The following is a 144,179-nucleotide window of genomic DNA, read 5'->3' as shown; positions in this document are numbered from 1 at the left end:
CTAGTTATCATTTGACTCATCAAGAAAGTCATTTGGCTAACCAAGCTAGGAGAAATCTTGATTTTCCCAAGGTCACTCCAGAGGTGCATTAACTCTCCTAAGGAAACTTGTATTTTTGACATTTCTCCAAAACAATGACACCTGTGTAAAAAGTGAAGGAGGTTTTTCTTCCTTGTCCTATTCTAGACAAAAACCTTTCTCACGTTTTCCAAATTCATTTTTTCTTGCTCAGAAACAAAAACCCTAGGAGAGGGAAATGAGCCTTACCTGAGCACAACTGAAGCACAATAAGGTGTAAAATGACCCATTGGAACCTGAAATGATGATGAAAACTTTTTGAATGATGGTACACTCAGCCAAATGGTGACATGGACTGACACTTGGAAAACTTTGAAAGGAGTGAAAACAAATCCTAGACCTAATAAAAAGTGACCAAATTTTACTTGAAGACTCACTGAAATGACAAAATTCGAATTTGACACCCGAAAACCACTTTGTAAGAGCATGTTTGATCACTGGTGGAAGGCTTCAAAGACTAACACTAACACCTCCCATCATGGAGTAACTCCCTCTCTTTGTAGAATCCCTATCCCACCATTAATGGATCTCATCCCTTGGAAAATGGATCCCAAACTTCCCACTCTTGGCCTATAAAGCTGACCCAGGCCAGAGAATTGAGGGGGATTGTTGGAAGTAGGTTTATGCTGCAGGAATAAGGTTGGAAGGTTATTCATTCAAGGAGAAGGTTGTAGATTCTCGGAAGGGACTTGCAACATCAAGGCTTCATGGTTGTAAGGATATTCTCCATTTTATTAATATAAAGGCAATTGTTCTTTCTCAATTATATATTTTTTTATACAATTTGTAGGATTCCTTGATCACCTACATAAATTGTGATTGCATATTGATTAGTTTATGATACATGGTTGAGTTAATTAGTCCATTTATCTCTTATGTTATATACTAAATGCTTTGATCTCGTGTTTGTTTCTGTCTACGCAGATCTCTTTCAGGACATTATGGAGAAGTTATGGAAAGTGATGGGAGGATCTCTAAAGCATCAAGGAGGAGCATATGGTTGAAAGTTTTGAAGGGGAAGTAATCAATCATTTCATTTAAATGGTAAGTGGCCCCTATCATAGTATTTGTTTCAGTCAATCATAATCTAGAGAAAGGTACCAGTTTCTGGTTGTTTGTTACTATATTTCTTTGGAGTCTAGGGAGACTGCTCTTGTCCGTAAGAGGGATAATTCCACATAACACAAAGGCCAAATGAAGGAGAGTCAATTGCCTTCATTACTAAAGAGAAAAATAAAAACAAAAAGGAAGGAAAGAGAAATCCATCTAATGCAATAAGACCTCCTCAAACCAACGAATATTCCAAACACTCAAGAAAATGAGATAGAGATGTTGAATGATACAATTTTCATCAAAAGGGTCACTATGCTCGAGATTTCCCTGGGGAGAGAGATGCTCCAAGAAAAAACTCTTCAAGGTCCTACAACAATAACCATGGCTAAAACAACAATAGGTCATATGATATAAGAGATGATAGAAGAGATGGAAGAAGGAATGATAGAAGAAGAAGAGACTCTCCTGATGATAGTGAAGAAGGATATCATCCACAAAAGGCGTCAAGAAATTCCACGTATGAAAGTAATGCTACTACTCAATTTGAATATATCCTTATTTATGCTCTTTCTAGTTCCTCTCCTCTAGATGCTTGGGATAGTTGGTTGGTTGATAGTGGGGCCTCTCATTAGTTATCTAGGTATAAAGAAGTTCTCTCTAATTTGGTGGAGAGGGATTCAAGTCTGAATATTATTATTGGAGATAACTCCACTCGTCCCATAAAAGGCTTAGGTCTATTAAATTTCATTTCGACTCTGGGGAATCTGTTTTTCTTCATGATATATTGTATGTGCCAGGATTGAAGAAGAATTTTGTATCTATATCTTCTTTGGAAGAAAAAGAGATGAGGGTTTCCTTCATCAAGGGAAAAGTACTTACTTGGCCAGTGGGATCCCCTATGAGAGATGCATTCACATTAGGATCTAGATTTCAAGGACTCTATCAAGTCACTATAAGACCTCTTCTAGCATTGGTCCATGATACTAATCATCAAAACGAGCTATGGCACCAAAGATTGTCCCATCTACATTATGACGCTCTTTTGAAATTGAAGAAGTTAGCATCTGGTATCCCTGATGTTCAAGCTCAACATGATGGAGTACTTCTAGGGTGTGCTAATGGAAGAAGAAAAGGGTACCATTCCCCTCTAGCGACAATAAGACGAAATACATCCTCCATCTTATTCATTCTGATATGCGTGGTGTGATGCCCATACACTCACTTGGTGGCCATCTCTATTACATTACCTTCATCGATTATTTCTAAAGAAATACTTGGATATATTACCTAGAGCATAAGGATGAGGCCTTCAATTTATTCAAAGACTTCAAAGCTTTCATCAAAAATCAAACAGGGAAGGAAATTAAGATCTTCAGGTCCAACAATGGTGGGGAATACATCTCAAATGCATTCATAGAATTTTGCAAGGAAGGTATTAAGAAGGAGACGATTGTGCCATATAATCCTGAACAAAATGTAGTAGCTGAGAGAAATAATAGGTCCATTGTAGAATTTTCCCTTGTTGTGCTCCATCGTCAAAATCCATCGAAGTTTCTTTGGGTAGAAGCTATTAATGCAGTTGTATATGTTAAACATGGTTCCTCATCAAACATTAGACAACAAGATCCTCGATGAAGTATTCACAAGTGTCAAGCCTGACATTGGTCACCTCCATATATTTGGCTACCCCATATATTTCCATGTGCCAAAGGACAAAAGGAACAAGAAGGAAGTCACAGGAAGAAAAGGTACATTTGTCAGATATTTTGAAAATTCTAAAGCATTTAGAATATATATTCCTGGTAAAAGGAAGGTTGAAATTAACAGGGATGTAACATTTGATGAAGATTTCACCCTTGGAAAAATAAGGGACCTTCCTCTGCCTCCTCCTCCTGAAAAGAATAATGATGATATGGATATTTTAGAAGGTCCATCTGTGCCTGAATCTAAGAAATACATTATTGATGATCCCATGGAGCCTATGGACCCCTTTGATCCTCCTCCAAGTGATCCCCCTGCTAGGAAGAGGTCACTTTGGCTTTGTGACACATTAAAGGATGTTGAGAGACTCATTCTTGCCAGAAGGTCATCTAAAGAAAGTAAGAAGCTATGCAAGTACCAGGATATGTTGTAGCTATGAGCAATTTGATTCAAGCTGAGCCTCACACCTTTGAAGAAGACATGAAAGAATAAGCCTAAAAGGATGCTATGGCCTAAGAGCATGAATCAATTATGAAGAATGATGTATGGGATGTTGTGCCAAGACCAAAGGGGAAATTTGTCATAACTTCAAAATGGTTATTCAAGATCAAACATGTAGTTGATGGAAGTGTTGGGAAATATAAGGCAAGGTTCATGGCCCAAGGATTCTCCCTGAAAGAGGGAGAAGATTACGATGATATATTTTCTCCTATAGCTCGACACACCACTATTCATTCCATAGTTACCCTTGATGCAAGTCAAGGATGGACCCTTCATGAGATGGGCATGAAGGCAACATTCCTTCATGGAATTTTACAATAAGAAGTCTACGTTGAGCATCCACATGGATTCAAAATAAAGTACCAAAAGACACATGTTTACAAGTTGAAGAAGGCATTGTATGGTTTCAAGAAAGCCCCTATAGCATGGTACACACGCATAAATAGTTACTTGATGAAGCTAGGATTCAGAACAAGCAGTTTTGTTCCAAACTTGTACTTCAAAGTGATCCAAGGTATGCCTCTCATTTTCGTATTATATGTTGATGACTTATTCTTGACAAGTGCAGACCCTTTCATTCTTGAATGTAAGAGGGATTTGGATACAGAATTTGAGATGAAATATCTTGGTTTGATGCACTATTTCCTCGGATTAGAAATATGACAAAGGTTGGGTGAGATTTTCCTTTCACAAGGAAAATATGTTGTGAAACTGTTAGCGAGATTTGGCATGGTAGAATTCAAGTCCTTTCCTACACATATGGAGATGAATTTCAAGAAGATATGCAGAGGGGCTGCTGGACTAGACCTAGCAAACCCTTTTGAGTATAAAATACTAGTTGGTGCTTTGATGTTTCTTGTGAACACTTGCCCTGACATATGTTTCACAATCAACACTTTGAGCCAATTTATGACCAAGCCCCACCACATACATTGGTTCGCTTCCAAGCATGTATTGAGATATCTACATGGGACTATAAAAATTAGAATGAGATATTCCATTTGAGATGTTAGACTACATGGATATACAAATGCAGATTGGGTTGGCAAGGTTGTCGATAAGAAGAGTACTTCTATATGTTGTTTAGTTTGGGATCCACCATGATATCATGGATGAGTAGGAAGTAGAAGTTTGTATCCCTTAACACAACTAAGGTCAAGTACATTGTAGCCATCCTAGCGAGTTGTGAAGCAGTTTGGTTGAGGAAGCTCTTCGAAGAGATATTTGAGCAGGTCCTAGACATGACAATTATCTATTGTGAAAACAAGAATGGGATTTATTCATCAGAGAATCTTGTGTTCCATGACAAGTCTAAGCATATTGATACCAAATATCATTACATCCGAGACATGGTGCAAAGAGGATTCGTGAGACTCCTACACATTTATACATATGAGAAGACAACTTATATCCTCACTAAGGCTTTACCAAAAGGGAAATTCTTGGTCTTCAGAGAGTAGCTTAGACTAGTTGAGATGACCCTTTCAGATAAGGGTCCCAGGTAATCAAGAACACTGATCAGTTATCTTCCCCCTTGGTTGAGCTCCCAGGGTGAGTAATGGAGTTAATGAGCTCTTATGGTTGAGGTACCTTTGACCGATAGGGTGTAGAGACCTAAGATCTCCCCTAGTCAGAGTATTCCCCAGTTAGCGTCCTGCCCGCTCTGTGGGATAACCTCCCACTTTGGCTAATGGGATGAGGGACTTGGGATAGATGTGATCCCTACCCCTTTCAGTAGGTGGATCTCGTCCAAGTTGGTGGATGCAAGGGTTCTACCATCTGACTCTTTAGGGTTAAGATAGATGATCAGGGATAATAGGGTAGAGTGTGATCCTTACCTCTGGTAAATTGATTTGACCTATTGTGAAGGACTTTGGGATAGGCTGTGATCCCTACGCATTGGGGTAAGTTTGATCTTTCCCATTGTCGTTAGTTATGGGTGGTATCTATGGGTCCCCAATGATGGTGATGTGTTAGGGTGGTAGTTGGAGCTCCCCCTGCAGTAATTCTTCTTACTTAGATTCGAGAATGTTCAACATGAGATGAGCATAGACAAGCAAAGATGAGTAGGGATGCACATGACATGATGTCGAGATACTTAATATGATCACATTTTTAGTTGGAATTTCTCCCTAGCTGAGAGGAAGTGTTAATTTGGTAGCTCAGTGATGAATTCCAACCATTGGATGAGATTCCTCATTTCGTGAGGATCAAAATTGAACTTTGAAGCACTTGATTTGGACAAGGGAAACTATACTTTTGAAGTGAAGCCCACATGTGCACAAATGTACAAATCGACCCTAAAATGAAACTGGACACCCTTGGAAGCCTATAAATACAAGTCATGTGACCCTCATTTGGACATCATCATTAAGCATCTTCTTATTCTCTCTTCTTTGGTTTGGTTCGAACAAGTCTGAAGGTGGCTCGCAGATATTGGTTTATATGGGTCTGAAATTGCAGGGTCTGAAGCTCACACATGTGATTAGGGTTTTTGGGTTCCATCTGTAGGGTTGACACAATAATTTTTTGGTTGCAACAGCATGCATCCATGCCTATCCGTGCAGTTGGAAAGCTTCAGCCGCACACATGCGCACCCCCCTTGTGCAACTATGATTTATGGTTTCATTTTTATAGGTGAATGCAATTGACCGCAGATTGGGAAAGTTAACTCTGATCAGTATTGTTGTTGGGATCACATTTATGAATATTGTTTGGGTGATTTTGTTGAATAGTTTTTTATTGGCTCATTGTAATCTCTGTTAAACATTTTATGACAATCTAATAGAAGAATAATTGCAAAGGGTTTTCCCCCTTGTGGGGTTTTTCCATGGTCATTGACCAAATACTATGTCTCTTGTCTCTTGGTTGTCTTTCATTGTGCATTTGTATAATTGTTCTATCTACTATTGCTCTACTATCATTGGTTAATTGAAGAAGTGAAATTCTAATTTGGATGCTATTGGAAATTCTTGAAGTAATAGTTACAACATAGAACAATTCTTGATGAAAAATTAACATATATAGAATGAAAAAAAATGATACTTATAAACTTCTCTAGCATTCATTGATACTCTTATACTCGAAACTCCTACTTTAATTCAATGTGAATCAAATATTTTAATGGCTTTTATAAACACATGAATACTTTATAATTTTTTTATATAATAAGTTATAAATTATTATAATAATAATATCGAGAAAAATATAAATATAAATTAGTAAGGAAAATGCAAATATTGTTCACAATTTTTTTAGGTTAATTTCTTCATTGTTATCCCACCTTAGGTTTCGAATGAGTTCATTTTCAACACTTTTCTTGTAATGAAGAAACTATTGAAAATAATATTTTTTTAAATATCAACAACCATATATTTAAAAAATAAATCTTCTATTTGTTATCTAGTTTTGCCAAGTTATAATTTTCCCTTGTTTCAATAATTATAAATTCTATAAAATATTTATATACATTGTTTTTGGATATACATATGAACATATTCCATATGCCATTTTCAATATATTTAATATTCTTATAAAATAGAAAGGTATTTTTTTTCAACTCAGAGGAATCGACAATATTGTTAATCTTGTACTTGCGTGACATGGAGTCGATTATGGCCACTATCACTATATCTATGGAGATCTACTACTTGTCTTCCTCTCCGTAGATAAAATCACAACTAAGAAATTAAACTTTAGATCTCTTAATTTGCATGTTTTCACATCACTTTAATCATCAATTAAATTACCCTTCGAATAAACAAAACAATATATTATAAACATAAAGATATATTAATATTATAAAATAAATATATTATATAATATGAATATTTTTATCATGTTTCAATTAGAGAGAATAAAAAAAAACACATATTTTTTTTATTACGAGTTTCACATCTCTTCTCGACCATTACTCCATACATACTTCTTGTGAATATGCAATAATATGGTCGTTGATTTGATTGGTTTATTATAAATAAAAATATACTTATACATTATTTTGAGCAATTCCTTCTTATTATTATTAATTTATATCCCTATTTCATCATCTTACACCACCACTCCCAATGAAATATGAACCTATTAATTATCATTTATATTTTCAAAAATCTTTTATTTTAAATAGTATTTTAGTCTTTTTCGTTCACAAACCTTAACATTTATAAATTTAAATCGCTAAAACATCTTATGGGAAATTCCAATTCAGAATAATATAAAAAAAATCATATCAATCACCTTTTAATCCACATTCCCCTATTTTAACCCTTTTTTTTTAATGTTTGCATTCCCTTCCATTCCATTCAAATTATAAATGATATTTTATAGGTTTAAAAAAAAAAAAAAAAACTTGTATGTATCATTTGAATCGAGAAGTCTAATGAGCCGGAGGAATTGCTCGGAAAGTTATGGAAATTCTGGTCATATTTAGAAAAAATCTGACAAGGATTTTTATAAATCCAAGTTAATCAAAATTTTAGGTGTCCTACACGTTTTTGATGGTTCTGAATCTATTTCCACCATCAAAAACACGATTCAAACACTGTCTCTACAAGATTTTTTGAAATTTTTTTGCCTAGATTCCGGCCACTTTTAACCGTCCGGACAATTCCTCCGCCTGGGTAGATGACTCCATTTGAAAATAACTTATATATAAAAGTTTCAAATCACTTAATGCCATTTTCCCTTTCGATATGTGCTCCTGGTATTCATTTTAGTGAATGCATTTTCCACTTATATCATCATTTTATCTCAATATAATAAAATATGTAAAATAATGTAATTAATGTTACAATGTAAGTGCATAAATATTAACATCACTGTGTATATGTAAGTATATAAATATTAACAAGGCTGTATAGCTAATATTTTTTATAGTTTAATTTAATTAAAATTTGAAAAGTTAGATTTTATATCTGAAAAAAGTTACTCCGGCTTAGTTTAAATATAGCTAAATTAAAATATAAATAATAAAAATACAATTGAATCAAAACAAAAATAAAAAATGTATTCTAAAATTAATTATTTAAAATATTTTTTAATATAATAGAAATAATAAAAATATATAATTATTATATCAATAATATGATAATTTATTTTCCATTAAAAATATTTAACATATTATATATTACATTAATAAATAAAATAGACAAAATACATAAACCTATAAAGCTTTACATACAAATCTAATGAAAATTATTTTGAAATTAAATTTGAATAAATTTGTAAGAATAAATTTATAATTTTTTGAATTAGGTTTTGTAACTTAGGCTTTATTATAGTGATGTTATGTCTGGAGAAATTAATCTGAATTACCTACCAGAATTCAATTATTCAAGTTGAAATGGCTTAAAGAAAAATATTCCAAGAGATTGTAATTTATAATTTATAAAAGTGTAAAAATAAATGTATAATTTTTTGAATTAGATTTTGTAATTTAAACTTTATTACAGCCTAGAGAAATTAAATCTGAATCACCCACCAGAATTCAATTATTCAAGTTGAAATGGCTGAAAGAAAACTATTTTAAGTTATTGTAATTTATAATTTATAAACGTGCAAAAATAAATGTATAATTTTTTAAAAGAATAAGAATATTTAAATTAAACCATAAAAGTATGTATCTCCAGGGTATTAAAAGACCTCCATATTTAGCTGTATTCAGAGTATTTAATACTTTGTATCTCTAGGGTATTAAATGGCCTCCATATTTAGCTGTATTCAGAGTATTTAATACTTTGTATCTCCAGGGTATTAAATGCCCTCCACATTTAGCTGTATTCAGAGTATTTAATACTTTGTATCTCTAGGGTATTAAATGGCCTCCATATTTAGCTGTATTCAGAGTATTTAATACTTTGTATCTCCAGGGTATTAAATGCCCTCCACATTTAGCTGTATTCAGAGTATTTAATACTTTATAGTTGGAATTGCTGCCCTGCTTTAACAGATATGAACATAAAAGCTAAAGAACGTTAAAATATCTTCATATGTGTGCCGCTGGGTTTCCCTGCTTGCCCCGGCAGCGATGAATTGTGAACTAACGGTTCAAAATCATAGACAACTAAATTAGGTAGATGAATTTGACGGAGTGGTAGGACAGTCTGACGAATGAAGCCATGCCAACTGTCATGAATGTGATTTCCAATCACATCACATATGACACAAGCCTGTCAGAAAATTTCAGTGTATGAGAATGTTACAATCAAGTTTAGAAATAATAAGCTTATTCTAAAGATATTTTTTGTAATTTTAGAGTTAAGCTAAGTTGTCTCTTATTTTTCACTTTTTTTGGTATATACATTTGCAAGTTAGAATATTTGCAAGTTAGAATGTGGTTCGAAAAAAGAAAAGTAGGTTAAATGACTTTAGTTGGAATAGTCACAATTCTTTTTCTTTAAGTTGATGATATTATTCTTATGAAAAGGTGTCCTTATAATCTCCACATGCAAGTAAAGATTCTCAAGTGTTTCTACTTAGTATAATATCACTATTAACAGTAACATGATAAAGATTATGATAATCAAATCCAAAACTATCACTTATGATAATTCATGTATGACAACAATAGCTTGGAGTTCATAAAAATATCTTGGAATTTATTTGCATCATAAACTATATTTGAACTATATTATAGAGAAAAAGATAAATGGTGGGTAGAAAGCTTATTTTGACTTTGAAAACAATTGTAAACTAATGGACATCTAGCTATGGGATGAAAAGAAACTCCTTTTTGAGACAACCATAACTTATTTTATCTTATGTGGTTGTGAGGATTGATGTTGTAGCATTTTTGGAGAATCATGGAGAAATCATATGATTGCTTCAAACTCTAGCGAAAACCAATTGTAGCTCAAATGTGCAATTTTTTGGGTAAATCATTATCCAGGAAAACATCATTTTGAGAAATGTGCAAATATTAAAAATATTATTAAATTTAAATACAAGGGAGTAGGAGATCCTTTCAAAATATTTATCGAAGAAGCCCTCAAGTGATCGAGGAAATCGATGATGGATAGCTTTACCCAGATCCTTCGGTGGATGCCCAAAGGTGACACATCTTCATCTAGCAGCCACTTTGGAGGTGCCACTCCTTTCAAGGTACAATTCAACCTTGTCATTCCCTTATTTGAAGGCTAGATAGATGTATACGTCGTAGATAGATGGTCCAATATGTTGGAAGGATATTTTTTAGTTCATGATTTTTCAAATCGGGAAAAGATTACTTTTGTAGTCCTCAAAGCTACCCCCCATGTCAAGAACTGGTGGGAAACCTACTGTGAATAGAGGGACGAGAGAGAAACCTCACTATTTTTAGCTGCACCCACTTGGAATTCTTTTTGAGATTCCATCAAGGAACAATATTACCCTCTGGGGAGCTATGAGGACAAGTACATAAAATGGACTACGCTGTGACAACAAAGGGATCAAGATGTGCATGATCCAATGAATATTTTCCATACCTTGTGCAAAAAGTTTGGTATCAAAGTTTCTAAGAAACATCTGGTGCTCAAGTACCGCATTTTCTTGCACAAATACATTTAGTTGTAAATGGAGTTCCTCAACATCTCCTCGCCTGGTGCAGCACACCAATATGCTACCAATATTGAGAAGAATTTCAAGCAGAAGAAGTGAGACTTTGGATCTATGAACCCAAAGCAGAGTAAAGGCACCCCCAAGCCTCAAAGCAAAGGAAAGGGACAGAACGTGACCCCCAGGATAGCTCCTCAAAACAACAAGCCAATAATAATGGGAAGGTGAATAAGGACATCGATAACTGGTGTGAGTTCCATAAAAATACCACTCAGAACATGAACAAATTTCGCATGATGCAGACATTGGTGGTTGAGCTAAAAGACTCAAAGACTGATACATGTTCTAACTTTGAGATGGAACCTAAAAAGGGAATTGATAAGGGAAAGAAGATCATTGACACCGAACCCACTATGATGGTAGCCACCATGTTGTGGGGAAAAGTATCCGACTCGGAATGACCCTATCCCGACTCTAAGGGTGATAGTTCCTTAGCAACAACTGAAAGTAAAGCTTTGATAGTTTTCCTTTATGAAAGTACAGAGAAGGAAGAAAAGATTGACCAACCGATGTCTTTCGCTTTTGTCGATCCTGTCTTCTCTCTTTGCCTCTTTTTCCCAGCTCCTTGCTCCCTTTGCCGGCCCAGCTACACAAAGATCCTGCAAAAACAAGAGAGGGAAACTACAAGAAACATGTACTCATAACTGATGCATGGATTAGAATGAATCAAATATACAGATAAAAACAATACATCATTGCAATACAAGTATATAGGAGAACATCAAAAGCTTTATTGATAGAAGAAAAAGGTTCTGAGAAGGTTACAACCATAAATGGCTCCAATCCAGCAGCACCTCCCCAGCAGCAAGAAATCTCCTCTTCTCCTCTATAAAAGAAATCACCCAATAACTCTAACTGTAAACCAACAGCACTTCCTTGCTTTGCACAAAATTCCAGCCTCCCTAGACCTCATAGAAGAGCTCTATATATAGGAGATTTGGAGAAAGGATGAGTCAGCTTGAGGCTGGCATAAAGCTGACTAGTGTCCTCTCCCACTTTAGTTAAACTTCAGTTCTTGAGTCCACTTGGAGATCCTTGCTTACACATGGAGATCAAGTACCTCTTACTCATCACAGGGCGAATCCCTTGAACCAAGTGTCAGTTTGGAAGCTTCCTGGGAAATTGACACCTTGCAGAATGACTGTGCCACTTGGCCAATCTCGCCCAGCGCAGGTAGCCTTCATTGGAGTTGACTTTCAGCGCAGGTGCAAGGAGGAGCAGTTGACATTCAGCGCAGTTGCTCAGTGGAGCAGTTGACATGATCCAAAAATAGCCTGTTTTTGAGTGTTTTCAGGTGGAGAACTGATGGGAAGTGCTGTGGTTTGCTGACCTTGTTCTTCTAGGGGTAAGAACAACATGTTTAGGGACTGAGGATCCCTGTAATTATTGACATTTCATGCTCCATGCTGTGAGGCACAAAAATGTCTATAACAGTTGCCCCCTAAAGTATGAGGCCGTTTATCGGGTGAAATGCTTTATCTAGAGGGTCCGAAGTTCATTCCAGTGCTGAGGAGGCGCCCTGTAATACAATACAATACAATACATTATTTTTCGTTCTGCTTTCATGATCTAGCTGAGGCGGGCATTCCCATGCTCAGCTTTATAAATACATTTTGGTACATAGAACAGACGATCGTCTGATGGTAGACTGATAATTCTCTGCTGAAATTATCATCCTTTGAGTAGGATGATCATCTGCTGTAATGATGTACATGACAAATGCTTTTATATTTCCTGAATATGTATCGCAGCCCGGATGGATGAAACTAGATCCGGGGTCTTCAAACTCGTTCGATCTTCACTCTAAGTACAAGTCGATCCATGTGAGAATTTCGCTGAAGTCGAACATGGAAAGACATCGCTTGATTACCGGTCAATGATGAAAACCGTTAACAAGCGCGAGAGGACTCACCGATAATGATAATGACCCTCAAGGTACTGCAGTACAATTCACGTGGCGTGAATAAAGGACTTGGTGTCGAACGCCACGCAAAATCTTCTGGTCGAAGGTCATTGATGTATACCTGTCGCCGGAAGTGAGAAACTTGCCATTGAGGCATGCAAGCTTCAAAGTACTGATGGGGTTGTTCCTAGATCAACTTCTTGGATAATGAGCTGAAGTCGACAAGAAGCGATCCGTCAAAGGAGGGCCTTAATGAATCCCACATCAATGACACGGAACGGAGCTAATGATTTTAGTGGAGGTGAAAACAAGCTGTGACATATGATTCAGGGTGGCGATCATGAATGGGTGAAGGATAATGTATGGCAGTGGATGGGACACGGTCGACACTTTCAGAATGACCTCTCTTGAACATATAACGACACTGATGCGATGGATCAGTAGCATTACCCCAAAATGTGGATGGTTTGGCGAAGACCATGGTGATGAGACCGGTGAATGAAACAACCCAACCCGATGTGGTACGGAAGAAAAGTGTCATGTTCAAGAGCGACTTGCTACCATTAGGCTTTGATGTTCTCCCAATTTTTCCCCAGTCATTTCTGACCAGTACCTCTTTATTTTTGTCAAGCTTGAGGAGGATAACATATGCTTGTTCTATAACCTGCCCTTCGGGCAAGCCCATCGCTATGATTTAACGAGCTTAGCGATAGGGAAACTCGTTCTCGTCTAAAGACAAGTTTGTCGCTATTTAATGAATTTAACGAGTCTAACGACAAGGATAACTCGGTCCTTTTCATTTTTAGAGAGTCTAAAAAGGTACATAAAGTCAACTCCAAAATTCCTTTTTCGTCATCTAATCCCTTAAGTCCGAAAAAGTATAAAACAATACAGAAGGGATGAATTTTCGATTACTTTTAACGAGCCGAACAAAACAAGCGCTCGATCTTTTTGTGCAATAATCCCTCAGGTCCAAAAAGATTAAAATCTAGAGGAGGGATAGCTCTTCCGGTCACTTTAACGAGCTGGAAGGCCAAAACTCGGCAAACTTTTCATATTTTACGAGTCAGTGAAAAGAGCTCAAAGAAGACTCGTCTTTTGAGGAACGAGTGATTAACAGGGCAGCAGCAGATTCCAGGTACAAGTTGGAATATTCCAATCACGGCAGTGTCACAAGGATGGCTAAGTGAAATCACTCTTCGCAGATGTTCCTCAAAATGGGTAAACACACAAATGGAAGTGAATGATCGGCCAAATGACGGTGGAGGTGACGGTGCACAAACACGACCAAGGCTTTTATGGCTGATGAATTTACGATCTCAGAAGGGTATTTACCGGTTCATTTTTTCTGAATGAGCTTGAACTCTAAAGGAAAGCCTGCTCATAAACTTATGTTTATTTTTTAACGAGCATGAACTATGCGCTAAAACTGCTCGGATCTTGCGTTTATTTTTTAACGAGCATGAACTATGTGCTAAAACTGCTCGATATACCAGTCATAGAATAAGAACGCCTCCTGTGAGATAGCTATTTTTTAAGGAGCTTTATCTCACGAAGCTATGCTCCAATTTTGGCAAGTTTTTACCTTTGCCCCACAGACTTTCTTCATACAAGGTCGGAATCGGCTAATCCTATGAGTTTAAAGGGTTAGACCTACAGGTTTAAAGGGAGGACCTAAAAATTTAAAAAATAAATAGTCGTCCCTCGCTCACATTCCGAAAGTTCGCATGCCCCCAGACATAGGATAGAATTTCGAGGCTGCCCCTCCTCTCCCCTACCTCTGCTTTTCTTTGGGTGTTCACAGCTACTTGTCATCTTGCCAATCTAATGTTAACGATACTAGTCTTCTCGTTATTTTAAGGGGTCTTACGCGGTACTCAGGCTTCCCGTCGGCCCAACTTTTAACGAACAGCTATTTGTGACAAGAGAAGAACACTACTCAAAGACAAAACATTGGTATTATTGAGGGAGGCTTGCCTCTTTCTTATTATCCGAAGAGGGTTCTATTTGCTGCCGCAAATCAATCTCTTTCTTTGGCGATGTCCATCATCAGGTTACTAAAGATGGCGACCACCTGTTGCAGCAATAGAATCTTTTTCTTTGGAGGTTGCCCCTACTTATCCTTCAAAACATATGTTTTAATGGGTGAGGCTTGTCTTCAAAGATGGTTACTACTTGCTACCGCAAATGGTCCCCTTCCTCGGTATCCTGATTATCTAGACAAGGGGAGCGAGAAGCTGATTATCTCACTTGCATAACTTTGACAAAAGAATATTATTCTAGAACAACCCCTCTTCCACCGCCGGACGGGGTACGGACTAGTCTATTCTTCTGCGGAAATTCTACCTTATACCCAGGGTTTCTTCTGCCCGAAGCAGACCAGGGTGCATGCCCCCTGGGTTCCAGTCTTTCTTTCCGAATCACTCGCACTCATCGGGAAGGAGGACTGGGGGTGGAGGCGAATCCTGAGTGAACAGACCATTTAGGAATGGTATTTGACTATTTGCGATGCGAGATCCCGGAAACGAAAGTTGGTCTACGAGTTTGACCACCCTTCCTTCGTGTGGAAAACACATTACTCTAAAGAGTGAGGAGACTATCGCTCCCATGCAATAAATATAGTCACGTCCAAGGAGTAGGTTATAATCCAAGGGTCCCTGGACGACCATCACGTTCAAATTGACGGTCTTCCCTTTCAATGTAACAGGCACATTGGGGAGGATTCCTAATGGTCGACTGGTTCCTTTATCAAAACCTGAGAGATTTCTTAACTCAGGTAAAAGCGTCGGGGAACCCAGTGCTTTCCAAGCAACAGAGGAAAGGATACTCACAGACGCCCCCTCATCAATGATAGTACCAGCCATAATCATTCTATAGATCTGGACAATGATTCTGAATGGTATACTGGCTGGTAACCGGGGTCTGCCTAGTTGATTCCAATCAAAGGATACAACCAGATTGCTTGGTGGTGGGACCGAATATACGGCCGGGTATGACCCTGATGTTGTTCCTTCCTGCGATAAAGGAATGGGCGCATTGCCCTGACGCTCATCAGAGTCGGTGCTAATGAAAAGAACCTGGATGGTGTCATCCTTATTCTCTTCAGTGAGGGTGTCGCATGAAGATGACTCTTCGGTGACGGTGTCATTTGAAGATGAAACTTCTGAAGGTAGAACCGGGTCAACTGCCGTATCGACCTTTGGACTTTCGTCCGGTCTGGATTCAGTAGGTTCATTTTCAGTGACTGACGCTTCAGCCGACCACTTGAGCGGGCCAGCTGTATTTTCAACCAACGAAGGACTTGGCACGAGTTTTTTGTATCCAGGAGGAAGTTTTACCGGTGAAACCGGACGATCTTCCAAAAATCTCTTTGCTTCGTCTAAGAAGGGACAACGGTGGATGGCATGACTGCCTTCACACAACATACAGGGGAATTTTACTCCCCCTCTTTGTCTTGATCCTTCACTTTCGCTGGTTGACGGAAAGCAATCAACTTGATTGTCAGAGGTTGATGCCCCCGAATTGTGCAGACGAGGGGACCAGTCCCTTAGTATCCGGGGAATACAAGGACAATCACGATGGAAGTGGGTCCCTTTGCAAATGACACATGGCGATTTAGGCCCGGTCGGTGCAGTGTGTGGGTTTTTGTCAGCTGTCTCCTGCTTGCCCCCAGTCGCCTTCGCCATAGGCTCCTTCTGCTTCTTTTCTTTCTTCTTCTTTTCCTTCTTCTCCTTGGGAGGCTGACTTTTGCCAGCTCTACCTCGCGAAGATGAAGGATCAGAGGAAGTATTGTAAGAAGTGGAAGGCTGGTGGGTAGTTCTAGACTGTTCTGACTGTTGATTCGACTGCTCAGGATTAGTGGCGATCTGGACTACATTAGTTGAAAAGAGCCATACAGGGAGGCCGATTGTCAATCCTGGAAGTGACAATGTTGCCATATGAGGCGCACCAACATCTCCCCAAGAGGAGAAGGGATTTGGACTTCCGCCAAGGTTGCCTCCTTGGTTGGTGGGCTCCATACTTTTCAACTGAAAGATCAACGTGGGAATAACAGGTGATTTTGTTCCGCTTAAAATAAATTTTATTAACGACGCTTTTAGACACAAACTTGCTTTTTCATGTTTTAAGAGTCAAGAAAAAGCTAAAGATGACTCTAGTCGCCTTCGATGTATTAACGAGCCCGAAGTGACAAATGCTCGGTTGGACCTTTTCAGTTATAGAGTTTGAAAAGGGCCAAAAGAAACTGCTCTGGAGATCTAGGCAGAGGGTGTGCCAAACCTTTCGCGAAACCACAGAATACGTTTTACGGTACGGGTGGTCGATCTTCGTGAATGCTGTGTTCACTGCATCGCGATCAGTAGGGCGGTCGACACGGCTTCCTAAGGATAAAGGATAAATGCCTATAGGGGTCTCCCAATATACGCGACGGTACGCGGGAGCACAAGTCCGTATTAGTGCCACCGACTCTCAGGAGGAATCACCCACCTTCGTAGAGATCGACAGTCACTATGTTTAACGACGCCGGAACACGTCTCTACCTAGACCTCTAGATGTTTGCGTTATGTTACAAAGCGTTGTTATGTAAATTGGGTTTATTTTAATGTTGATCTTGCTTAGCAGTTTGCCTTTAAGGATCACCACGAGATGTATATATACAACTTCCTAAATGCAATCTAAGATGAGAAGCAAAACTTTTCAATCTTTCAACTTTGAAAACCTTAATCTACTGAGGGAAAAGAAAGACACAACTTTTCGCACAGATCATAGAACACACACTAAAATGCAAATTTTCCTAAATCGTCAAGCACACAGTCAAATGCAAAATGCACAATGCATGTATTTCTTTTTGTTATCCTTAATGTTGATGTAAGACAGAAAGGAAACTGTTGTATAACTTTGAATCTAATTTCAAGCAGAAGTAAACAAGCTTGTCCGCAATCAAAAGACACCTTAAGATCGACTTGTTTAGACACTGGAAATGTATAGATTCAAACCATAAAATGAAAAACAAACAAACTCAAACAGCCATGCACAGTAATAAAACTAGCTCTTAAGATCACAAAGACACTTTTACAGTTCAGGATCTAAGAGGCCACAGCTATACTGGTTTGCTTTTCACAATGGGAAACTGTAACTGAAACAAGAAATACTGAAAGAACAATCACAGTTTCATCATACAACTGAGGCGGAATAATGTCAAGGAAAGTCGGTTTACAGCAAGTACAAATGACAAGCAATCAGCAGCAAAACAACAGTGAAAACAGGGCTAAGACTCAGTGGGAAACCTCAGGAAGACATAGCCTAACTGGTTCAGCGCAGGCTCTGGTCTGTCAAATTGACTCTCAGCGCAGTTCCCGAAGGGAGTACCTGCGCTGAAATGCAGACTGCCTTTGGACAGCCTGCACTGAGACACGAGAGTTGCGTTTACAAGGGTTTCCGGGTCATAAAAAGCTCAAAAATTCATTGTTTTTGCTGAAATAAAAAGCTATAGGTCAAGTACAAGCTAAGGGATGATCAAGAGGATGAAAAGCTATCACAAAGAGTACAAGAGTCTTTTGTAGATCAGCTCTTCAAATCATGAATCTGCTCAGAAAATGAGCAAGAGTAGCAGCCCCTCTACTTCGCTTTTGATATAGTCAAAAGCTTTTCGATTTGGTACTCTTTGGTTCAGGAAATGAATAGCAAAGATACTACAAACACCAACAAGATACTAGGCTCCCCAGCGGAGTCGCCATTTTGTTGTGGGGAAAAGTATCCGACTCGGAATGACCCTATCCCGACTCTAAGGGTGATAGTTCCTTAGCAACAACTGAAAGTAAAGCTTTGATAGTTTTCCTTTATGAAAGTACAGAGAAGGAAGAAAAGATTGACCAACCGATGTCTTTCGCTTTTGTCGATCCTGTCTTCTCTCTTTGCCTCTTGTTCCCAGCTCCTTGCTCCCTTTGCCGGCCCAGCTACACAAAGATCCTGCAAAAACAAGAGAGGGAAACTACAAGAAACATGTACTCATAACTGATGCATGGATTAGAATGAATCAAATATACAGATAAAAACAATACATCATTGCAATACAAGTATATAGGAGAACATCAAAAGCTTTATTGATAGAAGAAAAAGGTTCTGAGAAGGTTACAACCATAAATGGCTCCAATCTAGCAGCACCTCCCCAGCAGCAAGAAATCTCCTCTTCTCCTCTATAAAAGCAATCACCCAATAACTCTAACTGTAAACCAACAGCACTTCCTTGCTTTGCACAAAATTCCAGCCTCCCTAGACCTCATAGAAGAGCTCTATATATAGGAGATTTGGAGAAAGGATGAGTCAGCTTGAGGCTGGCATAAAGCTGACTAGTGTCCTCTCCCACTTTAGTTAAACTTCAGTTCTTGAGTCCACTTGGAGATCCTTGCTTACACATGGATATCAAGTACCTCTTACTCATCACAGGGCGAATCCCTTGAACCAAGTGTCAGTTTGGAAGCTTCCTGGGCAATTGACACCTTGCAGAATGACTGTGCCACTTGGCCAATCTCGCCCAGCGCAGGTAGCCTTCATTGGAGTTGACTTTCAGCGCAGGTACAAGGAGGAGCAGTTGACATTCAGCGCAGTTGCTCAGTGGAGCAGTTGACATGATCCAAAAATAGCCTGTTTTTGAGTGTTTTCAGGTGGAGAACTGATGGGAAGTGCTGTGGTTTGCTGACCTTGTTCTTCTAGGGGTAAGAACAACATGTTTAGGGACTGAGGATCCCTGTAATTATTGACATTTCATGCTCCATGCTGTGAGGCACAAAAATGTCTATAACACACCACCAAGCTCTAAAAGGTGGAACCTAAGGATCTAGAGGAGGGGGAGCACCTCTTCCACTCATAGATGTGGGTAAAGAGTTTGTCGATGCAGTTTATCATTGACAGTGAGAGCCAAAAGAACCTAATCTCTGCTAAGGTCATTAAGATATTGAAGTTACCAACAACGTCGCACCCACACCCATAGACCATCAGGTGGATCCACCAAGGGTGAGATCTCCATGTTAGCTAGTAGTGTTGCCTACCTTATAGCATCAAGCCCTTTCCAGATGAGGTATTGTGTGACATTGTCGCTTTGGAATTTTGTGATGTTTCATTAGGTCAGTCATACCTATGGACGCGTCATGTTGTATATAAATCTAGACCTTGTTCTATTATTATTACTTTGGGTCATAAAATGTACAGGATACCAAAGGTAGCGCTGTCTACTACCCTTTTTTGATCTCTGATAAGAAATGTAGTAAAATTATTCCCAGCCCGGGAAATTTTTCTTCCTTATAATTCTCCCTCAAAACAAGAGGAATATTTTGGCCACATCCATAGCATCTAGACAAGGCTCCTCCACACCATAAGAGAATATGGACAAGGTCGGAGTTCAGGGACATCTTCAAATCACCCAAAGGGGTACCCCTACACTGTTAGGTCAAGAACTCCATCGATCTGACCCTGGGCATGCCACTACCCAATGGAACAATCTACTGATGCTTTGTTCTAGAGAACAATGAAATCAAGAGGCAAATTCAAGAGCTATTGCAGAAAGGTAGCATCAGGTCAAGTTCATCACCCTGTGGGAGTTCGATCGTGTTGGTATTGAATAAGGACGGAACATGGAGGCTTTGTATTGACTATCAGGCACTGAATAATATCACTGTCTAGAATAGGTATCCAATACCATATATTGATGACCTTCTGCACCAACTTAAGTGGGCCAAATATTTCAACAAGATTGACTTGAAGTTTGGTTATCACTAGGTACAAATTGAACCCTCTGATGTGTTGAAGACTTCCTTCAAATCTAAGGAGGGCCTTTTCAAATGGTTGGTCATGCCTTTCAGGTTGATGAATGCCCGGAAAACTTTCATGCGGATGATGGAAGACATCTTGCAGAAATTCAACAAGCCATTTTGGTAGTGTATCTGGATGACATCCTGATCTTCAGCTACAGTTGGTAAGAGCACATACACCATATTTCATAGGTTTTCCAAAGCTTGCAACAACACAAATTGTGTGCCAATTTGGAGATATGAACTTTTGATATGGCCTAGGTTCAATACTTGGGGTACATCATTGATGAGAGGGGTTTTCATGTGAACCCAGCCAAGATACAAGTTATTCAGGATTGGCCAACCCCCACCACTCTAACGGATCTCCTTAGCTTTCTGGGCCTTGTCAATTTCTATTGTAGGTTCATGTTAGGATTCTCTAATATCACTTGGCCTTTGAGTCAAGTCACCAAGGGAGGAGCGAAATAAAATTTCTTTTAGTAGGAATCCCAACAGAAGGTGTTTTTGAGTTGAAGCAACACCTCTTCTTTGCACCAGTGCTCACATTACCAAATCTGTAACAACCATTTGAAATTGAGACAGATTCCTCTGACTATGCTATTGGTCCAGTTCTTACCTAGCAGGGGCATCTGGTAGCATATCTTAGTGAGACGCTTTTAGATCACATTTGAATGTATCCCACCTATGACAACGAGATGTATTCCATTGTGTAGGACTACCAAAAATGGAAGCATTACACTATGGAGAAGGAAATAGTCATCCACACATACCACTAACCCTTGCAGTTCATACAAACACAAAGAAAGTTATAGAACAATCACCATAAGAAGTGGTCCACGTATCTGCAATAGTTCCATTTGAACATTAAGTACAAAAGGGAAGAACCAATAATGTTTCAAGCTACCTCAAACGATTGCCGGTTAAAATGCTAACCACTATGTTTGACTCCTGTAGACACGAGACGTTGAGATGGCAACATATTTACAAGAGTGATCCAAAATTTGACACCACATACCAGATGCTCCTGGAAGGTAAGCAAGTTCCATACTTTCACCTACATGATACACTGTTATGCCACCTGAGACACTTTTGTGTTCCTTCAAGCGATCATGCCAAGATGATTTGGGAGGCGTACTACAGTCAAGTCGCTGGAAATTTTTGGGTAGAGAAGATAGTGGTAGTGCTACAAAAGTATTTTTATTAGCCAAACCTTCAACATGATTTTAAGAAGTACATCAGATCTTGCACTACCTGCGCCATTTCCCAACCTACAATTAATAAGAAAGGCCTATATACTTCTATGCCTACTCCTAACTAGCCCTAGGAATCCATATATGTGGATTACATGTCGAGCCTTCCTTCTACCAAGCATGGCAACAATTGTGTTTTTGTGGTCGTCGATAGATTCTATAATATGACCATTATGGCGGTCTAAACGAACAATATCATAGAAGAATCCACTGCCAAACTCTTCTTTGAATGAGTATGGGTACACTTTGGGATCCCACAATCCATTATCTCAGATTGGGGTAGCTAGTTCCTAAGTGTATTTTGGTTAAGCCTCTGGTCGTTGTTGGATAGCAACCTCACTAAGTGCACGACCGTTCACCCCCAAACTGATGGCCAAACAGAGGTTGTCAACAGGATGATCGTCCACATCCTCCACATGTACATCTCGAAGCACCCATGCACATGGGATGAGAGCCTCCCCTGTGTCCAACAAAACTTCCACAATTCAACTAGCCATGTCCCTTTCAGGTGGGACTGGGATTCCAACCACTATGTTCCATTGATGTTGTTATACCATTTGAAAGCACTCAAAATGATTCGTGTCATGTCCAATCTGAAGCTGACAAGGATAACAACTTCATTGAGTGCATTCAACGCATCTTCCAACAGGGCTATGACATATTGGACAGAGCAAAGGCTAAGTACAAGCATCATCATGATCAACATCAAGTGCCACACAAATTCCAGGTGAGTGACAAAGTTTTGTTACATTTGCAGAAGGAGCACCTCATTAGGTACCACTACAAGCCTTGCCCACTCTGATATGGGCCTTACACCATAATTAGGGTTGTGGGGGGAAATGGTTTTGAGCTCAACATTCCACCATTCCTTGCCCTGTAACTAGCATTCAATGTGGACCAGCTGTGACCATATTTTTCCCCATTGTTGGACACATTTGAAGTTGTTGAGAAGCTAACATCAACATAGCTTAGCCTAATCTATATTGAATAGGTAAAAATGGATAGGATCATGGACACATAGATTAAGAACACTCGCCAGCAGAGGATCCAACTGTATCGAGTTGGCAAAGCAGGCCAACTCCTTCACTAGGGCAAGTGGTTCACCACAGACTAGGTTCAACTGATATTTCCTCACCTCATAGAGGCTCTACACGCAATGGGGACCATTACTTCCTAAGGGGGATATTTATCTAGGTGGATATTGGTGTCCACCCACCTATTCCACCTAGACCTCTAGTCAGTTTCATAGGTTTCCTTGATTATAATAGCATTTACTATTTTTAGCAATTTTTCGGGTCTTGAACTTCTGGAGTTGTTTTGACCCCCTAAATGGCATGTTTTTTAGGTCCACAATAGGTCCTACTGCAAATCCTGTAGTACTTGGAGAGATATTTCTAACGAGACATTGTACATGCCAAACAAAGATCATATGACCAAGTTACGATCTCAGGAAGTTGGCTTCCCAACTAACCCAAATGAGGCCCACAAACTCTTGGAATTCCATCTCCTAAGGTTAGGGTTTTGGTTGTTTAGCGTTTCCCTTTGTTGTTCAATAATAAAAATGCCCTTGAGCCTCATTGTAACACAGTTCAAAGGTATGTACCAGCCACATCTCTTCTTAGAGATAAGCTACCATCACCTGAGCTAGTTTATTTCCATTCTGTATGTAAGCATCTTTAAATTCTTTGATAGTAATGAATTGAAGTTTTATTCCCGCTGCATTTATGTGTTTATGTTTATGTTTATATTCTGTTGCATTCATGCATAAGTCTGGATCAGTACATATGGATGTTGTTGTAGATATTGCAATGAGCTATGTTATAAAGATCCTATAAGCAGTATGATTGTCATGTTTGTCATGTTGGTCATGGTTTGCAGTAGTTGTTCATTGTAAATACTACATCGAGCTCTATTATAAAGCTTCATGGGTAGTATTTTTTTCTTTCAGTGGTTTGTTGGTCATAGGTATCATAGAACACCAAGGATGGTGTTCCCAGATGGGGGAGGGGTTTGTAACAACCCATGGTTGATTTTCCATGTAAATAAATAATAGCAAGGTCATGGGACATGTATTCCAAGCTGAATATTGGGAAAAACATAGTGATGGGTATCACTTGTGATTAATTAATGGCTATGGAAATTGGCAAAGGAAAATAGGCAATAATTGTCATTTTATTTATGAAAATTAAAGGAAAATAAGAGAAAATGAAGGTGAACAGACATAGATTTGCATTCGAAGGAAATTAGAGGAAAAATGAAGGAAAATGAAGAAAATGGAGGCCTCAATGATGAAAAGGCTCCTGAGGATCAATTCATAGCTTTTTTCAATCTAATTTTGGAGCTCTCATTTCATTCTCTCATTCTCTCACACTCTTTCACACTTGGAGTGTTCTTGGAACATGCTTGGAGCACTCTAGTATTCACTTGTATTTGGATAGAGAAGGCAAAGGGAAATAAGGAAATCACAATGGAACATTTGGATCAGAAACTAAAGTTGGATTGCTTTGTAGGTAATAGGTTGCATGTGTGATTTCCTTATTGATTTCTAGATGCATGGTATATGCATGTGATTTTATAGTTATTTGTTGTCATTAGCATGAAGATTTTCTTGGATTGATAGTGGTTTTAGCTTTGCCTTGACATTTCCTGGATAGCCATGGTATTTTGGGATTTTCCACTTGTCTTACAAATTGGTGCTCATGTTCCTTATTTATGTGGGTTGGAACAAACACTATGGATGCCCTGAAACAACTTGGGTTGAGTTACTAGTCCTGGAGCCTAGGTTAGACAAACTCTCTAGAGCCCTTAGTGGGTTGAGTCACTAGTCGTTGGAGCCGAGTTAGACAAATGCTTTGGAGCCGTAGAAGGCTTTGGGTTGAGTTATTGTTTCCTAGGGACCTTAACAACTTGGGTAGAGACCGATCTGGTTGGTGTTAGTGATTTCCAACCTAGAGGTGGAATCACTTTGGTTGAGGGTTGAGGTGGTTTGGCCTCTAGAAGTACTTGTTTGTTTTTGTCTTGGTTAATCCATGAGATCCCACATTCATGCTTGGAATATGGCGCGAGAGTGATTGGCTGAAAATGAGATTTGGTTCAACCCAATCTATGGTCAAGTGGTACGTGGAAGTCCTTGACTTGGTTGGTATTTTAATATATTAATAAGATTATTCTTCTATTGTGACTTATGTATACTTGTAGAAATTATGTTGGTGACATTATGGTTGAGTTTCCATGGTTTCTATGTTGGTTATTTACTAGTTATTATTTCCTAGGGCCCTTGACAGCTTGGGTAGAGACCAATCTAGTTAGTGTTAGTGATTTATGAACTAGAGGTGGAATCACTTTGGTTGAGGGTTGAGGTGGTTTGGACTTTGGAAGCCCTAGTTTGGTTTTGTCTTGGTTAATCCATGAGATCCCAAATTCATGCTTGGAATATGGTGCATGGGCGATTGGTTGAAAATGAGATTTGGTTCAACCCAATCTATGGTCGGGTGGTATGTGGAAGTCCTTGACTTGGTTGGTATTTTCATATATTAATGAGTTATTCTTCTATTGTGACGAATGTATACTTGTAGCGATTATGTTGGTGACATTACGGTTGAGTTCCCATGGTTTGTATGTTGATTATATGTTGGTTATATGCTAGTTATATTATGTGTATCATTTATGGCTCTTGTCATGATTTGTTTAGTTATCTAATGGTTGATAAATATATGGAATAATAAGTGTTGTTGCAGCTAAGTGGAAATATCATAGAGCCTTCTTGGTGATTCTCATATGACTCTAAAACCCTTATGATTAGATATGCATTCATGACCTGTAGCTTAGATGTTTGCCATGTGTTTCATGAAATGTCTAGTGTGTTATAGGAAGTCTAGGTCAAGTTTTTTATTCAAGTTTGAACGATTAGCATTGTCATTATGAGAGATATGATTCTAGAAAGTTACATGGAGTTCAGGGTAGTGGTCTAGAGACTAGCCTAGAAGAGTGGCTTAGATCCCGAGACCTCAAGCACATAACTAGAGATCTAGGGTCATAAGTGCATGGAGCAAGCCTTATAAGTGTGGTTGGAGGCTCAGAAACACATGCAAGTAGTGTCAAGGGTATGTTTATAGGTTCAGGTCAGTGAATGTAATATCCTTGGTTAAAAATCCATGTAAAAAATATAAGAGCACGGTCATGGGACATGTATTCCAAGTTGAATGGTGGGAAAAACATCCTAGTGGGTGTTCATTCAGTTTATTATGGCTAAGGAAATTGGCAAAGGCAACGACAAAGGCCTTGGAAAGGCATGAGACATTTATTGGCATTTTATTTATGAAAATAATGGAAATTAGGAGAAAAGGAAGGTGAAAGGTAACATGTTGCATGTGAGGAGGAAATTGAAGGAAGATAATGGAAAATGAAGAAAATAGAGGCCTCATTGATAAAAAGGCTTATGTGGATCAATTGGCAAGATTTTGCTCAGCTTTGGAGTAACAAAGGGAAAAGAAAGAAAATGAAGGACAAGGAAAAGAAAGGAAAGCAAAGAGAAAGCAAGGAAGAGAAGGATCAAGCATCTACAAGATGATTCTTTGTATGTATCAATTTGCGTGTGTGATTTCCATGCTAGATTTCGCATGCAAGGTATTTCATGTGGTTCTTTGCTGTCATGGCCAGGTTTGACAATGTTTTCAGCCTAGCCTTGCCATTTCTAGATAGCCATGGTGTGATGGGGTTCTCATGTTTTGGTTGAGCTCGATTTCTGGATAGATTCGAAGCTGAGTGAGGTGAACTTCTGAAATAAAGAACACATGGGCTAGTGATCCTTGAACCAGACTATGGATTGTGGTAAAGCCACTAGCTTAGTCACCCCTGAACACGATTGTGGGTTGCGGTAAAGCTAGGTAGAGTGTGCCTCAATGGTACTAGGAATACTCGACTGGTTAATGGAGGGTTATATGGTAAATCCTAGAGGTGGGTGCTCTCCATCAGGCCTATTAATCCTGGGATGGGATATACGATAAAGCCTAGAGAGTGGAGTCTCATTTAGGGCCTAGTGATTTAGTGTGGATTGTGGTATAGTCCAGAGACTGGTGTCTCGGTTATGACCTAGTGATCCAGTGTGGATTGTGGTAAAACATAGAGATTAGGAGATAGGAAAATTCCTCATAATGTAGGTAAAGAAATCCGGTGGAATCCATGCCTTTTTTGGCCTAGTGATCTGGTGTAGATCATGGTAAAGCCTGTTATTACATGTTCGTTCTTTTGGCCTAGTGATCCGGTGTGGATTGCGGTAAAGCCTAGTTTCTATTGATGAGGGTAAGGTGGTTTAGCCTTGGGATGCCCTGGTTGGTTATTTTTGTTTGAGTCCCACATTCATGCTTAGAATATGGCACAGGGGTGATTGGTTGAAGAGAGATTTGGCTCAGCCAATCTATGGTTGGATGGAATGTAGTAGTCCCATACTGGGTTGGATTTGCATTCATTAATAAGAGGTTCTTTCATTCGTATCTAATGTGTAAATGTATTGGTTTATATGTGGATTCTATGGTTGATGTATCCTTGATATTTATGTTATTATTATGCTGGTTATAAGCATGTATTATTACAATGATGATGTATGGCTCTCCTCATGTTTTGATTTGTAAATAAACCAACAATGTGTCTATGACCTAGTATATGATAATGTCACTATATAATGATATAAGGGAACAATGCTTCTTAGCGATTCTCAGATAATTATGAGATCCCTATGCTTAGATATGTTGTTTAAACCTGTAGATTACATATTTGTGATATGTTTGAAAAAAATCCTGTATGGCTAATAGGGGTCTAGTTTAGTCCTTGTTGATGTTTTTGAAAATGTATCTTTGTTCCACTATGAAATTTCATTTCTGAAGGTGTCATTGAGTTCTGGGCAGTGACCTAGCCTCTAGGTCTGAAAAAGTGGCACAAATCTTGGAGACACAAGCATAGCACTGGGGGAAAAAGTCCCTAGATGCACCCATGACCTTGCTATGGGAGCGCCCAAAGCCTCCCAGACACACTCTTGGCCATATCAAGGGAGCATCCAAGGGTCTAATGCACTAAAACTTTAGTTGGTCTCAGGGGCTAGTTACCTGAGTGGTTGGGATGGCTCCTAGGAGTTCTGTTGTTGATGTGGAAGGTCTGCGTGATGTGTTCCTCTTGTTCCACTTCCTTAATTGACACATAGGGAGTCAGATCATATCATAGTAACTTCTCGTCACATGTTTACCCCCTTTGGCCTGTTACTTGGGTATATGTGGGAGGAGGGTGTTACAGAGTGGTATTAGAGCATGGTTCACCCCTCGGATTGGATGGGTAGTGTGTTGGTCATGCATTCATGTCGGTTTCATATGTGTTCCTTATGCTTGTATTCCATGTGGTTGTTGCATTTGCATGGTGTTGATCATGGTTGTAGTGATGTCACCATGTGAAGGTTGATGATGTTGTTGTTGGGATGATTTAGTCATGAATGCATGTCAGGTGTATATGCATTTGTTATGCATGTTAGTGTCCATATGTTATTGTTCATGCATTGTCGTGGTTATAGTTATGCATGTATAGTAGGTCAAACATGCATTGTAAGGTCATTGTATGAATTTTAGGTCATCATGATGCTATTGGTATGTTATGATGCTAATGTGTTGGTTGAGATAAAGCAGGATATGCATATCATTAAAGTGAAGTTGCAACAATGGACTTCGGGGTAAGAGCAGATCATCATATAGGTTTATATGGTGGGAATGCAAGTATGTTGGTTGATGTTTGTTATAAGCATTAGGGTTACTAATATGCTTGTCATTTTATTGATGTTATGGTTACATAAATGATAAATGCTAGTTGATTAGTGTGGTCATATGCACATGTGTTGGATAGTCATGAATGATAGTAACATGTGATTGTATGCATTTCTATTGTTGTTTTATGATAGTTAACTTGATGATTATGTTATGTCATTGATAAACATGTTATATGTTAAGTTTTTTATTGCTATATGATAGGTAACTTGATGATTAGGGTTATTACATTAAGATCTTGATGTTATTATGTTTTGTGCTAATTTAGATTGACCTATGGATATGATCATGGTTATGGCATTCAGTTATGAGTTAATATATTGTGATATTATGTCATACTAATCTAGATTGACGATGCATATGTGATTGTTATACATGATGAAAATTCTTTATGAGTTTATGATGTGAACATGTTAGCTAATTACTATCATAGATATCATGACCTTGTTTATGGCTGAGTTGATATGTTGTGAAGTTATATTGTGCTAATATAGCTTGATTGTGTAGACATGATAGCCTCCCCTAAGATACATTAAGGTATGAGTTTGCTTATGTTTTATATTTGGTGCTTGAATGTTTGATTATGTCGTCTATTTGGTGTTTGAGTGTTTGGTGTCTATTATATCGTCTAGTTGATTTATCTAACATGGTACATTTATAGTTTGTTTGAATGTTTGATTAATTGCATGATATGAGTATGTGTCTATAAGATTGCATGAAGAAATGATCTTGTTTTAAGATGGTCATACTAACACATATGTGTTGAGACAAATGATATGTACTTGAGTGTAACATTATGTATTATGACTGATGAATGTGAGTTGATTTTGATTATGACATGGTTGTTAGACTTGGTGAAGGTTGATTTCCAAGTAATAGATATGTTGCCTTGATCTTTGGAACATGTGATCGACATGTGTGAATGCTTGCAAGAAACATGCTTGGTATTAACATGACAAGGTAATAGTTGATCTGCTTATGTAACTATCCATTGAGTGACGTGACAGTACATAGTAAGACACAATTGCAACAAGGTAAAGGTAAAAGAAAGGAACTGGGTGAGAATTCATTTGGCTATGTTTAGAAACTGCAATTCCAAATGAATGAGTGCATTGCATACATGAAGTCTTCTTAACCTTAATTTGTCTAAAATTATGTGGATATGTGTTATATTCATGGACATGTATTTGACAGGTATAACAACTAATGTCTAGTTATAGCTAGGTTTGTCAAGGGAATTGGAGTCCCTTAAGACATGACACATATGTGTTTAGCTACAAGGAAACATGCTTGGCATAACAAGGTAAGCTAACGAGTTGCATGACAAGAGAGGTTGCCATGAAATCTTGAAGAAGGCTCAAGTTGAGCTTTCCATGGGAACCACAGGATTGAGTCATGGTGTTTGTTGCTAGTCTTGTGCTTTTGGTCTTTTGTGATTTGTTGTGCTTGATTGTGGCTTTGTTTACGTCTGGTGTATGGCCATACCAGTCTGTTTGTGGTGTCGTATTGTTATTGGTTTTCATGGTTTCCTTCTTGTTTATTTCTTGTTCTTGCCTTTTATGTTTGAGGGTCTTGGGAATTGGTTGGGAAAGAGGAAAGTTAATGGAGCTTAGGGAGAGTTGAATGAAACCTAGTAGGTAATGTAAGACCCAAATGAAGATTAGTGCATGAGTAAGGGAAGTTGAAGGTAATAATATGACAATCGGCTGGATTGGTTCGGTCCATTGGTGTAAATGGATAGTGGCAGTACAGTGATGAGAAAGGAAACATGAAAGGTGAAGTAAATGGATCTGAGGTGTCATATGCCTTGGCTATGTTGGGAACAATTATTCTCAATGTTGTGCATGGTGTGCACATATAAAGGGAGTTCTCTTAACCTTGACCTTATGTTATCTCATAATTATATTATGATCATGATTATGTTGATGTGTATATACATATGTATGTGTGTATGTATGTCGTTGTCTCATAGGATCATGATTTTTTTATGCTAATGTTTATGTATATGTATCTATGTCATTGTTCAATTGGGTTTTCAGGGATCATTCTTGTGGAGGAATGGTTTCTTACATGGGTGAGTGTCATGAAGAGATTACTGGTTCATGAGGAATCAAGTGCGGAGAGTAGCCTGACAAATCTTTGAGGTCAATATCATGTGGATATGAATTGATATTGTATGCTTTTATTATGCCTATGTTTATGTTATGATAGGTAACTTTGAGGGATACATTAGCTGAATGAAAGCAGTGAGATCCATGACATGATAGTATAAGCATGGATGGTGGAGATACACTAGAAGCAAGGTTTCCTGATAGAGATAGTGTGGTTTTGGATGTGCAGTACTACTTTTGTGTAAATGTTGTATATTCAGTGATTATACCTATGGTGATGTGTACATGTAATATATGTAGTATTGTGTACATATGATGTTGTGTGCCTATTGCATGTATGGTTTTGTGTGTACATTGCATATGTAGTGCTAGATATAGATGGTGCTATGTACATGCCAGATATGCAGTGTTGTGTACATATTGTACTGAGCGCATGATGGATATGTGGTATTGTGTGCATGTTGGATATGCAGTGTTGTGTACATAGGGTGTTATGTACATGTTGTATATGCAGTGATATGTACATATGGTGTTGTGTGCATGTTGTACATGTGGTGCTATGTATGTATGGTGTTGTGTGCATGATTGTAAAAGTGGTGTTGTGAGCATGTGATGCCATGTATATGTTGTACATGTGGTGTTGTGTGCAAGTGGTGTTGTGTACATCTCATGCATATGGTGTTGTCTGCATGTAGTGTCGTGTACATGTGTATGTGGTGGTGTGTATGTTTGGCATTGTGTACACGTTGTACAGGTGGTACGATGTACATGTGGTGTTGTGTACTGTTATGTCCCTATACTACTAGTGTAACCCCTTATTGTTATTAGTACAACCCCCTTATTATATTGTTGTGGCCATGTAGTCCCCATATTGTTATTATTGTGCCCCATAGAAGCCCAATATTGTTATTATTGTGCCCTTACATTATTATTGTTATGTCGGCTCTAATTATATTATGACCCCTTAGACTCCTATATATAGAAAGGAGGTCTTGTCATTTGTATCATATAAGAATTGTTCATTTGTGTAATGTAAAAGAGGTTGACCCCTCGAAGAGGCTTATTTCTAAGGCGTTGATCTATCTTCTCTATCTTTTTGTGAGTTGGTTTCATAACATTTGGTATCAGAGCTTTGGATTCTAGGGTTTCGCTACTCCAAACAGGCCATCGTGCCATTTTTGCTATAACTTTTTTTTGCAACATTTCAGAAGCTAAAAAAAACCCATTTGGGCCGAAATAGTTATGAACTTCAGGTCTAAATTGCAGAGCTTTTCTCGCTATATTTTCAGAGATATGATCAGAGGAAGTTGGCATTTTTGCAAACTCCCGAATTACATTCCAAACAAGCAACTTGGGGAAAATCATCATAACTTTTGTTTTGAGAATCATATTGAAATCTCATAAGAAGTTTTAGAAAGAGGACGGCCTCTAGTTTTATGTGTATCAGTTTCAAGTATTAAGGTCAAAACAGTGACATGTGGCACGTCGTACAAGTTCGCTCTACTAAACTAGTCTATAATCAGGTCACCGTGGGAGATTTGGCATAACTCTTCCAGGGAGAATCCAATTTTGATCAAACTAGTGGCATTGGAAAGAGGATGCAGAGGGATACTGCAGGTCACGATTTCAGAACTAGGAGATCCAAAATTATAGAGGTACATCAAATTCAATATCGAGCTCCTACAAGTGAAAAAAGGTGTGTATTTTTAAAGTTTTGCATAAGCTTGGTTTGAAAAATTAGTTTGAAAGAATTCAAAGGGCATAGTGAAGCATTATTATCAGTAATTGATGTCTCGAAGAAAGAAAATGGAAACACCTAGTAAGCAACCTGAAAGCTCTAGCATGACTCATGAAGAAGAGGAAGAAATGCAACATGATATATCAATATTAAGAAACCAAGTGCAACAAATTTCACTTGTGCAAAAGGTAACAGAAAATAAGATGGATGGTTTAAAGAAAGACGTAGAAGCTAAGATGGATGGTTTAAAGAAAGGCGTAGAAGCTAATATGAATGACTTGGAAGCTAAGATGGACGGTGTGGAAACTAAGATGGATGGCGTGGAAGCTAAGATGGATAGCATGGATGCTAAGATGGAAGCTAATATGAATGACATGGATGCTAAGATGAATGGCATGGACGCTAAGATGAATGGCATGGATGATAAGATGGAAGAATTGAAGATAAATTTGAATAAGTTGCTACAAGAAATGGTCACTAATGGTGAAAGGGTAGTAAAGGAAACTCATGATGAGAAAAAAATAAATTTTAATCATGATTTCATAGACTCTAGTGTTGGATTAAAGACCCACCATGTTCCAAAAATCGATATGAGGAAGTTTGATGGCAAGGATCCTAGAACATGGATACTACAGATGGAGCAATTTTTCGATCTCCATAATGTGCAAAACACACAAAAGGTACATATTGCAACTTTATATTTGGAACCAAATTAGTTTGTATGGTATCGATGGCTTTGCTCTTGAAACAAATTGTCACTTGGAAAATTTTTACAGAAGAAATGATAGCATATTATGAGGATACAAAAAGAAACACCGTTTTTAGCCAATTGATAAATCTCAAACAAAAGGGTTCAATGATGAAGCACATTGAGGACTTCCAAAAATTGAACATAAGGGTAAAAGACATTTTAGAGGAGCATAGGATTGATGTGTTCATAGGGACTTTAAAGGATAATATCCAACATGAGGTTCGCCTTTGGGAACCTGATTCATTGGAAAAGGCATTCAGGTTAGCAAGAAAAATGGAAAGCAAAATTATGGCAACCAAGAAGCCTACCACTCACAACTATAAAGATGGAAGTATTTCTGCCCCTAGCCTTCCACAAGCTACAAGGTTGACACCAGAACAATTGGAAGAAAAAAGAGAAAAATGGCCATTTTACAGTTGTGATAGCAAATACACTAAAGGTCATAAGTGTGATGAGAAGAAATTATTTTAGATTGATTGTGAAGAGGAGGAAGAAAAGGATCAAGAAACATCAAAAGAAGAGGATATACACCAGGAACCAACCCCAAGAAAGAAGAAATGAATCCAACCATATCTTGTAAAGCATTGGCAAGAATTACCACTCCTCAAACTCTCAAGATAGAAGGACATATCAAGAAGAAAAAGGTTCAACAAGTGAAAGATCACATCGAGAAAGAAGAAATGAATCCGACCATATCTTGTAATGCATTGGCCAAAATTACTACTCCTCAAATTATCAATATAGAAGGACATATCAAGAAGAAAAATGTTCAAGAAATGAAAGATCACATCGAGCATCAAGAAATGAAACCGACCATATCTTGTAATGCATTGGAATAAATTACCACTCCTCAAAATCTCAAGATAGAAGGACATATCAAGAAGAAAAATATTCAAGAAGTGAAAGATCACATCGAGCATCAACAACAAGTTCTCCAACTTTTAAAGAATAAAACCACTTTGGTGCATAATCAAATGAAACAACAGGAAAATAAACATCACAGTGAAAAAAGTTTTGATGTAGGTGATTGTGTATTTTTACGACTACATCTTAAGCAAGCTATATATGAGAAGGAAATGTTGGCAATACTACATGCACTTAAGAAATGGCAACCTTACCTAATGGGAAGACACTTCAAGGTAAAAATGGATCATGATAGTCTTAAATATTTTTAGAACAAAGATTATCTTTAGAAGAACATAAAAAATGGGTCACAAATATGTTGGGTTATGACTTTGAAATCATCTACAAAAAAGGGAAGAAAAATATTGTTGCATATGCACTCTCAAGAAAGGATGAGGATGTGGAAGCATTGTTTTGTGCTATTTATTTTATCCAACCAGATTGGATAAATGAAGCAAGGGATGAATGGAAGTAGGACGAAGAAGTTTGGCCACTCATTCAAAAGTTGCAGAAGATCCCAGTTCAAGCAATATTGCCAGAACTTGACAAGGAAGGAAAAATCATATTGGAACCTGAAGCATTCATAGAACCGAGAAGTCGAAAACTACGAAATCGATCAATTTCAGAGTATCTCATCAAGTGGAAGAACTTACCCGCTGAAGATTCCACATGGAAGGATGAGAATTTTATACAGAAGCATCAAGAACTACTCAAGCGTTGAGGACAACACTTTTTGAAGGAGAGGGGCATGTTAGGTCCCTATACTACTAGTGTAACCCCTTATTGTTATCAATACAACCCCCTTATTATATTGTTGTGCCCATGTAGTCCCCATATTGTTATTATTGTGCCCCATAGAAGCCCACTATTGTTATTATTGTGCCCTTACATCATTATTGTTATGTTGGCTGTGATTATATTATGACCCCTTAGACTCCTATATATAGAAAGGAGGTCTTGTCATTTGTATCATCTAAGAATTGTTCATTTGTGTAATGTAAAGGAGGTTGCCCCCTCGAAGAGGCTTATTTCTAAGGCGTTGATCTATCTTTTCTATCTTTTTGTGAGTTGGTTTCATAACATGTACACATTGTGCAAGTGGTGCCGTGTACATGTGATGTTGTGCACACGTTGTGCAGGTGGTGCTTTGTACAAGTGGTATTGTGTACATGTTGTACATATGGTACTGGTGTGCATGTGGTATTGTGTGCATGTCGTACATGCTGTGTTGCGAGCATGCAGTACTATGTATGTGCATTGTGTAGTTGTAGTATCATGACATGTGTACTCGTTGTGTTTTACTCTGTGTAGTACATGTATTGTATTGTGTTGTATGCTAATTGGGTGTGGCAACCGATCTGATGTGTGTACTGAAAGAACAAAGGTAGAAGTAAGGATCGATGATGGATAAGTATCATTATTTTATTTCAGTTTTCTTATGCATGTGATCTGTGATTCTGACTTGTGATGGTTACATGTGATTTATGATTATGGTTTATGATGATTTCATACAATTCATGATTTTAATTTATGATGGTTGAATTTGAGCTAACCAGATGTGATATGTTTATTCATGATGATTTGATCAAAAAATTAGTTTGACTTGTTGTGACAGGATGTAAATAGGATTGCAACTGTGCCTTATTAACGAGCTACCAATGAGGTACGATGTGAATTTATTTCAATTTATTTTGAATCTAATGGAAGTTATGTGCTTGGTACTAGAAGCACAGAAATGCCCTGTTGGGTGGTTGAAACTGACTACAAGAATTAGTAGCATTAGTGAAAGGAATTGGAACAGACAATAGTATGTTGGTAAAGCACTTCAAGAGTAGGGAAATTGTGGGACACTAGTACCAAATAGTGTCCATTGATTTCCATGAGCATGTTATGACCGATATTATGGTTTTGAGGTAGGTATATGCCTTGGTTGTTTGACCTTTTGATGTGAGGAATCCTTGCCAAGGGATGGATCGCCAGGGATAGGGATGTCGGGGAACTTGGAAAGTGAGTCACTGCATGGAAGGGGTGACTCGATTGGCCAAGGGACTATGTAGTAGAGAAGGGCACATTGGTGATGTATTTTTTTTGGTCATTACCATTGCCAGATGGAATCATATGCACATTGGGAGTGCCTCTTGACACAATAAGTCAGTAACTGTTCACTGAGAGAACAAGTGGCACATGATTGTAGCTTTGGACATTGGATGCAGCTTTGACTTTGACAGTGGATTCTGGACTTCCTGGGAAGGAGGTGAATCCTGGTATTACTTTGAGTGTGGAGGTGTGAGCCTCTGGATTCCCTTATTACAGATGCATGCATCGTATCCTTTTATTTGCTAGTTGAGAAAATGTGCATATGTGCATATGTGTGTATTATTATAAATATTGTATCAAGATGGATTTATAAAGCTCCATAGATAGTATGATTATTTGTTGGGGGTAGAAAATGTGTATGTGTGTATATGTGGTTATTATTGTAAATATTGTAATGAGTTGTGTTATAAATCTCCAGTAAACAATATGATTGTCATATCTTCAGCAGTGATCATTGTAAATACTACAACGCATTGTGTTATAAAGCTCCATGGGCAATATGTTATGTTTGTATCAATCGTGCTGGTTATAGGTGTCATTGAACATCGAGGACGGTGTTCTCCCAAGGGGGAGGGTTTTGTAACAACCCTGGTTAAAAATACATGTAAAAAATATAAGACCATGGTCATGGGACACGTATTCCAAGGTAAATGGTGGGAAAAGCATCCTAGTGGGTGTTCATTTGGTTTGTTATGGCTAAGGAAATTGACAAAGGCAATGGAAAAGGCTTTGGAAAGGCATGAGGCATTTATTGGAATTTTATTTATGAAAATAATGGAAATTAGGAGAAAATGAAGGTGAAAGGTCAGGAGGAAATTGAAGGAAAATAATGGAAAATGAAGAAAATATAGGCCTCATTGATAAAAAGGCTTATGAGGATTAATTGGCAAGAGTTTGCTCAATTTTGGAGCAAGGAAGGGAAAAGCAAGCGAAAGAAGGATAATGAAAAGAAAGGAAAGCAAAGAGCAAGCAAGGAAGAGCAAGATCAAATAGCTACAACAAGATTCTTTGCAGGAATCGATTTGCATGTGTGATTTCCTTGCTAGATTTGACATGCATGGTATTGCATGTGGTTCTATGTTGTCATGACATGGGTTTTTTTGGGTGTGATAGTGTTTTCATCCTAACCTTGTCATTTCCGGATAGCCATGGTGTGATGGGGTTCTCATGTGTTGGTTGAGCTAGATTTCCATATGGATTCGAAGTTGAGTGAGGTGGATCTCCGAAAGAAAGAACACATGGCCTAGTGATCCCTAAACCATACTATGGATTACGGTAAATCCATTGGCCTAGTGACCCCTAAACCAGAATGTGGGTTGCAGTAAAACCATGTATTGTGTGCCTCGGTGGGCCTAAGAATCCTCGAACAGTTAATGGGAGAATATATAGTAAATCATAGTTGTGGGTGGTCTCCATTAAGCCTAGTAATCTCAGGATGGGATATATAGTAAATCCTAGACAGTAGAGTCTCGATTAGGGCCTAGTGATCCGGTATGGATTGTGGTAAATCCCAGAGACTAGTGTATCAGTTATGGCCCAGTGATCTCGTGTGGATTACGGTAAAGCCTTGAGACTAGGAGACAAGAAAATTCCTCACTTTGTAGGTGGATAAATCTGATGGAATCCATGCTTGTTTTGGCCTAGTGATCTAGTGTAGATAATGGTAAATGCTATTATTACATGTTCATTGTTTTGGCCTAGCGATCTAGTGTGGATTGCGATAAAGCCTAGTTTCTATTAATGAGGGTGAGGTGGTTTAGCCTCGGGATACCCTAGTTCGTACTTTTGGTTTGAGTCCCACATTCATGCTTAGAATATGGCACGGGGTTGATTGGCTGAAAAGAGATTTGGCTTAGCTAATCTATGGTCAGGTGGAATGTGGTAGTTCCATACCGAGTTGACTTTTGCATTCATTAATAAGAGGTTCTTTCCTTGGTATCTTATGTGTAAATGTATTGGTTTATAAGTGGATTCTATGGTTGATGTATCCTTGATATCTATGTTGTAATTATGTTGGTTATATGCATGTATTATGACAGTGGTGATGTATGGATCTCCTCATGTTTTGATTTGTAAATGAATGAACAATGTATTTATGACCTAATAAATGATAATGCAACTAACAATATAAGGGAACAATGCTTCTTAGCTATTCTCATATAAGTATGACACCCTTATGGTTAGATCTGTTATTTAATCCTGTAAGTTACATATTTGTGATATGTTTGATGAAATGTATGTCACAGCTAATAGGGGTCCAGTCTAATCCTTGTTGATGTTTTTACAAATGTATTTTTGTTCCGCTGTGAAATTTTATTTCTAAAGGTGTCATTGAGTTCTAGGCAGTGACTTGGGCTCTAGGCCTGAAAAATGGCACAAATCTCAGAGACGCAGGCACAACAATGGGGAAAAAAGTGCCCAGACACACCCATGCCCTTGTTGTGGGAATGTCTAGAGCCTCCCAGAAGCACCCTTTTCCATATCAAGGGAGTGTACATGGGTTTGATGCACTAAAGGTTCAATTGGTCTCAGGGGCTCGTTACCTGAGTGGTTGAGATGGCTCTTGGGAATTTTGTTGCTAACGTGGGAGGTCTGCGTGATGTGTTCTGTTGGTTTCACATTCTTAACTGACACATAGGGATTCAAATGATATCATAGTAACTTCTTGTCACATGTTTACCTCAGTTGGCCAGTTACTTGGGTAGATGTGGGAGGAGGGTGTTACAATGAAGCAAGGTTCCAGCTCAAGGATTGACCACCTGGGGTGTTTCTTTAGCTCTTGGGTGATTTGTAGTCCTTGTAGGAGTTTAGATTGAGGTCAATTTGTAAGCCCCACTTCCTTAACTGGAACTAGGAGGTCGGGTGAGGTCATAGTGACACTCGTCTCATTTTACCCTAAAGAGCTCGTGAATTTTGGTAAATGTGGGAGGAGGCATTACAATATTCATCCAACATCTCCTTTAAAACTCTCTGCCAAAAGAAAATCATTTAAATATAATTCTTCAACGAGTTATTAGGATTTTGGCTGACTATCAACAAATTTCGTTTTCCTATGTGTTAAGACACTATAATACAATGGTGGATCTCCTAGAAAACCATGCCTATAACCTTCAATTTGGACAAACAAAGATTAATGGGGTCCGCGAGTAGCAAGGAATCCAATGACACCTCCCCCCTAATTATTCCATCCCCCCTTAATAAATTCCTAATGATAGCTGTCCCAATCCCCAATTTTATATCACCCTTTAGAAAAATGAACAGAAGGTGCAGGCTTGTCAATTTGGTCGGCGTGTCATCCACCAGGGCATCACTACATGCATTTGAGGTTAGGCATCCTCTCCCACATGTAGATAGTACCTTGATTTGGAGATGATCACTTCATTTCATTAACCTCCCACCACATATGGTTACATGCTCCTCTATGGCTGAAAGTATGAATTATTGTGGTCAATTAAATGGTGAAGTATGGGAGTGACCATCCCAAGTGAATAAATTCATGGCTTTATGGCACTTAATCATCCATGGCCTTCATCCCTTAGGCATCCCTCCTTTCAAACCCCTTAGGGGTGGGCTTTACATCTGCTATGCCCATCCTCAACTTTGTGTTGGTTTATTCAACTTCTTTTTGCACCAGGTGGTTTGGGATTTTGCGTAACAACACTAATTGTCATGGAGACATTAATAATAAGCGTTGATTTTGGGCTTTCAATGTTTCTCATCAGGAATTGGATTGTTTCAATCATGCATGTAGGATTATTTTCCCAACCTCCATAATTGGTATTCAATTTCTTTAAGTCTTTTTTTAGCCCTTGAGCTCTATTTTAATTCCCAAGTTAGTATGTCTACTCTTTATGTTTCTTTGTCCCTCTGGAATACATATCATTTAACTGGGTTATGGCCTGAACCCTTTAGCACTCTAGGCTCTCTCACTCCCTAGAGTTCTCTAAATTATGGTGGGTCTCATCGGCCCCTACCTTTGTATCCCACTGGTAATCCACAAATTTCTACTGCAGCCCTGCCTCTATGCATATTGATTGTGTTCGCCTTCCTCCTTAAAACAAGCAGTATTTTGAGTGTTAACCGTTTTCTTGGAACATAATTGACCCCGAATTACACACTTCCTATTTGTGGGAATTGATATTTGTGAGTCCCTATTCCCTTCCTCGAGTGCTAATGAAGACCCGTAGAGAGTCCCACTCAAGTTCTAGGGGTCACCACAAATGTCAACAATGCTCCCACCAAGATAAATCCTTGACCTTGGAGATAATGGAAACTAAAGTGAAATGGTAGGGATAGATGAGCATGATCATCAACTTAACAGAAAAAATCTAGGAGCTTAAATTCAACATGGTTCGCCAGGCAGGTGAAGTTAACACACTTTGCGAGCAGATAAACGCCATTTAATCCCATAACACTACGGAGACAAGTATTAGTGTTGAATTTAGCAACTCTAGCAGGAATGAAGGAAGCTTCCTTTCAGTCCTTAACATGCCCTTAGTTGAGGATCCCAACATACTTTTTGATGTGCACTAAATTTAAATGTCTTCCTCCTTGGGAAATCAATTACAAATACTATTAATATTAATATTAATACTTATATTTTAAAAATTAAATGCAATGATACCTATTGAGAGTAGAGATTTAAATTTTAATCATAAAATATATACATTTATTTCTATAAATGTATACCTACTTTACTTTTCTCAATTTCAACTTATAACATTCGAACATGTGATTTCAAATAAAGAAACACATTCTTAAGTATTAAGCCTATTTAAATGGTTATTTAATTATCATGGGAAACCCTCCACATTTCGCTGTATTCAGAGTATTTAATACCTCCTATTTGTGGGAATTCATATTTTTGAGTCCCTATTCCCTTCCTCGAGTGCCCATGAAGACCCGTAGAGAGCCCCACTCAAGTTCTAGGGGTCACCACAAATGCCAACAATGCTCCCACCAAGACGAATCCTTGACCTTGGAGATAATGGAAACTAAAGTGAAATGGTGGGGATAGATGCTCACCATCATCAACTTAACAAAGAAATCTAGGAGCTTAAATTCAACATGGTTCGCTAGGCAGGTGAAGTTAACGCACTCTTCCAGCAGATAAATGCCCTTTAATCCCATAACGCTACAAGGACAAGTATTAGTGTTGAATCTAGTGACTCTAGCAAGAATGAAGGAAACTTGCTTCCATGCCTTAACATGCCTTTAGTTGAGGATCCCAACATACTTTTTTGATGTGCACTAAATTTAAATGTCTTCCTCCTTGGGAAATTTTGTAAAACGTTCTCATATTGACACTCTATGTCTTTTAGTTAAAATTTTGGTGCTAGTAAAAATTTCCTCCCTCAAAAAAAATGTGTAAAAATAATCATATACTCCATTTCCCACGTAATTGTTGCTTTCAAGCACAAAATTTTATACAATATTACTAATTTTTGTGTAAAATAAAATGTGTTCACATGCTACACTTCACCAGAATTAGAAAGCTAATCAACTTTCACCCTATTCACTAGAAAGCTAATCAACTTTCACCCTATTCACTTGATTTGTTTACCCATTAACAAAACTGTACCTTCATAGACCATCCATGTGATAACTCACTTAGGCCTGCCCTTGAAATCATCTATTACAACTGCTATTATTATTATTATTAAAAAACAAATTTAAATTAAAATCTAATTGTTCTCTAAATTCTAATTACCTTGATAGACCATCCATGTGAAGGCTAACTTACTTGCCCATTCACAAAACCCCACCTCAATTCATGAAACTCCGTCTCGAATCACCATTCATGTAGGAGGCTATTCTACAAATTATATACTGCCCTTGAATATCTGCCCTTGAATATGTTATTGTTGTTGTTGACGAATAAATTTAAATTAAAATCTATTTGATCTCTAAATTTTAATTAGAATTCAAATTATTATTATTATTATTAAATAATATTATTATTAAATAAATTTAAATTAAAATCTAATTGTTCTCTAAATTCTAATTAAAATTCAAATCATATAAGTTTATTTAATTATATATATTTTAAAAATTAAATGCAATGATAATTATATATATTTTAAAAATTAAATGCAATGATACCTATTGAGAGTGATTTAAATTTTGATCTTAAAATATATACATATAAATGCATACTACTTTACTTTTCTCAATTTCAACTTATAACATTTGAACTTAACTATTAAGCCTATTTAAATCGTTATTTAATTTTCATGGGTAACCATAAAAGTATGTTAATGTTAAATGCCCTCCATATTTAGCTGTATTCAGAGTATTTAATACTTTATAGTTGGAACTTAGTTGTTTATTGTTGCCCTTCTTTCACAGATAGGAACATAAAAGCTAAAGAACGTTAAAATATCGCTTCATAGCTGTACTGCTGGGTTTCCCCGCTTGCCCCGGTAGCGATGAATTGTGAACTAACTGTTCAAAATCAGAGGCAATTAAATTAGGTTGACGAATTTGACGGAGTTGTTGGACACTCTGACAAATGAAGCCCTGCCAACTGTTTTGAATGTAATTTCCAACGACAACACATATGACACCGCCTGTCAGAAAATTTCTTATAATGGCCCTCATCTCCACACGATGTGGAAATAGTCTTTGTTGAGATTTCTCTGGTTAGCTGGCTTTTATACGACATGACAGGAGGTTCGTGAAGATGATTGCATATCATGAAAGTTCTGTCATGTCACATAAATCTTAATTCGAATAAGTAGATTTGGTTTTTTGAATGGAGTTGTCTATAATGTGATTTTTTGAAGATTTCGGTGACGGAATCCGGCGAAGAAATTGAGGTCAAATCTTGATTTCTTGCGGTTAAAATGGTTTTTTAACTGCATATTTGGATTCAGCACCCTGAAAAACCCCTGGGACGCTTTCATTGTGCAGAAACTAGCTATCAAACTTGCGATTCCAATAATTCTTGCCGGATTTCGACCGGAAAAATCTGCCGGAAAGACTTTCAAAAAGTCGCCTTATAGACAACTCCTTTTTGAATTATGATTTTTATATTGTTTTTTATTTAAGTTTTTGTCATATTATGTTTCTTTATCTGGTCTTGATGATGAGTTACACTTGTTAGTTTAAAATGTATCGACCAAAAATTTGTATCAAAAACTATTCTTAATTCATTATTCATTATGGATCAAACCTGAATTCAGAAAAAACAGTTAAATTGACAAAAAAATATGTATTTAATTTAAAAATTTACATTTAGTTTACTGAAGGAGAGAGATGTTATATAATACAAAATAAAATTAATAATTAAATAAAACTGAGGTCAATTTAGAGTGGCTCTAGATTTTGTTAATCCATAAAATGGTTTTTCCATGTTATATAAAGAATTATTATTATTATTATTATTTATGATATTTTCTATTTATATAGACAGTCTCAATACATATTTAGAGAATTCACTAATAAAAATTATGATCATTTATAAAAATCTTAACTATGTAAGTAAATATCTATATTTAAAAAAAAAAATTGTACCTCAAAAAATTTAATCTTTCTCAATACTAGATAAATCCAGAGTTGAAATGAATATAGAGAAGTTTGCACTTCAATAATTTAATCCTTCTCAACACTAGATAAATCCAGATTTTAACTCTGGATTTATCTAGTATTGAGAAAGATTAAATTTTTTGAAGTACAAACTTCTTTTAGAATATAACTCTAAAAAGATTTGATCCTTTAGAATTTTTACACCAAAAATCTAAAAAATCACACTAAAAACAACTCCGCCACAATAAACAGAACACAAAGTATGAAAACAACTGGGCCACATCAACTATATAAAAAAAAAAAAAACCAACACAACACAAAGTATATGAACTTGCATAGGGCCAGGCTCAGGAACTATAAGAGGCCCAACACAACACAAAGTTTGATACAGTAGAAGCTATAAAGGGGCCAAACATAATACAACAGTGTTCACACATGTCTGTCAATTTCTGCACCGCATGATGTGATTAATATTAATATCATAATTCACAGTTTGCGTGGAAAAGACGGATCTAACCAACCAGCGGTCCTATAAAATATACTCACCTGCATTCCACACTATTATTTCAGATCGCTGCATTGTGTTAGGGATAGCCATCGCAGCTTATGGAAAGATACGTGTCCCTGCACCACAACCGGGTGCACAGCGACGATGTCAAGAAGAATTCTCCAGAAGGTTTAAGAAACAGAACGTCATGTGACCGTGCAGTTCCGGCGGGGGAAGGCAGGGCCGAGGCGGAGGAGGCAGAGTACCGCCATGTGGGCGGCGGCAGCGGGAGGCTGGGCGCCGCAGTGCAGAGAGCAATGGCGATGAGGGAGCGACAGTCGACTCAGGCGGGCGACGTGAAGGGCATTGGGGCCATGAGACACCTTTACAATTCCCACAATGCTCCTTCTGCACCATCAGCGGCAGAGATGAATTGGAGCGCAGAAGAAAAAGAAGAAGCGAGGAAGAGTAATATGGTCCTCTCACCTCTGGCTGTTATTGGAAGTCAATCCATGAGATATAGCCGCTTCTTGCCTCCTTCGCCCAACGCAGACGAAGATGAGCACGGCCGCTTAAACAACTCACTGGATCTTGGAAATAATATGACTTGTCGTTCTCTGCCACAAAGCCACCAAATACGCAAGCTCTGCAATTCTATTCCTGTACCTCACAGATCAGAAGATGCACCGACCCAGAATAAGGGTTTTTTAAGGAAGCTGTTTCGGCTTCATAAGAAAACTACGTCTACTTCATAGTTCAGATCATCATGATGTGAGCGCTGTATATGTTATGTCGATCAACCCGACTTGAAGCACAGAGTAAATGAAAATGTAATGATTATGGTGGTATCACAAGAAAATTTCATGGCAGAAAAATTTTGAATCATTTGAAATTTTATCTTAAATACGGATTTAATATATTTTTAATGGCAGAAAATTTTAAATTTAATATATTTTTAATGGCAAAAAATTTTAAATTATTTGAAATTTATATGTATAGATTTATTTTAAAGGAGTTGTCTATAATGCGACTTTTTGAGATTCCGGTGACGGAATCCGGCGGAAGAAATTGAGATGAAATCATGATTTGTTGCAGTTAAAATGGTTTTTTAACTGCATATTCGGATTCAGCACCCTGAAAAACCCCTGGGACGGTTTCATTGTGCAGAAATTAGCTATCAAACTTGGATTCCAATAAATCACTGCCGGATTTTCACCGGAAAAAATCGCCGGAAAAGCTTTCAAAAAGTCGCGTTAAAGACTACGTCTATTTTAAATATAAATTTAATATAAATTAAAAAGAATTAAATTTCCTCAAGCTCACATTTTTCAAATGTAAAATATAATTTTTTATTTTTCGTTATATTTAAATGTTAAATAAAATATATATAAAATTAAATATACAAAATATTTATTTAAGTAGAAACCATCTTCTAATATTGGAAAATATTGAATTGCGATAGTGATCGGGACCCTTTGAGGAGTATTTAAGTCTGCATTTTCCACTCATGTAGCAAACACGTGGAGAATCTTCCACGTTCTCTCTCTTGCATTCCTCCTACCCACGGCAGATACGTAGCAAAATAATTTGATAATTATCACCACAAAAACAGTAAATTATCTCGAAATGTGGAGGTAGCTGATAGAAACAACTGTTATAGGTAGGTCTAAATACCAGGCATGTAAACCAGCATTGAAACCCACTCATCATATGTATGGGTTTGGTATTTGTGTTGTTTTGTATTTATCGATAAGTTCAACTCATAAACTTATTAATTAATTAGAAATTATGAATTGAAAATCAGTTTATCTGTATGAGTTTAGTTTCCATTATATTATTGATTCAAACATTTTGGAATTGAGGACGAGAGTTATTTGTGAAAATAAAAATTATTTTGCTACATATTTAGATTACACAATCTTATTTATAACATTTTATAGGTGGAATGAACGTTCCTTTTGCTTTAAGGTTAATCTAGGTTTAAAGCAAAAAGGTCTTATTTATTTATAAAATAGGGGATTTTTGCATAATCTAATTCATATTTTTTTGAAATATAGAACTTGAGGTTAAACATTTACAAGTAAGAAGGTTGTTTTTGTTTTTTGGATCTAAATTTGGTAGGGTTAGTACACAACTCACAAGTCAATACTAGCCAAACTGTGTGACTGGGGAAGGACCAAAAAGTCCTTCATATTCGGGGCAGCTAACCTTCGAGTCTCATTACAACATGCCTATTATTAATTTATCAACATGTACAAACTCCTTATATCAAAGGGTGTCAAGTTGAAATCCTAAAAATTGGAGGACCTATCCTCATTACTCATATTCACAAGCTCTCGACCTAAAGCATTGACTTAGAGCCTCATTGTTCCTATTTTTAAAAGAAGGGATAAAAAACCCATTTTCAATATAAATCCATTATGATTAGCCTTCTTTTAGGTAAGATATATGAGGTTATTCTAGAAAATAAGATTAGCATATGGTTAGAAAACCATGGAGAAAGAACTTAAGGCCAAGGTGAATTTAGAAGTTATCATTCACCTATGGACCACCTTGTTATGCTTAGAATTATTGCAAGGAAGTATTGTAATAATAAACTAATTTCAAGTGTTTCTTTGTTGACTTAAAAAAAAAATTGACACAGTCACTGCAATAACCTTGGGAATTAATTTGAAAAGCTAAAAGCTCATTTTAGGTTGAGAGTATCAACGATAAGGTTGTATGAGAATGTTACTACCAAGTTTAGAAATACTAAGCATTACTCCAAAGATATTTTTTGTAATTTAGAGTTAAGTGAAGGTGTCTCTCATCCCCCACCCTTTTTGGTATATACATTTGCAAGTTAGAATGTTGTTCGAAAAAAGCAAAGTGTGTTAGAATGACTTTAATTAGAATAGTCATAATCCTTCTTCTTTACGTTGATGATATTATTCTTATGGAAAGGTGTCCTTATGATCTCCACAAGAAATTAAAGGTTCTCAAGGGTTTCTACTTAGTATAGTATCACTATTAACACTAACAGGACAAAGATTATGATAATTGAATCCAAAACTATTACTTATGATAATTCATGTATGAAAACAATAGCTTGGAGGAAGTGACTTCATAAAAATATCTTGGAATTGATTTGCATCACAAACTTTATTTGAACTATAGTATAGAGAAAAGCATAAATGGTGGGTAGAAAACTTATTGACTTTGAAAACAATTGTAAATTAACTGACATCTAGCTATGGGATGAAAATAAACTCCTCTTTGAGACAACCATAACCTCTTTTATCTTATGTGGTTGTGAGGATTGATGTTGTAGCATCTTTTGAGAATCATGGAGAAATCATATGATTGCTTCAAACTCTAGCCAAAACCAATTGTAGCTCAAATGTGCCAATTTTTTGGTAAATCATTAATGAATTGTGGAAAACATCACTTTGAGAAATATCTAAATATTAAAAATATTAGTAAATCTAAATTTAAGGAGACATAGTGATGCAATAAATAATTATAGGATAAGAGAAATTTGAGATACCAAAAGGAGATAATTAATCTTAATCTAGAATATCAAAAATATCTCTATGTTTTAATGAACATAAAGAAGAAAATCAACATTGTTAAAATAAGAACGAGCTAGCATAAGTTCCATAGTTAAATAGGGTTTTCAATATTTCCTAAAATGTTGTGGGTTGAAAGAATTTATAGCATTTGTGACACTAAGAGAGTTGAAGAGGAAAAATTCTTTCTCTTAGAATACCGAATGCACACATTTTAGAATATTTGTTACAATACCAGATCATTTCTAAATTTTTAATTAATCAAAATTATGGTGCTTTTAAGAATGCTTCTTTTCAAGCACAAAAGGAATTTTTTAAAGAAAACCAAGTAATTCCGTACATTGTTTCCTTAAAGTCCAATAAACCCAAGTTGGTAATAATGGACATTAAAAATTATCGTCATCTTCATCATCAATAAATAAAAGTTAAAATTTTATATTCTTTTGTATTCTTTTACTTTTCTTCCTTTGATTTTTTTTTCCAAAGTGAGGGAAATTTATACTTATATTACTTTCCCCAACTTTACTGCCAAGAAAAAAATTTATATTTTTTTATTAATAGAGCCAAAACAAATTGATAGATGCACATGGAATTCATAAGTGCTTCTAAGCCGTAAAACATATTGCAAGTTGTTCATGTTTAATTATGTTATTAACCTCTTAAAAGGAAACCAAAATGATATTCATAATAGTAGTTTTAATCTTTCATCCAAAGATTAGTGTATGCTTGTCATTATATAAAAACTAAGATAAGAATTGTAATAGCTATAGTTCAATCCATGGTTCATGATTATATTCTACAATATGTCCATTTTTTTATTACTAAGATAATTTAGTTTCATCATTCCAACCCAACTCTAACTTCTGAGAGCTCATTTGCAACATTATCCTTGTTCTTAAAAACATGAGATTGATAAGTATATGAAAATAATTTCAATGTATTGAGAACTTCATCATACAAGGTACTAAGGAGAAATTCTTGAGAGTTTTTATAGCAAAAATTTTTCCGGATGAAATCACATAAATATTATTCATGTCAGCGTGTTACGAACCACTTACTGTGGTTCATCATCAGGACATAAAAAATGCATTTTTTGTGCTTCCATTGAATAACCAACATTCAATGTCCAAATAATTGTAATCGGGTTACACCAAACCCTTGTGCTAGTTTTAGGTTCATGTTTAGAACCATCAATTCATAGATGTTGTTGGTTTCTTGAAAAAATCCTTCTTTTATATAAATACTATGATTTGAATACAAGTATAGTATACTTCCTAAACCTCCCTTGGGAGGGTTCCCTTGTGATGTACCATCAAGAAAAACCCATGGAATATCCTTTTATAGCCCAAGTAAACCCCACATGAAGTGAATTGATTCTATTTATAATTTCTTTTCATCACTTTCATTTGAAGGAATTGGCCTTGGTAGCTATTTATTCACCAAAATTACCTCTTTTAGAAATTATTGGCAGTACATGGTAGATTCACTTTCACTATTGTGATTCCTTTTGGTGGCAATGGATGGTTCTTTCATATCCAACAAATGAATGAAGTATGTTTTCCTATAACAACCATTCTTCCATAGAAAGTTTGTAACTAATGCATGATCATAACCTTACCTAGAAAATTTAGTGAAATAGGAAGAAAATATCTTTTTTTAGTTGATATCAATTGTTTAAGGCAAAGGATTCTCCTACACTAGACACCTTTCATAAGAATACATGAGCATCCAAATCATGTGGATTGAACTAAGAACTCTTCAAATGATGAAGTCCATTGAAGGTGACCCAATTCCTCTTTAATAATTCATGATGTGTCCTATAAATTTTTGTTCTTTAATTTGCCTAAATACTCAAAATAATCTTTATCTCAAATCTTCCTACCAACCCTCTTTACCAACATTTTCTCAAAATTTTCAACTAGCTATTTTTAATAATTGTTCTTTTCATTCCACCTTGGTGCCTACATCAGCCTCTTCTACTCCATCGTGAAATTTTTACAAGTCAACAATACTAAATATAAGAGAAATATCATTTTTTTTGGCAAATACCACTTGTATGTGTCATAAAAAATATTCTTCAAAATATTCCTATACTTGAGTTTGTTATATGTTCTTAGGGGGAATTTATCCTTCCTCAAATGTTCTATTATGATTTTTCCTTCTTCAAAACTCCTGAATATCCTTCACAACTATGTTTCCTTCTAATAGCTACATTACTCCATTTCAACTCCTTTCCAACATGTTCTTCAATTTATTGCATGCTCTTGACAAACTTATTTGCATCGACACTCCTTTTAATGTATTTTTTCAACAACTTAACGAAGTCTAGAATTCCTCTAAAAGACTTGTCATAAACTACCAAAAATGGATTTCTACAATGGATATATTTAATGAATTATTTTAGGTGAATTCAACATGAGCAAAGGATAAATCCCATTGACAAAATTTGTCTTCAATTAAGCTTCTTAATATATTTCCAAGGCATTGGTTAACCGCCTATGTTCGATCATTCATTTGCATATGATATGTTGAGTTATATTGTAACTTGGAATCCACCTTCTCCTAAAGATTTCTTCAAAAATGTTTGAGAAATCTAGTATCTACATCTAAAGTGATACTTTTTGGTAGCCGATGCAACATTCCAGCATCCTTGAAAAACAACATAGCCACATGAGTAACATCTCTAGCCTTATTGCAATGTATGATATTTGCGGGCATATGAAATCAAGGAATCACACAATTTCTATGGTTTTCTTTGAATGATAACTAGATTCAAGCAAGTTAAGACAAATAAAATTACCCTATGGAAAAAGGGTTGATCTCAACAAGGGCTAATGAAGAAAATACCAAATAAAGTAACTTAGCACACAACCATTCATCCCATGGATCATAATATCAAGATAAAGAAAATAAATCAAGTCACTTCACCTTCCATCATCCAAGATCCACAATAAATATCTACAAAAAGAGTTCACATCACAACCCAATTCTAACCAATAAAAGTAACTCAACAATTAATTAATCTAAATTCAATATTTTGAGGGGAATTCATGCCACATGTATAATTATTAAGGGGCATAATTCATCAAAAAGTGACTCATCTCCACAAATGAAGGGAAATAAAAGGGGTTGGTGCCACATCTAGTCTCTAAAGGCCCTTTACCCATGTACCATTCTTCAAGCAACCTTCAAATTGTTAGGATATTTAGACTCTTAGGAGTTAGTTAAGTACAACATGGTCAAATGTGTTTATTAGGTAAAAGAGTGTTTATTTAATATGCATTAGTTTTATTAGAATTCAATGGTCGCAATATGTTCTAGACATAGAGCAATATGTTGGCTCATATTCTCCTTGACACTAAAATCCATTGATCCATGGCTTAACAATCAAATAGTTCATGATATTTATTTAAATACCATGGAGGGTCATGGTTTATCATTGATTGTGAGAACTCTCTTATCATTTTTTTTCCTTTTGAATTAATAAAATTTCCTCAATTGACCATGTTGGTTAGGGCCATGAAGTGTTTCCCTCTTACAATGTTTTAACAATGTAAAAATATTGGCATTTTTATCTTTGATCGAGGTTTTTGAGTGGTTTTTTTTCCGAGGAAAAAAAGCGAACTTTTTTATAAGCAATAAAAAAGTTACAAGCATATGAGTAAACATTCCGAAAACAACTGTGGTATTGAGACCTACAATAGTCCCAAGAAGAGAAAAACATCTTCTCTGTGTATCACCAGCAGGCATATAAACCAAAAACATTTTTCACCTACAACCAACACAGGACCTTTACCTATCCCAAACAGCCTAGTCATAATAGAAACATGTCCATATCCAATATCGTGGGTCTCCTTTTAGAGGAAAACGACCCACAGGAAACAACCAAGATCTCCATATGCTCTTGTCCAAAATAGAACATATCAGAAAAAAGCATCAAAGATTACATAAACTTCCGATTTCAGATAAAGAAAAACTGTCAAGAAAAAACTAACACAGCTGATATTGAAAGTTAAGAGTATGGTGGGAGATCCGACACACGGATCTGATCCTGGATCTGTTCAGTTATTCTCCACGAGTCCACAGCTTGCTGCAGACCTTCTTTAGAAAGCCTGTCTGCTGCTTCATTTCGGTCCCTGTAAATATGATCAATAGAGAACACATTAAAATAGAGCTTTAAATTTTGGATCTCTTCAAAGAGCGGCCTCAGCAGATAATTCTGACATCTATGTTTTCCATTGACCCAGTTAATTACATTCAATGAATCCCCAAAAATCTGAACTGTGAAGATATTCCTGTGTATAAGCCAACATAAAAGGAGTTTTAAGGCAGAAAGTTCGGCATAATTATTTGATCCGGTCCCAAGACCCACTGAGGCTTTTAATGAATGAGAAGTGCTTAAATGGATGATAATCCCAGCTCCAGTTTTGTTATTCTGAGCTGCCCCATCGAAATAGGCCCATGGAATCCCATCTCTGATCTGTTCTTCCCTACTATGAGATGATGTCCGAGTTTCTTCAGGCTCCGGAATGCTAGACAGTATGGCTGAGCTTTGGATAGCAATTACTTCCGCTGGAGTGGATTTGTCTTTGAAGATGCTTCTATTCCTTGCTATCCATATACCCCAGCATATAATGGGGGGAAGGTTCCTCATATTCCTCTCTAAATAATGATTCCACCAGTATTCCCATGCTGTTTGAATGGTTTCCCCCTCCCATCTTACATTCTTACTTAATAATTTTTGCGTCTCTTCCCATACTTTTCTTGCATATGGACAGGCTATGAACAAATGGGAAATGGATTCTGAGTCTGAAAAGCACAAGGGACATCTTCCTGGGCCCTGTTTGAATCTAGATTGAAGAATATCCCATGTAGGTATTCTTTTTTTAACACACACCAAAAGAACAATCTAGCTTTTTTTGGGCATTTTAATTTAAGCAAAGGTTTTATCCACCACTCTGGAACTTCCCACCCCTTTTTCTTCATTAAAAACTTGTACCCAGCCTTTGGGGAGTAGGTTCCCGACTCAGCATGTGCCCAAACCAATAGGTCTGGCCTGTCCTTTATTCTAACATTGGATCTTTTGAGCTCCTGAAGAAACATCTGCCACTCGATTCTCCAGATGGGGTCTATTTCTAGTTCTTCTCCTGATTTCCAAGCTTGTCCCCAAATGGAAGACTGCCCTATGTTTGCTATCTGATTTAGGCATGTAATTCCTTTTGATTCCAAATGGGCGATCAGGCCAGGGGATAGAGCAAAAGATTCATTGCATCCCACCCAAGGGTCCCTGCCTATCCTCAGGTTTTCACCATTTCCTACCTGCCAAGCCAAACCTTGTTCTATGACTTTAAAAGCCTCTGTAGTGGCTTTCCAAATCACAGAAAAATTCCTGCCTTTTTTATTTGGATTCCTTATCCAATCTTCTAGAGGAATAGGATCAATATATTTACGCTTTACCACTCTGGTCCATAGATTCTCAGAATTGATTATTCGCCATCCAGATTTTGCTGCCAGAGAAATGCTGAAGTCAAAAAGGTTTTTTATACCCCATCCACCCCAATCTTTTGGCCTTGCAATTTTGTCCCATGCCACCCATGGGAGTACTCAGTCCTCCTTTGTCCCTGACCAAAGGAATCTGCTGCATATCTGTTTAATCTTATGGAGAATCCCTTTTGGGATCCAGGTTAGGGCTGCCCAAAACACAGGCATGGCCTGCAAAGCTGAGTTCACTAGAGTCAGCTTACCAGCCCGAGATAACCACTTGAAGCTCCAGTGGGAGATTTTTTGCTCAATTTTGGCCACCAGCCAGTTCCAGTCCTGCTTTTTGTATGAGGATGGCTTCAGCCAAAAACCAAGGTATTTGAACGGACTTACCATATTACAGATCTCAAAAGGCAGATAAGATGAAATCAGGAGCTCCTCTTGTCTATTGAAACCTTCCAAAATTAGCTGGGACTTCCTAGAGTTTATTTGTAGCCCTGTAGCTTTCAAGAACAGATCAAGAATACTTTTAAGTTCTTTGATTTCATTTAAACTCCCATTTGTAAATAATAAAATATCATCTACAAACAGGAGATGTGTAATGAACAAATTTACAGCAACTTCCAAACCTTTTACCAAACCTGTTCTTCTGGCATTTGATATCAGTCTACAGAGTCCTTCTGCTACTAGGAGGAAGAGCAATGGAGAAAGAGGACATCCTTGCCTCAGCCCCCTTTGTCCTTTGAAGAATTGAGAAGCAGCCCCATTTATTAAAACTGCAAAGCTTGCACTTGTAATGCACCCCATGATCCAGTTTATAAACTCCACCTTGAATCCCAGGTGAGTCAGCAACATCCTAAGATAAATCCAGCTGATTCTGTCATAAGCTTTGGACAGATCAATTTTTAACACAGCCCCTTTCTTGTTTGATTGTCTGATACTGTGAATGGTTTCCTGGGCCACCCCTATAGCTTCATGTATTTGACGACCGTCTAAAAACCCAAATTGTTCATTGGAGATGCAATTTGATAATATCGGTTTCAGGCGGACCGCAATGATTTTTGCAATAATTTTATAAATACAGTTGCACAGTGAAATTGGCCTGAAATCTTCGAAAGTTTCCAGATCCTCTTTTTTAGGAATAAGAGCAATGAAAGTTGCATTAAAAGGGGAATAAATCTCTCCTTTCCTCCTTGATTCCTCCACCACTTCTGTTAGCTCAGCTCCAATCGATTCAAAAAAATGGATAAAGAGCTCAATTGTCCATCCATCCGGCCCCGGACTTTTATCTTTTGCCATTGATTTTACTATACTTTCCACTTCCTCCTTTGTCACCTCTCTAAAAAGATTTTCAGCTTCCTCCCCCTCCACAAAACGGGGGAATGCTTGGGCTGTTCTAATTACTTCAGCTATAGAAGCCCCGCCTGGGTCAGAAAACAGGGATTGAAAATGAGCCTTTCCCATATTTGATAGGGCCTCAAAAGATGAGGCTTCTCTACCTTCAGGATCCTTCAGCTTCCAAATTGTATTTGCATTTTTCTGGCCTTTTGCATAGTTGTGAAATTTTTTTGTGTTTTCATCCCCCGCTCTCAGCCAGATTGCCCTGCTTTTTAGCCTCCACTCCTCTTCTCTGTCAAGTAAATCTTTGCTCTACTCTTTTCAAGGGCCAAAATTCTTTCTTTTGACTCTTGAGTAGCATAAGCATCTGCCTCAGGTTCTTCTAGTTCTCGAAGTTCAGCATCAATTTTGGCCAATTCCTCATTTTGCTTTTTCCTTCTGTCTGAGGCCCATTCTATGGTTGCTTTCTTAAGTCTTTTTAAGTTTTCCATAAAAAGAGCCCCTTTGTTCTCCAAAGAGCTTCTACCCGGATGTCTCCAAGTATTCCTGAAAAGCTGATTAAAAGAATCCTCTTGCAGCCAAGAGGCATTAAATTTGAAAGGTGCAGCAGGTTTTGGGGGGGTTTGGATAGTTCTAAAAGAATGGGAAGTGATCCGAATTCCCCCCGTCACCCACCCATTGTCTGAACATTAGAATATTGGACGCCAGCATATCGCTGATTAGAAAACGATCCAGCCTCTTTTCTATTCTCTCCTCCCCTGTTCTCCTATTCCTCCAAGTAGGTTTAGCTTTTATAATATTTACATCTATCAGTTTATGAGATAGGAGTGCATTTGCAAAAAATTCTGATAGAGGGTCTTCCCTGGTTGAGGGGCCCCAAGCTTTCGCATTCCCTAGAGAAAAATTCAGGTCTCCTCCTATTATCAGATTTTTATCTTTCAGCAGATCTTTAGACAGGAGATCATTCCAGAAGGATACCCTTCCCTGACAAGGCCCATATATATTGATAATCAAAAAAGGGAAATCGAATTCGGGGGAAAAAATCTCCATTCCCAGAACATGAGGCATACCCCAGTGATTTAAGATCTTCAATCTGCCCTCCCTGAAACCGATAGCAAGGCCACCCGAATGTCCCGCTGCGTCTAAGGCTACGAAAGCCCACCCCGGAAAAGAAGATCTGAGGGCTGATTCTATGTCAACACTTCTACCTAAGGTCTCTTGAAGAAAGACAATGTCCGGATTATAGTGAGAGATTAGCTCCTTCAAAGCCAGTTTTTTGGGTTTACTGGTTAAACCCCTGCAATTCCATGAAAAGCAAATCATTTTATAACAGCCTCAGGGGTAAATGCTGCTCTAAGCACCCCAGGGATCGACATTTGTTTGCCATCGGCCACATCAAATTTTTCTTTGACTTGAGCTTTTGATAGATTTGATTTCCTACCTCTAACCTTTTTTTTGAAGCTTCTAGACGACGATGTGCCTAGCCCACCCACCGGATCCAAGATTTCGAGACTGCTATCAGGTTTTTTGCTGAGAGATCTAAGGTTATAATGGCGAGCAGGAGGGGAAAAACCAGAGTCCAGACTTACATGGGAACCATCTTCACAGTTCAGATCAATGGAGGGGATAGCGACAGTGATGTTATCAATGTTTACAAAATCATCATTGCATCTATTTATCAGAGGAGTTCCCATAGACGAGAAGACAACATTAGATTCAGAAATAAAAGAAGAATTTATTGGGTCTAACTGCATACCGGGTGGTTCACTAACATGGATATCAGCATTACCGACTGAGATTTTTTCAGTGCAACTCGGAGCTTCTTTTACTTGTTCCGGTTCCCCTCCATCCTGAGTTAAGCCTTCTTCTTTCTGAATTTGGATCCCTTCCATAGGCTTTGCTTCTGAAATAATCTCCTCCGCCGGTTCCTCTTCTTTCCTCATAATATCCTCCCACTGCTCATCTATTTTCTGTGTCCTCCTTCTGTGCTTCCCCAGTGGGCATTCCCTTGCCAGATGCCCATACTCATGGCATCTGTGGCACCGAAAAGGTAAAAGTTCATAGTCCAGAGGCTGTTCAAAAACATAATCCTTGTACTGCAAGTTTATAGATTCCGCTAGTCCTTCTTTTGGATTTAGCCGCACTAAGATCCTGGCCACTGCTCTTTCGTGGGTATGGAGGAAGGACTTGTCCGCTTCCAAGAATGTACCCAGGAGATTTCCAATAGAAATAAATACGGAATCAACCCAAAGGAAGGGAGGCAGACCAGGAGCCCTGACCCAGACTGGGAATTCCTCGACCTTCTCCTTGGATGCATCGAATAAAGGAGACCACCTTTTGAAGAAAACTGGGCGATTCCCGAAAGCCCAGTTTCTCCCTTCAACCCATTCCATTGCTTCCTTGTTGTCGAATCTGATCATAAACCATCCCTTAACCAGCGTAGCAGTTTTAAAGGACTTTGTCGGGGTCTCCTTCCATTGACGCTCCGCCCACTGCTTTAAAAACTTGCCTGAGACAAACCTCCCTCTTGCTCTGCCCACTAGCGTACACTCCGCCACTTCCAGAGCATCCTCAACCTGAGCATCCATTCCTAAAACCAAATTTCCTGCAATCCGTTTCTTCTTAAAGGGCTTTGCCTTTTTTCGCTTATCCCCAGCCCTTTCCCGTTCTGGTTCCGCTTCTCTATCTATAGATTCCAAGACTGTTTTGTCTGATACCCTTTGAGTACCAGTCTCATTCTCCGCAGTGGGGTTTACTTCCTTTCCTGAGATGGTTGTATGTGGTACTCCTACGGTGTTTCCTTTTTTACCTACAACCAGACTTCCACCCTCTTCCGCCCTTCCAGGAACTAGGGTTTGATCTTCCTTCCCCTGATTGGAAACCTTGCCGAGTCCTGAGATAACCCTCTCCACACCCGAGCCAGCTTGAGGAGAGCCTTTTGTTAAGAGGTGCCTGTTAACTGCCAGATGACTGCTTCTAGCCTGAGCTTCCTTATCTGAAATTTGAAAACCCCCTACAGATCTCCATATTCCTTGGTTTGAATTGAAATTTATGATGTCCTTGAGTCCACCAGACGGACATAAAACCTTCGATGGGGATAGCGCCTTACTATCAAGGGAGCCGTAGTTATTCTCTTTCAGTACACATTCCTCCACCTGAGAGCCTGTCTCTCCAATGTCCCTGCCGCCTTTGCCGAACGCACCAGCCAGTTCCAGACTTTCCTCCAGTAAACCCTTAGGCGTCTTGTTACTCCACGAACCTCCCACAGAGAAGGTGGCGGATGCATGGCTGCCTACTTGCCCAAAAAACTTATCGATGTTCTGTTCATTGACCTCCTTCCCCCAGACCGATAGAATGTCTTCCGGTGCTGGGTCTAGATCCACCGCCTCGTTTTGGTTCACCATAGTAACAAGCTGCAGTAAAACTGACACCTCAAAACAACCGTTACCTGAAAACGCTCCTGAAACCGCCTGGGGACGATAAGCGTTTTATTCCTCGGGTATTCGCTGCTCCGAAACCGCCTAAGAGTTTTCTCCGCTGAAACCTCCACAGTGGGGATCCACCAACGCAAACCAACAACTGTTAACCCCGAACCCTAACCGAGAGAGAAGTCGATTGCAAAACCGCCCAGCTGTCTCTTTCTAGGCCGCCTCAAAACTCCTTGCCTCGGAGGATCCGCCATTAAGCCCAGCCCGTACCTACGAGTCCTTGACTTGGGCTGTCTGCGTCACCTAGGCCATCAGCCTAGGGTTCCAGGATCGAACCCTACGCCCTTCCCGAGGTTTTTGAGTGGTTACTAAAGGTATTCAACCTATATGTAATACCCTATATGCCTGAACATAAATATGTGCTAAGAAAAATAACCCATATCTCCTTCCACATGGATAAGTGGACTCCAAAATTTTCATGTCATCGTCTAATATGTTTTCCAAGTATGTAAGTGATATTTTGAAGTGGACCATATACTCTTCAAATGCTTCTCAATTATGGAAGTTATACCCCAAATCCTCTTCCAAGTGGACAATGTAGGTTCTCAAGTATTTAAAAGTGAAAATAGAAGAGGTAGATTCATACAATGATAGTTCCATGTGACACATCCCAAGGTGTAATTAATCAATGTTTTTACTCCTTTGTTGGTAGGAGCGCTCCTCATTATACCTATCTTGGTCACATAAAACTCCCACAAACTTTTTTCAAACAGGGACATGATTTTCTAAAACAAAGTGACCTTTCTAATTGGTGAAAAGAAATCTCAAATAGATAAGGTAAGGGCTACAAAACCCATATTATGTGGATATATCATCCCTAAACAATATCAATGAATCTCATAGATACAATAACCCTTTTTCCACTCAAACAAGGGTTGGCCGTATGCCATTATAAGAATTTAACATACAGTCTCAAGTATGAGTTCAAGTCGGCCCTATTTCCATATACATGTTCCAACCAAAACATAGGTTAACTTAGCATGTAAAATTGAAATTTTCCAACGTATACAGTTCAATTATTCTAAAGTGTTTTTCCAACACTCAATATGTGTGTGCATCTATGTGTGTTTGTGTGTGTGTCCCCTTGTTTTCATAGCCATGTTCCAACCAAATAATAGATCAACCCAACACATAAACTCAAAATTTCCCAACATACGTATATCACATGATACAATGGACAACAAGAAATTATGAACATAAAAAACCTTTTCTATGTGATTTATTTGTGAGATATGCATGTATAAATACAACTTCAACTTATTTATTATGATATTGACCTATAATACCCATGCCACAATGAGCTTATCTTCATGATTAGGAAGAAAACATACAAATTAAACAAGGTGATTACATTTTTGGAGGTGCTAAAATGACCAGTCATCCCATCAAATGCTTGAACGTTTGGATCTATCTTCTTGACCCTAGAGTTGTTGTTTGATTCCTCTAGTATATTTAGCATTGATGGAAGCACTAAATAGTGGAAAATAATCTCAATGGTAGAAAAAAATGTTGGTGGATGTAAGAACATGAGAAACATATGTCAATTTTATATGCTCAAATATACCCCCACTCTCTCCACACTTATTGTTACCTCCCTAATAACTAGAAAAAATCTACATACCAAAAGTCAGATTGAGACACTAATAACATCATAATGCTCTCCAATATTTCTTAAAAAACCTACATACCAAAAAATATGTCAAATTGGGACACTAATAACATCATAATGCTCTCCAATCTTTCTTAAGGTGGTAAATTCTCAAGGATGGACTTGCATTCCTCTATAGATTCAACCACAACCTCAACAAAATTCACTTTAGGATTCTCACAATATTCATTGTAAAGGCATTGGTGAGTAATAGGCCCCCCCTTAAAAGAAAAACCTTGTCCTTAAGGATTCAAATGTGGAAGTTATTGCATAATGGTGGTTGGCTCCCATATGGCATCGTCTCGTTGTGTATCCTTGGGCACTAGCAGAAATGATGTTAACATTGGTCAAGGATGTATTGTGGCTACATAATAAAAAATAAAATGGATTGTGGCTACATAATGAGGGAGAGATGTTATATAATAAAAAATAAAATTATTAATTAAATAAAATTAAGGTTAAGTGGCTCTAGATTTTGTTAATCTATAAAATGGATTTTCTAGAAATATTGTTATATAAGGATATTTTTTTTTTTTTTTTTCAAAAAGAAAAAATGTTTGGTGTTTTCTATTAATAGAGACAGTGCCAATACATATTTAGGGAATTCCCTAATAAAAATTATGATCATTTATAAAAATCTTAACTAGGTAAGGAAATATCTATATTCTAAAAGAAGTTTGCACCTCAAAAAATTTAATCTTTCTCAAAATTAGATAAATCTAGAGCTGAAATGAATATGGACTGATATTATATATATATATTTTTTTTTTTATTTTTTTTTCAGAGAAAAAAAGCTAGATTTTATTATATTAAGATAATATAACTGTCTTCATGAGAAATACATAAAGGTGGCTTTTGTAGCCACAGTCTATGATATAGAGCATGATCTGGAAACAGATAGTCCAAAAACGAATTTCATAAGGCAGATTGGCAATATATATATATATATATATATGTAAAGAAGTTTGCACTTCAAAAAATTTAATCATTCTCAACACTATAAATCCAATATCTTTTAGAGTATAAAGAGATTTGATCCCTCTCTGAACTTGATAGATCCAAAATTTAAATGAAGTTTAGATCGCAAATCTTAAGAATATTTGGAAATTTAATGGGCAAAATGACGTTGAGTTTACTTCTATGCATGAAATTTTGAAATATTAACTTTATCTAAAAGCGTCAAGTTTGCATAATTCAGAGAGTGTGAATGATTTGATTTTCAAAATATAAAGTTTACGGGTAGTCTTTAGTGCGACTTTTTGGAAATTTTTCTAGTCAAATTTCTCTAAAATCAATTTATAAAATCACAAGTTTGATGGGTAACCCTTGCACAATAGAAGTGCCTTTGAAATTTTTCAGGGTGCTGAATCCATATATACAATCATAAAACCAGTTTAAATAACACAAATCAAAATTTCACATCAAATTTTTCAATCAAATTTCGACACCAAAAAAATTTAAAAAATCGGCTTAAAAACAACTCCTAAAATATATAAGAACTCCGAAAAAAAAAAAAACCACGCTCAGCAACTATAAAAGGCCCACCACAACACAAAGTATATGAACTTGCAAAGGGCCAGGCAACTATAAAAGGCCCAACACAACACAAAGTATATGAACTTGCAAAGGGCCATGCTCAGGCTTAGGAACTATAAAAGGCCCAACACAACACAGTTTAATACAGTAGAAGCTATAAAGGGGCCAAACATAATACAACAGTGTTCACACATGTCTGTCAATTTCTGCACCGCATGATGTGATTAATATTAATATCGTAATTCACAGTTTGCGTGGAAAAGACGGATCTAACCAACCAGCGGTCCTATAAAATATACTCACCTGCATTCCACACTATTATTTCAGATCGCTGCATTGTGTCAGGGATAGTGTCAGGGATAGCCATCGCAGCTTATGGAAAGATACGTGTACCTGTACCACAACCGGGTGCACAGCGACGATGTGAAGAAGAATTCTTCAGAAAGTTGAAGAAATAGAACGTCATGTGACCGTGCAGGTTCGGCGGGGGAAGGCAGGGCCGAGGCGGAGGAGGCAGAGTACCGCCATGTGGGCGGCGGCAGCGGGAGGCTGGGCGCCGCAGTGCAGAGAGCGATGGCGATGAGGGAGCGACAGTCGACTCAGGCGGGCGACGTGAAGGGCATTGGGGCCATGAGACACCTTTACAATTCCCAAAATGCTCTTTCCGCACCTTCACCGGCAGAGATGAATTGGAGCGCAGAAGAAAAAGAAGAAGCGAGGAAGAGTAATATGGTCCTCTCACCTCTGGCTGTTATTGGAAGTCAATCCATGAGATATAGCCGCTTCTTGCCTCCTTCGCCCAACGCAGACGAAGATCAGCACGGCCGCTTAAACAACTCACCTGATCTTGGAAATAATACGACTTGTCGGTCTCTGCGACAAAGCCACCAAATATGCGAGCCCTGCAATTCTGTTCCTGTACCTCACAGATCAGAAGATGCACCGACCCAGAATAAGGGTTTTTTAAGGAAGCTGTTTCGACTTCATAAGAAAACTACGTCTACTTCATAGTTCAGATCATCATGATGTGAACACTGTATATGTTATGTCGATCAACCCCAATTGAAGCAGAGAGTAAATGAAAATGTAATGATTATGGTTGTACCACAAGAAAATTTCATGGTAGAAAAACTTTGAATCATTTTAAATTTCATTTTAAATACATATTTAATATATGGATTTAATATGAGCTTTATCGTAAATTTTTTTGAATCATTTGAAATTGGTGAGTATAGATTTATTTTAAATATAAGTTTAATGTGTCAAAATAGATTCACGTTTAAAATGTAAAATATAATGTTTTATTTTTCATGATTTAAATTATATTTTAAATATTAAATTATATTTTAAATATTAAATAAAATATATATATAGAAACAAAAAATACAAAATATTTATTTAAATAAAAACCATCTTCTAATATCGGAGAATATTGAATTCCGATAGTGATCAAGGACCCGTTGAGGAGTATTTAAGTCTGCAGTTTCCGTTAATGTAGCAAACTTCACGTTCTCTCTCTTGCATTCCTCCTACCCACGACACATACGTAACAATATGATTTGATAATTATGACAACAAAAACAGTAAATTATCTCCAAATGTGGAGGTAGCTAATAGAAACAACTATTATAGGTAGGTCTAAATACCAGGCATGTAAACCAGCATCGAAACCCACCTCAGGCATGTAAACTTATTAATTAATTAGAAATTATGAATTGAAAATCAGTTTATTTGTATGAGTTTAGTTTCCATTATATTATTGATTCAAACATTTTGGAATTGAGGACGAGAGTTATTTGTGAAAATAAAAATTATTTTGCTCCATATTTAGATTACACAATCTTATTTACGACATCTTATAGGTGGAATGACCATTTCTTTTGATTTGATTTAAGCTTAATTTAATTTTAAAGCAAAAAAAGGTCTTATTCATAAAATAGGGGATTTTTTTGCATAATCTAACTCATATTTTTTTGAAATATAGAACTTGAGGTTAAACATTTACAAATAAGAAGGGTGTTTTTGTTTTTTATCTAAATTTGGGTAGGGTTAGTACACACAACTCACAAGTCAATATTAGCCACACCTTGTGACTCGGGAAGGATCAAAACATCTTTCATATTCGGGCCACCTAACCCTCGAGTCTCATCACAACATGCCTATTATTTATTTATCAAAATGTACAAACTCCTTATATCAAAGGCTGTCAAGTTGAAATCCTAAAAATTGGAGGACCTATCCTCATTACTCATATTCATTGACTTAGATCCTCATTGTTCCTATTTTTAAAAGAAGGGATGAACAACCCATTTTCAATATAAATCCATTATGATTAGACTTCTTTAAGGTAAGATATATGAGGTTATTCTAGAAAATAAGATTAGCATATGGTTAGAAAACCATGGAGAGATAACTTAAGGCCAAGGTGAATTTAGAAGCTATCATTCACCTATGGACCACCTTGTTATGCTTAGAATCATTGCAAAGAAATATTGTAATAATAAACTCATTCCAAGTGTTTCTTTGTGGACTTAAAAAGAAAATTGACATAGTCCTTGCAATTAACCTTGCAAATTAATTTGAAGAGCTAAAAGCTCGTTTTAGGTTGAGAGTATCAACGATAAGATTTTATGAGAATGTTACTACCAAGTTTAGAAATAATAAGTCTTACTCCAAAGATATATTTTGTAACTTAGAGTTAAGCGAACATGTCTCTTATCCCCCACCCTTTTCAGTATATACATTTTCAAGTTATAATGTTGATTGAAAAAAACAAAGTGTGTTAGAATGAATTTAATTAGAATAGTCATAATCCTTCTTCTTTACGTTTATGATATTATTCTTATGGAAAGGCGTCCTTATGATCTCCACAAGAAATTAAAGATTCTCAAGGGTTTCTACTTAGTATAGTATCACTATTAACACTAGCAGGACAAATATTATGATAATTGAATCCAAAACAATTACTTATGATAATTCATGTATGACAACAATAGCTTGGAGGAAGTGACTTCATAAAAAAATCTTTGAATTTATTTGCATCACAAACTATATTTGAACTATAGTATAGAGAAAAGCATAAATGATGGGTAGAAAACTTATTTTGACTTTGAAAACAATTGTAAATTAACATCTACCTATGGGAGGAAAAGAAACTCCTCTTTGAGACAACCATAATTTCTTTTATCTTATGTGGTTGTGAGGATTGATGTTGTAGCATCTTTGGAGAATCATGGAGAAATCATATGATTGCTTCAAACTCTAGCCAAAACTAATTGTAGCTCAAATGTGCCGATTTTTTGGTAAATCATTAACGAATCGAGGAAAACACCACTTTGAGAAATATCCAAATATTAAAAATATAATTAAATCTAAATTTAAGGAGACATACTGATGCAATAAATAATTATAGGATAAGCGAAAATTAAGATACCAAAAGGAGATAATTAATCTTAATCTAGAATATAAAAAATATCTCTATGTTTTAATGAACATAAAGAAGGAAATCAACATTGTTTAAATAAGAATGAGCTAAAATAAGTTGCATAGTTAAATAAGGTTTTGGATATTTCCTAAAATGTTGTGGGTTGAAAGAATTTATAGTATTTGTGACACTAAGAGAGTTGAAGTGGAAAAATTCTTTCTCTTGGAATACTGAATGCACACATTTTAGAATATTTGTTACAATACCAGATCCTTTCTAACTTTTTAATTAATGAAAATTATGGTGCTTTTAGGAATGCTCCTTTTCAAGCACAAAAGGATTTTTTTAAGAAAACCAAGTAATTCCTTACATTGTTTCCTTAAAGTCCAATAAACCTAAGTTGGTAATAATGGACATTAAAAATTATCGTCATCTTCATCATCAATAAATAAAAGTAACAATTTTATATTATTTTGTATTCTTTTACTTTTCTTCCCTTTGATTTTTTTTTGCAAAGTGAGGGAAATTTATACTTATCTTAATTTCCCCAACTTTTCCGCCAAGAATTTATTTTTTATATTTTTTGTTAATACAAGCAAAACCCATTCATAGATGCACATGGAATTCATAAATTCTTCAAAGCCATAAAACATATTGCAAGTTGTTCATGTTTAATTATGTTATTAGCCTCTTAAAAGGGAACGAAAATGATATTCAGAATAGTAGTTTTAATCTTTCATCCAAAGATTAGTGTATTCTTGTCATCATATAAAAACTAAGATAAGAAGTGTAATAGCTATAGTTCAATTCATGGTTCATGATTATATTCTACAATATGTCCATTTTTTATTACTAAGATAATTTAGTTTCATCATTCCAACCCAACTCTAAGTTTTGAGAGCTCATTTCCAACATTATCTTTGTTCTTAAAAACATGAGATTGATAAGTATATGAAAATAATGTCAATGTATTGAGAACTTCATCATACAAGGTATTAATGAGAAATTCTTGAGAGTTTTTATAACAAAAATTCTTCCAGATGAAATCACATAAATATTATTCATGTCAACATGTTTTGAACCACTTACTACGGTTCACCATCAGGACAAAAAAAATGCATTTTTTGTGTGTGCATCCATTGGATAACCAAGATTCAATGTACAAACAATTGTAATCGGGTTACACCAAACCCTTGTGCTAGTTTTAGGTTCATCTTTAGAACCATCAATTCATAGATGTTGTTAGTATCTTGAAAAAATCCTTCTTTTATAGAAATACTATGATTTGAAGATAACTATAGTATACTTCCTAAAACTCCCTTAGGAGGTTTCCCTTGTGATGTGCCATCAAGGAAATCCTATGGAATATCCTTTTATAGCCAAAGTAAACCCCACATAAAGTGAATTGATTCTATTTATAATTTCTTTTCATCATTTTCATTTGAAGGAATTGGCCTTTGTAGCTATTTATTCACCAAAATTACCTCTTTTAGACATTATTGGGAGTGCATTGTAGATTCATTTTTACTATTATGGTTCCCTTTGGTGGCAATGAATGGTTCTTTAATATAAAACAAATGAATGAAGTATGTTGTCCTATAACAACCATTCTTCCATAGAAAGTTTGTAACTAATGCACGATCTTAACCTTACTTGGAAAATTTAGTGAAATGGGAAGCAAATATCTTCTTTTAGTTGATATCAATGGTTTAAGGCAAAGGATGCTCCTACACTAGACGCCTTTCATAAGAATACATGGGCATCTAGATCATGCGGATTGAACTAAGAACTCTTCAAATGATGAAGGCCATTGAAGGTGACCCAAGTCCTGTTTAATAATTCATGATGTGTCCTCTAAAATTTTGTTCTTTCATTTGCCTAAATACTCAAAATAATCTTTTTCTCAAATCTTCCTACCAACCCTCTTTATCAACATTTTCTCAAATTTTCAACTAGCGTTTTTTTAATAATTGTTCTTTTCATTCTACCTTGGTGCCTACGTCAGCCTCCTCTACTCCATCATGAAATTTGTACAAGTGAACAATGCTAAATATAGGATAAATATCATTTTTTTTTGCAAATACCACTTGTATGTGTCATAAGAGATATTCTTCAAAATATTCCTATACTTGAGTTTGTTATATGTTCTTAGGGGGAATTTATCCTTCCTCAAATGTTCTATTATGATTTTTCCTTCTTCAAAACTCTTGAATATCTTTCGCAAATATGTTTCCTTCTAATATCTATCATTACTCCATTTCAACTCCTTTCCAACATGTCTTCAATTTATTGCATGCTCTTGAAAAATTTATTTGCATCAACACTCCTTTTATTGTATTTTTTCAAAAGCTTAACCAAGTCTAGAATTCCCCAAAAAGACTTGTCATCAACTACCAAAAATGGATTTCTACAATGGATATATTTAATGAACTATTTTAGGTGAATTCAACATGAGAAAATGACAAATCCCATCGATAAAATTTGTCTTCAATTAAGCTTCTTAATAGATTTCCAAGGAATTGGTAAACCACCTATGTTTGATCATTCATTTGCATATGATATGTTGATTTATATTGCAACTTGGAATCCACCTTCTCCTAAATATTTCTTCAAAAATGTTTGAGGAATCTAGTATCTACATCTAAAGTTAAATTTTTGGTAGCCCATGCAACCTTACAACATCCTTGAAAAACAACATAGCCACATGAGTAGCATCTCTGTCCTTATTACAATGTATGATATTTGCAGGCATATGAAATCAAGGAACCACACAATTTCTATGGTTTTCTTTGAATGATAACGCGATTCAAACATGCTAAGATAAATAAAATTACCTTATGGTTTGAGATATATGGTCTCAAATTTTATAGATGATTAGCGAAAATAAAAATCTATCTCTATTCCTAAAATACATGGGAAAAGGGTTTATCTCAACAAGGGATAATGAAGAAAATACCAAATAAAGTAACTTAGCACATGACCATTCATCCCATGGATCATAATATCAAGATAAAAAAATTAAACAAAGTCACTTCACCTTCCATCATCCAAGATACACCATAAGTATCTACAAAAAGAGATCACATCACAACCCAATTCTAACCAATAAAAGTAACTCAACGATTAATTAATCTAAATTCAATATTTTGAGGGGAATTCGCGCCACATGTATAATTATTAAGGAGCATAATCAATCAAAAAGTGACTCATTTCCACAAATGAAGGGAAATAAAAGGGGTTGGTTCCACATCTAGCCTCTAAAGGCCCTTTATCCATGTACCATTCTTCAAGTAACCTTCAAATTGTTAGGATATTTAGATGCTTAGGAGTTAGTTAAGTACAACGTGGTCAAATGTGTTTATTAGGTAAAAGAGTGTTTATTTAATATGCATTAGTTGTATTATAATTCGATGGTGACAATATGGCCTAGAGATAGAGCAATATGATGGCTCATATTCTCCTTGATACTAAAATCCATTGATTCATGGCTTAACAATCAATTGGTTCACGATCTTTATTTAAATACCATGGAGGGTCATGGTTTAGCATTGATTATGAGAGCTCTCTTATCATTTTTTTTTTCCTTTTGAATTAATAAAATTTCCTCAATTGACCATGTTGGTTAGGGCTATGGAGTGTTTCCCTCTTAGAATGTTTTAACAATGTAAAAATATTGGCATTTTTGTCTCTGATACAGGTTTTTGAGTGGTTACTAAAGGTATTCACCCTGTATGTAATACCCTATATACTCGAACATAAATATGTGCTATGAAAAATAACCCATATCTCCTTCCACATGGATAAGTGGACTCCAAATGTTTCATGTCATAGTCTAATATGTTTTCCAAGTATGTAAATGATATTTTGAAGTGGACCATATAATCTTCAAATGCTTCTCAATTATGGAAGTTATACCCCAAATCCTCTTCCAAATGGACAATGTGGTTTCTCAAGTATTCAAAAGTGAAAATAGAAGAGGTAGATTCATAGAATGATAGTTCCATGTGACACATCCCAAGGTGTAATTAATCAATGTTTTTACTCCATTTGTAGCAACGCTCCTCATTATACCTATCTTGGTCATATAAAAATCCCACAAATTTTTTTCAAACATGAACATGATTTTCTAAAACAAAGTGACCTTTCCAATTGGTGAAAAGAAATCTCAAATAGATCAGGTAAGGGCTACAAAACCCTTATTATGTGGATATATCATCCCTAAACAATATCAATGAATCTCATAGATAAGATAAACCCTTTTTCACTCAGACAAGGGTTGGCCCTAGGCCATTATAAGAATTTAACATATAGTCTCAAGTATGAGTTCGAGTCGGCCCTATTTCCATATACATGTTCCAACCAAAACATAGGTTAACTTAGCATGTAAAATTGAAATTTTCCAACATATACAGGTCAATTATTCTAAAATGTTTTTCCAACACTCAATATGTGTGTGTGTGTGTGTATCCTTGTTTTCATATCCATGTTCCAACTAAATAATAGATCGACCCAACACACAAACTCAAAATTTCCAACATATACAGGTCACATGATACAATGGAAAACATGCAAATATGAACATAAACAACCTTTTATATGTGACTTATTTGTGATATATGCATATATAAGTACAAATTAAACTTATTTATTATGATATTGACCTACAATACCCATGCCACAATGAGCTCATCTTCATGATTAGGAAGAAAACATACAAATTAGACAAGGTGATTACATTTTTGGAGGTGTTAAAATGACTAGTCATCTCATCAAATGCTTGAACGTTTGGGTCTATCTTCTTGATCGTAGAATTGTTGTTTGATTTCTCTAGTATATTTAGCATTGATGGAAGCACTAAATGGTTGAAAATAAGCTCAATGGTAGAAAAAAAAATGGTGGTGGATGTAAGAACATGAGAAAAATATGCCAATTTTATATGCCCAAGTATACCCCCCACTCTCTCCACACTTATTGTTGATGCTACCTCCCTAAGAACTAGAAAAAACCTACACAACAGAAAAATATGTCAAATTGGGACACTAATAACATTAGAATTCTCTCCAATATTTCTTAAGGTGGTAGATTCTAAAGCACGGACTTGCATTCCTCTGCAGATTCAACCACAACCTCAACAAAATTCACTTTAGGATTCTCACAATGTTCATTGTAAAGGCACTGGTGAGTACTAGACCGTCCTAACCCTTAAATAAAAGCCTTGACCTTAAGGCTTCAAATGTGGAAGTTATTGCATAATGGTGGTTGGCTCCCATATGGCATCCTCTCGCTATGTATCCTTCCACTAGATTAAAACTTCTTAAATTGTGTGCTAGCAGAAATGATGTTCACATTGGTCAAGGATGGATTGTGGCTACAACCAAATGGAACCGTCTTTATCTAACCTAGGCAACCTAGTTTGAAGATGGAACTTGGATCCAAACACTTATTTTAAGCAAGAGACATGAAAATGTGGATGGATCTTAGAGTCACATGGAAGTGTTAAATTGTAAGCCACTAACCTAATTTGTTTGATAATTATATAAAGGCTATAAAACTTTGGAGAAATCTTTTGGTGGTGGTTTTCTTTATGAGATTTTTTTCTTATATTGTTGTAGATGAAGAAGCACTTGATCCCCTATATCAAAATGGAATTTGGAGTTATGTTGATAAACTTGTTACTTCATTCAATTATAAGGCACAATTAAATTATCTTTTAGAGCGCATAGAATACCAACCCAAACTGTAATGTTTCTTTTTTATCCTCTTGTGCGTTGGAGACACTTGGAAGGTAGATAATATTGATGGAGGATTTTGACAATAGGATGAATACCTCAAATGGGTCATGCTAGTGGCACCATGATATGTTGTATTGTACCACCATTCATCTAAGGTAACCATTGAACCCATTGAGACTATTGTTTAAATGAAAAGCACCACAAATAGGCTCCAAGTATTTGCTGAAAAATTCTCTTTGACTATTAGTTTAGGCATGATAAGCAATGTTAAGATGAAAACAAGTGCCTTGAAGCCTGGAAAAATCTTGCCAAAATTTACTAGTGAAAGTCGAATCATGGTCTGAGACAATAGATTATGTCACATCATGTAGTTTGAAAACATTGTCCATAAAAATTCCAGCCACTATTGAAGATTTCATGGGGTCTTATAGGGGGAAAAAATGAATATATTTGGAGAGTATATTAAAACCAAACATGATCATACATTTATTGCCAAATTTAGTAATCCAAAGATGAAGGCCATAGATATGTCTATCAATGCAATCGGTGGATTAGGGAGTTGTAGTGATCCTATAATTTTCACTTTCTCCCTTGCTGTGTTGGAAAATATCACATTCAACCACAAAAGTGTGGATATTATTTATCATGCCTTCCTTATAAAAATAACAATGGATATGCTTATATTTCTTACGAAATACAAAATTTCAGAGAGCACAATAAATACGAGTGGATTTTTTATCTGAATTGGATCATTATATTGTTTTTCATCCATATTGAAGCTTTTAGAGTGGAAAAGTGGAGGTATTAGCTCACAAGACCATTTTCACTGATGAGACCCAGTTTAGTAAATTGGGGTCTAAAACCTTTCAGGAGCATTTTGAGGAATCAAATGATGTTTTTTAGGGGTAAAACTTTGCAACTTTAGTGTTGCACCATTTTAATATTCTACACATAGAGACCTTTCCAATGTGCAAGAATCACCTTAATCAGAGTCTGTATGAAAAAGTTGTACCACTTAGAAGTTGGCCTTCCTATTTTCACCACCATAATTCTAAAGGACGACGCATCAACCCCCATTATTCATGGAAAAGGGTCGAGCCATGTGATTATGATGAATTAGAATTTAGAAGAGTCCATATGGTAACTTTGGTTAAGAGTTGAGGAAGTCAAACCTAACCACTAATAGGCTATAAAACATTGTTATAACTGAGCCACTAACAGGAAATGAGGTTCCATTATTGTTTTAGTTCATTTGTTCCATAGATGAGAAAAAATAGCGGAGAGGGATAAGGGATAGAGAACAAGGAGAGGATATGTACATTATAGTAACCCATGGGCCACAAGCCATACTTCTTTGTACTCATAACCATTTTCTATTCAGAGAAAGAGAGCAGAGCGACCTTAGCTTCTAGTTGGGTTTTCTCACGAAAGGGTTCCCCATGTCATATATTGTGTCAACCATTGTTTGTGAGTCCTTATTTCACTTTTCTATTTTTTTTGCATAATTTGAATTTGCATCATACACAATTAAATGTATTTTATAGATCCAGAAATCTAAAGAATAATAAAACCCTAATAGTGTAGATTTTGAATTTTTAAATATAGTTTTATCAAATCTATTGTGACGAAAGGTCCATGGCATCTCCACAACATTTTACGAATCAATTTTATATAAGAGATCCTCATTTTTCAAAGTGTATCTAGGACATGCATGAGAATCATGTTGTAGATATTGCATCAGTTTGGTAGTATTGGAATCTTGGAACCATTAATAAATATTTACATTTAATTGATCCGCAAAAATGAAGAATAGTGAAAAGATGGATCCTTTCTCTTCATAGTTCCTAGAAACAGAATTAGCTACCACATTCTATTTACCCTTTTTATAAATCTTTCATAAAAATAGTTTAGCACTTTGGTAACACAATTCTATTGCTTAGGGGATGAAATCCTCTACTACAAAAAGTATTTGAGGCTATGATTATCAAAGTTAATTTGGAAATGTTTCATAAGAATGTAAGGAAGACAAATGCTCACCAGATGAAATGGGAAACCTTTACTTTTCATATGTTTATTTTCCCAAATGTTAATTAAAAACCCATTTTACTAGTAAATGTGAGTGGTCAACCTTGTTGCATGAGAACTACACTAATGCCTTTTCTTGAGATGTCACACTGCAAAAGGAAAATATCAGGGAAGTTCGATAGAGCTAGTATTGAAGAGGCACATATAGCATCTTTTAAAGCTTATAGGCTTGATTAATATCGCCATTCCAACGGAAATCATTTTTCTTAAGTAAGGAAGTAAGCAAAACTATAATTTTTCTAGGGTTCTAGAAATATTCTTGATAGTATACCATTAAATCAAGGAAGCCTCATAAAATTTTATAGTGTTAGGATGGGGTGAATCCTTTGTAGCTTCAAATTTCTTGAGATCCTATTAGGCACCATAATTTCTAATAATATGTCCCAAGTATTCCACTTCTAAGGTCCAAAAGGTGCATTTGGACCATTTAAGAAAGAGTTGATGATGAGAATTCAATCATAAGAGTTTACATATATGCTTAATATGGGCTTACCAAGTTTTATTGTAAATGAGGATGTCACCGAAAATGACAGGGACAAAATGACATAAAAAGGGTAAAAAAGTGTGATTTATGAGACTTTGGAAGGTTGATGGTGCATAAAAAAGGCTAAAGGGAATATCAACCTCCTTCATATGAATCTAATTATAACTGGAGTGAAGATCAAGTTTGGTAAAAAAAATTGGGCACTAATAAGTTCACCCAAAAGGTCATCAAAGATAGGAATAGGAAATTTATCCTTGATGGTAATTTTGTTGAGAATATGAAAATTAGGGCACATGTGTCATATACCTTATTTTTTAAGTACTATGATAAGAATAGATGAATAAGTGTTGGTAGTAGGGTGAATAACACTTGTGGCTAACAATTCCTTAAGCTTTTTTCCTCTCTCATTTTTCCAAGTGTGTAACATCCCCTTGTTGATTTTCCTTGTAAAAAATATAAGACCAAGGTCATGGGACACGTTTTCCAAGATGAATTGTGGGAAAAACATCTGAGTGGGTGTCACATTCAGTTTTATTATGGCTAAGGAAATTGGAAAAGGAATTGGCAAAGGCAAAGTGGCAACAATTGGCATTTTATTTATGAAAATAAAGGAAAATAGGAGAAAATGAAGGTGAAGAGACACAAATTTGCATGATAAGGGAATTAGAGGAAAAATGAAGGAAAATGAAGAAAATAGAGGACTCAATGATAAAAAGGCTTATGAGAATTAGTTCATGGCTTTTGTCAATTCAATCTTTGGTTCTCTCATTCATTCTCTCATTCTATCATACTCTTGCACACTTGATTATTCTTGGAGCATGCTTGGAGCTCTCTAGTTTTCACTTGGATTAAAGAAAGTAGGCAAAGGAAAGAAGGAAAGAACAAGGGAACAAGTGGATCAACTACTATAGCTAGATTTATTTGTAGGTAGCAGGTTGCATGTGATATTTCCTTACTGATTTATGGATGCATGGTATATGCATGTGATGATTATCTGGTTTTATGTTGTCATTGGCATGGATATCTTCTTGGATTAATAGTGGTTTTAGCCTTGCCTTTCCATTTCCTGGATATCCATGGTGTTGTAGGTTTTTTGACTTGATTGTTTTCTGGTTGGTGCTCCTAATTCCTTATGGTTGTGGGTTGTAACAAATGCTTTGGAAGCATTGGAATAACTTGGGTTGAGTTACTAGTCCTGGAGCCTAGGTTAGGACAAACAATTTGGAGCCCTTGGTGGGTTGAGTTACTAGTCCCTAGAGCCGGGTTGGAAAAATGATCTAGAGCCCTGGAAGGCTATGGGTTTAATTACTAATTCTTGGAGCCCTGGACAGCTTGGGTAGAGATAGATTTGGTTGGTATTAGTGATGTCTGACCGTGAGGTGGAATCACTGGTTGAGGGTTGATGTGGTTTGGCCTCTGGAAGCCCTAGTTTGGTTTTGTTTGGTTTATTCCATGAGATCCTGCATTCATGGTTGGAATATGGCATGGGGGTGATTGGTTGAAAGAAATATTTGGTTCAACACAATCTATGGTCAAATGGTACGTGTAGGTCCCTAACTTGGTTGGTAATTTCATATATTAATAAGATTTATTCTTATATTGTGATTCATGTATGTTTTTTGAGAATGTGTTGGTGATATTTTGGCTAGGACGCCATCATTTATATGTTGGCTATTTTATGCTTATATGTTGTTCATATGATGTGTATCTTCTATGTATCATGTCATGAATGATTTAACTATTGATCAATTAATGAATATATGGAATAATAAGTGTTGTTGCAGCTATGTGGAGAGGGAACAATGCCTTCTCCGTGATTCTTGAATGAATCTCATACTTTTATGATCATATATGCATTCATAACTTGTAGCTTACATGCTTCCCATGTGTTTGACGAAATGTCTATTATGTTCTAGGTAGTCTACGTCAAGTTATGTCTTTAAATTTGTATTTTTAGCATTTTTGTCATGTAATTATTGATTCTAATAAGTTTCAAGAAGTTTTGGGTTGTGGACTAGAGTCTGACTTGGAATCTAGGCACAGATCGCGGGATTGCACCCTCTGAACTAGACATTTTGGGTCACAATTGCACCTAGGAAGGCTTGTGCATGCAGTTGGAGGCCTATAAATGCATGGATGTCTTGTCATGCATGTAGTTGGAGGCCTATAAATGCATGGATGTCTTGTCATGCATGTAGTTGGAGGCCTATAAATGCATGGATGTCTTGTCATGCATGCAGTTGGGGGTTAAAGTGTTTGAAAAGGAGCCCCAACTTAGGGTTTGGTAACCTGGGGTGGTTCTTTGGCCCCTGAGTGTCTTTGTAACCCTATGGAATGTTGTGAGTGGTCAGTTGATGGTCAGTTGTAGGCCCCACTTCCTTAATTAGATCAAGGAGGTCGGGTCATGTCATAATAACTCTTTGTCTCATGTTTACCTTGGTAGGTCGATGAAATTGGGTAAGTGTGGGAGGGGTGGTTACAAATTGGTATTAGAGTGGGTTTTGTTCTCTTTGGGTGATATCTGATACCACAAGGTGGTATATGAGTAGGTTTTCATTCTCTTTGGGTACTTGTGGTGAAGTAAAATTATAAGTGCGAACACGAACGAATTCCTCTAGCTCGATAATGGGTCTAGCCACAACATATAAATTCTGTGGAAGATGTCCTTAGGATAGAATCAATCAAGAGGGCCAACCTCTTGGTCCACTTATCCTGCTTGATGATGTCCTCGCTTGCTCGCTCCAGCTATCTCTCGCTTCCTTCTTCAAGCACCTGAAACAAGTAAACAACAACAGAAAACAAACATAATAATAGACAAATTTCAATTCAACCTACTTAACAAGTCAAGAAACATTAAGCCATGAATATGTAATATTACAAAAAATGTAGGAAATCAATTGATAGTTGCATATATTAATATCAAATAGAGATTGCAACCATTCTTCTTGACGTTGCAGTATTCCTCTGACAAGACCAAGTTTCCACACACTTCTGCTAGCATTCCGTGATGGCTTCAAACAACAATAGTTTTAAAGCTCTTCCCTTTAGGCTTCACTCCAAACCAAATCACACTTCTCCCTCACACAACTAGATAGCTACAACTAGTAATAGCTTGCTTGTCTACTCCAAACCAAAATAGCATCAACACTCAACCAAAAACTATGCCTGCAACTAGTTTATGCTTGGGAAAAAGGGAGGTTTATATGGGAAATATGGATGGGAGATGGATCCTCTTCTCATGGGAGAAGGACTTATCCCTTGAGGTAGTTCAATCATTATAGGGGAAAGGAGCCCAAACTATCATCCTCAAACCCATCTGGCCAAACCATTTACCAAACTTCCATTATGAAGCTTCTAGAGCTGGAAGCTTTGACTCTAATTTAAAAAAATTTCAATAATAGGACCGACATGACTAGAACACAGATCAGTCACTCTGGTCAGTGTTAAGAGTAGTGCTAATCTCTGCACATCAGCACGGGGGAGACAAAGGCCATTAGCGTTGGTCTTGTAAACTGGGAAAAATAGAAGTTTCAAGGGAAATGGTGCAAAAGGGAATTTATCTACTCATGAAGAGGGACACAATGGGAGTCTCTTCATGAAGGCAAAGCATACAGGCTTCAATGTAGAGGTCCTCTAGGATCAAGGAATGGGGAGTACAAGGATAATGACAAAATGCTATGTAACAGATGCCTCCTAAAGCGTGAAGGTTGAGCGAGAGTGAGGGATGAAATGCTTTATAAATCAGTGTGGGGAACCGGTCTGCCATCAGAAAACCTACAAGCAAGTACAAATACATATACATAGACTGAGATCTATGTCAAATGATACATGAATCATGGCATGGACACAGACATCTAGAGAATGATCATGTAAATGGATCCAGGTATGGGTGCAGCCATTCGTCAAGGAGGATCATAACGAAAGCAAGGTATGGTCGGAGCCATCCAATAATGAGAAGGATCACCTATGATAACTCTTGGTCTGGTCATAGCTAGCCATCTGAAAGAGACATGCATATCATCATAACCATGTCACACCACTTTGCAACCTGAACTTTTGTGATCTGAGTCTAGGGTCTTCCGCTCTAACATGATCCGACCAAAGTACAGATTCTAACATGTGAATAGATGTGTTGACATCAAACATGCTAGAGAGTCTCTTGATTACCAGTCAATGATGTAAACTATTAACAAGCATGAGAGAAACCACCAATAATGACAATGGTCCTCAAGGTACTATCAATACAATCCACAGAATGTGAATAGAGGAAATGAAGTCCAACACCCATGAAATCACTCGATCGAAAGCTAACGATGTGAACTTGTCGTCGAGTGCGAAGAACTTGCCATTAGGTCATGCAAGCTCTAAGTTACTGGAAGGGAGCCTCTCGGTAAACTTTCCGGATAATGAGTTGAAGTCGACAGAAAGCGACCATGTCGAAGGAGGGCCATAATGAATCCCGCATCATTGACGCGAGATGAGAGGATGCAAAATGATTTTGGATGATACAGAGAATCAGAGGCAAGTGTAATTATAGAAGTAAAACTCTTGAACATATTGGCGACACAACTAGAAGTTTGGCAGTTTTTGGATCCATGGGATTGGTGGTCATGATGACATGGCAGAGATCAAATGGAAGGAAAAAATGAATGGCCCAAACCCAGGAAGGTCAACGATACAAAGGAGGATGTCCCAACATGACACGAAGCAAAGAGTGTCATGTTCAAGAGTGAGCTACTGACACGAGTGATAGATTTCCAAATTTTCCCCCACCATTTCTGGCAGGTACCCCAATTATTTTTAATTGCAAGATTGAAGGGGATAGCATATGCTTGCACTGTAAGTTCATCCTTCAGACGAATCCGACCTAGTAAGTTTAATGAGCCCTAGGAAGGAGAAGCTCATGTTTGTCATGGTGACAATTCTAATGTCGTTTAATAGTTTAACGAGTTTTAAAAGGTGTAACTCAGTATCTTTTTCATGTTTAGAGAGTTTGGAAAATACACGTAAAAGAAAACTCCACATGGTCCCTTTTCGTATGCTTGTGTCTCTCGAGCCTGAAAAGGTAGAAAACGATACTTGAGAGAACTGCTTGACCATTTCAGTTAAGAAGTACCTTTTTCGTAAATAGTGCCTCCCAACTTGAAAAAGGGGTAAAATTATACTGGGCACACGACATTTCACATCCATTAATGAGTTTGAAATGACTAGGGCTTGACTATATTTTCACTTTTAAATGGTCGGAAAAGAGCTGAAAACAGACCCCCCATTTTTAATCTCTTTAACGAGTCAAAAAGGGGAAAAATACTCGACAATATTTTCGTATAAGTTTAATGAGTTGAGAAAAGAGCTCAAAGGTGACTTGTCATCATCGTCGAACATCCATCACCTATCACTGCGCAAGTAGGGTAAAGTGTAGTATCGAGTCCTTGAGGCAAAATAGTTCAATATACTTACAAAACCTGAGATTTTCATGAAAAAATGAATAAAAAGGGGAAAATTAAATATATTTTTACCATTTAACATTTTACATTTGTTGTGAAAAATTTTTACCCACTTTTGCCCTAAATGTTTTGGAGCAGATTGCGGGAGATACGAGAGGTCAATCGACGAGCCGCTAGTTCCAGGTAACAGCCGAAGCCCTAAGCTACATTTTCATGCTATTTATTTATGGTTTTAGCCATTTTTTATATTTTTAAGGAGGTTTTTAAAAATCTTTTTCGCTCTCAAGCGGCGCGATTTCCGGGCATGGAATCGCGCCGACCAAGGGTGATTAAAAAAGCCATCCGCACCGCTCAGCACAACTATTTTTAAAATAGGTGTGCCGACACCATGGATAGGGAAAAACCATATTTTCTCAAAAAATGACAGTTTAAATTTGAATTTTATGTGGCAAGGATGATTATTGACTCAAATTAATGGCTTTTGCAGGAGAGAATTGCCTGAAATGGTGGATTGGAAAGAATGGGAACATGAGGATGTTGATGCCCAGGCAATGAATGACCCAAATTTCCTGGAGGCTTTGAGGGCTTGCAGGCTCCTCAAATTCTTTCTTACGCCAGGGATGTGAGCCCAGCCCGAGTTGCTTCGATACCTGATAAGCCTTTGGGACATTAATAGGGAGATTTTTGTGATTGGCGACCAAGAGTTAGAGTTGGAAACTTCAGATATATACTTCATCACTAGACTATCCCACAGAGGGGAGCCAGTGAACTTGTATGGGTCATATCTGATTGGGGCAAGCATATCTTCCTTGCTTGCCGAACACTGCCCTGAGGCCCTAAAATCCAAGAGTGGGAAGATAGAGATTTCTACTGTGCGGGATTTGGCACTGAGGATGATTCTATTGACTATCAACAGAGTGGCATGGTCCCACGCAGAACATGAGACTAACAAGTCGAAGTTCCTTTATGCTATTGACTGCACAGCTGCTACAATCTTCAACTAGGTAGAGGCTGTGAAGATGAACATCAAGCGCTAGTTGTCCAAGGCTAAGGCAGGGAATCTGAAGCAGTTTTTCTTTGGATCTGTACTTGTGACCTTCTTCTTAGAATTAGTACCACTATTCCAGTATCAGCTGACTGAGGTGGATCCTCCTATGCCACACGATCCGCGGATGGACTGTTGGAGTTGTTTGATGCCTAGGATCATTGGGGGTCAGCATATGTCATACCGACCTGCATTCTTTTCATGGCTACGATGACAAAAGATCATCATGTAGAACTGGCCATACAGCGGAACTGATTTCCGTGGAGATCTAGACATGCCCTTACCAGATGGATAGGACTTCAATGATGAAGGTAGAAAATCAAATTTTAATTTTTGATATTTTTTAATTGTTTTTGGTATATATGTGCTTATAAAATTTCTCTTGTTAATGCAGATGTTGGACCAGAGCGGCCAACTAGGATGTCCTCGATAGCCAAGTGTGTCCCCTATCCTATCAATGTTGTCGCCCCTTATCGGGAAGGGAGTGACAATGAGGAGGAGATCGCGAGGAACCTTGAGGGGTTAACTCATGGTATCTCGACGTATGATCGGATATGAGACATTCCTCGTTAGTACCAGAGATGATGGGAGTTTCAGATCAAATCCACCGATTGCTGAGTCGAGTTGGACAAGCTGTCTTGTGCTACCATGATCACCATGCTGATTAGTTCCTAGGTCCAGCACTTACATATTTTTTGAGGCCTGCGTGCCACGAATGTATGAGGCCTACAAGCCACCGATGCTATTTTAGACACACATATTATTTTTTGGGTTTCTGCTATATCAAACATTCTCACCATATATATATGTTGTATTTTCCTATCTATTATGGTATAAATGGTTTGTTTTATCTTTTACATGTTTCATAAATGTCTATCCAACACGTAATTAGCTAATGCATCTGTCAATGTATTCATGCATCTAGGAATATGATGATATGTAACATAATCAAAATGCCTTTCCAATAGATGGATATAGAGATACATTCTCAATATTTGAGGGTTCCTGACGGAATATTGCCCATTGAGTTGAAGGACGACAAGCTGTGAATCTAGGTTGACAACCAATTCTGTGATGCCCAGAGCGATGGCTTCTTACAAGAGTTCGATGACTGCACTATATTCAGAAATGTTGTTGGTTGTGCGACCTAGGCAGATACCTTGAAGGTCAATCAACTCACTGTTAGAGTCATAGATATCCCATGCCGCGGATGATAGGTTTCGGGTAGTACGACAAACACCATCAGCGAAGCCAATGTGAGGATTCGCAGACATTTGCAAAGTAAGAAAAGCATGGTAAATAGGAAAGTTGTTTGAAAACTATCACACAAAACCATGCTGTACAAAATGAATGACACACTAATGTATACAAGTAACCATGCAAGATGACCTGAGCATAGTACTTCTTGAGGTAAATCTCGTTTCGAGGCTTATCGAGAGGATTTCCTTCATAATCAATAAGCTCATAGGCTCCTTTCTGCAAAACATGTTTCACGATGTAGGGCCCATTCCACATAGGTTCGAACTTTCCTGCCCCCAACTTATTGTTAGCTTGGTCGTATAATAAGACCAAATCACCCTCAGAGAATGCGCAAGGGGAGATCGACTGATCAAAATGGGATTTGACCTGTTTCTTTTGTGCTTCGATGACCAAGGCAGCGAGACAGTGAGTCTCGTCCATTTGTTCTAAATATAAGAGGCGTTCCTCTTGAGATGATGTTTCGGGGAGGAGTTCAATAGCTAACTTGACTGAAGGAATCTCACATTTGATCGACAACATTGCTTCCAGACCATAGACCAGTTGGAATGGTGTGAAACTAGCTGCATCTTTGGTTGAGGTTTGGTAGGCCCACGGAGCTGAAAAGAGCATGAGATGCCAATTTTACTTGTGCATTCCAATAGTACGTTGAAGCATTGTGACCAAGACCTTGTTCACGGCTTCAACTTGGCCGTTGGCCTGAGGGTAATATGGGGTCGAGCCATCGTGGCGCAAGCCCAATGCAGATGTCAGCTCAGCCATAATGTAATCTCTAAAATGGGAGCCATAGTCTGTGACAATGGCTTGGGGTACGTCGAACCTGGAAATAACATGGTTAAAAAGGAATTGAGCTGCCATCTTACCATCTACAGAATATGTAGGCATCGCTTCGGCCCATTTGGTGAAATAATCCACAACGACGATAATATAGCCATGCCCCTCGGCCGAATGAGTGTTACATGTCATATATACGAATGCCAAATGTACCAATAGTAATGACGGGATGTAGGTAAGCAGGTGGGGCGCGCATCTTGCATTGGTACATTTGGCATTCGTGGCACTTACGAATAGCAAGAATGCAGTCCTTGAAGATAGACGACCATAAATAACTAGCGCGAAGGATTTTTGAGCTGTAGCGTAACCATAGATATGACCACCACATGCCCCGGAGTGGCAATCAGTGAGAACTCTTTCAGCTTCCTCGATCGTAAGGCATCGACGAAGAACTGAATCGAAACTGACACGGTATAAAGTATCGCCAATAATACAGTAGGGTTGAGAGTAATGCTGAATCCTTCAGCAATCATCCTTGGTCAATGCAAATTGAAATGTGGACATGTGGAGATACACAATGATATCACCATTCCATAGATCAAGGGTGCTAATCAGGAAAAGGGTCTCATCTGGAAGTTGTTTATCTGCACTAGCAAGGAGAGCCTTGGAGGGGAGGGAACAAATCAATTCAACGAAAACAAGTGACTTCTTATATTTGGCTGTAGTGAAGACAAAATCAAATTATTATAGGATGACGATCCATTTAGAATAATTTCCCCCTAGCAATTGACGAGTCAGGATATAGGTCATAGGGTAGCATTCAGAAATCACTGTAGTCATACATAAAATGATATAGTGTTGAAAGCGTTGAACAACCTGAACGATAGCCAAAGCCAACTTCTTGACATGTGCATAACATGTTTCAGTGTCGAGGAGATTCTGACTAAGGCAGTAGATTACATGCTCGTTGGCTTCGTCATCTTGGACCAAGACCATAGCAATGGTGCTAGGGGCCGCGACTAGGTAAAGGAAGTAATCTCGATAATAGTTTGACAGGTGCAATAGAGGAGCATTTATGAGGACGGCCTTGAGATCATCAAAATATTTTTGGGCCACCTCATCCCATACAAAGGGCATTCCTTGTTTGAGCAACCGGGTAAATCCTGTGGCTAGCCCGGCATAGTTGGGTATAAAATGATGGAGAAAGTTGGCCTTTCCTTGCAGGCTCTAGAGTTGGTGCAGTGAGGATGGAGGGGGTAAATTTACAATGGCCTTGAATTTTAGCGGATCCAGGTGAATACCGTCCTTGGAAATGATGAAGCTGAGGAGTCATCCTGATTCCACGCAAAAAACACATTTGTATAGATTTAACCGAATGTTATAGTGTCTGCAACATAGAAAAATATGCCGAAGATGGTTTGGGTGATCTTGGCACTTACGAGAATGAGTGGGAAGGTCATCCAAGTAAGGCTGGACAATGTTGCGAATATCATGAAACGTGTAGGACATTTCCCGTTGAAACGTGGCTCCAACATTTTTGAGGCCGAAAGGGAGCTTCTTGTACGCAAACGTACCCCATGGGAAGATAAAGGCTACCTTTTCTTGATCAGCTGGTGTGATATTAATTTGGTTATAGCCAAAAAAACTGTCCATAAAGGAAAAGATCTCACTCCCGGCACATTCATCAATGATTTGATCAATGAAGGGAGTGGGATAGTTGTCTTTACGACATTCACAATTAAGATCTCGATAATCCACGCAAACATGGATCATGCCTTGTTTTTTAGTCACCGAGACAATATTGGACACCCAGTCTATAAGGGGGATGCGATAGATGAACCCAGCCTTGAGAAGCTTTTCAACTTCACCATTAATAGCATCGGCCTTCCTAGGGTGCACTGAGCGAAGAGGTCGGCAAACAGGCTTTCCATGCAGATACGTTGGTATTTCATACACCACAATGCTAGGATCAATGCCAGGCATTTCTTCATAAGACCATGCAAACACATCACGAAATTCTTGAAATAGATGAGTATATGTCTTGATCTCATCTAGAGAACAAGATACCCCAATATGAATGTGTTAAACGATACCGGGTTTGATAGAAATGTCAATCGACATTGTTTGGGTAATATTACCCATATTTCCTTCCGACCATACTTCATGAGTAATAGTTAGTGGCAGAAATGGAGAATACGACTCTTCGAAAGCGGTAGACATGACCGCTGGGTGAGGCAGGAACGAGGAGCGATGATGAGTATCGATCCATGGTGGTTCCTCGAGAGACATGATTTCCATGATACCTTCATCAGCAAGGAAGGTCTCAGCTAAGGGATCAAATTATTCCAAAGTGCCAAGCCAAGGGGATTGAGAGTACATATCGAGAGAGGTCTTTGACATATGAGATGCAGGGTTCGAAGTTGAAAAAATTTCCACGTAATTGACTTCGGTGGGACTAAGTGGCATAACCTCACCCCAAGTATCAACAAGATCTAGTGTAGGTATGACCCAGGGATCAGATTTGACCGAGATCATGTTGACAGAGGCAACATGAGGAGGTGGGAGTGGAAAAATTCCCATTAAGGTAGAATCTTTGAAGAGACCTTCCCCCACACTCTCATAGGGAGCACTAGAGTGTTTAACGTACATAACATTGACATTAGAGGAGGAAGAGGCAAAGAAAGACAACTGATCGAAGGTGACAATTTTCCCTTGATGGGGAAAATGGATCATGAGAAACAAAGTGGAGGCCACGGCATGCATGGCATGAGTCAAAATTCTGTCGAGTAGAAGATTATAATTGAGATTGGTGTCAACAATTTCTACTTAGACTTGCACTATATTGCCTTCTAGGGTGATGGCAAGGTTAGGTAAGACATCGAAGGGTCATGAATCATGCCCATCGAAAGATTCCAAAGTGTTCGGAGACTGGTTCAATGCAGGGGAACCAATAGCCTTGCAACATGTGGTTGACACGATGCAGGTGGAAGCCTTCATCGATGACAGTGTAGTGGATGGTCTTCTCATTGATGATTACCTGAATAAGAAAGGCAATCTGATGAGGGAGCCATGGAACATGGTTCTCTAGATCAAAACATATCAAATTATAGTGTCTGCAACATAGAAAAATCTGCCAAAGATGGTTTGGGTGATCTTGGCACTTACGAGAATGAGTGGGAAGGTCATCCAAGTAAGGCTAGACAATGTTGTGAATATCATGAAACACATAGGACATTGCTCATTGAAACATGGCTCCAGCATTTTTGAGGCCGAAAGGGAGCTTCTTGTACGTGAACGTACCCCATTGGTAGATAAAGGCTATCTTTTCTTGATTGGCCGGTGCGATATTAATCTGGTTATAACTAGAAAAACTATTCATAAAGGAAAATATCTCGCTCCCAGCACATTCATCAATGATTTGATCAATGAAGGGAGTGGGATAGTTGTCTTTAGGACATGCACGATTAAGATCTCGATAATCCACGCAAACATGGATCGTGCCTTGTTTTTAGTCACTGGGACAATATTGGACACCTAGTCTGTAAGGGGGATGGGATAGATGAACCCAACCTTGAGAAGCTTTTCAACTTCACCATTAATAGCATTGGCCTTCCTAGGGTGCACGAGGCGAAGCTGTTGGCAAACGGGATTTGCATGTGGATACGTTGGTATTTCATGCACCACAATGCTAGGATCAATGCCGAGCATTTCATCGTAAGACCATGCAAACACATCATGAAATTCCTAAAATAGATGAGTATATGTCTTGATCTCATCCGGAGAACAAGATACCCAATATGAATGTGTTAAACGATACTGGGTTTGATAGAAATGTTAATTGGCATCATTTGGGTAATATTACCCATATTTCCTTCCGACGATACTTCATGAGTAACAGTTAGTGGCGGAAATGGAGAAGAGGACTCTTCAAAAACAGTAGACATGACTGCCGGGCGAGGTAGGAATGAGGAGCGATGATGAGTATCGATCCATGGTGGTCTCTTGAGGGACATGATTTCCATGGTACCTTCATCAGCAAGGAAGGTCTTGGCTAAGGGATCAAATGATTTGAAAGTGCCAAGCCAAGGGGATTGAGAGTACATATCGAGAGAGGTCTTCGACATATGAGATGCAGAGTTCAAAGTCGAAACAATTTCCATGTAATTGAATTCGGCGGGACTAAGCGGCATAACCTCGCCCCAAGTATCAACAAGATCTAATGTAGGTATGACTTAGGGATTAGATTTGACTGAGGTCATGTTGAGAGAGGCAACATGTGGAGGTGGGAGTGGAAAAATTCCCATTAAGGCAAAATCTTTGAAGAGACCTTCCCCCACACTCTCATAGGGAGCACCACAGTGCTTGATGTACGTAACATTGCCATCCAAGGAGGAAGAGGCAAAGAAAGACAACTTATCGACGGTGACAGTTTTCCCTTAATGGGGAAAATAGATTACATGAAACAAAGTGGAGGCCACGGCATGCATGGCATGAGTCAAAATTCAGCCGAGTAGAAGATTATAATTGAGATTGGCATAAAAAATTTCTACTTCGACTTGCATTGTATTACCTTCCAGGGTGATGACAAGGTTAGGTAAGACATCGAAGCGTTGCGAATCATGCCCATCAAAAGATTCCAAAGTGTTCGGAGGCTGGTTCAGTGCAGGGGAACCAATAGCCTTCCAACATGCAGTTGACATGATGCAGGTGGAAGCCTTCATCGATGACAATGCGGTGGATGGTCTTCTCATTGATGATTACCTGAATAAGAAAGGAAATTTGACGAGGGAGCCATGGAACATGGTTCTATAGATCAAAGCATATCAAATTGGAATTGGTGGGATTGATGCCCTCGATAGCTGACATCAAAGATTTCCGTTGCAATGGGCAAATTTGGAGTACCTCGAGAGCCGACATGGTTGACGGCACCTGAGCCAAATACTCAACAATATTATAGTGCTAAGTAGCTTGGGCATTGGGATTATATGAGGATTTCCACAGTACACCTTGAGAGGGTGGCCACATAGTGGAATCAGGGTTAGGGCACTTAATTTGCAGAGGGTTAGAACTCAAGGTAGAAGAAGAAGGTGCAACTTCTTTCTCTTTCCCAGCTATCATAACTGGAGTTTTATAGTCTTTCAATTGGGTAGCCACATTAATACGCATGCTCATCATGAAAACTTGAGATCCGGAGGAAGCAGATCGGGGTTGGTCTACCATTTGGGTCTGCTGAGATGGAAACAACTCTTTGAGGACAGCAGGGGTCCCTTTGAGCAGGCAGCTAACTTCGGATCATCAAGGACAATCCTTAGTGTAGTGACCTTCCTCGCAAATGAGGCAGGGATACTTAGGATTCTGTTGTGAAGATTTGCCAGCAGACAATCTGGGAGGACTCGGTTTCGGGGAATTGGCTTTAGCTTTGCCTTTGTCTTTCTTTTTTCCTTTCGAGGATTTGTCCGTTGTAGTAGACTAGAGAGCGTGGACCTCTAAGGTTTTACCAGGGCCAGGTGGATTCTGAGATGAACTATTAGGGACAAAATTTGAGACCGACTTCTGTTTGGAAGAAGTTTTAGCAGGGGTCTGGGACACTGAACCAATAACTCCATCGACGGGAGGACCAATTGGTGACTTTGATGCTATGAGATCGAATGATGGCCATAGAACATTGGGTAATAACTCGTATAAAGTGCCAAAACGAGAGTAAACTAGATCTAAGTATTGGGCATGAGTGATGGCTTGCTCTTCAGTGACGCATCCACCCATAGCTATATCGCGAGAAATTGGGGCTACAAATGATTTGGTAAACCATTAAGTGATCAATTGATCATCAATCTCGAATTTTATCAGACGACATCTATGTCTCCATTCATGGATGTGATCAGAGATGTGTGTAACAGTATCTTGCTTAAGATATGCGAGCAAATAGGTGCCAGTTTCATAATGGATCGACAACTGAAATGTGTGAGGAAAGCCATGGCTAAAGAGTTAAGGTCATGATAAGTACTTTGAGGCAGCTCGATGTATCATTTTTCTGCAGCACCCACGAGGGTTCGTTGGAAAAGACGGAAACGAATGGAATTGTCCACATACGAGTTCAATGAGAACCAGAGGTGATATGTCATCACATGGGCCTAAGGATCCTCTTTAGCTTTCCCGTTGAACTTTGGGAAATCATTTGGTATCTTGGACGGCATAGGAGGCCAATACGATGAATGAAGAATCAGATCATTCGTAAGGCGCGATACATCCGATAACTCGAGTGTAGCCAAGAAAGGTAATTGGGTGTTAAAAGGCATGGGAGGTTGATAAGTGGGCGCATAGGGAGGAGCCCATCCCTTCTGGTAAGGATTTTGGCCCCACAGTGGGGGATTTTGGCCATATGGCATTTGAGGCTACCCCCATTGCGGATTACCTTGACCATAGGGAGTATTTTGACCTTGAATACCTTGAAACTGTCCAGTGATAGGTTGCTGATAAGCAACGTACGGGTTAAAAGGTTGTTGAGCCTGTTGACCTTGGACATATCGATATGGGACCTGTTGTCCTTGAACATACGGCTGATGAACTTGTTGCCCTTGAACAAGAGGATTCTGGACCTGTAGTCCTTGGGCATAAGGTTGATACACTTGTTTCCCTTGGATGTAGGGATTTTGTACCTAATGCCCTTGGCCGACAGGATTCTGAACCTGTTGACCTACGACATGAATATTTTGGGCCTGCTACTGTAGGACTTGACCTTGACCCTACCCCTGTAAGGGTTGACCTTGATATGTATACAAGGGTCGTTGTTGCCCTGGTTGGTTTTGTTGTTGCAAGGGTTAACCTTGCGGTTACAAAATTTGTCCCTGGGACTGCAGAGGTCGGCCCTACGAGGACATGGGTTGAGAGGTGTATGGAGCATATTGCATCTACTGCTACGCAGATTTTTGCAACTGTTGTAAGGATTGACCTTGCAGTTGTTGCAGGTGACCTTGTTGCGGGATAATTTTCCCTTGCTGCAACAAAGGTTTCTCTTGTGGTAACAAAGGCTGCCCTTGTTGTTGTAGAGACTATCCTTGTTGTTGCAAGGGTACTTGAACAGTGTTGGGGAGATTACCGAACTGAATCTGGCCATAGCCAGGTTGGATGCACTGCCCAGATTGGAGGGTGTAAGGTTGATTAACCATTCCTTTAGAACCATATGGAACGTAAGGATTTTGGTATTGGACCTGATCCCCATAAGGCTACTGATACTGAATATTGCTTGATCTAGATGGACCAATGGGATTCTGAACCTATTGGTACTAGACATTGCTTGATCTAGTATGATCAACAAGGTTATAAATAATACCAGAAGAAGGCTAGTTTATACCAAGCATGTGAGTTTGTGAGCTACTCACATTAGTGGCACCTGACGCCATAGAAAAATTAAGGTTCTACACCCCAGGCGATGGCACAATATGGCCACTGACTAGCGGGATGGAGGAACTAACAAAGACAATCTTTGAAACTGCCAGTTGTGCATGACGACTAACTAGGATTGATGATACAAGAGTATTCAAAATTGTGGGTTGCATTGGGACTGAGTTAACATCCTATTAGGAAGTTGTGTTCGTAACCAATAGACTCGACGTAGGCTTGATGCTTGACGCCCATACAGGATTATGGTAAAGTGATGAGGCACTAGGTGTACCTGAAACCAAGTGCGCCAAAGACACATAGTTGGGTGGAAAACTGGCAGGAATACCTTCTGAAAAAGGGAAACCCTCGGGAGGAAACTGCAATTGCAATTCTTCCCCCTCAATAGTGTGTGGAGTAGAAACTTCGGACTCATCCGGAGATGTGATTGGAGCATCGCCTTCAGGTTCCATGTTTGAAAACAAACGATGACGAATGGATGAATGAGTACGAGGGGATAGTTTCAAAGGAACATCTGCTGGTCGTACAGACTGTAAGGACGCTGCGGTGATATCACAACAAGGTCAAATAGAGGGTTCGAAGGATAGATAACTAGTCCAAGTTGACCATCAGTGATCGATGAGTTCTCTAGAGTTCGAACGGGATTGTCTGGAGATTCTGGGCCAAGATCAAAAAATGACCCAGTATCGAAAGTAGGCAGATGACAAGATGACAATGGTTGAACACTCAAAACAATTGCGAGTTCAACATTTTGGTCCTCGAGTGACTCTGGTAACTATGGAAACGGCTCCTCATATAATCATTTAGACGGAGGAGAGGAAGAAGAATTGGGTGAACCAAATGGTTCAGCCACGATGACCTTGTCTTAGTCGATGGAACAAATAACTTCAAGGCCTTAAAATGTTCTTTTAAGGAAACTCACGATTTGGTCTCAAAAGAATAACAAGGTGTTTTGGATTGTGGGCAATCAATTATTAAGATGCATAAAATACTGATGCTCTTTCATTTTTTAAGAGTCGAGAAAGAAACAAAGATGACTCTATCACTTTCGATTGGAAACGAGCTCGAAAGGACAAGTGCTTGAATGATCTTTTAAGTTTAATGAGTCAAAAAGATCAAATGACTTCTCAGTATGATCTAGGTAAATAGGATTACTAGGCAACCGTGAACTGCAGAATACCTCCTGGCAAACCAAGAAGTACAAGCTGGCAATATCCTCGAATGCTGTGTTCGGTGTATCATGTTTGCAAGGTGGCCGACTCAGCTTCCTAATGATAAACGGATTGCAACCTAGTGGGGTCTCCCATTATATACTTGACGGTATGGGGAGCACAAATCTGTACTAGCGTTGTCTAATGCCGAAGCTAACGACAGCTGCTAGGTTTAAAGATGTCGGAACACATCTCTAGCCTATACCTTCTAGATATGACCGTTAATGTCAAATGAGCCTTAGGTTAATTGAATTCATTTTAAAGTTGATCTTGAGTTAAGTTTCGGTTTTCAGGTCTTAGCGATGCTACTTGAAAAAACTCAAATGCAATTGAATGGGATAAGACCCTTTCAATTCGATTAAATGCCTACACTAGATAGGGTAGAAATTACTCAATCAATTGTAAGCAATCAAGCAACTAAAAATGAAATGATCTTTCACTACCTTACTTTTTCAAAAAAATAAACTAATGAAAAATGCATTCCAATTCCTAATTTCCTGACATGCACTTATCTATTAGTCCTTTCAAAAACAAAAAATTCGCTTCCTTTTTCAAATGTTGATGCAATTTTAGTCTTTTAAAAGATGCAAATTATCGTAACATAATGATGCAACAAGCTAGAATTTCATACTTTTTCATGAAACAACAAAACAAGCTTTTCGCATACAATCTTTTAGTGAAATTTTTTTCGAGACAATAAGCTCTCAAAGCAAATGAAAACATGAAAAGAGAAGTTCATTCAGATCAATGAAATACTAACTTTACCAAACACAAGATCAACAATGTAATCTATGCCGGAAAAGAAATGTTTAGGCAAGCAAACGAAACTTTTCAAACTTGTGCAAAAGAGGTCAAAGTCATAAAAAGGACCAAAAACAAAATGCAAAGAGTAAACACACCTACAACCCAACTTAGTGAGTTCACAAACTGCTGAATGGGCGACCAACTAGATGCCCTAGTGTCGATGACCACTCAATGACTCAATCAATCAAGTAGAAAGATGACAAGCCAACAAGCAAACAAAACCAAATGAAAAGTAGCTTTCTAATCAGGGAGAAAATGGTCCAAAAGGTTTACAGGGTCAAAACCATAAGAGCATAATACACTGGCCAAGATTGGGGTCAAGCCCTAACCTTCACTTATTGGCATCGATGCGACTGCATAACTGACAACAAGCGCTAGAGGCTAGTCGGTGTGACTATTTCTCAGAAACTCATGTTGGTCGGCGTGACTGTCAGTGGATTAAACATGCTAATCGAGGGAGCTAAGGAAAAAATAAAGTTTTTTTGAAACAGGGACCAGATCTGCTACTATGAATTTTAGACTCAAACCAGTAAGCAGGAGAAAATAAACAAAATGAAAGGGAAAATGTGAAACTAGAAAAGTTCTCATGAAATCATGAAATCCAAGACAAACAAAAGGATTGGGATCCCCAGTGGAGTCGCCAATTTGTGGTGAAGTAAAATTATAAGTGCAGACACGAACGAATTCCTCTAGCCCGATAATGGGTCTAGCCACAATAGATACATTCTATGGAATATTTCCTTAGGTTAGAATCAATAAAGAGGGCCTACTTCTTGGTCTGCTTATCCTGCTTGATGATGTCCTCACTTGCTTGCTTCAGCTATCTCTCGCTTCCTTCTTCAAGCTCCTGAAACAAGTAAACAAAAACAGACAACAAACATAATAATAGACAAATTTCAATTCAACCTACTTAACAAGTCAAGAAACATTAAGCCATGAATATGTAATATTACAAAACATGTAGGAAATCAATTGATAGTTGCATATATTAATATCAAAGAGAGATTACAACCATTTGTCTTGATGTTGCAGTCTTCCTTTGACAAGACCAGGTTCCCACACACTTCTTCTAGCATTCAAAGATGGCTTCAAACAACAATAGTTTTAAGTTCTTCCCTTTAGGATTCACTCCAAACCAAATCACACTTCTCCCTCACACAACTAGATAGCTACAACTAGTAATAGCTTGCTTGTCTACTCCAAACCAAAATAGCATCAACACTCAACCAAAAACTATGACTGCAACTAGTTTGTGCTTGGGAAGAAGGGAGGTTTATATAGGAAATATGGATGGGAGATGGATCATCTTCTCATGGGAGAAGGACTTATCCCTTGAGGTAGTTCCATCATTATAGGGGAAAGGAGCCCAAACTATCATCCTTGACCCCATTCGGCCAAACCATTTACTAGACTTCCGTTACGAAGCTTCTAGGGCTGGAAGCTTCGGCTCTAATTTAAAAAATTTCATAACAGGACCGACACGAATGGAACACAGCTTAGTCGCTCCGGTTGGTACGAGGAGTAGTGCTAATCTCTGCACATCAGTGCGGGGGAGACAAAGGCCATTAGCGTCGATCTTGTAAACTGGGTAAAATAGAAGTTTCAAGGGAAATGGTGCAAAAGGGAATTTATCGCTCATGAAGAGGGAAACAATGGGAGTTTCTTCATGAAGGAAAAGCATGCGGGGTTCATTGTAAAGGTCCTCCATGATCAAGGAACGGGGAGTACAGGGATAGTGACAAAATGATGTGTAACAGTACTAGAGCATGGTTCAAACACTTGGACTAGATATGGTTATGGTTAGCCCATTTAGCCCATCTAGATAAATATATATGGTTATGCATTCATAGTAGGTCAGACATGCATCATGGTAGTCATTAGGCAGTTTGTGTCATCATCATGTTGTTTGTATGTGATGTTGTTGATGGGTTGGCTAAGATGGAGCAAGAGATGCAGATTATCAAAGTGAGGTTGCAACATTGGACCTTGGGGTAAGAGAAGATCGTCATACAGGTTTGTATGCTAGGCATGCATGTATGTTGGTTAATGGTTGTTATAAGCATTATGGTTCTGTAGTTGCATGTCATTCTATTATTGTTGTGGTTACATGCATGATAGATGTTTGTTAGTTAGTGTGATCATATGCATGTGCGTCGGTTAGTCATGAATCATAATAGCTTGTTGATATATGAATTGCGGTCATATGCATGATGATTATGGTCACTGCAGCTAAGATCTTGATGTTATATGCATTGTGTTAATGTGGATTGGCCCGTGTAGATGATCATGGTTCAATTATGAGTCGATATACTTGTGATATTGTGTTGTACTAATTTGAACTGACTTATACAGATGTGATAGCCTCCCTTGAGATACATTTAGGTGTGAGTTTGATTATTTCGTCTATTTAGTTTATCTAACATGGTATGTTTACAGGTTGTTTGAATGTTTGATTAATTGCATGATATGAGTATGTGTCTAGATTTCATGAAGGAATGATATTTTTTTAAGATGGTTGTACTAATGCAATATGTGTTGAGACAATTAATAGGCACTTGAATGCAAGTGGGTGCTAGTTGTAGTATTATGAATAATGACTATGAGTTGATTATAAAATGGTTGTTAGTCTTGGTAAAGGTTGATTTCAAATTAATAGACACGATGTCTTGATATTTGGAACATGTGAATGACATGTGTGAACAGTTGCAAGGAAAACATGCTTGGTATTAGCATGAAAAGGTAATAATTAATTTGTTTGTACAACTAACAACTAGGTGATGTGATAACACTTAATAAGACTCAATTGGAACAAGAAAATTTAAGGGTAAAAGAAAAGAATTGGGTGAGAATTCCTTTGACTATGTTTGGAAACCACAATTCCAAATGAATGAGTGCTTTGCATGAATACCAGAAGTATTCTTAACCTTGATTTTGTCTAACATTATGTGGATATGTTCTATATTTATGAACATGTATCTCACAGGTATAACAACTAGTTTCTAGTAAAATCTGAAATTGTCAAGGAATTGGAGTCCCTTGAGAGATGATATATGCATGTGTTCAGTCACAGGTCAGTGTGTTGGGTACAACAAGGTAAGGTAACTAGTATATTGTTATGTTTATTTATGCACTAACAGTTATGTGTTTATGGCAGTATGATGGAGGGGATTGCTTGGCAAAAGAGACTACAATGAAATCTTGAAGAAGGCTCAAGTTGAGCTTTCCCTTGCAAGCATTAAGAAACTGTGGGGATTGGGTTATGGTGTATGTTGAAATTTTTGTGCTTTTGGTGCTTTATGATTTGTTTGAGCTTGATTTGTAGTTTTATTTCTGTCTAGTGCATGGCCATGCCACTTTTTTCATGGTTTTGTATTATTGTTGGTTTTTCCTTGTTTTATTCTTGTTTATTTCTTATTCTTTACTTTTATGTTTTGAGGGTCTTGGGGATTGGTTGGGAAATAGGAAATTTGATGGATATTGGGGAGAGATGAATGAAACCCCACATGTAATGTAAGACCTAGATGAAGCCCAATGCATGAGTAAAGGGTAGCTGAAGGAAATAGTATGACAATTAGTTCAATTGGTTGAGTCCACAAGGGTAAATGGATGGTGGCAGGAAAATCATGAGAAAGGTAACTAGGAAAGGTAAAGTAATGGAATTGAGGCGTCAAATGCCTTGGCTATGTTGGGAACTTTTGTTCTCAATGTTGTGCACGGATAAATAGAGTTCTCTTAAACTTGACCTTATGATATGTGGTAATTATCTTATTATCATGATTGTTTTATGCTAATGTTTATATGTATATATATGTATGTATGTATATCATTGTTTGACAGGGTCGTCACTGATCATGATTTTTTTATGCTATTGTTTATATGTATATATGTATGTATGCATGTTGTTATCTGACAGGGTTTTCAAGGATCGTTCTTGTGGAAGAATGATTGTTTATGCAAGTGAATGGTAAGAAGAGGTTCATGGTATTATGAGAAATCATGTGGGAAGAGTAGCTTTGACAAAGCTATGAGGTTAGCATCATGTGGATCTGATTTGATATTATGTATTTATATTATGCCTATGTTTATGTTATGGATAGGCGATGTTGAAGGATACATTAGTGGAATGAAAGAAACGTGATTTGCGGCATGCTAGAACAAAAATGGATAATGGAAAGAAACTAGAGGCAAGGTTTCCTAGTAGAGATGGTGCAATATTTGGATGTGCAGTGTTAGTGTCTGTTAGTCCTGCCAATCACCAACGATCAAATGTTCTCTTTCAAAGTTTTTTTGATAGGGTCCTAGGTCAATTTTTTATGGTTTCAATAGGATTTCAAATAAAAATTTGGTCACTGGTTAATGTGTCTAGGTTTGTTACTACTCCATTCATTTCATGGTCAAATTGTCATCTGAGTCATGCCATCACTCATTGTGATGAGTCATTAGTGAAGTGTCTTGATCACTATCTCAATCATCATCTCATGGTCAATCATGTTTCAAGGTCCAAATCATTAGTTTCATACTCCATTGGATGTCATCATTAGGTCAAGTCATCAAAAAGGTCAAAAAAGAGTCATGACATCATCTAGGTCATCATTATGGGAGTAGTAATAGGGAAAACTATTCTATAATGATATCCAAAGTGAATTCCAACCCTTAGAAGAGTGAATTCTTGCCTCTAGAGTATCATTCTTTCTCCCTCACTGCATTTTTGGCATCCTTGTTGCGCTTTTGAAAAGGGAGAAAAATCATTCATTGTAGAAGTTTTCTCCATCAATTTATAGGTACAACACATCATCAACAAGTAAGTGAACTTCATTCACTCCTCCTTCATCCTTCCTTTCATCAATTTTCTCAGCAAGAGCCAGTGAAACACCCTCTCCTAGGGTTTCGCTGTGCTTTTGGTCTCCTAGTCATTTTACTACATTATCATGGTAAAACCATACTTTTTATACTAAAAAACCTTCACATATACTCCATATACATCCCCTAATATTTTCCCATGCTCATTCTCCTCATTTCCCACACTTTCCCACAAACCCTAACCTATTGCTATACTTTTGACACTTTCCTAGGCTAGGGCTATATTTTTAAATTTACTACCCCTTCCCCTCACTCACTCCTAGGAATTCCACTTTCCTTAGCTCCCTAACCTCCCTCACTATCCCCCAAAATTTTCTCATAATTTTTCTAGTTCCCTATCCCTTTCATTTCCCTAAATTTCCTCACAGCTATCAAAATCCCATGTTCTCCCAAAACTAAACCCTAATTCTTCCTCCTAGTGAGCGAGGGTTTCACCTTGGAAGCAGAGACCACACATAATGAAAATAAGAAGTAAAATAATGGATGAAATGTCTCAAGAGTTGAGCCATATAACATCAAATAGATTAGTGGCTCACAAACTCATCAAGAGGTCATTTGTAGCACACAGGGATGGTTTTGCTTCAAAGTGTGTTTCCAACCAAATGGAGATGAAATTGACAAAAGTGGAAGAGGTTTTTGTCAATAATATACCAAGGGAAAAAAAAATCCTTCAACGTTTACACAGGTATCATAGATTGAGAGATATGTAACTTTCTTGGAGACCTATGTCAGAAAATAAAAAATTTCAAGTTAATTTCCTGTTTTCGTCATGATTTGGTGGCATGGATTTCGAGCAAATGAAAATGTATTTCCTGAAAATGAGAGAGGTTTGTCTTTAAAACATCCTTGTATATAAAAACATCTTTAATTTTTCCAAACCTCCTTATTTTTAGAGTGATATAGCTTCATCGTTGAACCCTATTTTTGCAGAAAACCAAGAAATTAAAAAAACAGTGTAACCTATAAATGTAGTGACTTAGACGTTGTGCTTAGTGTGGAGACCTAAAAATGGAAAAGTTCTTGCATATTTGGATTTAGAATGACCTCTACATGCAATTTTGACTATTGGAACTCTAAATTATGAGCTTTTGACAGGTAGAAAAGGAAAAAAACCCTCAAGAAATCACCTTTCTGCCTCCTTTTTTAGATGGACGTTGCACTTATAGAGTCACCTTGGGAGAATCAATTTTTGAAGGCCTTCCCATGGGTCATTTTAAAAAATTAAAGTTGTTATGGAAACTAGATAGGAAATTATAGTTGATGGTTCTCTCATATTTCAAATTTGACTTCATAAAGGCTTCCAAAATCCGCTTGCAAGATGGTGCTGTGCTTATAACTGAGTGCATTGCACTTATGGCTAAATGTGCTGCGTTTATACATGTAGCAGTCTTTTTCAGTTCATTTTCGCTAGATCTTAGTTTTATGATGTAATTTTGATATTTTAAAGACTTGATGATGTAATTATGGAATAAATTAGCATGATAGGTTGTTTTTGTGTTAGCTTAATAGGCCTAATAATGAACAAAACTCAAATCAAAGTCTAAGAGAAGAGTTTGTTTTTGACCTTCTCACTCTCGCTTGTTGGTTGAGAGATTCTTGGGAACTGTTCCACCACTTAGGGATTCAACCCCTAAAGGTGGGGAACTGGTTTAGTCTATATCTATCATTTCTCATTCAGAGAGAAGGGTTGGACTTGAGAGGAGAGGACTTGTATCTTTTTCTTTCATACAATTAATCAAGGAGCAGTTGCAACTATTTTTCAGGAATACTTGTGCAATGAGTTTGTGGTGTTGTTTATCTTCTATATCATTTTATTATTGATGAATTCATCTCTCTTAACATGATTTAATTTCTTCATGTGATTTTCCTTATAGTCATATAGGCAAAATTCTTTAGATTCAAAGCTCTCTTTATGTGGAAAATCATGTTTATGTATCTTTTCTTCTATATAAATGAAATCATGCTAATACATGCTCATTATGATTTCTTAAGCTTTTAGACCCTACACTACATTGACCAAGATCTTAAATCCATCACAAGACATTTTTATCTTGCTCCTCTTTATGCCTACTACTGCAAACTTTGATACCTTGACCTAATTGCTTGCTCTCATCCCTAGTCCAACAACCTAAAAAACCCTAAATTTTCAAACATTCAAACAAAACTTATACATCTAGCCTAAAATCCATTTCTTATCCTGTCATTGACTGAGAAATCCTTATAGAGATCCCTCTCTGGTTCAGCAGGGCTAACTGTTGAACTACAAGTGGTTTGAGGTTACCTCTTTCGATCTCCTCCTTAGCTTAGGACGTTGTAGGGGCTAATATTTTTGGCGTCATTGCCGGGGAATGAAAGATCATATCTTCCTTGGGAGAGAACGACAAGGATTAGATCTAATTGCTGATGGTGAACAATGATCAGACATAAGAAAGGATGTGCATCTTTCACCTAGCGACTCTAGTGTCGAAGAATCCAAAGGTTTAGAATTTTCATGGCAACTCCACTGTTAAAAAACTGGTAGTTTGAAGAACTTCTTGGTGACTTAACTATTTTCAAAATGGATTCAACTGCTCGAAGGTATGCTCCTATGAATCGAGCTCATATTCCTAGTTTTCGAATCGTATTCCTTGCATAGATTGGAAAACTAATCTGCCCAAATTCATAGATGGAAATGATGATGAGGCTATTCTGCATCTAATAAAATTTCATTGGCATATACATAAGCTTGGAATTAGTTTTCATGAGGATTGTTTGATGAAGATGTTTATGGCTACCCTGGAAGGGAAAGCAAGATCATGGTATGAAGGGTTAAACCCAGGTAGCTTATATTCTCTTAAAGATTTCCATAGTGTTCTTCGAGCATTATGGGAAGTCTCTTTTACAAAGTTTTTGTGATTATTGTGAAGGTTTTATTGCATATATTAAAAGTATTGATGATATCGAATGTATGGATGATGAAGAGATCATTGGAGACTTCTATTATTTTTCGTTCCAACAACAATCTGAAGAAGCTAATGACTTCGATACAGGAGATCATACTCAACACATAGGAGCCTCCTCTTTGATTGATGAAGAAACAGATGATGAATATTGTCTATATGCTCATAAAGATCCCCCACATGAAACAATTTTGGCAGCAACCAACACACTGATAAGCTAGAGGTTAAAGAAGAAGTTCAACAACCTGAAACTAATCAAGAAGAGGAGAATAATAAAAAATAACATCAGTCTTATGATCCACAAGAACATCTCCAACAAACAATATTTTCTTCCATGATTAAAGATCAATCAGATTTGAATGATGAGAGCCAAGTTTTATTTCATGATTCTAATGATGAGTTGCAGCGACCTTGCCAATCTTCAAGCAATCAAGATATATATAAAGATGTTCTTTCTAGCTGCCCTTCATTCCTTTCCTCTTCTGAGTGTTTAATTCAGGAAGAAATATGTGCAGATCTAAATTTTGAGTTTGCTTGTATAGAAACTCTAGAGAGTCATGATTTATCTATTGAGGTAAAAAACAATGTACAATAGGTTTGTTGTCTTGAGTTTGATGAACATGTTCAGAAACCTTCAAATGATCAAGATATATAATTTTTTCAAAGCCTAGACAATTCTTTTTCTGATATACATGAAAAGCCACTTGTATAAATTTGTGTTGATGCTAATTTGGCTACATCAATTGAAGATCTACAAGAACATACAAATATTTTCTATGATCTGGATGGTATGGAATATCACATTGTTGTATTTCCATTTAAGAAAGATCGACCAAAAGAAGAAAAACAATCAATCATTATATTTGAAGGCATCTCCCTTATTTTTTCTAATCAACAAGAGGTAATGTTTCATGATTTTCAAGACCCCATGGGTAGTCTTTTGCAAGCATTAGAAAAAGTGGAGTTTGTTTTATTCACCAACATAGGTTTTGGACTCAGGTATCATTTTGAGTTTCCATCTTCTAAATCTTTCTTTATGCTTGATGGAGCTGAATACAAGCATCAGTCAAGTAGTCACATACTTGATTTGTTACACTGGATTTTCGACTTCACTTGATCAGATCATTTATGGATCAGTTAGAGTAGGTAGGGTGTAATAAATAAGCTCAACATCCCGAGCATCTTTTTTAGTCTCAATTTCCAGTAGGGTTTTTCAGTTGATGGTACAGTTCAATTTTCAGTTTAATTTGAGTCACTTTAAGGATTGTAGCTATAGTGACTCCATTGCCCAATTGATTAGGCTACTTTGTCTACGGTGTTCTTGACACCTCCAAGGAGTTTCCATCCCCAGTTGGAGCCAATGTTAGTGTATATTAGTCCTACCAGTCACCAGTGATCAAATGTGCTCTTTCAAAGTTTTTTTAATAGGGTCTTAGGTCAACTTTTCATGGTTTCAATAGGATTTCAAATAAAAATTTCGTCACTGGTTAGTGTGTCTAGGTATGTTACCAATCCCTTCATTTCATGGTCAAATTGGCATCTAAGTCATTCCATCACTCATTGTGATGAGTCATCAGTGAAGTTTCTTGATCACCATCTCAGTCATCATCTCATGGTCAGTCATGTTTCAAGGTCCAAATCATTAGTTTCATACTCCATTGGATGTCATCATTAGGTCAAGTCATCAAAAAGGTCAAAAAAGAGTCATGAAATCATCTGGGTCATCATTATGGGAGTAGTAATAGGGAAAAGTGTTATGTAATGATATCCAAAGTGCATTCCAGCCCTTAGAAGAGCAAATTCTTGCCTCTAGAGTATCATTCTTTCTCCCTCATTGCGTTTTTGGCATCCTTGCTGCGCTTTTGAAAAGGTAGCAAAATAATTCATTGTAGAATTTTTCTCCATCAATTTATAGGTCCATCACATCATCAGCAAGTGAACTTCATTCACTCCTCCTTCATCCTTCCTTTCATCAGTTTTCTCAAAAAGAGTCAGTGAAACACCCCCTCCTAGGGTTTTACTGTGCTTTTGGTCTTCTAGTCATTTTACTACATTATTGTGGTAAAATCATACTTTTTATTCTCAAACACCTTCACCTATACTCTGTATACCTCCCCTAACCTCTTCCCATCCTCATTCCCCTCATTTCCCTCACTTTCCCACAAACCCTAGCCTATTGCTATACTTTTGACACTTTCCTAGGCTAGGGATGTGTTTTTCACTTTACTACCCCTTCCCCTCACTCATTCCTAGGAATTCCACTTTCCTTAGCTCCCTAACCTCCCTCACTATCCCCCCAATTTTTCTCAGAATTTTTCTAGTTCCCTATCCCTTTCATTTCCCTAAATTTCCTCACAGCTATCAAAATCCCTTGTTTTCCCAAAACTAAACCCTAATTCTTCCTCCTAGTGAGCTAGGGTTTCACCTTGGAAGCAAAGACCACACACACTGAAAAGAAGAAGTATAATAATGGAGGAAATGTCTCAATTGTTGAGCCATCTAACATCAAAGAGATCAGTGCCTCACAAACTCATCGAGAGGTCATTTGCGGAATACAGGGATAGTTTTGGATTTAAGACATCTGTGGTTTATATCTTTTGACTTAGTTACTGGAGATTCCACAGTAAAAACCATTTTTTCGTCAACGTTTCAAATCCCAACCGGGATCCATCATCAGGACTTCTTGAATTCTTGAAGAAGTCCTGATGATGGATCTCGGTTGGGATTTGAAATGTTGACCAAAAAATGGTTTTTACTGTGGAATCTCCGGTAACTAAGTCAAAAGGGATATTTTTGCTTCAAAGTGTGTTTCTGACCAAATGGAGATGAACTTGACAAAAGTGGAAGATTTTTTGGTCAATAATATGCCAAGGGACAAAAACCTCCTTCTGTTTTTACACAGGTATCATATATGGGGAGATATGCAACTTTATTAGAGACCTATGTCAGAAAATAATAAAAAATTCAAGTTAATTTCTTGTTTTAGTCATGATTGTGTGGCACGAATGCTGAGAAAATGAAAATGTATTTCTAGGAAATGAGAGAGGTTTTTCTTCAAAACATCTGTATCTACAAAAACCGCTCTCATTTGTCCAAAAATATTTATTGTTAGAGTGCTATAGCATCATCTTGGAGCCCTATTGTTTCAAAAAACCCAGAAATTTTAAAAAACATAGTGTAAGCTATAAACGCAATGACCTAGACGCTTCACTTAGTGTGGAGACCTCCAAATGGAAAATGGCTTGCATATTTGGATTCTGAATGACCTCTACATTCAATTTTGAGTATTGGTACTCCAAACTATGAGCTTCTAACAGGTAGAAAAGGCAAAAATCCATCAAAAAATCACCTTTCTGCCTCCTTTTTTAGATGGACACTACGCTTATAGAGTCACCTTGGGAGAATAAATTTTTGAAGGCCTTCACATGGGTAATTTTCAAAAATTCAAGCTGTTATGGAAAATAGACAAGAAATTATAATTGACCATTCTCTCAAATTTTAAATTTGACTTCAGAAAGGCTTCCAAAATCCGCTTGCAAGATGGTGTTGCACTTATAACTGAGTGCACTATGTTTAAGGCTAAATGTGTTGCGTTTGTACCTGTAGCAGTATTTTTCAGCTCATTTTCATAAGATCTTCGTTTTATGATGTAATTTTGATATTTTAAAGACTTGATGATGTAATTATGGAATAAATTAGCATGATAGGTTGTTTTTGTGCTTAATTAGGCCTCATAAATGAAGCAAAACTCAAATCAAAGTCTAAGAGAAGAGATTTTTTTTGACCTTCTCACTCCCTCTTGTTAGTTGAGAGATTCTTGGGAGCTGTTCCACCACTTAGGGATTTGACCCCTAAAGGTGGGGAAATGGTTGATCTTAGTCTATATCTATCATTTCTCATTCAGAGAGAAGGGTTGGACTTCAGAGGAGAGGACTTGTATCTTTTCCTTTCTACAATTAATCAAGGAGTAGTTGCAGCTATTTTTCAAGAATACTTGTACAGTGGGTTTGTGGTGTTGTTTCTCTTCTATATCAGTTTCTTATTGATGAATTCATATCTCTTAACATGATTTGTTTTCTTCATGTGATTTTCCTTACAATCATATAGGCAAAATTCTTTAGATTCAAAACTCTGTTTATATATCTTTTCTTCTATATTAATGAATTCATGCTAATAAATTCTCATTATTATTTATTAAGCTTTCAGACCCTACACTACATTGACCAAGATCTTAAATCCATCACACGACATTGTTGTCTTGCTCCTCTTTATGCCCGCTACTGCAAACTTTGATACCTTCACCTAATTGCTTGCTCTCATCCCTGGGCCAGCAACCTAAAAAACCCTAAATTTTCAAACACTCAGACAAAACTTATACATATAGCCTAAAATCCATTTCTTATCTAGTCATTGACTGAGAAATCCTTAGAGAGATTCCTCTCTGGTTCAGCAGGGCTAGTTGCTGAACTGTAAGTGGTTTGAGGTTACCTCTATCGATCTCCTCCTCATCCCAAGACATTGTAGGGGCTAACATGTAGTAATACTATTGTGTATATGGTGTACATGTTGTATATGTGGTGTTGTGTACATATGGTCTCGTGTACATGTCGTATATGTAGTGTTGTGTACATGTTGTATATGTGGTCTTGAGGACATGTGGTGCAGTGTACATGTTGTACATATGGTGTTTTGTATATATGGTGTTGTGTACATGTTGTAAATGTGGTGTTGTGTGCATGTGGTGCTATGTACATGTTGTATGTGTGCTTTTGTGTACACGTTGTGTAGGTGGCATTGTGTACATGTTGTACGTGTGGTGTTGTGTACATGTTGTACACGTGGTGCTATGTACGTTTTGTACATGTGGAATTGTGTACATGTCATACATGTTGTGTTGTGTATATATGGAATTGTGCACATGTCATACATGTTGTGTTGTGTATATATGGTATTGTGTAGTCATTGTATCGTGACATGTGTATTCATTGTTTTATACTCTGTGTACGTATATGTGTTGTATTATACAATAGGTGTAGGTGTATGTGTCGTGTTGTACACTAGGTGTAGGTGTATGTATTATGTGCTCCACCATGTGTAGGTGCATGTGTATGATGTACATTGTGTGTATGTGTGCGTGGTTGAAGAGAAGGCATAGGGTGCTTTCCGGGTGTGGTAAAATATTTGGTGTGTGTATGAAAGGGACAAAGAACAAGATAGAAGCAAAAAATTATTCGAAGGATAAGTATCAATATTTTATTTCAGCTTTTTAATATGCATGTGATCTATGATTCTGATTTATGATGATTGCATGTGATATATGATTTTGATTTATGATGGTTGTATTTTGATCTAACCAAATGTGATATGTTTATACATAATTATTTGATCAAACAATTAGTTTGACTTGTTGTGATAGGAAGTTAATTATAAAGTTACAGGTGTACCTTATTAACGATGTACCAATGAGGTATGATTTGAATTTATTTCAATACATTTTGAGTTTAATGGAAATTATATGCTTGGTATAGGAAAGCACGGAAAATGCCTAGGTTTGGGTGGTTGAAAATGCCCAGTTTAGGTGGTTGGAATTGTCTACAAGAATATTAGCAGTAACAAAAGGAATTGGAACATGCAACAATATGTTGGTAAAGAATTTAGGAGTAGGGCCATTATGGGACACTGGTACCCAATAGTGTCCATTTATTTCTATGAGCATGTTATGACTAGAATGATGGTTTTGAGGCAGGTATATGCCTTGGTTCTTGGACCTTCTGATGTGAAGAAACATTTCCAAGGGATGGATCACCCGGGGGACTATATATCAAAGAAGGGGATGCCAGCGGAAGTTGGAAGGTGTGTGATGACACAGAAGGGGGTGAACGGATTGACCAAAGGATTATGTAGTAGAGAAGGGAAGTTTGAGGAATGAATTTGTTTTTGTCATTAGAATTTCCATATGGAATCATAAGCACATTGGGAGTGTGCCCTAGAATAATGAACCAGAAACTGTTTACTAAGAGAACAAGTAGCATGAGGATTGTAGTGCTATACATTGGATACATGTTTCACTTTAGCAGTGGATTATGGAATTCCTCGAAAGGAGGTGAATCCTAATACTTTTTTTGATGGTGGAGGCGTGAGAGTCTATATTCCCTTGCTGCTGATGCAGGCATCACATCCTTAATTTTGTTGGTTAGAGAAAATGTGCATATGTATATGTGTATGTTATTGTAAATACTGTATCGAGTTGTGGTTTTAAAGATCCATAGATAGTATGCTTATTTGCTGGTTGAATAAAATGTGTGTAAGTATATGTGGTTGTTATTGTAAATATTGTATTGAATTTTGTTATAAATCTCTAGTAAATGATATGATTGTCATGTTTTCAGTAGTGGTCATTGTAAATACTGCAAAGAGCTATGTTATAAATCTCCATAAGAACTATGTTTTTTTCAACGGTTTCTTGGTCATAAGTGACATAGAACACTGAGGATGATGTTCCCCCAAGGGGAAGGTGTTTGTAACAACCCCTGGTTGATTTTCCATGTAAAAAATATAATACCAAGGTCATGGGACACATATTCCAAGTTGAATGGTGGGAAAAACATCCTAGTGGGTGTCACTTTTAGTTTATTATGGCTAAGGAAATTGGAAAAGACATTGGAAAGGGGAGAATGGAAATAATAAACATTTTATCTATGAAAATAAAGGAAAATAGAAGAAAATGAAGGTGAAGAGATACAAATTTGCATGCTAAGGAAATTAGAGGAAAAATGAAGGAAAATGAAGAAAATAGGGGCCTCAATGATGAAAAGGATTATGAGGATTAATTTATGTCTTTTGTCAATTCAGTATTTGGCTCTCTCATTCAATCTCTCATTCTCTTATTCTCTCATACTCTTGCACACTTAGAGTATTATTAGAGCATGCTTGAAGCACTCTAGTTTTCACTTGGATTAGAGAAAGAAAGCATAAGGCAACAAGTGCATTAGCTACTACAACTAGATTGATTTGCAGGTAATATTTTGCATGTGAGATTTCCTTGCTAATTTATGGATGCATGATATATGCATGTGATTATTTTTTTATGTGTTGTCATTGGCATGGAGAACTTCCTGGATAGATAGTGGTTTTAGCCTTGCCTAGATTTCCTGGATAGCCACGGTGTTGTGGGTTTTTCAACTTGATTGTTTTCTGGTTGGTGCTCATAATTCCTTATGTCTGTGGGTTGGAACAGATGATTTGGAATCCCTGGAACAACCTAGGTTGAGTTGCTAGTCTTAGAGCCTATGTTGGGAAAAACACTTGAGAGCTCTTGGTGGGTTGAGTTACTAGTCCCTGGAGCTGGGTTGGAAAAACGCTCTTGTTATAGGCCATTTTGTCACATTTGGTCAATGGGCCTTCAAACAGGACCAATTCACACCCTTCAACATATTCTCATCATCCATACACAAATCCCTAAGCATGACTCTATTGAATCCCTGAGTTTCTGCTCTTCATTGCTAAATTTCCAAGGTTTTAAGGCCCAACAGACCCTGGCACTTTAGGGACCAGTGTTGACCACCAGGTTGACCCTCTCTGCACCTATGTTGATCACTAGCAGGTTGCTAAGTCTTAGGGGTGCACTGATTCTAGAAATTTGGGAAAAATAAAAAGAATCCCGAAGCTTCCCCTTCTAGAAGCTTCCTGAGGTTGTTTTAACAATTTACCTTAGATAAGTGTCTCAAATCCTATCCTATCCTACATTGAAGTTTTCACCTCTTATCCCTTGAGGTCATCCTTCCATTTGAAGTGTATCTCAAGCCTAGATTGGTAAATGGATAAGAATTCAAGAACTACCTTCCTCATCTATATATTTACAATCATCCATGGGCAAGGGGTTTGCTTTTAGAGATTGATTCTACCCTCATGTTGTTGTTTTGAGATTCATTATTCCATGCATTAGGGTGACACAGAGGCATAATTTGTGGAAAGGAAAGGACAAGTTAACTTGGGGAGCTCTTCTACAGGCTCAACTCCTATTTTTGGTTGTAACTCTCTACATTTCTATTAATAAAAAAAGTATATTGTTTTCCTATATATGATGTTATGATTTCATGTATTTCAATATGATCTATTGAATGAAGTGATTGGATTATGCTACATAGATGTCATATATCTTTGGCTTTTCTTGTTTGATTGTGTAGGTTCTAACTATAGCAATCAGAGCTAGTATTGGAGCATATAAGCTAAGGAAGGAGCGAAGTTTGCAATAGATTCTAGGTAGGACTCATCCCATAATTTAATTACTTTAAGGAAGACATTGTGCCCTTTGATTTCTGTTGTTCTAGGCCAGTCCACTAGGTCTAGGGAAGACCAAGGTGTATATTGTAGTTCATGGTTGCTTGGTAAACCTTTATGCCTAGTATTACCCTCTTTTTGATTTATTTTTTTGTTAATTATTAAAATTTATTAATCCAACATGGAAGAAACACCCTCCTCTCTTCCACCAGAGGCTACTCCTGGTTGTCATCAAAAGCATAAGAAGACGCAAACTACTAAATCAGGAACTTTGGGAACTACTTCTGGTTCTCATCCTAAATCTGATATACCAGAATCATCCTTCCCTTTGAGTACTGAGTCTGGGATTACTTCATTATTCGCTGGTGAATATGAAACAGTTGAAATTGAAGCACATGAAAATTTGTTTCCTGAGGTCATTGAACCTAAATTTAATGAATCAAACATCGTATTACGTGAGGTTATTCAACCTGAGGTACCTCAGCCATATTCACCTGTTACTTCAGGGATTCCCTCTTCTCTTCCTCGATCTCAGACCGAACCACAAACTATATATATTGGACCCAATGGTGAACCTCTTCCACCTAGTCTTATGAGTATTGAAGAGATCCCACAGGGAGAACCTCGTCCCTCTACTCCTATTCATTGGAGTGGTATCCATTTTTATCAAGATATTCCTCTTCCTCCTCTTCAAACTATAGCACAAGCTCCTTTACTTCCCACTCACCCTGAGTTTCTCGCAACAATCTTCTTTGGGACAGTTAACCATGACTAAATCCGCAATGGTTTCCCACCCAGTGTCCACCCCTATGGCTGAGACAACTAATGTTGCTTCTTCATCCATGTTTATGACATCACCGAAGGTACATATATATGGTGGCCTACTTATCCCACTTGTTTATCACTCATTATGTGGTACCTTCTCTAGTGCGACATGCAGTCCATGGACCTCTCCCTTGTTACCTATTTCTGGAATTCCATCCGGCACTTAGTTAATGAGCACTATACAACCTGCTCCTTCTCCTCCTCCTACACATACAGTTGAAAAACATTTTGGGCCTTATGTTAGTGGGCTTGGTTACCTTCAAAATCCTAACTCTCCTAATGTTGGGTGCCCTCCACAAGGGGAAAGTTTCCTCCATCATCCCCTACTCCTTTATCATGGGGGAAAACTATTCTTGGTATACTTGAAATTGGTCCTCAACCTTATCTAAATACTCCATATCCTGGAATGGATGCTAATGTTTAGCAACCTAATTTCCCCATACAACCTTGTTCAATTGGGGATCCATTTTTGAATTCTCAACCTATGTCATCCACATCTCAAATTACTACTTATCAATCTATACCTCTACAAGCTCAAATTCATGTAAGATAACCTTTACAGGATGTAACTATGACTCAATTTAGTACCCCCTAGGTTCCACTTACTCAGCCTTTGCAAGGTACCTTATAGTCTCAAATGCTTGGACAAGGTATTCCTCAAATTCCAATAGGAAAGATTACTTATAGTATGGCACAACCTCCACCGAATCTACCTTATGTTGGGATGATGAAAAATCCCATGGGGAAATAGTATCAACCTTATCAGGGTATTCCTCAAGTGCCCTATCAGGGCCAGCAAGTCCAAACCCATCCTCTCCAACATTTGCAAGGTTATCCTGGAGCTAGAAAATAAGGTTATGCGTATGTTGGTTATCAGAATCCTCCTTATTCTAGTGCCTAGGTTCCTATTTATCAAAACCCTCCCTATCATGGAGCGTAGATACCTATTGCTCAAGCTATTCCCTCTTATCCAAGTTATCCTCCACCAAATTTTAACAGGAAATTTCCATTTGTCGCAACTCTTGAATTTTCTGATTTGGCTCAACAAACCAATGATCCTATTTCTCATTCGCCTTAGTGGCCGATTATTCCTATGAAATTTCCTTCTGATATCCAAAAATTCAATGGGAATCTTGGAGAAGACCCATCGACGCATGTCATGACTTATCATTTGTTGTTTTCATCGAAGTCCCTTAATGATGATTTGATTTTATTACATCTATTCCAACGTACTCTTACTATTATGGAAGCTAAATGGTATATTGAATTACCGAGAGATTTTTTTAACAATTTCAGTGCCTTGGCTACCACCTTCCTCACACATTTCTAATTTCCCATCAGATACGAAACTGGAATGAAACTTCTGACCAACTTCAAACAATTTGATTCCACTCACATCTATGATCATATTCATGAGTGGAGACATCATTATCAGTTGGTTAAGACATATGTTCCGGATCAATTGTTAGCGGAATGGTTTACTAAGTCTCTGTTGGCCCCTATAACATAAGACACGGCTAAGGGTGGAGTTGTAACAAAAGAGTAAGTAATTTCTCGTACCCAGTACTTGGATATAGTTTATACCCAATATGGTATGCCTTATTATAAGATACCAAATGCTCCGTGACCTTCAAACATTGTTCCTAAAGCTCTTGGTAAAGAATCTCATGTTGTTGATGGCGTGATTAGTTCTACCACTTTGCATTCGTTGAGTGAACTATTTGGTACTTCTCTTACCACAAATGACCAAGGTCCTCCATCCAATCCTCCTACAGCTTCTATTTCCGATATCAATGTCCTTCATTATGATAAAGATAAATGTCAACAACAACCAGGAAGTAAGAAGAAAGGAAAAGGTAAGAATAGGAAAGATTCTCCTATGTAGGATAAAAAAAATAACCAATCTTCTAACGGGAAACAGAAGCCTCATTACCCATGCCTAATTTGTAATGAGGAACACTTCACTTGTGACTGTCCCCACTAGCCAATAGTGAACCAATTTTTGAAATCCTCTACATCACCCGCCGTGTTGACATATGTGTTTCTGAATCAGGAGACTCATTTGGTTGCTCTAGACCCTACTTCCCCTAACTTAGTTTTGATAATTTCTTCCGCTAAATAAAAAACAAATATTATGGTGGCTACCCATAATAAATAATATTGTAATTTGAATCCCTTGAATAGTCAGGCTACTGATCAACCTACCAATTTGGTTGCATCTCCATTGGATCATGCTCCTCTTACGATTCCTACAGAATTGACTATTAAGCCTCCAGATGGCGTTATCCATAAATCTACTTTCAACCCTCGTGCAAGAGCTACTCCAAATTACAGCGTAGTTGAGGACTTGGCTCAATATCCATCAACCATGTCTAATCTCAAGGTGTTGCAGAATTGTCTTTCCCATAAAAAGTCTTTTCGTTCCGCGATTGGGTGCATCAATCCTTTGCATTCCAACCTAGTCGTTTTCAATCATGATAATTATACACCTAGACTTCCGACTCAACTAGAATTTAGGATCCAAGTTATTTTCTATGGTAAGAACATTCATCATTCTATTGTGGATGAGGGAGCCTCAACCTGCATCATGTCCTTGTCTTGCTAGAAGGCCATTGGTTCTCCTCAATTGAGTCAGTCACCCACCACCTTGAAAGATTTTGACAGAAGAACATATAAACCTTGTGGGATTTTGAATTCCTTACAAGTATAATTCTGATGTAAATTTGTATCCATAGAAGTCAAAGTTATTGATGGACCAATTGATTATAATCATCTATTGGGTCGGTCGCACTTGGGTTTATACCATGGCTGTTGTCGTTTCGAATTATTTCTGAATGATTGCCTTTCCTCATAAAGGCGAAATAGTAGCCATCGATCAACTCACATGTTTCGCCTCTAATTCTCCAATTACTAGAAGTCTCCCTCTCTTAGGGGAAACTCTATGCCCATGCTAGAATGTCGGAGTTGGATTGCTTAAGGATTACTCTCTCATGGGAACCTTTTCGGTTCCTCCTCCACTTCTCGACAAATCCTCTTTGGTTTCCTATATCAATATATATCCTCTTCTACTATTCGAACTGATCCTTGGGTAGTACCAGATGAAACTAACATTGTTAGGTTTGGTGATTGTATGGCTCTTAGCCCCATCGAGCTTGAATATGAAGCCATTCATTTAGCTTGTGCAACTCATTCCAATTTAGTCTCTTTGATCAATTAGGTTGATCACTCATTAGATTATGGAATGTCATCTGATCCTTTCTCTTAGGAATTCTCTACCAATAAGAGCATCATGGAGATCATGATGCCAAACGATGCATCATGAGTCGACCATCACCATTGTTCCCCTTGTCAAGTTCCATCAAGGATAATTCTAATGACCTTTATCAACCAATATCGTTGATCTCTCTATGAATTATGTTTCCATTCATGAAGTTGATTCAGATAAAAACCTATCGAATGTTGAAGAGACTATCCCTCTTGATATCTCAATTAAACCCGACATTGTCAAGAATTTACATATTGATGCATCTTGCTCTCTAGATGAGATTAAGACTTATAATGCTCTATTTCAAGAGTTTCGAGATGTCTTCGCATGGTATTATGAATAATGCCAGAGATTGATCCAAACATTGTGGTTCACGAAATAAAAATGTATCCCGATGCTAAGCAAGTCTGGTAGTGACTTCGTCCGATACATCCGAAGAAGGTTGTCGCGCTTAAATCTGAGGTTGAAAAACTTCTATGCGTTGGTTTCATCTATCTAGTTCCTTTGACTGATTGGGTGTAAAATATTGTTCCTTTCATGAAGAAACAAGGAAAAATTCATGTATATGTCAATTATTGGTACATAAATCGTGTTGGTCCAAAGGATAATTATCCCACCCTCTTCATAGACCAGATTGTTGATGACTGTGCTAGTTGTGAAATTTATTCATTCATGGATGGATTTTTCGGCTATAATCAGATCAAAATTCTCCTAGCAGATCAACCTAAAACTACATTTATTTGTCCCTAGAGCATGTTTGCATACCCATCGAAACTCCCTTTTAGGTTGAAGAATGTTGGGGCTATGTTTCAGAGGGTGATGAATTACGCCTTTCATGATATCAAACACATTGTGCAACCTTATCTGGATGATCTCCCTACTCACTTGAAACATCAAGTTGATCACCCGATGCATCTTAGAGCCATTTTATTATGATGTAGGAATTACAATATTCAATTAAACCCTCACAAATGTGTGTTTTGTGTTAGCTTTGGCTGAATTCTCAGTTTTGTGGTTTCAAAACATGGAATTCGAGTCGATCATTTGAAAGTTAGGCAATCATAGACCTTCTTGCACCTTCTTCCCTCTTGAGTTCTAACAACTCCAAGGGAAGGCTAACTTTCTACGGAGGTTTGTCCCTAACTACGCTGAGTTGACCAAAGGATTCACTCTCCTGTTAAAGAAAGAGGTTCCCTTCCATTGGGACAACATTGCTCAAATGTCTTGAAATATGTACGGATTCAGGGATCGTTGTTATATCCCCAAGATTACTAGCATGCTTATGTCTTGTATCTCATTGTTGAAGTTACTACCATTGCAATGGTATTGGTCCAAGATGACGATGTAGGGACTGAGCATCCCATTTACTACTTGAGTCAAAATCTCAATGTTACCAAAGTCAAGTACACTCACATTGATAAGTTAGCTTTGGCGGCTGTTCAAGCTGTCCAACTGTTCCATAATTATATACTACTCTGGAAAGTTATCGTTATTTAAAACTGAAACCCTATGACATACATTTTATCACGTCAATTTCTAGGGGGAAGTAATCCAAATGGATCATCATACTACAGGAGTTTGACCCGGAATTCGTCAAATCTAAGTCAAAGAAATCCTTACTTTTCACTGAGCTGATCTGCGACCTTCCCATTGGTGGTTCTGAATCCACATTTGAAAATTTAATCCTAGATCAGTCGTTTCTGATTTCATCATATGAACCTTGGTATGGAGACATCCTTTTATGTCTCTAGACCCAAAATTTATGTTCTAATACCTCTCGATCTGAGCAACGACGTATTCAATATCAAGCCAAATATTATATAATAATTGGCAACACCTCTAATACCGTGGTATCGATACGATTTTCCAAAGGTGCCTCACCCACGAAGAGATCGATAAAGTCCTTAATGAATTCCACTCAGGGGCATGTGGCAGTTATTTATTTGGTTATGCTACCGCACAAAAGATCCTCCGTGTTAGTTACTTTTTGCCTACTATTTTTGCAATATTATTCCCATTGTCCAAAATTGTCATTCATGCCATATCTTTTATAGTAAGACTGGTGCTCCACCCACACCTATGCATCCTGTTATCAATGTAGGTCCATTTGTGAAATGGGGTATCAATTTCATGACATGTAAACCTCACTTGGTTGGGGGGAATGTCTATATAATTGTAGTGGTTGATTACTTTACCAAATGGGCCAAGGTGACACCTACATTTAACAATACTGGAAAAACAACTGCATATTTATTTTTGAACCATGTCATCACATGGTTTGGTGTTCCGTAAGCCATAATTATGGATCACAGAAAGCATTTATGGAATCATATGATTACCGAACTAACTGCCAAGTTGGAACTTTCCCATGAAAGTTCCACTCCCTACTATCCACAGGTGAGGGCATACTGAACCTTCGTTAGGACTGCGACCAAATTTACACCATTTTAGTTGGTTTATGGTATCAAAGTTATCCTTTTGATATAATGTGAGATTCCATCATTCAAACAAGCTATAGAACTTCTTCCTGCCACTACTGCAGAACAAGAACATCTTTTACATCTCATGTGATTAGATGAGACACAATGTGATGCCACTTTATCTAATGAAGATCATAAGAGACGTATCAAGGCACAATATGACAAGAGTGTCAAGCCTCACATCTTCTCAGAAGGAGACCTTGTTCTACTTTACGATCAAGAGTCTGATAAATTAGGTTCAAGAAATTTCGAGCCAATGTGGCTAGGTCCATATATTTTCAAATGTGTTCTTGCAAAAGGGGCCTATGAGCTAATATATTTTGATGGAGTTCCACTAGCGTAGCCTAGAAATGGGTTGTACCTTAAAAAATACTATGCTTGATTTTGCATAGTATATTGTGTACATGTTATATATCAGTGTGTTGAGTGTGTTGCAGTGTGTTCCTTCATAATTTCCTTCAATTTCTATTAATCCCATTTACATTTGGTTTTCATATGTCAACATCCTTGGAACCATTTGTTGGTTATGCTAATGGTGCTAGTCATAGTACTCAAAACCTATATTCTGCAGTGTAGGCCATTTTCGCTCCGGATGGCGAGTTCATGAGTTTACAAGATATTTGTTTTAGTCGCTCTACCAATAACATCGCTTAGTATAGCACAATGATCGAACTACTATCTGATGCTATTTTACATGGAATATGCCGTATATTCATCAAATTAGACTCACAATTCATAGTACTACAGTTGACTAATGTATACTCAGTTAGAAGTCCAACTATGCTTCGCATGTTCTTAAGGGTTCACCTTCTAGAAAGACACTTTGATTACATCCAATATCAACACATTTCTAGAAATCTAAATACATTGACAGATGCATTGGCTAATCATGTTTTAGATAGACATTTGTGACACATGTAAATAATTTCAATACACATCACATTAGTTGAAAACAATAATAGAAACATAGAAAACACTTAAGATAGTTATATATAAATGTTTGGTTTTACAAAAAAATTAGCCTGAGACACATATGGCCATAGGGCCTATCATATCTAAAAATATACATGTAATATCGAAGTATGCCTCCAAGTAGACTAATCATAGTGGTCATGATAACATGCCACTGCACAAGCTATCTTGCGTAGTAGCTAACCAATATGCCCTGACACTCCAATAGTATGTCATTGTAATTGCATAGGAAGTTGGTCGACTGTGGTCTCATCTATGCCATGTGTCAACCCCTCCATATGACGCTCTACCTCTGTGAGGGTCTCTGCTATGTTGAGATCCTATAGTACTTATCGGCCTACTGTAGCAAATTGTACTGGCGTTGTTACTGGTTATGGGTCTCCCACTTGTTGGAGATATGAGAAACCCACTGGTCGAATGGGTCCAATATCTGCACATGCAAATCGATAGTTTAGTCTCAGAAACATCAAAAACACGATTTTTTTTTGTAAAACTCAAAATAAAAAATGGTCAAAATATCTTACCTATAGCACCCCATTTCTCCCCCTCAGGAAGCATGAGCTCTAGGTCTCTGCGGAAATCCACCCCTGCATATGGATAATCATCTACCATAATAAAATTCATGCACAACCATATAAATAAAATCGGTGTGAAGCTCATGGACGATGGACCTGCATGGCAGGACATGAGATCTATCCACCTCCTCATTCGTGGAACTCTCACATCAATGGGATCGAGTGAGATATGCTGAGGCCACAACAATGGAATCCTCTCTAGAGCAAAGGAGACCAAGATTTATCCATAGCCAAAATTATTTAGTCTCCCATATTTTTCTTTAGTCAGTTGTTCTTTCATGTTGACCAACACTCCCTCGCTCCAGTTGAAGACAGTTGTCTCTATACATTCTAGAGCATACTACATGTATGACCTATTGGCCACATGTAGTGTAGAGCTACCTTCCAATCTAGCAATAATGAACATGATCATTCATAGAGGCAGTTAGACCACATATTTTATGTTGATTTTCCCATCTTTGGTTGGCTAGGCTCGAGGTCTGCAATGAGTGGTGACATAATCCTTGACTATTTCTCCTCCCCTTCTCATGCTTGTGAAAGAGATGGGGGCACCTCATCTAGATAGACTTGTCAATAAATATATGTCTTCTACCTTTATCTCGAGAAGATGTGCTCCTAGCCTAAATGGCTGTGCTTGAACATCCCATGCATGTACAAGATATTCAAGTAATTCCATTTGTTGCCTCATTCCAGGAAGCCAGAATAATTTTAGAAATCCACAATTTCTTAGTGCTTGGATGGTAGCAAGATCATTTGATGCATTCATATCTTGTTCTTCATGTTCTCTTTCTTGCCATATCAAAGAAATTTTGTAGCAATGAAGTCCTGAAACATCACAAAGAGACTCATTAGGATCAATTTCATGCAAAAAACTTAACAAATTTTGAGAGAAATTAGTTACAAAAATTTTGGTTTTGCACCCAACACACCCCCGTAAGGGAGTACAGTGCGTTGCAGTGCCCCCTCTAGTGTTAATTCTCCAGGATCAATGCACCTTTTGACCTTCTGGGGGTGCACTGATCTAGGGGCGCAATATTTGTGCCCTAGGGCCTCCAAAAATCCAAAAAATGTGCATGAAACTACAAAATGAAACCATGAAAAGAAACATAAAGTTATTAGCTCCTACCTAGAAGTGAAGATGCTGAAATGATCCTCCATATTGACCACAATTTGCTGCAGAAGATCGAGGGTAAAAATCACTCAGAGCTCATATGTCAAATGGTGAATGTGAAATGGTAAAAACGAATTGTCATTTTAGATATTTATGGTCATTTTTCCATTATTTTATTCGTATTTAATGTTTTTACCTGGTTAAAGTTCAATTTTTAATACATTTTATGGTGTTTTGAGTAGCTCGGTATCTATTTAACGAATTCTATCATGTTTTGAATGGAATAAGATCATTTTGACTGAGATTAAACTTTTATCACTTTTTTGGGCTCTGTAAACTTACAAAAAAGGAACCCCCCTAGAGTTCTCTTTCATCTCTTTTCAAACTCCCAAAATATGAAAATATTGTCGAGCACTTGTCTTTTAGAACTCGTTAAAGTAAATGAAAATATGTCTACTTAGTATAAGTTTAACCCTTTTCTGGAATGAAATAGACTACTTACGAAAAAGGAATACCTTAGTTGAACATGGCTAAGAGGTTCTCCTCGGTAAATTTTTCTTCCTTTCTGGACTGAAGAGACTATCTATGAAAATGAACCTTTGGAGTTTTCTTTTACACCTCTTTTTAAAACTCTCTAAACATGGAAAATATGTCAAGTTTTCACCTTTTTTGGACTCGTTAAAACATCAAACAACGATGGAGTGGTCAAACATGGCAAGATAAAAACCACTCATTCTCTAAGTTCGTTATACATACTTGGAGGGATTCATCCGATGGATGAACTTACAGATCAAGAATATGTTATCCTCCTCAAAGTTGTCAAAAATAAATAGGTACGAACCAACAATGGTTAGGGAAATTGGGAAAACGGGATACTCCAATTGTTAATGGCAACAATTCACTCTTGAACATAAAACTCTTCCACTTCATCTCTGTGGTTTTTTTTTTGGGAAATCTACTTCTGTTTTGGTTTACCATACATTTTCAAATCCTCCATTTTGATTTTGGGTCAATGCTGCCAACTCCATTTCAGTGTCGTCGTTTTTTTCAAGAGAATTCATTCAGTCTATATCTACTAAAATACTCTTAATCCTTCACTTCATGTCTATCATTCTTGATCCAATTCTGAATCAACATCATTCTAACTATTCTCTCTCAAATTATCATACCTGTTTCATGTCGTTGATGGGGGATACATCAATTCCATCTTGTGATGGGTCACTTCCTATCGACATCAGCTCATTATCCAGGAAGTTGACTTAGAAACACCCTTTCATACTTTGGTGCTTGCATACATCAATGGAAATTTTCCTTGCTCTCGGCGATAGGTTTACATCATTGGATTTCGACCAAAAGATTTTGTGTGGTGTTCAACATCAACTCATTCATTCACACCATAAAAATTGTACTAGAGTACCTTGAGATCCATTAATATCATTGGGTGGTTTATCTCACATATGTTAACAAATTACATCATTGGTTGGTAATATGATGGTGTCTACCATGTTTGACTTCGACTCATTAATTCACATGGTTAGACTCATACATTGGTTGGTCATGTGAATGAGATAGAAGACCCCGAATCTAGTTTCATCCATCCGGGCTACAATTTCAGGGTTAATATAAGCTCACAATGTATGATGGCTATGACATTATAGACAAAGATCCAATCATGGGTCTACCATTAGTCTATCATTATACATGTAATGCTAGCCTATGTGTTGAGCATAGGTATGTCTCCCTCAACAAAGATATCATGATGTAAATGTATTTTAAGAGATGATGATCTCACCGATTGTTCTTTATCTTGACTTGTCATGAGGTAAATCGCTTCAGTCATTAATTGTCATTTATGACTTTTCCCTTTAGGGGAAATCTATTATAGGCCATTTTGTCGCATCTGGTCAATAGGCCTTCAAACAGGACTAATTCACATCCTTCAACATATTGTCATCATCCCTACACAAAGCCCTAAGTATGACTTTGTTGAATCCCCAAGTTTATGCTCTTGACTGCTAAGTTTCCAATCTTTCAAGGCCCAACACACACTGGCCCTTTAGGGACTAGCGTTGACCACTAGGTTGACCCTCTCTACACCTATGCTGGTCACTAGTAGGTTGCTCAGTCTTGGGGGTGTGTTGATTCTATAAATTTGGGAAAAATAAAAAGAATCTCGAAGCGTCTTGAGGTTATTTCAACCATTTACCTTGGATAAGATTTTTGAATCCTATCCTATCCTAACATGAAGTTTTCAACTCTTATCCCTTGAGCTCATCCTTCAATCTCAAGTGGATCTCAAGCATATATTGGTAAATGGATAAGAATTCATGAAATACCCCCCTCATCTATATATTTACAGCCATCCATGGGTAAGGGATTAGATTTTGGAGATTGATTCTACCCTCATGTTGTTTCTTTGAGATTCATTATTCCATGCATTAGGGTGGCATAAAGGCATACTTTGTGGAAACGAAAGGACAAGTCAACTTGGGGAGCTCTTCAACAAGCCTCAACTCCTATTTTTAGTTGTAACTCTCTCCATTTCTATTAATACAAAGAGTAGACTGTTTTCCTATATATGATGTTATGATTTCATGTATTTAAATACCATGTTGATTTATTCAATGAAGTGATTGGTTTATGCTACATAGATGTCGTAGATCTTTTGCTTGTCTTGTTTTATTTTCCAAGTTCTAATTATCGTGATCAAAGCTAGGATTGGAGTGTACAAGCCGAGGAAGGAGCAAAGCTTGTGAAGGATTCTAGGTAGGCCTCATCCCATCATTTAATTAATTTAAGGAAAACATTGTTCCCTTTTCTTTCTATTGTTCTAGGTCAATCCACCAGGCCTAGCAAAGACACTTATGTTCGTAGTCGTAGATTCCGTATAACAATTCTAGAACCCTGTGTTAATAATATGCAACTATGGTCAAATTCTGATTTGTACATATCACCTAATGGAGATAATTATTGCATTGAATTCTTCTGTTTTAGAGGACCAAAATTGACCTAAATAACACTCAAATCGGATAAGAGAAAGTGTACTTATGAAGAAAATCCCACATGTGCACATTTAATAAAGTCGGCCCTAAAACAAAGTGGATCACCTTGAAAGGTTGTAAATATATGTTCCCTCTACCTCATTTTGAAATAACAATGAGAGAATCTTCTATCTTGTTTTTGGCTCGCATAGGTTTGGGGCTTGTCTGTGAAGGATCAAGTTCACTATGAGGTGGAATTGCAGGGTCCGAAGCTCACATCTCTGATTTAGGGTTTGGGGCCCCTATCGCAGGCACATAATAGGAAGGATTCAACTATATTCACACTTACAGAAGCTCATCCGTGGGATTGGAGCCTTCTAGTCACACAGACAACTCTCCATCCATGCGACTGGGGGTTTAGGGTTTCCATAGTCAAAATCTGACCCTAATCGCTCACATGCCAGGATTAAGGGAGCGACTAAGACAATTATAGTCACTCATATGTCACCTCCTCCATGTGACTGAGATCTAAAATATGAAATGTCAGGCTTCCAAAGATTTCGCTCAGTGACCAGAGGGTTTGACAATTGATTTTAGATAGTGATAGTTCATTATAGTCTTCAGAATCAGAGTTTTCAACATATACATTGTTGGGTTTATTTCATGGATGTTGTAGTTGTTTAGCTAGTTAGTTGCATATATGAAGATATGGATCATTGTACTCTCTTTTACTGAATTATTTGATGACAATCTAAGAAGAATAATTTGAAAGGGTTTTTCCCATAGTGGGGTTTTCCCTGGTCTCCGACCAATCCTGGTGTCGACATGTGTGAATTCTTTTCTTCTATTGTTCCTTTATGTTTCACTGCATTGATGATGATGATATTGTTATTTCTACATAGTTTCATATGATGATGGATAATTATGTAAATATAAATAATTTTATGATGTTTTGGGGTGAACTTAATTTGTTGGTGAATAAATGCAAATATCAAAGAAAAGAACAATATATCCCTATGAAAAAGTAACATGGTATCAGAGTTGGGTTGAATAAAATTCATGGAGAACACCCCCATGTAGACACCTTTTATGGAAGCAAGAGAATATGGAGGAGACCTAAAATAATTCTAGGTTTTGAATATAACATTAGGTAATTTTTGTATTAGGGTTGGATGGATATTATGAGGTTATGGCTTGAGAGAAACCCTGGTTTATGGAAAGGATATGAGGTATGAAATATAGCATGGTCAATGTGAAGATAAATATGGTTGAAATATTGAAGGAAACATTGTTATATGGACAATGGACATTGATGAAACTTGAAGGTTGGCTCAAGAGGGAGAGGATCACCTCTCATTGAAGCCTATGTATCTCTTGATTTATGACACTCCTTTATGTCCTTACTTGGTTTTATACTTATAGGTTTGATTACTATTTTGATCATCACTTATACTACCTGCATGTATATTGAGTATTTGGATGCTTCTAACCTCCTTGATGAGATATTATAAGAGGAACATTCTTGAGGATCATTTGAGATGTAGGAAAAAAAATCTAGAGCTAGAAAAGGTAATGAGGCACCTGATGAAAACATGACTAAGTGCTACATGTTTCCTATGTCAAATAAAATGATGCACATGTATTTGAATACTACAAGGTATGCATGGTATATTATTTCCAATGTTATGGAAAGGTAAGCCCTGAGGTATGATCAGGATATCTCCTTCTCAAATGGTTCATGCATGCATATGAAAGTAATTTTAATTCATGATTCTTATGATTCTTATAAGACACGACGAATTTCATATAGAAGGTTAGCTCATTGATTTCTATATACAATACTATTAATGATGCTTGTGATGAGCTGGATGAAAGTATGGAAAAAGGTTTGACACTCTTGTTGTTTTGGTAAAGTTTGATGTGCTTAGTACTTATGGCATATGGTAAAATTGAATTCCCTGACTTGATGGATTGAGTTACGTGACAAAGAAGTAATGTTGTGATCATGATTCTTGAAGTATGCTCCTATTATTTTGACACTAACCCTTGATGAAATATTGATTTCATGATGTCATGATGAAGTAGCTAATGATAACATAATATAACCATGATGAATATGTGATATGGTCTGACTTTATGATCTAACAGATCTGCTGATGCATGATAACATTATAGACAGGTTGATGGCATGAATGAAGATGAATGAAGTGGATTAACATTTAGAGGGAGAACCTCTCCATAATATCCCTTATCCTATTATCATTATATACTCTTTAATGATAAATTATTATTTATGGGCATGAATAGACAAAGATCTAACATTGTTGATTTGTAGAAAAGTTCTGATCTAAGGAGAGAGAGGCTTTCCTTGCTCTAAGCCTTAGTTGCATAGAATCAAGTTCACAGGTGCATCTATAGCCTCTCAGCCACATGGAAGTGAGGTCAAGGGTGTGATTGGAGACTCCCAACAGCACAGAGAAAGACCTATGGGTGTGACTATGCCTGATGGACACAAAAATGAAGTTTTGTGCATGAAATCAAATGTTCACCTGAAGGATTTCAGTCTTAGAAATGTGGAGTAGACATCAAGGAGATCTGTGAGCTGGAAATTTTGAACGTTTTTTATAATACAAATATATATATTGAACTTGTGTTTGCAGGTGAGCAGGACATGCATACAGACATGACATTATGTTTATAGTTTGTGCTACAAGAGTGTGACATGATTTGGCTAATTAATATAGATGAGAAATGTTTGGATTTTTTACATGATACTTCATAATGACTTAGAACTTTGACTTGATGTTGATATATGTCCTAGACTATAGATCTCTTTATGATAGACAATTTGGGATTTGATCTGATGACTAATGATTTGATTTGACATTTGATGGTTTTCCTTGATGAGAATGATATGTGAACTTCCAATGACTAATATTGGTATTCGATAATGGTTTTGTATTGGCCTCCTCATGCTTAGTAGATTGGTTGAAGTATTGACGGTTGTGATTTAGCATAAAGTTATCTCCATGAATGGTTGGAACATGCATGAATTATACTTGGTATAAGCATTTTCATATAGTGACTTTTTGGCATGATAATAGATGAAGTCATGACTTGATGAGAGCTCTACCTGTCACTTGGTCTAAAGAATTAATACTATGATGACTTAGATATCAGTTTTGATCTAGCTTCTAAAATTTGATGAGTTAACTTAGCTGATTTGATTCTACAATATTGTGAGTATAAGCATATTGGTTTGGTATAGTGTTATATTTGCAGAAAGCATTGTATGGAGCAAGCTCCGCAATATAGATATGCCTGCATTGATAGTTATCTAGTGAAGCCAAGAAGAAGATGTGTTGATCCAAACCTATACTTCAGAAGTGTTCCAAGATATGACTTTGATTTTTATTTTGGTTTTATACTTATGGTCTACTCATGAAATGAAATGATCTTGTGATGCTAAAATTAATACGGAGATGGCTTCTGAAGATCGAAATACTAAATCATGGCATGATGAATCAATTTCTAAAGTGGGGAAAGAAAATATATATTGTGAAGATATTTAAGAAGTATTGGAAAGTGGAAATGGAAATCCTTGGACACTCTGATTGAATTTCAATAATTTCTGAAGAGATATTGTTGAACTTGACTTGGAAACCAATAGTTGATTGAAGCATTGATGTTCTATTTTGAACGTCCATCTATATATATACATGATGTGCATAGAACCTAATTTGATTCATGATTGAGATGCTTCAATCACATTGAGTTGTTGCCTAGAATCCTTAAAATTACTTGCGTGGGATGATCCTCCTATGATATTTGACTACTTGGGTGTATTGATGTTGATTAGGATCATTATTGATGAGATGAGCACATTTGGATGTTGCCTTAGTATGAGATCTTCCATGATATTTTAGATGAGAGGTCCATATCATGATCGAGGTTGAGCACGATGTTTCTAGCATGACTAGCCATGTGGCAAGATGAAGAAGCTCCTTGGAGAGCCATCTGGATAGGATCTAGATATGACATGGATACATTATGATGACAAAAAGTGGGAAATGATTGGCAGAGAATCCCACATATAGTTGGGACTGAGATACCTTCATATATTGAGTCAGTGTTGCTATATGAAACAAGCTCAAGTTTTTGGTTGGCACCTCCTTGAGAGGAGGATGATTATGGTACCACTTTTGTGATACATATGATTGTTTATCTTCTAATTTGATATTTTATTTGATGTCATGTATGAATAGGGGACAAATTCTATTAATACATGATGATTACCAGATCTTATCATGATGATATGTTTATGATCTAAAGAGAGAAGGATTGATAGAGAACACTAAGCCAACTCTTCCTCCCCTATATGAGCTCCCAGGATGTGTTCTGAGATAGAGGGCTCCTGGGGTTGAGGGAACTTTTGATAATAGGGTATCACCCCTATCTGTTGCCCATAGGGCTGGAGTAGTAGCTCACCATATCTTGGTCTTTGTAGAGTATACCCTAGTTGGCACCATATGCACAAGCAGGGCTTGTTGGGATTGTCCCTCCCCATCTAGCCAATGGGTTGAGGAGGCCTAGAGGCATGTGATCCTTACCACTTGCTAAATCAGGGATCTCTTCCAAGATTGGATTATGATGCAGGTATTCTACCCCATGACTATTAAGGGTCATTGTTGGGAATATCAGTAGGCAATAAGTGTTGCGCGTAGCCCAACTTGGTCCAGTTTTGGTCAAAGGCTTCACATTTTGAGGAGAGGAGCACGTGGAGTCCCCAAAGTTATATTTACTGCATGATGTTTAGGGGATTTGGGGCAGGTCATGGCCCCTCATTTTGTAACGGGTATTGGGTGTTAGTTCATTTTTTCGTTGGAACCATGGTATGTGGATCATGATCTTGTCATAATGAAATATATATAAGGAGATGTAATACTTCGTCGAGGATAGTAATATAGGAAAATAATTCATAGATGAATCATTGATATATTTTTCCTTTAGTCTAAATTTTGGGCTTCAAGAGAAGACTCTGCAGCTGAGTTCGTGGAGGCCTTAAAGAGTCTGCAGTTGAGTGCGCATACCACCTGTAGTTGCGTGTGTAGGTCGAAGAAGTTGTATGTATTGAAGACCTATCTTAATAAAAGAAGAAGAAGTTTCGGTAAAATATTATGTATTTGTGTTTATTATCTATTTTTATACATATTTTTATGCATGTTTTTACTAAATTATACGAAGCGATTAATGTTATACTATTTTATGATATGTTTATGTGATAAGTGCAAATTTGTGAAGTAAATCATCAACGTGAAGTTATTTATGCATGTGAAGTTGTAGATAGGTCTAAGACTAAAGTAAACACATGTGCACCACAACGCGCATATCCTTATGGTTGTAGAAACCTGGTTCTGTAACCTCCCATAACTGCTTCGGGTGAGACTGCGATCTACTTGCAGGTCGCTGTCGAAAGGGCTAGTGGTTGAGGGTTTTGTTGGTACACAATACACTTTGAACCTGGGTCCAAGCCCCTTAAACCAACAAATGGTTCCGTTGTCAGGACCAGGATCTGTTTAAGGGATATTTTTTGGTGTTCATTGAAGAAGGAAATCTAGGAGTGGGTTGAACAAAAGAAGCGACAATTTGTAGTTCAGGAAAACAGAAACCAGTGATTGTCGACTAAAGCCTGGTTGCAAAAGTATATCTTCAAGGAGAAGTATGAAATATTCTTTGGTTCATTTCACATTGAACTATATGAGTGGGTATCAAAGTTGACTGAGCATAAGACTTGTTTTAAGGGAGGCAAACCTAAGGAATGGAATCCTGTATGGATACAATGAATCAAGTACGTCAATAACAGGATCTCAAGAGTTGTTGATTTCTAGATTGATAGCATTTTGGGAGGATTTATCATTGAATTTGCAATAGACACGATTGTATCTTACAATGAAGTTGAGCGGATATTTTTCAAGGGTCCATGAGGTAAGTACCTGAACTCTTTGAAGTTGTGGATTAAAATGATTTTATGTGAAAAGGGCGTACTACGAATGCAGTCATATTAATGTTTGGGAGAAGAGGGAATAAGTCTGAACCAGGATCTATGCGAAATGGGAAGCAATAAAGAGTAGAGCACGGACCAAATAACTTTATTGAGACTGGCTATAGTCCCTTGTTAGGTGGTTCTGAGAGTGAAGAAGAAGGAGGTAACCCTGCAACCCTGTTGTATTCCCCCTCCCATCTTGCAAGCACATTGCAGTTAGGACTTGAGAAAAATTAGGGCATCTTTGGGATTCCCCATCCATATATTCCCCTTACCCCCTATCCCCCTCCCCATAATTCCCCTACACCACCTCCTCCTCCCCCTCCCCCTAACCCCCCAATAAAAAAAATGGTTGATGACTTTAAGTTACCTATCTTTAAAGGGCTTGTATCAGAGGATCCTGACCAGTTCTGGTTTGTATCCGATGCAGTATGGAAAGCGAGATAGATTGCTAACGAATATGTAAAGAAGGCACATCTCATCATGATGTTGTGAGAAAGGGAATTGACATGGTATATGAAATAATATGTGACTAATCCGACTGCTTCGCCAAATGATATTAAGAAAGCGTTGGTATCAGAATTCAAGAAGTCGAAGTCAGAATCACAGTGCATTATGGAGCTAAAGGAAATCAAATAGTCGGCTACTGAGTCTGTATGGGAGTTGGATCAATGATTCAAGGTATTAATGGGACAAGTAAGATTTAACATACCCCAAAACAACATAAGGAGTGGTTTATAGATGCACTACTAATGGGCCTCTAAATTAGACATAAATTAAGGCCCATGCCTCTAAATTAAACATAAATTAAGGCCTATGACCATCCTTCAACACATTAAATCTATCTTTCTACATTACATAATGTATTTTTAACTTTAATATATTTGTTAGGAAGGTTTATTAATAATTGGATATTTGTGCCTAATATTATTTATTTTTATGGAATATTATGAGAATATTTGGCAGATTATGAAGATTTGGAGGAGGAGATAATTTAGGGACTTGCTCCCTACTATAGGAGGATCAATAATAAATAATAAATAAATAAGATATTATGGAATTATGGCACAGATTGCGGAACTCCAATGATTGAGAAAATCTAGGAATGCGTTCCCTGCCATTTAATGCAGATTCCTAGTATTGGGGACCAGATCCACTAATTAAGGGATTTTTGTGGGGAAAGCTTCCTCCATTCATGGGGAATGATTCCTAATCATTTTGTATAATTACCAAGCCAAATTTTCCTCTATATAGATTTTCATTAGTGTTCTTGTGGAGAGAACTTGTATTTTTGCAGCTCCAGCGTATTTTCTTGTAGGGATGTAATTCTATTGATGAAAATAATGAAGATTGGTGTCATGTTAAGCTTCTAAATCTTGTTCTCTTCCATAGTTATCTAGGATTCCTTGGGATTGGCGATCCGAGGAGCCTCAATTCCCTTTTGTATCATTTTATTTCCTTCTTTTCACTTCTTATTCACATGCATCTCTTGTCTCTAGTTCTTTCTATTTATGCATTTAGTATTAATGATTTCTTGTTGTAGGATTGAGTTAAATGGTTGATGTAAGTTCATTTGCAGGATCACAAGAATTATTTCATCCTTGGAAAGCTTTGGAAGTTCATATTAATAATTGAGCTTCTTGGATTAGTCTTCTTATTCCCAAATCTCGATTTCTGGAACTCCTTTGTGGCAAAGAACAATAATTTTCTGCTATTTTTTAGAGCATGCTAACGAGCTTCAATCAAGTTGGTTCCACTTGCATTAGATCACACAAAATTTCTATTTCATAACAAAAATTACCCCATTTCATTTGCACTTGATTAGGTTAGGCATTTTTTAGATTTACTAGCTCACTAGTTCTCGAATTTCTAGATTTTCGAGTAGTAATGTATTTCTATTTTTTGGCATGGGTTAACAGAGGTCTTTTTGAGTGATTCTACTTGGAATGGGGACCTAAGACATCCTAGTTAATGAAATAATTTGTCCCGTCCAATTTGTATTTGATTTTCGTGGTAATTCGATGAATTATAATTTTTTATAGTAAATATGTAACATCCTGTAGTAAATCAGGGGATCCTATAGGAAATCACTGTAGCATCCTGTAGGAAAGATTGTTTTGAGCCCGAATTGAGAAAAATCATCATTGAAGCTGGGATTAGGCCTCTACTTGAACTCCATGCCATCAAAACCATTTTAACCCTCTTGCTCCACACTTGTATCCCCTACCAAAGATCAAGGAAAGATTAGCATTTGCATTCATAAAGAAAAAATATTTAAAAAATGAGTTCTTTGATATTTACACATGCACACAACAGTTAGTACTCTCTAGATCAGATTTCATGCTCAGTTAGTTTAAATCATCACATGTGATAAATAGGGTTAAGCTAGGTTTCTTTTACATTTAGTTCATGATCTTTATGCAATTAGAATAGGTTTCTTTCCTTGTACTTTATTTCTTGCAATAGTTTAAGGTTCCATTTCGAACATTTCATTTTCTGTAATTAGTTTAGGATTTGGCTTCAACACATGCACTCAATTACATCATGACAGCAAAGGAAAGACACAATGTATGCCGCACCGATACCTCTTAATTTTGTACGAAGCTCAGGTTGATAATTAAATTCAGTAACCTTGGGAGTTGCAACATTCTTGTTGCAATATTGAGGCTCATCACTTTGCTAGGGAGGTGTCAAAGTATGCATTGTTGTATTCCCTAGTTGATTCATTTCTTTTTACTTTTTGAAAAAAAACTAAAAAATATTTTCATTAGGCATATTTCATTTCAAAGATGAAAAGTGCATTGCATTAGTTTTTTCATTAAATCATAAAAACAAAAAAATCTCCAACACCAACCCACCCCCCATTTGATCACATGGTGCAATAAGAGCCACATCACCATTCACTCTTGCAGGTAGAAGAAGAAGATGGCAAAGAATGTAGAAGAAATGGATGGAGATGATGACAATGAGGAAGATCCTCTCGGATTTCCCATTCAAGATACTGAGGGTAATGTGCACATGAAGAACATCCCTCCATCTTTTCTTAAAAAATTTCATGGTCTAAGGTTAGAGGATCTAGAAACCTTTCTCTTTGAATTTGAAATCATTTGTAGATCTTATGGTTACTTATTAAAAACTCAAAAGCTGAGATTGTTTCTGGCAATATTAAAGGATAGAGATCTTAAATGGTTCATGAGTTTAGGGACTAATTCAACAAGATCATGGAATGATATGCAAAAGCTATTTCTAGAAAAATATAAAGATCATAATCTTAAAGAAGAAATCTTTAGAATGAATCAAAGAGAAGATGAAATCCTTGAGGATCTAATAGTGACGTTCATGTACAATGTTAAGAGGGGAAAACTACATCATTTAGGATCCGACACACTAAAAACCCTCTTACTTAGAACAATTAGGGATGAGTGGATTGATCTCCTTGATCTCATGAGTAGAGGTGATGTATACCAATTATCATTTGAATAAATTTGTGAAACATGCAAACACATATTAAGAGGAAGGGAAAGAGTAAGTAAATCAACATCAAGATCGGTAAGTCAAGCTAAACTTGGAAATTTTTTTGATAAATTTAAAACAAAAATTCTTAGCAATCTAACCAAACAAGTAGAAATGTTAAGAATACAAAATGAGCAAAAATAAGATGTTGATATTCATGTTGTCCATGCAGAATCACATGATGTTAAATGTTGCTCCTCATTACCAAGTTTGAAGGAAGTTCACCAAGAGGACAATGGAGCAAGTCAATTTCCAATGCAGCTATGCTATGTAGCTCATAGAGGACCATGGTAGCCTATTCAACCTGATATAATGCAAGATCCTAATTCAAAATTTAAATCTTATTAGCATCCATCTAAAAGTAATTGGAACACACCCTTTCCTAGGAAACATTGGCCATCTCAACCCCAGAACCAATCTTCGTAAAAAGGTTGGAAAGGAACTTATGGGAGCCATCCACAATATCCTCAGTATTTTCCTCAATATCCTCCATACCCAACTCCATGTTATCCCTACCATTCATATCCACTGCAACCATAACCCCGACCACATCCATATCAAATATCCACTCGCACTCAACTACCTGTACCACCATTTCCAAACCCACACATTGAAGTAACTCAGCCCACTTACAATGTTGAGGTACAACACTTCCAAACATCTCCTCTTGAGATCAGTGGTATTCACCATAGCCCAGAAAGAGTATTGCAAAAAAGAGATTATCTTGATATCATTGAAGGACCACATCTAGAAGAAGAAGATTCAAATGAGAAAACCATAGAACCATGGGCTGCAATTGATGAAGAACAAACATAAAAATTAGAGATTGAGAAAGCTCCCTCATGGTTACCATCAAATCCTCCATGTATTCAAGAAAACAATTAGCAAAAAGAGGAAGATTTGAAAGTCATAGTAGAAGAAGACATGAATAATGATCCATATCAGCAAAAGGACCAGGGACATCACAACTATATTGAAATATGGTTACAGAAAGTCATTAAGTTACAACAATACTCTCTTCTTCAATTGTGCTTGTATTCATCAAAGTCAAAGAATTTGATCACTCAAATCCAGGTACATTTCAAAGCATACATTTCAAGCCTCCACATCATTTTGTTTGTCATCTTTATGTGCACATGGCTCCATTGGAAGTATTCTTATACTTGAAAGTGATTTTGTTTTTCAAGTAGGGTAGGATAGAAAGAAAAATGAAAAAAAAAAAAAAATCTCAGGTGAAAACCTCCTTGGAGGCGCCTGAGATTGGCTCATTAATTGAAAACCTCCATGAGGTGGTCAATGAGTTTGGAAAAAAGAAAAAGAGGAAAAAAAGAAAAGATCCTAGGTGAAAACCTCCTTTGAGGCGCCTAGGCAGACCTACTAGTTGAAAACCTCATTGAGGCGGCTAGTAGGCCTAGAAAAAAAAAAAAGAAAAAAAAATATTTGCTCCATGTATATCTCTGATGAATGCATGTACTCTCCAACATCTGCAAGCAAAAAAGAAAAAGAAAAAAACAAGTTGGTACCAAAAGAAAAAATTGGTCAAACCTAGTCAAAAGAAGTCAAATTTTGACTTTCTCCTCCTTTGCTCAAATGCTCCAACAAGGCCAAGGCCATGCCAATCCATCACCCTCATATATTTCCACCATCCACCCATCATTCTCAAGCTTTTCTCATTTTGTTTGCTTGCTGTCCTAAAAAAACTACAGGAAGACTCTGTTTTACTATAGGAAACAAAAATACATAGAGCATAAATTTGTTTTTTCCATAACTTGAAAACCATGCATCCATTTGTCAAGTTGTTTCAGGGGGAGATGCATATGGATTATGGTAACATGCTCAAGCAATTTCAACAAATTCTAGTGCACAGTTTTCGAGAAATCAACCTCCATCACCTACAACCATTTTTGCATTTTCTCGATATCCGTGCATCCATTTAAAAATTTGTTTCATGGGAAGATGTATATGGATGATGGTAACATGCCCAAGAAATTTCAACAACTTTTAATGCATGGTTTCCAAGAAATCGACCTCCATCACCTTTAGCCATTTTTAGTTTTTCTCGAGATTTGTGCATCCATTCACAATTTTTGTTTTTATGGGGAGGTGCATACTGATGATGGAAACATTCTCAAAAAGTTTTAGGTCAATCCATTCTACCATTTGGGAGATATGGACAAAACAAGTATGTTTCAAGAGGTTGTCTTGAATTTTGAAAATATTGTTTGCAGGACATCAGGAGGAGGATCAGAGCAACAAGAGAGGATCAAAGGGGACCCATACAATTCATGTTTTCATTTCTCCATTCCACATCCTTCATCATTCCATCATTCCCTCCTTTTTTTTAATCGTTTAGCTTAGTTTGCAAGGGTTATGTGTTTTCTACAGGATTCCTTATAAACCTACAAGATTCCATGAAAACCTACAAGATACAAAACAACACCTACAAGATTGGCAATGAGCAGTTGTAAAGGGAAAAACCAGAGGTTGACTTCATTAGACAGTGATAAGGAGACATATACAACCCTCCACATCCATCATAGAAACATGAAAGGGGGATTCAACAAGAGGGAACCCACCAACACAGTGAGGATTCATCAGCATCACCATCCAACATCTGCACATCAACATCAACTCAACAACATCTACATGTCTCTCCAACAACCACCACGTAGGTACAAGTATGCAATATTCTTGACCTCTTCTCTTGAGCATATTATAGTTAGAAATTTGTTATCAATTCATAAAAGATGAGGTTTTATAAAGCTAAGGATGGGTCAATAGTCTCAACTGCCTTCAACTATTTAATTGCAACTCACTCCTTCACTCATGCAATGTTGAAAAGTCAAATTATGAAGGGTGATGATTTCAAGGAATGAGGACAACATTTAAAAGAAGAAATTTTTGTAAAGGCCAAGTCACCACAATACTCCAAGCCCTCCATCCACTTCATATTCACTATCTATTTATCATTCATCCATCCCATTTCATTCTTGAAGAAAAAAAACAAACAGAGCATCCTCTCCATTTTCACAAACCTACACTACTCCCTTTGAGCCCTAGCATCATCATCCAATCCCTCTTCATCATTTCTCAACACTCCCATACAGTTAGAAGACCCTGCAAGAGGAGGAATGACTACTTCAGAAAGGCAGAATGTTGCTACAAGAAGGAAGAAATGAACAAATTATGCTAACCCCCAAGATGGCAGAGCTTAAGAGAGACATAAGAAAAACAAAGAACTCCAAGGCCATTAGGCAGTCATCTAGGCCACAAGAGAGAAGAAGAAGGCAACAAAAGGAAATGAGGCATTCACCATCAAAACAAAACTCAAATTGTAGTGATGAAAATATGTTTTCCAAGAGGTCTCTAATATCTTTATAGCTTTTGTCCAAGGCCTAAAAATGGGAAAAAGGCATGGGAGTCAAGTTGAGGGCTTGTCCTAGGCTCAGAATATCATTTATGCTAAAAAAGGGTTTCCTGTAGTTTTGACAAGAATTACTACAAGATGTCCTAGTTCTCATCTAAATGCATTTTGAAGGTGTTAGAGGTGTTCAAATGGTGGAAAAAGTTAGAAAAAGGTTGATAAGTGTATGGAGGACCTTGCCAAACTAAAAAATATTCAAGAACCCATCTTGAATAAGGGGAAGAAAGCAAGCTAATGGTCTCAAGAAAGAGTGACTTTTCTTTGCACAAATATGTTTTTGTGCTTATCCTTGCAGAACTTACAACCAAGATTATTAATGCACAAGAGAGAGGCCACCAGGGCCATGAATGAGGGACAATGAGGTCACTAAGTTGCTCAGAGGATGGGCAACACTTTCAGCAGGGGGTATGATGGGCCTCTAAATTAGATGTAAATTAAGGCCCATGCCTCTAAATTTAACATAAATTAAGGCATATGACCATCCTTCAGCACATTAAACCTCTCTTTCTACATTATATACTGTATTTTTAACTTTAATATATTCATTAGGAAGGTTTATGAATAATTGGATATTTGTGCCTAATATTATTAATTTTTGTGGAATATTATGAAAATATTGGGTAGATTATAAAGATTTGGAGGAGGATATAATTTAGGGAATTGCTACCTACTATAGGAGGATCAATAATAAATAACAAATCAATAATATAGTATGGAATTATGACACAAATTGCAAAACTCCAATGATTGAGAAAATCTAGGAATGTGTTCCCTATCATTTAATGCAGATTCCTAGTATTGGGGACCAGATCCACTAATCAAGGGATTTTGGTGGGGAAAGCTTCCTCCATTCATGGGGAATGATTCCTAATCATTTTGTATAAGTACCAAGTCGAATTTGACTCTATATATATTTTCATTAGTGTTCTTGTGGAGAGAACTTGTATTTTTGCAGCTCCATTGTATTTTCTTGCAGGGATGTATTTCTATTGATGAAAATAATGAATATTGGTATCATGTTCAGCTTCTAAATCTTGTTCTCCTCCATAGGTCTCTAATTTTCCTTCGGATTGGCCATCCTAGGAGCCTCATAGCCCTTTTGTATCATTTTCTTTCCTTCTTTTCACTTCTTATTCACATGCATCTCTTGTCTCTATTTCTTTCTATTTCTGCATTTAGTATTAATGATTTCTTGTTGTAGGATTGAGTTAAATGGTTGATGTAAGTTATTTTGTAGGATCACAAGAATTATTTCATCCTTGGAAAATCTTTGGAAGTTCATAGTAATCATTGAGCTACTTGGATTAGTCTTCTTATTCCCAAATCTAGATTTCTAGAACTCCTTTGTGGCAAAGAACAATAAATTTCTGCTATTTTTTAGAGCATGCTAACAAGATTCAATCAAGTTGGTTCCACTTGCATTAGATCAAAAAAAAATTCTAGTTCATAAAAACATTACCCCATTGCATTTGCACTTCATTAAGTTATTCATTTTTTAGATTTACTAGTTCACTAGTTCTCGAATTTCTAGATTTCGACTAGTAATGCTTTTCTATTTTTTAGCATGGTTTAACAGAGGTCTTTTTGAGTGATTACACTTGGAATGAGGACCTAATACATCCTAATTAATGAAAAAATTTGTCCCATCCAATTTGGATTTTATTTTCTTGGTCATTCGATGAAATATAATTTCATATAGTAAATCTGTAACATCCTGTAGTAAATCAGGGGATCCTGTAGGAAATCACTGTAGCATCCTATAGGAAACCCTGTTTTGAGCCTGAATTGAGAAAAATCATCATTGGAGCTAGGATTAGGCCTCTACTTGACCTCCATGCCAGAAAGACCATTTTAAATCTCTTGCTCCACGCTTGTCTCCCCTACCAAAGATCAAGGAAAGATTAGCATTTGCATTCATACAATAAAAAGATTTAAAAAATGAGATATTTGATATTTACACATGCACACAGCAGTTAGTACTCTCTAGATCATATTTCATGCCCAGTTAGTTTAAATAATCACATGTGATAAATAGGGTTAAGCTAAGTTTCTTTTACATTTAGTTCATGATCTTTATGCAATTAGAATAGGTTTCTTTCCTTGTACTTTCTTTCTTCCAATAGGTTAAGATTCAATTTCAAACATTTCATTTTCTGCAATTAGTTTAGAATTTGGCTTCAATATATGCACTCCATTACATCATGATAGCAAAGGAAGGACACATTTTATGCTACATATATAGTGCTGATACCTCTTAAGTTTGTATGAACCCCGGGTTGATAATTAAAGTCGGTAGCCTTGGGAGTTGCAACATTCTTGTTTCAATATCAAGGCTCATCAACTACGGCCACATATCAAGTTACACTTGATACAACAGAAGATTGCAACTCAAGCCAAAGCATTGGAGATTATAATGAAGCTAGAAGCTTCACCGATTGGAGATACGCTTGCAGGAGTGGTGGGCTCCAGTATTGCAGCAATGATGCTGCAACTCCTAGGACTCCCTTCTTTAATTTTATCAACTCGGTAATTCGTAACAAACTTGGAAGTGACGGTGCTGTATGCACAAGTACTAGCTCTTATTGCAGGCTGTCACTTGATCAGCTGGCACAAGTTTGCTAGGAGCTCAAGCCAACTTCTATGAGTTCTCAGAAGAAGCTTTTAATCATGATGGAAGAAAGCTAATCTCAAAAGGGCTATTCTACTTGCAGAAAGAAGATGAAAGCTGAAAGGAAACGCAAACCCTAGCAAACCCTAGTTTTACCGACTAACCCTACTGGTGCGAGAAAAGAGATGAAAGCAGTGGAAATGGATGCCATTGACTCTTGGAAAGGTAAAATGCATGTGACTAAGCTACTTCTAAAGTAAAATCTGGAAAAAGCATCTTTTTGTATTTTTGAGTAAGTTGGCAGAATTATTATGCATGTGCTTTAACTGTTTTTGGCTGTGTAGAGGTTGATTGGTGAAAGGAAATAGAGCGGGTGCTTACAGGAGGTTGGGAAGGTGAGAAGAGGGCCTAAGGGGTCCCTAGCACCCTTCCAGAGAGTTGCATAGCGATCAGATCTTGAGAAATTGCTCTCGTGAGCTTCTACAGGAAGTCTACAGGGGTTCTACAGGATGTTATACAGGAAGATTCCAAAGAGGATTTTGGAGGGTTGATGGAAGAAAAACGGCAGGAAAGTGGAAATAGAGGATGTATGAGGATGTGAAGGGGTCTAAGACCTGGTAGATGAAGCTAAGAAGTGATTAAGGTGGTTGGATTCATTCAAGGATGGAAGGAGCAAGGTTGCACAAAGATATGGAAATTAGGTCAAGTTGGAAAAGGGTGGCAACTAAAGGGAAGGAATTTTGAATTAGGGATTGGATCAGGTGGTATGATGGAGGAAGGATAGACAGGGAGGTATTACAAATGCTCTGCACACGATTTCTCAAAACTGATCGAAGAAAGACTAGAAAAATGAAAGATCTAGCTATTTTGACCTACTTTGACCTACAAACCAGAAATATGATGAAAAAAAGTTTATTGGCAGAAAATCATGCAAGTACAACTAGTATCCACTTTCCTAACTAAAAATCTAACACTAGCAATTGCATTGAAAGGCAAAATCAGTGTTTTTGTGGTAGCAAGTATGCCTTGGTCTTAGCTCATGGTCCCAAGGAGGGAGAGATGAGATCAAGGATTTCTTGATGGCCTTTTTGTAGATATTTTCTGTTACCAAACTTTTAAATCAACCTGAAGCATGAAAAGCTATCTTAATCATCAAAAACAACCTACGTAACAAAGTAAGATTTTAACCTAAATAGCAGAAATTATTCTATGAATGTAGCAAAGACACATAAAAGTACACAAATGAGGTATTGGCACTTGAGTTGGGCCCAAATCCAAGAGTTACAGCCTCCTAAGAAAGATCGGAGCTGGTGCAAAGCTGGATTCATCTTTATTGATAAAAAAATAATAGTTACATCGCAAAAACTGTCTACAGGATAAAGCTCAAAAATGTGTTGAAATGTAGAGCTAACCTACTGACTAAAATCTAACTAACATCTGACTAAAATCTGACTAAAACTAACTAACTGATCTGAGGCCCTAAGCCTTCTTATTTATACAAATTGAGGACCCCAACAGCCCTCCTAAACTTTAGGAACTCGGCTGCCAAAACTTGCAGTTAACAACAGTCCTACTTGACTTGCTTGGCTACCCCTTGTGCTCCGAGTTTTTGATGGAGAATTTGAGGTGAGGGCTCATAAATGAAGGGGACACCTTCCTACAAATCCTCTCCCTTGTTCTTCCACGAATTTGGCTGCCAAGTGCTCATTAAACCTTTGATTTTGTCTCAAAATTGACCAAAAATCTGCATAAAGCACACATTAGACTTTTTGGCAAAGTGACTAACCCAATTCACTCTATTAGCATAAATATAATAAAAAACATGTAGTGAACTAATGAGAATGGTGGATTAAGTCAAATTAGAAGGCTAAATGAGCCCATATAATTACCCATTTCTAGGGCTCATCATCACCCCCTACTGAAGGTGTTGCTCATCCTCTGAGAAACTAATCTATCTCTTCATTCTTGCTGGCTCTGGTGGCCTCCTTATCATCCCAAGCTTCTGATGTGGTCTACTCATGTGAGCCATAAAATTCTGCCTTCTTGTCCATGTCCTTCCACTGCTCCTCCTATTCTGCTTGTTTGAATTCTTGTGCTTTTCCTGGCCTTAAAATACATGGAGGTTTGCCTTTTTCCTTTTTCTTTTTGTTTTGTAGGTGTGCTTAATGCAGCAAGCACAGTTGCTACCTCCCTTGCCAATATCTCAGGTGATTTCTCCTCTTGCTATTCTTTTTCCTTGCTTCCTGTAGAAATCCCTATGTCAACTGTTTCTGTGTGTGTTGCTGAGATGTCAAGGTGTGTCTTTTCCTTTTGTTTTTGTGTGCTTGCTTTGGCTGTGGCAGCCTTCATTTGGGCTTTTTTTGGCTTTCTCTTTCCTACTCTGCATCCTCTTTTCCCTTGGTGTTTTTGCTATTGTTTCTTTCTCTGTTTTAGGCTCAGCAATCTGGCCCATTTCCCTTTTTCTTTCTATTATTTCCGTGCTTGAATGTCCTGTGTTCTTCTGTCTCTTCTGTGTTTCTCTGGTTCTTCACTTTATTGTGATGAATCCTCCTGGCATGGTGAGAGTGCTCTTTTTATGTTTTAATCAGAAAAGGAAATGCTCAAGCAACCAAACAGTCAATCTAAAATAGAGGATAGCTGAATTTGGTTTCCCCTGAACCCAAGAAGGAATTTCTCGTGTGTCCAATATCAACTAGCAACAATTCCCTTGTTTTAAGACTATTTCCACCCAGAACTCAACTGTTTTCTTATGAAAGGAAGAATTTTGTTTTTACAGGCAGAGCACAAGGATTAGGTTCTCTTCTCAGCACACAGACAGATATGCAAATCCAATTTTTTTTTTACACATGCACAGGCTGGCCTCCATGGCTGCATATATCTTCCCTACAGGAGAATTTAAAAAGAAAACGTGGAGGAGATTTTTGATGCAGGAAAACTGGGGAAACTCAGTGCAATATGCAGGCAAATGTTTTACTTCCACTACACAGGCAGACTTTTCCTCTGATTTTCCAATCTGATGCCGTTCAATTCACCACCTTGCACAAACATACCATGCATAGAGGAGTTTTTTAGAGCCTACCTCGTTTTGAGCTTGAAATTCGCTGAAAATCCCGGGTTTTCTTTCTGCAGGGCTGTTTTCTGCCTTTCCTGTAGAAGCCTTCCTGTAGAAGGCTCCCGTTTCCTGTAGAACGAAACTGTGCTTCCTGTAGAGCCCGATAGGCAGGAGATTTAAAAAAAAAACAGGCATAAATATTGCAGAGGACCACTAGTTAGCTGCTTTGGAAGTGGTGGACGCATACTCCAGTTGGGAACGTCGTGAAGGAACAGTGAACAAAGAGTGGTGAATGCGTTAACTGAGCTGTCTTTTAACTGTTGGCGTGATTCGTGGTGAGGAGATGAGGTGGCCGGGTGTACGTTGGCCCCATGCAGACTGCAGTGCTGTCACGAAACTTCATGTTTTCTACCTGTTAATCACTTGACATCATGTGCACTGGAGTTTAGAACATCTGCCACTACCTGTTTTTTTAAATTTCTCGTGAGTTGACTAGACAGGTGCACTGGGTGATCTCTGGATGAGTGCAATCGAACCAGCTGAGGGTGTCGGGTTAACTAGCCATATTTCTGGCTTAATCCAACCATTTCATTCATTCATGAAGTTCTTAAATTACATTCATGCAACAGAGGAACGAGTTTAGTCACTTACCTGGAAGTCGAATGCGTTTGCTGTGAGGTGCTGTGGCCTTTCCTTCTGCTGCATGCCTTTGTTTCTGTGGATGCATGTTGGTCTGGTTACTGATACATGGCTATTTTTCTTGTGAAAGTATCCTCTAGAAGGATCTAAGCTGCAGGAGTCTGTTTCCACCTTCAGATTTGCACCCTCATGCTGCTGATGCTAGATTTTTGCAGGACAGCGACTTATTTTCTCCATAGCTCCCAAACGATAGATCGGATTGACCTGAAATTTTTTGAGCATGTTTCTATCATCGTTATGCACCTCCCATAGAAAAATTGTGGTAAATGGATGCACAGATTTCGAGAAAAATTGAAAATGGCTAAAGGTGACAGAGGTCAATTTCTCGGAAACCATGCACCGGAATTGGCTGAAATTGCTCAGGCAGGTTACTATCACCCATATGCATCTCCCCATGAAACAAGTTTTGAAATGGATGCACGAATGTGGAGAGAATGTAAAAATGGCTGAAGGTGATGGAGGCTGATTTCTTGGAAATCGTGCACTAGAATTGGCTGAAATTGCTTGCGCATGTTGTCATCATCCCTATACAACTCCCCATAAAATAGTTTTTTAAATGGATGCACGGTTTTCAAGTTAGGGAAAAAACAAATTTCTGCTCTATGTATTTTGTATCAGAGCATTCTGCAGTTTTTGAAAACATGATCTTGGGCTATAATGGAGACTTGGGTCTTGGCTAATGAGGAATCTAGATAGAGGGTAACAAGTATGGTGAGTGAAAAACTGCTGCTTGATTTTTCATTAAGGAGTTTTTGCTGGCAGTATGAAGAAAACAAGATTTCTGTGTGTGACTGGGTAGGAACATAAAAAATGAGTGCAATGGAGGTGTACAGAGATGGAAAAGGGTGACATATGGCGATTGATGGAAGCAGGGATGTTTACAGGCCTCATGGACAGATTCCCAACCTTTGGGTCCTCTTCGGAGATCGATCTTGGCTTGTTTGTAGGCTCTACAGGATCTTCCTGTAGAAGACACAGAACTTCCTGTAGAAGACACAGAACTTCCTATAGAAGGTGAAATCTTAGTCCGAATGAGACCAAATTTTGGGAAAGGGTAGTGGTCATGGAGGAATGGATTGTGAGGGATGCTTGCAGCCTGGTGCTGACCTCTGTCTTTGTTTTGTGCGATCCTCCTAACCTGCAATGTCCTTCCTGCAACCTGCAATTATTCAACAAAAATTAGGTTTATTTTTCTTTTTTCTCTTTTCTTCTTTCTTTTTCTCTTTTTTTTTGAAAACAACTAGAGCGCTTCATGGAGGTTTTCACCCTAATTGCCTGCCCTGGGCGCCTCCAAGGGAGGTTTTCACCCAGGGATCTTATTCTCTTTTTCTTTTCTCTTCTTTCCAACCCATTGACCACCTCATGGAGGTTTTCAATCAATGAGCCAATCTGAGGCACCTCCGAGGAGGTTTTCACCTTAGATTTTTATTTTCCTCTTATTTTCATTTTTTTTTTTTTCCCTACCCTACCCTACTTGAAAAACAAAATCATTTTCAAGTATAAGAACACTTCCAATGGAGCCATGTGCACATCGAGATTAGAGACAAAATGATGTGGAGACTTGAAATGCATGCTTTGATAGGTATCCGAATTTCAGAGACCAAATTATTTGACTTTGAAGGGATCAAACATAGCTGAGGAAGAGAGTACTGCTGCAACTTAGTGACCATCTGGAACCATATCTCAATGTAGCTCTGATATCCTTGGTCCTTTTGTTGATCTAGATCATTCTTCATGTCACCTTCTACCATGACCTTCTCATCTTCCTCTTTTTGCTGATTTTTCTCTTGAATACATGGAGGATTTGATGGTAACCATGAGGGAGCTCTCTCGATCTCTGATTTTGTTGTCTTCTCTTTATCAAGTGCAACCCATGGTCCTTTGATCTCCTCTTTTGAATCTTCTTTTGCTGGATGTGGTCCTTCAATACTATCAATATAATCTCTTTTTTGCAATACTCTTCTTGAGCTATGGTGGATATCATTGAGCTCAAAAGGAGTTGTTTGGAAATTTTGTGCCTCAGCATTGTAAATGGGTTGAGCTACTCCAATTTGCGGGTTTTGAAATGGTGGTACAGGAAGTTGAGTGGGGGTGTATATTTGAGATGGATGTGGATGGGGTTGTGGTTGGGTAGGTGGTTTCTCACTATATACTTGCTGAGCTTGCCTGTTATTTGGGTTCGGATTCGGTTGAGTAGGCATTTGGGGCTATCTTGGTGGAGCAGAAGGTGATGGTTGCGGTTGAGCAGGTGGTGGAGGAAAAGGAGCAGGAGGAGAGTTATACTGAGGGCCTCCACCCCTAATGAGGTTGATTCCACTGAGGCTGTGGCTGAGCATAGGAGTGAAATGAATGAGTAGCTGGTTGGGCATAATATGGAGATGTGAAGGACCAATGAGGAGGTGTGGACCAGGAAGAATGAGCAAGCGGACCCCAAGAAGGCATGGAAGTGGCTTGATAGGGGTTGTAATAGGTCTGAAATGTCCCTTGCATTCCCTGCTGGTAAGGTCTGGGTCCATGTGGCTTCCTTTGGTTCATGAAATAGAGTGGTTTAGTGGCTTCTTTGGCCCTTTGATATGCAGCTTTGAGTCCGGGTAAGGAAGGGCACTGGTTTGTAGGATGGTCTCTTTCATAGAAAAAACACACTTCTATAGAGTGCAATGGACATTCGTTCCTAGGATGCTTTCTAGTGCACCTGGGACAAAAGATGGCCAAAGCCCTCTCGGCTTCCTCTTGCTTCCTCTGGATCCAAAAGGTATCCATTTGCATGGCAATAGTCTGTCTGATCTCACTCTTGACATCTTCCCACATGTTTCCAATTTCACCTTCAATGGATGAGTTGGAAGAAAAGGTACTGCTCGCAACATTTCTGTTTCCAGCCATTTGCTTCAGAGGAGTGTTTCCTTCTTCTTCTCCCCTAGAGGTTCTTCAAATATGTCTTGCTGTCCACCTAGGGGTTCTTCTTAATCACAACCATCGAAGAAGGGAAGGTTGGCTATGTGAAGCAGTATGGGTGTTGTGCAAACATTTTTTTGACTTATCTCTACTCCTACAAGGCATGAAAGGAAATATTTTTGGTTGATTTTTGTTTTTTTTCTGCTTGTACCTGCAAAACTGAAATAGATTGAACTGAAACTAACTAAAATCTATCTTGCTCAAATGAAAATGTGGAATTGAAATGAAAACATGAAAGGACTAATCTATTTTGCTGAAATGAAATTGCAGGAATGAAATGCTAGGCTATGCTTGTAGAATTGAAATTGTGGAATTGAAATGCTAATCTACGCTTGCAGAATTGAAATTGCGGAATTGAAATGCTAATCTATAAAAGCGGGAAATATCTAATCTACGCTTGCTGAAATGAAAATGAAAGCAGGAAATGTCTACTCTAACTTTGTGGAAATGAAATTGCAGAATGAAAACGAAACAACTATTCTACTCTTGCTGAAATAAACTACTTAGCAGAAGGTTGTAGTAGAAAATAGAAGAAAAGCAGCAATCACCAATACTTTGACGCTTCCCCAGCAATGGCACCAAAAATATGGTGGGCTCCAGTATTGCAACAATGATGCTACAACTCCCGGGACTCCCTTCTTTAATTTTATCAACCCGGTAGTTTGTAACAAACTTGGAAGCAACGGTGTTGTATGCACAAGTACTAGCTCTTACTGCAGGCTGTCACTTGATTAGCTGGCACAAGTTTGCTAGGAGCTCAAGCCAACTTCTATGAGTTCTCAGAAGAAGCTTTTAATCATAATGGAAGAAAGCTAATCTCAAAAGGGCTATTCTATTTGCAGAAAGAAGATGAAAGCTGAAAGGAAACGCAAACCCTAGCAAACCCTAATTTTACCAACTAACCCTACTGGTGCGAGAAAAGAGATGAAAGTGGTGGAAATGGATGCCATTGACTCTTGGAAAGGTAAAATGCATGTGACTAAGCTACTTCTGAAGTAAAATCTGGAAAAAGCATCTTTTTGTATTTTTGAGTAAGTTGGCAGAATTATTATGCATGTGCTTTAACGGTTTTTGGCTGTGCAGAGGTTGATTGGTGAAAGGAAATGGAGTGGGTGCTTGCAGGAGGTTGGGAAGGTGAGAAGAGAGCCTAAGGGGTCCCTAACACCCTTCCAGAGAGTTTCACAATGATCAGATTTTGAGAAACTGCTCTCATGAGCTTCTACAGGAAGTCTGTAGGGGTTCTACAGGATGTTCTACAGGAAGATCCGAAAGAGGATTTTGGAGGGTTGATGGAGGAAAAATGGTGGGAAAGTGGAAATGGAGGATGTATGAGGATGTGAATGGGTCTAAGAACTGGTAGATGAAACTAAGAAGTGATTAAGGTGGTTGGATTCATTCAAGGATGGAAGGAGCAAGGTTGCACAAAGATATGGAAATTAGGTCAAGTTGGAAAAGGGTGGCGACTGAAGGGAAGGAATCTGGAATTAGGGGTTACAGTAGGTGGTATGATGGAGGAAGGATAGACAGGGAGGTATTACAGATGATCTGCACGATTTCTCAAAACTGATCGAAGAAAGACTAGAAAAACTAGAGATCTAGCTATTTTGACCTACTTTGACCTACAAACCAGAAATATGATGAACAGAAGTTTATTGGCAGAAAATCATGCAAGATAACTATGTAAACTAAGCAAGAACATATTCTAAACATGCAAGTACAACTAGTGTCAACTTTCCTAACTAAAAATCTAACACTAGCAATTGCATTGAAAGGTAAAATCAGTGTTTTTGTGGCAGCAAGTATGCCTTGGTCTCAGCTCATGGTCCCAAGGAGGGAGAGATGTGATTAAGGATTTCTTGATGGCCTTTTTGTAGATCTTTTCTATTACCAAACTTTCAAATCAACCCGAAGCATGAAAAGCTATCTTAATCATTAAAAACAACCTAAGTAACAAAGCAAGATTTTAACCCAAATAGTAGAAATTATTCTATGAATGTAGCAAAGACACATAAAAGTACACAAAAGAGGTATTGGCACTTGAGTTGGGCCCAACCCCAAGAGCTACAGCCTCCTAAGAAAGATCAGAGCTGGTGCAAAGTTGGATTCATCTTTATTGATCAAAAAATAATAGTTACATCCCAAAAACTGTCTACAAGAAAAAGCTCGAAAATTTGTTGAAATGCAGAGCTAACCTACTGACTAAAATCTAACTAACATCTAACTAAAATCTGACTAAAACTAACTAACTGAGCTGAGGCCCTAAGCCTTCTTATTTATACAAATTGAGGCCCCGAATAGCCCTCCTAAACTTTAGGAACTCGCTGCCAAAACTTGCAGTTAACAGCAGTCCTACTTGACTTGCTTGGCTGCCCCTTGTGCTCCGAGTTTTTGATGGAGAATTCAAGGTGAGGGCTCATAAATGAAGGGGACACCTTCTTATAACTCCTCTCCCTTGTTCTTTCCACGAATTTGGCTGCCAAGTGCTCATTAAACCTTTAATTTTGCCTCAAAATTGACCAAAAATCTGCATAAAGCACACATTAAACTTTTTGGCATAATGACTAACCCAATTCACTCTATTAGCATAAATATAGTAAAAAACATG

The sequence above is a fragment of the Pinus tabuliformis genome, chromosome Q (assembly GCF_031772625.1).
Source record: "Pinus tabuliformis cultivar Carrire ecotype Pingquan chromosome Q, CPIR1, whole genome shotgun sequence".
Classification (NCBI taxonomy): Eukaryota; Viridiplantae; Streptophyta; class Pinopsida; order Pinales; family Pinaceae; genus Pinus; species Pinus tabuliformis.
Note: the sequence above shows the minus strand (reverse complement) of the source record.